At 35.2% G+C, this 144,179-nt stretch overlaps 1 non-coding gene across 1 annotated transcript; it reads left to right on the top strand.

Annotated features, from left to right (window-relative positions):
* The first annotated feature begins 78,473 nt into the window (after positions 1 to 78,473).
* On the top strand, positions 78,474 to 78,620 carry LOC118555506 (U4 spliceosomal RNA). The gene has a single exon (XR_004927024.1). It is a non-coding gene; the product is annotated as a U4 spliceosomal RNA (small nuclear RNA).
* Positions 78,621 to 144,179: the final 65,559 nt, after the last annotated feature.

The raw sequence follows: 144,179 nt of genomic DNA, 5'->3' as shown, positions 1-144,179 counted from the left end.
GTGAGATTAAATAGACTTGAAGGCACAAAATGTTCCTAAAGACAAAAAAGGGAAATTTTATAATGATGAGATGGTCAATTCTTCTAACATAACAATTATATATGTAAATTTATCTAACAATGTAAATCCAAAATATAAGAAGTAGAAACAAATAATTTAAGAGAGAAATAGACAATCCAATAATAACAGCAGGACACATAAATACCTCACTTTGATAAATGGATGAAACAGCTAGAAATAGGGACACCTGGATGGCTCAGGCGGTTGAGCCTGACTCTTGATTTTGGCTCAGGTCATTATCTCAGGGTCCTGAGATCGGTCCACAGATCAAGCTCTGTGCTCAGCAAGGAGTCTGCTTAAGGATTTTTCCCTTTGCCCCTCCCCTCACTCTCTCTCTCTCTCTCTAAAATAAATAAATAAATCTTTACAAAAGAAAGACAGCTAGAAACAAGGAAATAGGAGACTTGAACAACACTATAAACCAACTAGGTCTACTAGATATCTGTAAAACAATCCCTCCCATAACAGCAGAATAAACTTTCTTTTCAAGTGAAGATGGAATAGTCTCTAGAATAGATGATATGTTAAGCCAAAGAATAAGCCCAATAAACTTAAAATGATTTAAATCATATAAAATATGTTCTCTGATTGCAACTGAATTATGGCTTTACAGAAATAAAAAATGAAGATAATGTTATAAATATATGTCAAAAAAGTCAGTTAACTAGATGAAATGGACAAATTTCTAAAAGGGCACAAACTATGAAATAAACTCAAGAAGAAAATATTAGAGAAAAACGTTAAGAAGTTCAGATAATCAGTTCAGGTAATCAGTTCAGGTGGCCCAATATCTAATGAGAGTCCAAAAAAAGAGAATAGAAAACATAGAGGAGAGGAAATTATGAAAGTAATAACAAAATTTTCTTAAGTAAAGAACATGAGTCTTCAGATTTTAAGGGCTCATTATGTACCCAGCATAATAAATGAAAGAAAGAAATACTTGCAAAACAAAAATAGACAAAAAGATCTAAACCTAAGTGCATCCCTTTGAAAGTTTGAAATCTCCAGTTTGTGCCCTTTTAGAAATTTGTCTATTTCATCTAGTTAATGGATTTTTTGACATACAATTATTCATATTGTTATCTTATAATTATTTTTTATTTCTGTAAAGCCATAAGTCAATTGCAAGGATAAAAAGAAATTTCTAGAGAAACTTATACAAGACAAAAAAAGCAAACAGATCATTTATAAAAAAGCAGTACTCAAACTTGCATCAGACTTTTCACCAACACTGGATAAAAATGCCTTTTGTGTTCTGATGTAAAATGTTTTTAATTTATAATTCTTCATCAAGGCAAACTGTGAAACCAATGGTAGGGCATAATAAAAAAATATTTGCACATACAAGGACACAAAAATCAGCATCCTACACCTTCTTTCTTATGATAGGTCTTGACTCTATAATTTTGTGAAACAAATGGAACAAGGAAGAGAAACACATTGTATCACATGGATTAATCTCATCTAGTTTAAGTTGATTTTTTGCTTATCTGTAAGTTTTGAAGGGTTAATACTATTAAATGTATTAAGTAAAGATAAATGATGCTCTGTAACCATGGGTTCATGGGGCAGAGTATTATATTCTGTCAGTATTGTTTCATAATTATTGGATTGATGATTTGCAATGGGTTTGGTGAGGTTTGGGAAATTTTGTTGGTTAAGGCTAGTCACATAGCTAGTATGTGCTTACATAACCAGCTTACTATAAAAGACGCCTACAATGAATAGACTTTGGGCTTCCTGGTACCAAAACACTTTGCATCCATGCTGGTAAGCATTTGAGATCTGGAGACAAAGTGCATCTTTTCATGATCCAACCAGTTGTTAAAAAGGAAAGCCAGCACCTGAGATCTTTGGGCATTTTTCAATACATATCCTTCTCATGCTGATGCTGTATCACATCCTTTGCCCATTATGAAGCTCTTTTATGAGTATAAACAGTGTGAATCCTATGAATTATTAAATCAATTAAAAACTTAAAGTGATTTATACATAACTTAATACAACATGAGATTTAGAAAACAATGATTCTCATCTTACCTCTACTTCTTCAGGTGATATCTGTGTAGATGTACAGCAGACCTAGAGTGCAACCAGCAAAGCATGGAGCAACTAGATAGATAATTCTGGAAAGTAAAGAAGGTTAAATGTTGATGAGTGCATTAAGTTTCTTATTGCTGCTTTGAAAGATTACTACAAATGTAATAACTTAAAATGACAAAAATCTAGTTTATTACAGTTCTGTAGTTGAGAAGTCTGATGTGGGTATCACTGGGCTGAAATCAAGGTGTCAACAAGGGCTGTAATCTTTTTTGGAAGCTCTAAGGAAAGATCAATTTCCTTCCTTTTTCCAGCTGGTAGAAGCTGTTCATATTCCTTGGATCATAACCTGTTCCTCCATTTCCAAAACCAACAATGACTGGTTGAGTCTTTCTCACATTGCATCAATCTGACATTGACTCCTCCTCTGGCTTATACTTCCACTTTTAAGGAGCCTTTTGATTACATTGGATCCAATGGATGATCCAGGATAATCTCCCATCTCAAGGTCTGCAGATTAGTACCTTAATTCTATCTGCAAACTCAAATTTCCTTTTCTTTAAACCTAACATATCCACAGGTTCTGGGTATTAGGACATGGATATCTTTGTGGGCCACTTTTCTACCTATCACAATTAATTCGAAACCTCAATTTAAGAAAAAGGCAATTAGAAATCCCAGGAGGGGTTACTTGTGGATCAACATAGTGGAATCTTTTTTGTTCAAGAAACAACCATTTAAATGAAGAAAAAAATATATAGCTAGATGGTTATAAATAACATACATAATTATAAATTTATCTATATTACACAATAGCAATTATTTGGCATTTCTGTTATTTGTCCTGAGGGTATACAACATATGGGGATATAGTCAAGGAAATCCACTAAATCTTGGTAAGAACAATGAGACTCTGTTATATTTGAGCTAGCAGAAGAAAGAATCAAGGACTTGAGGATAGACCAATAGAGATTATACAATCAGAAGAATAGTGAAAAAGCAGAATGAAAAGAAATATGGCCTCAGAGAAATGTGGAATGGGAATACCAGGAAAGAGGAAAGAATGAGAAAGAAGCAGAAAGAATATTTGAAGAAATAGTGACTTAAAACTTGCCAAATTTTGTGAAAATATTCATATACACATCCAAGCAGTGCATAAAACTCCAACTAGAATAAACAGAAAGAGATCCACAACTAGACACATCACAGTCAAAATGTTCAAAGAGAAAGACAAAAGAGAAGAGAAAGAGAAAAGCAGGTCATCACAAACAAGGGAACACCAATAAAATCAACAATTTAACTTTCATCAGAAACAATGGAGGCCAGAAGGCAGTAGAGTAACACATTCAAGCTGCTGAAAAAACTGTCAGATTTCTATATACAGCAAAGTTATCTTCTGAAAATGAAGAAGTAATTATAGCATTTTCATGTGAACAAAAGCTGATAGAATCCATTACTAGAAAATCTGTCCTACAAGAAATACTAAAGGGAATATTTCAGGCTAAAATAAAAAGAAATTAAATAACAACTTGATCCAAATGAAGGAATAATTAGTGCCAGTAATGTTAACCACATAGGGAAATATAATTGTATAATTGTGTATTTATTACCTTTTCTTCTCTCAACTGATTTGAAAAGTAATTGAATACAACAATTGGAAATTATTGTATTTTGGGTTTGTAACATATATCAATGTAATCTATTTGACAATTCCAGCACAAAGGCAGCAGATGGGATAAAAGCAGTATTAGAATAAGGATACAACATTTAATGGTAACTCAAATCCATGGAAATAAATAAAGAAATTATAAACAATAAATAAGAAGTTTAATATAAGAAGAGTGACATCTGCAAGATGGTAGAAGAATTTTCTGCTGTTATTCCACCAAAGAACATCAATTTTTATGTTAACCTATGCTATCCACCTTTGTAGGAGTCTGGGAGTACAGCACAGAAGTTTCAACACACATTTGGAGCAAAAAATCTGAGAATGAATTGAAGAAGATATTAACAGTTTTACTTTACCCGTGTTACCTCTCCCCCAAGGTGGCATTACTCAGTGCCAAGAGAAAAGCATGCGGCCTGTGATTTCTTCCATGGAGGAGAGTGAGAGCATAGTGAGTGAGTGCCTGCTTCCTCAGCTGTGTGGGATGCTGCTGAAGAGGCCCATTTCTTTTTCAGTCCATCCAGTATACTAAAGTGACCTGTACAACTGAGGGGCTGAAAGAGTCTGGGATCACAGCAGCCAGTGTTGAGAACTCATTAAAGAGGCATGGATCCTATATTGCTTTATGGACTTCATCAAGATATCTATCCACAAGCCAATGGGGACACCTTACCTGTGGATCCCTGACTGGTCCACAGACACCCTCAATCCTCCACACAGCTTACCCACACACAATCCTATAGCCACTACCCTGCACATGGCCCTGTGGACATGAGGTGCAAGCCTTTATATACAACCAGTGAGCGCTATCTCCATTCACAAAAGAAAATATATATACATATATATTTAGTAATCTCTACACCCAAAGTGGGGTTTGAACACATGACACTGAGGTCACAAGTTGCATGCTCTACTGACTGACCCAGACAGGCACCCCAGGAAAATATTTTTTTTATGTAGAAAAAAAATCCACCAAAACCACTATTAAAACTGTATTGTTGAAGTGTAATCACATATAATGCTACATTAGTTTCAGTGTGTATATGGGTACAACATATTGATTTGACAATCTTATACATTACTCAGTGCTCATCAGGGTAGTTACCATCTGTCATCATACATTATTACAATATTATTAACTATAAAAAATCTCTTAAAACTAGTAAGTTCAGCAACGTTATAAGATACAATATCAAGATACAAAATCAATTACATTCCTACATGCTAGCAATGATAATTTCCAAAGTGAAATTAAGAAAATAATTCCACTTAAAGTAGCATTAAAAAAAATAAAATAACTAGATTTAAATTAAACAAAAGAATGCAAGATTTATATACAGAAAACTACAAAATACCATTGTAAGAATTTAAAGAAGACATAAATAAATGGAAAGATATACCCATGTTTTTGGATTGGTAGAGACCAAACATAAATGTGATGTCAGTACTCCTCAAAATAATACAGATTTGGTGGGATCCCTATCAAAATTTGAGCTGGCCTTAGTGTAGAATTTAGGAACAAGATGTTCCTAACATCCACATATAAATGTAGAGACCCATAATAGCTAAAACAATTTTGAAAATAAACAACAAAGTTGAGGGACTCATGCTTTCTGATTTCAAAATTTAATACAAAACAAGAGTAATCAAGACAGTGTGGTGCTTGAAAAAGATAAACATATAGACTAATGGAAGAGATTGAGAATTCAGAAATAAACATTTATGTTTATGATCAGTTGACTTTCAACATGATCTCAGGACATTTAAATGGGAAAAGAGTAATCTTTTCAATAAATGGTGTGTCGACAAGTGGATATTCATATGCAAAATAATGGAATTGGATCCTTACCCCAAATCATATTAAAATTTAACTCAAAATAGATAATACACTCAATTGTTAGAGGTAAAACTATAGAACTCTTAGAAGGAAACATAGGAGTAAATCTTTGCTCTCTTGGATTTGGCAACGGTTTATTTAATACACCAGAAGCAAAAGCAGCAAAAGACAAAAAATAAGTAAATTGTACTGCATTTAATTAAAAAAAATTGTTCTGCAAATGATATCATCAAAAAGTGAGAAGACCGCACACAGAATGGGAGAATATATTTCCAACCATCTATCTGGTAATGGACCTATATACAGACTATTTCAAGAACTCTTATAATTCAACAACAAAAGACAACTTAATTAAAAATGGGCAAATGATCTGCTTAGATATTTCTCTACAGAAGATATGCAAATGGAAAATATGTATATGAAAAGAGATATGTTCATCATTGTTAGTCATCAGGGAAATGGAAATCAGCACCTGTATGAGATATAACCTCACATCTGCTAGTGTGAGTATGATAAACAAAATAGGTAATAACAAGTGTTGGGGAGGATGTGGAGAAATTGGAACTTCCCTACACTGTCGCTGGGAATGTAAAATGGTGTTTCCTCTTTGTAAAACTGTCTGGCAACTTCTCAAATTTAAACAGAGTTATCATAAGACCTAGGAATTTTACTACTAGTTATATATCCAAGAGTAGTGAAAACAAATTTCCACACAAAACTTGTACACAAATGGTTGTTATAGTGTTATTCATAATAGCTAAACTGTAGAAGCTACTTAAATATCCATCAGCTGATGAATGGATAACTAAAATGTGATATATTCCTACAATGTAATATTATTTGGCCATGGACAGGAATAAAGTACTGAAACATACGAGAATATGGATGGATCTTGAAAATATTAAGCTAAGTCAAAGAAGCCAGACAAAAAGGGCATATATTTTATGATTAGTTTTTTTAGATATAGTTGACATATAACATTGTGTAAGTTCAAGGTGTACAACATGTTGATTTGATACATTTATATATTTCAATATGATTACCATTGTATAGCTAGCTAACAACCCCACTGCATCATAGTAGTTACCATTCTATTTTATGGTAAGAACATTTAAGATGTAATTTCTTAGAAACTCTGAAATATATGATACAATGTTGTTGACTATAATCACAATGCTGTGTATTAGATCTCTAGAGTAGGATACTGGGAGTGAGTGGTAATGGGTACAATGTTTCTTTATGGAGTTATGAAAATCTTTAATCTTAGATTGTGGTGGTGGCAGCAAAACTCTGTGAATACACTAAAATCCTGAATTGTACACTTTAAAAGGGTAAATTTTATGGTTTGTGATTTGTATCTCAACAAAGATGATTTAAAATAAACCCCAGCAAAGCAAAAAGTGGTAACAAAATAAAAAATGCAATCATAGTATATAACTTGGGTTATGTGCTTTATGTTCTCATGCTAATGTAAACATTATTCTCCTATTAACAACTTTTATAATAATTTGTATAATAATATAACAACTTAAATTGTTACTAAAAATTATATAAATGCTTCTAATATTTGCAATGGAAAAGTATAGGTTTAGGGGCACCTGGGTGGCTGAGGTGTTAAGCATCTGCCTTCAGCTCAGGTCATGATCCCAGGGTCCTGGGATCGAACCCCGCATCCGGGTCCCTGCTCGGCCAGGAGCCTGCTTCTCCCTCTCTTGCTCCCCTTGCTTGTGTTCCCTCTCTAGCTGTCTCTCTCTCTGTGTCAAATAAATAAATAAAATCTTAAAAAAAAAAAGTATAGATTTAGATAACAAATGTGAGGTAATAGAAGGAGGCAGGAGAACCACAGTGAAAATACAAGTGCTAATATCTCTGTCTTACAAAGTGCATATTGAGAGACCCTGTTGTGTGTGTGTGTGTGTGTGTATGTATTTATTTAAATTCAATTAGTCAAGGTATAGTACATCATTAGCTATGTTTATATTTGATGGAACAAGACATTAGGGTACAAATGTATTTCTAAAAACAGTAAGTAGAGGTACTATAAAATAGAGATGTAATTATATCTGCATGGTATTTGTTTGGTGGGGTAAAAGTAAGCTTATCCCTAATCTATTATATCAGGAAGTCAAATGATAATGTGCAAAACTGATGAATTAAGATTTAGCAGTGTAAGCATTATTTAGAGACATGGAAATGTTAACCAGAAGGAATTAAAATATTTAAGAATGGTTCCTTCTGTGGAGGAGTAGAGCTTAGGGATTGTTTTTGTTTGTTGTTTTTTTAAGTAGGTTCCATGCCCAGTGCAGAGCCCAACATGGGGCCTGAACTCACAACCCTGAGATCAAGACCTGAGACAGATCAAGAGTTGGATGCCTTACTGACTGAGTCACCCAGGCACATCCCAAGGATTGTTTTCATAACAAGTCTTTCTCTATTATTTAATGAAAACTTACTATTTGGTTTAAAACATATTTTGAATGTATGTGTGAATTCTTTTAAAAAAGAAGTCAGCAATAATTATTGAAAAAGTATGATTACAAATAAAATTAAGTGCTGAAAATACTTTGTATATACAGAAATTCCAACAAGTATGTACTATAATACTATCTTCATGGATGGTGATAAATATATTTTATATTTTTCCTTCCTTCTAAGATAGAAAAATTGGACTCATAAAAAGAGACTGAAAATTATTCTTTTAAGACTGGAGAAAAAGACCTTGATTGACATGCTGTAAATAATTATGGACATAGTGAATGTCAGTATCCACAGCTTCTCAGTAGTTTGACCATATTTCTGAAAATAAGGAGACAATTGATGAAACTGAAAGACAGTTAATTTGAAATGAATAAAAGGAAATGACTGTTTGCAATAGATATGGTTGACCTGTGAAATCCTCTGCCATAGTATGTTACTAAGAAGGGTCATTTGCATCTGGATTAAAACTGAATTTTGCATTTTCAAAGTCATGTAAACTAAGGAAAGAGCAGGAAGAAAAGTAAGCCTTGAAAGGAAATGCACCACCACCACATAAGCTTCTGCAAAAAGAGCTCTTAGACGGTGATACTGATTTTAATATTGGGTACAGAAACTCTTAAATTTTATACCCAAACCTAATATACTGTGAGTGTTCTGTTCCCCCCACCAAACTTAGTCACCTATGGGGAAAAAAAATACAAAGAGGAACTATTTTCCATTTACTGTGTGTTATTAGTTGTTAATAATAATAATTGTTAACTATGTCTGGTAAATACAGGAAACACTAACACACAGAGAGGTTATGTGTATCTTATTAGACTCTAATTTCTTACTTGTCAGAGAAGATAAATTTTTAAAAAGATTATTTATTTGAGAGAGAGAGAGGGCACGAGTGGGGAGAGGGGCAGAGGGAAAGAATCTTCAAGACTTCCCACTGAGCATGGAGCCCAACACGGGGCTCAATCCCATGACCCATGAGATCATGACCTGAGCCAAAACCAAAAGTCAGACACTCAAGCAGCTGAGCCACCCAGGCGCCCCAGAAGATAAATTTTTTAGAAGAGACAGAGATATTTTCCTTATCATAACTTCCATTCAAGACATTACAAAAGTAGAAAATATGAATGTATTATAATATGCAACTCTAACATCAAATAATTATTATTAAGCTTGGAAAATACCAAAAGTTTATTACTTAAAAACGAGACAAGAGTCTGCTCTAATTACTTCTATCCAACATTATACTGGAGGTTCTAGCCAAGGCAATTAGGCAAGAAAAAAATAAAACCATTCAGATTAGAAAGGAAGAAGTAAATATATATCTGTAGATGACATGATCTTATATACAGAAAATCTAAAGGAATCCACAAAATAATTATTAGAATTGACAATTTCAACAAAGTTATAGTATATAAGATCAATATCAAAATATCAACCGATTTCTATGTTCTAACAATGAACAATCCAAAAATAAAATAAAAAATACAACTATGTTTGGCCAACACGTCAGAAAGATCCCCAAATCCCAAAATATTCAGGAATAAATTTATTATAATAAGTATAATATGTGTAAACTGAAAGCTACAAAATAATTGTTTAAAGAAATTAAAGAAGACCTAAATAAATGGAAATACATTCCATGTTCAACATATAATATAGTTATGATAGACATACTTCCCAAACTGAATCAAAGTTTCAATACAACCTTATCAAGATTCCAGCTGTTGTTGTTTTCCTGAAAATTGACAAGCTGCTCCTAAAGTTAATGTGGAAATGCAAGAACCTCTAAATAGTGAAATCGATTATGCAAAAGAAGTACAAACTTGACAGAGTTTCTAATTTCAAAACTTATTACAAAGCTACAGTAATAACAACGGTGTGGATATGCATAAGAATAAACATATAAGTCAATGGAATAGAATTGAGGATACACGTTTATAATTAACTGATTTTTGACAAAGTTGCCAAGACAATTCAATGGAGAAAAGAGTAGATTTTTCAACAATGGGTGCTGAGACAACTGGGTATGCACATGCAAAAAGAATGAAGTTAGAGCCCTACCTCACACTATATACTAAAATTAGTTTGAAATGGATCACAGATCTAAATGTAAGAACAAAATATTCAGAATTTGTAGAAGGGAACACAGGAGTACATCTCTGTAAACTTGGATAAGGCAAAGATTTCTTCAGTACAAATCAAAAGCACAAATAACAAAAGAGAAAATAGAAAAATTGTACTGCACCCAAATTAAAAGCATTTGTACTTCAAAGAACTTTTATAAATTAAAAAGATAACGCACAGAGGGGTGCCTGGGTGACTCATTCGGTTAAGCGTCTGCCTTTGGCTCAGATCATGATTCCAGGGTTCTGGGATGGAGCCCTGCATTGGCTTCCCTGCTCAGTGGGGAATCTGCTTCTCCTTCTCCCTCTCCCCACTCGTGCTTTCTCTCTCATGTTCTCTTTCTCTCAAATATATAAATAAAAATTTAAAAAAAGATAACACACAGAATGGGAGATAAATATGCTGAAACTATATCTGATAAGGAACTTGTATTAGTATCTGTAATGAACTCAGAACTCTACAATAACAAGATGAATAGCCTATTTAAAAAATGAGGAATGGATCTGAACAGACTTTTCTTCAAAGAAGATATGCATATGGCCAACAAGTATGTGAAAAGATGTTCAGCATCATTAGTTATTAAGGACATGCAAGTCATGCCCACAGTGAGATACCACTTAACATAACATTCATTAGAATGGCTATAATCACAAAGACATATTATAGCATGTTAGCAATGATAAGGAGAAATTGGAACCCTCATGCATTTCTTGTGAGATTATACAATAGTGTAGCCACTTCAGGGGCACCTAGGTGGCTCAGTTGGTTGAGTGTCCAACTCTTGATTTCAGCTCAGGTCATGATCTCAGAGTCGTGGGATCAAGCCCCATGCTCAGCACAGAGTCTGCTTGTCCCTCTCCCTCTGCTTTTCCCCCTGCTCATGCTCTCTCTCTCTCTCTAGCTCTAAAAAAATTAAATAAAACTTTAAAAAAGAAAACAATAGTGCAACCACTTCAGAAAACAGTGTGGCAGTTTCTCATGATATTAGAACAAGAATGCATTTTATAACCCCTCAATTCCACTCCTAATTATATATCCCAAATAATTGAAAACATGCTAACATAAAAACTTGTGCATGGTATTTATAACAGCATTATTAATAATAGCAAAAAGTGGAAACTACCTAAATGTCCATCAACTGATGAGTAAATATAATGCAGTATATCCACATAGGGGAATATTATTCAGCCATAAAATAAAATGAAATACTGATGTTACAGTATGGATAAAATTTGAAAACATTATGGTAAGTGGAAGAAGCCAGTCAAAAAAGACCACCTATTGTATAACTCCTTTTATATGAAATGTCCAGAATAGGTAAATCCATAGAAACAGAAAGCAGATTAGCACTTGTCAGAGGCTGGGGACAAGGGCAATGGGGAGTGACTATAATACGTATGGGGTTTCTTTATGAGTGATGAAAATGTTCTAAATTTAGTGGTGAGGTTATACAACTCTGTGAATATACTAAAAACATTGAATTGTGCCTTTAAAATGGTGAACTTTGTGTTATGTAAACTATATTTCAATAAAGATATTATAAAATAATAGTGAATATTCAGTGTTTTTTTCAACATAAATTATATATAAGCAGGCATTAGTAATAGAAAGGAGCTATGTATAATTCTCTTTTAAGGTTAATATCTAAACAAATTAATAATGTAGTTTCAACCAGACCAATCCCTCAGGGCTGATATAATTTTATGAATTACTAGTATGGTACCAAATTATACTAAGAAGTTTGTTTATGCACAGGATATATTCAATGGCAAATAAATGGTATAAAGTAGCAATAGCTATTAGAAAAACAAATTGCAGCATTATCCATTTATACATATATATCTTCACTTACATGTGAGCACATTCTCCTCTGCAATTACAAATCAACAGATTTTACAATACATCCATTATACCATTCTGGGGATAATTGAGGGATGTAATACATACTGTATGATTACTCAGAACCACCCAAAACATTAATTAAAGCATTAGTAATATGTTTTTGATACCAACTTCAAATAAACTGTCATTGCAGAGATAATGTGGAAATATAGAACTCAGATCAAAATTACTGTTAAATGAATGCTTTGGTGGATCAGAGAATCACCGAGGTGAAGTTATAGGAAACATTAAGAACATAATGAAAGTTGATTCACAATAAAATGTCTTTAGAGGAAAAAAATCTCATGTGGTAAAAACGTAAAACATGTTCTATTTTGCTACTACTCTTAATTTGGTACTGCAACACTAAATCTTCATTTTGTTATCAAGTTATAGCTCAACATCAAAAACTCTGTTTAAAAAATGCCAATTCATATTATTTATAAATTATTAATCCTCTTCCTTTCATTCTGCCTTAACCAGTGTCCATGGCTAATCTTGTACTTTCTCTATTTAATTGGCAATAATATTTAGAAACCAAGATCTGGGGACTAGGTGTGCTCATTGTTACTGGTGTCATTGCTTTTAGGCCCTCAGTGGAGCAAGCTAGGAAATATATTAATGGCAACAGTAAAGAAAGTCACAGGTTCTCATGTATATGCTCAATTAGAATTAAACATTAAATCAATTTTTCTTAAAATGTTTTTATTTTATATCTTTTCTCTTTGTTTCTTAAGAAAGGTTAACACATAAACATTTATTTATTTGATTTATACTACAGTATCCACAATAGCTTCAAAATTACAATGCCAATATTGCTACATAGAGTAAAATTATTAAATGGATTTGAAATTTTTTGGCCTTTTTTTTTCTTTGTCCTTAAAAAGTATCCTATTTAAAGATGTACAGTCTCAACTGTGCACTTTAAGTGACAAAAGTCACTTGAGACAATTATTTTTTATGTGTACTTATTTTACCAATTTGACATGCAGTTAGGTTTATCTATTTTGACTTGTTTTCAATTTTAGAGTCCACTGTTTTCCCTTTCCATATTATGATTATTATTTTTAAAGATTTATTTATTTGAGAGAGGGAGAGAGAGAGCACACACACAGGGGGGAGGGGCAGAGGGAGAGAGAGAGACAGTCCCAAGCAGACTCCACACTGAGCATGGAGCCTGATGTGGGGCTCAATCTCAGGAAATCATGACCTGACCTAAAACTAAGAGTCAGATGAATAACCAACTGTACCACCCAGGTGCCCCACATTTTATTATTTTTTGAATGTATTAAATATTTATATGGTTCAAAAGAAAAGTCATGAAAATGAATATTTATGTTTCATTTGTATATCTATCCCATAAGCCCTATTCCTCCAGTTGAAGCATAGGAGATATTGTCTATGGCAGGTTGAGGTATAATGTCTAAGTAAACTGAAGTAGCCTAGGCAGATAAATAGGGAGCATGATTAAATCAGTTAGTGCAGAAACAGGGGAAACAATCATATATGTCAAAATATGCTGGAAGAAATTATGAGATCAACATAACAAGGGGGATTAAGTAGATCATGATCCACTGACATAATATAAATTCCAGGTGATATCTTACAGATTAAGATGGGTTTCATGTTTTGTACTAGTTGTTATAAGTGACTTATTTCTTAATGTTTTAGAGTGGAAATGCATAAGCAAGCACATGTGTGACTTCATTATAGTAAAGCAAAACCTAGTCATTTTCTTTCTGTTGGTTTTGGGTGTAAATAGATCTGGGCCTACAAATGTTTGTTGTTAGAGAAATCTGAGATCCATGGGAAAATTATTCTGGATTAAACAGAAGATAGACTAGATTTATTGAATATTAATTTTCTTTTGAATAAGCTATGGGGGTGAATATTAACAAATACTGAGCATATGAAATAAGAAAAAATGTCTTGTGGTGTTGGAAACATGATAATCTGAGATATAAGACAATGATAACATAAGAGGTAAGAAAGGGAAAAAAGACTTTAAATTGTTAAGAAGTAGTAAAAATACTAATTTATATCATATTCCAATAAGTCAAGGGTAAAAGAAAAATTATCAGAGTCAATTTTCAAAAGAAAAAACTATGCTACTTTTAAGAGACAAACCTTAAGTATAAAATCAGAAATGTTGCAAGCAGGAGAGTGCAAAACAATACACCATGCAAACACTAACCAAAAGAAATATGATAAGATTTCATTTTATTAATACCAGACAAAATAGATGTTAAGCTTAGAAGCATTATTAAATATGAAGTAGGATATTTTATAATGATAAAAGAGTCAACCCACAAGAATGATATAGCAATTATAAATTTGTATTTACTTGATAGCATACTATCAAAATATATAATGTGTATATGGACAGAGTTAAAATGAGAAATAGACAACTTCATAATCATAATAGGAGATATTAACACGTGCTTGTAATGATAGTAAAGCATACAAAAAACAGGATGGATATTGAAGATTTGAATGACATTTTAACAAATTTGACCTAATTGACATATGTATTGAAAGTGGAGATGAGCAATTAAAGAATACACATTATTTTCTGTGCACATGGCCATAGTCAGGCCATAAAGCATGTGTCAACACCTTTAAAAGCCCGGAATCATGTATAGTGTATGTTTTCTAACCACAAGGAAATTAAACTAGAAATGAATAACAGAATGATAACTGTAAAAGACTCATATGTTTGCAAATTAAGGAATACATTATATTTCTAAGTAACTCATTGTTAAAATAATACATTTCAATGGAAACTAGAATGTATGTTTTTAAATTAGTGATAATAACAACAAAATGTATCAAAACGTGGGCTACAGCTAAAGCCATACTTAGATGGTCATATATATACTTGAATTCTTATATAAGAATAGAAGGAAGGACAAAAATTAATTTTCTAAGTGTCCATTTTAAGAAGGTAGAAAAAAGAGAAAATGGAACCCAAAAAAGTAGAAGGAAAGAAATATAATAAGAGAAGAAATGGATGAAATAATCATAAATGGAATCAATACAACTAAAAGTTGATTAGCAGACTAAATATAATTAATAACAATATTCTGGCAAGAATGATCAGAAACAAAATAGAAAACACATCAATTACCAATATCAGGAAGGAAGAAGAGGATGTTACTACAAATGTTACATTAGCATTTTTTTTGAAGAACACTAGGAAAAACTATGAGCCAATGTATTTGAATATGTTGATAGATTACTTGAATAGTACAACACAGCAAAGCTGACACAAAAGTAAATGTAAATGTGAACAGTCTTATAATAATTAAGGAACTCAATCTGTAATTTCAAACTTTCCCACAAAGAAAATTCTAGAACCATATGGCTTAATCAGCAAATTATTCCAAACTCTGAGAAGATATAACACCAATCTTATGCAAAACTTTCTAGAGAATAGTAAATCATTGGAAAAATCCCTACTTATTTCATGATGTCTGAATAACATTGATACCAAAAGCTGATGTGGACACTAGAAGAATGGAAAATTTAAGACCAAACTCTTAAACATAAATGCAAAATTTCTGAAAAAAATTAGTGAAGCAAATCCTGGGGTATATGAAAAGGATAATTCATTACAAATAATTTGACTTTATTCCAGAAATGTGAAGTTGTTCAGCATTTTAAAATCAATCAATGTAATTTACTATCATAACAAAATAATGGAGAAAACAATATGATTCTTTCAAAAGATGTGTAAAAAACATTTGGTAAAATTTATGATAAAATTCTTAGAAAACTAGAGATATTGGAGAACTCCTTAATTTAATGAAAACTATAAGAATAAAACAGCTAACAAAAATAAATGCTGAATTATTGAAAGGTCTCTCTTTAATCTCAAAAACAATACAAAAATAATTTAAATCGTCACTTCTATTCAAATTATACTGGAGCATTTCTAGTTCTAGGGATGATAAAAGTAAGTACACTTCTTTCTCTCCCACTGAATGAACCTATAAAATATGGACATATGCATAATACAGCTATTTGAGAACTGTGAAAATTTAATAGCAGCAGGCAAATTGGAGAAGATTATCAGAATTTGAAGTACCACCAAATTCACAGTGAGTTTATTGTTTTTCTCTGGTTTCCTTCAACCTATATTCACCACAGCAAGATACCTAGAAGTGAGCACTATAGCACAGACAGAGATAGCTCCAAAGAAGCCCTCTAGCTCTTTTAAGGGCCAGGAAAGGGAATCCCTAATGCTCAGAGAGTACTGCCTCAATCACACATTTCCCCCTCCCCCCATCTATTCTTTTCTGCACCAGCAATCAGGAAATCCCATGATGACAGAAGGATTAGCCAATAATAAGAGACTGTAGGAGCCAAACTGAGGAAGAGTAACCTTCCTCTTCATTTAGTGGAGCTGTGGTTCCAAAAGGGAGGTCTCTGTTCTTGTGTCACTTGAACCCAGAAAGTACTGGGGAAATCATGGCTGGGGAGAAGCTTTGGAAAGTGACCCAATAAAGTTTATAAAATCACCTTTATCAGTCAACTTTATTAAGTTTATAAATTATAAAGTTTATAAAAGCATACATGTGTGGAACTAATCCAAATTAGCATACAAAAGTCATTGAGAACTGAACCAATGATACCCTACCACTTAGGTCACCGATTGTAAACCAAGGACATATTTGAAGAACACTACAAAGGTTGTGAAAACTGAACTGATATCAAAACTGTAGGCCATAGAAGGAAGTCTGGAACTTGCAGCCTGACCCTAACCAGGACTAAACAAAAAACCAAAAATCAACATTCTCTGTAGAATCTAAATAAGATACATAATTTCATAAGCTAATAAAATGCTCAGGGTAAAATCCTAAATCACATGTCATTAAGAATGATAGAAATTTAGATCCTATGGGAAAAGCCAGTTAACAGGTACCAAAGGCCAGAGTGACGTTGATTTGGAACTATATGACAAAGATTCTAAAGTAACTATTATGTAAAGGAAACAATCTCATTCACAATAGAATGAAACAAATAAAATACTTAGGAATAAATTTAACCAAGGGGAAATATCTGTACACTGAAAAGTACAAGACTGAAATTGAAGACACAAACAAATGGCAAGATATCTTGTGTTAGTGGATCAGAAGAATCAACATTGTAAAAATGTCCATACTATCTAAAATCATCTATTAATTCAATATAATACCTATCAAAATTCCAGTGGAATTTTCACGGAATTAGAAAAATCCTAAAATTTTTATGGAACCACAAGACTCTGAATAGCCAAAGCAAACCTGAGAAAGAACAAAGCTGGAGGCATCAAGATATTTCCTGCTTTCAAACTATACTGCACAGATATAGTAATGAAAACGGTATGAAATTGGCATACAAACAGACACATCGACCAATGGAACAGATTCAAAAACCCAGAAATAAACCTCTGCATATATGGTCAACTAATATTTGCCAAGAGAGACAAGAATGTTCAATTAGGAAAGGGTAGTCTCTTCAATAAAAGGTGCTGGAAAAACTGGACAACCACATGAAAATTGATAAAACTGGAGTGCTGTCTTACACCATATATAAAAATCAACTCAAAATGTAGTAAAGACTTAAAAATAAGACCTTAAACTGTTAAACCACTAGAAGAAAACAGGGGAAGAGCTCCTTGCCGTGGGTTTTATCAATGACTTTTTGGATATGACACCAAAAGGACAAGTGACAAAGGCAAAAATCAGTAAGTGGGACTACATCAGACTAAAAAGCTTCTGTACAGTAAAAGAAACAATCAACAAAATGAGAAAGCATCTTATAGAATGGGAGAAAATACTTGCAAGCTCTCCATTTGTTAATATCCAAAATATGTAAATAACTCATATAACTCAACAACAACAACAACAACAATCTGATTTAAAAAATGTGTGTAGGAAATGAACAGACATTTTTTTCCAAAGAAGACATCCAAATGGCCAACAGACACATGAAAAGATGCCCCAAATCACTAATTGTCAGGGAAATACAAATCAAAACCGCAATGAGATAGCACCTTATACCTGTTAGAATAGCTGTCATAAAAAAAAAGATGAGTTAACAAGTGTTGGTGAGGATGTAGATAAAAGGGAACCCTTGTGCATGTTGGTGGGAATATAAATTGGTACAGGCACTATGAAAAACAGTATGGACATTCCTCAAAAAATTAAAAATAGAACTACCATGTGATCCTGCAGTCTCAGGTCTGGGTTGGGTATTAATCCAAAGGAAAGGAAAATAGAATACTGAAGAGATATCTGCACTTCCATGGTTATTGTAGCATAAGTCACAATAGCCAAGATACGGCAACAACCAAAATGTTTTCAAAAGATGAATGGATAAAGAACATACTATATATATGTTATACATGTATATATTATGTATATAATATCTTATATATAGTAATTCATGAGAAAGAAAGAAATACTGTCATTTGTGACAATATAGATGGACCTTGGGGGCATTATGCTAAGTAAAATAAGATGGAGAAAGACAAATACTGTATAATATCACTTATACTTAGAATCTATAGAAGCTAAACTCAAAGCAACAGAGAGCAAGATGGTGGTTACCAGGGGCCGGGGGTGGAAAAAATAGGGAGATGTTGGTCAAAGAGTACAGACTTTGAGTCAGAAGATAAATTTTGCAAATCTCGGGCATAGCATTGTTATTATAGCTAAAAATATATTTTTAAAGATTTTATTTGTTTGAGAGAGAAAGAGAACAAAAGAAAGGGGAGGGGCAGAGGGAGAGGGACAAGCAGACTCTCTGCTGAGCAGGGAACCCTACACAAGGCTCGATCCCAAGACCCTGGGATCATGACGTGAACCAAAGGCAGATGCTTAACTGGCTGAGCCACCCAGGCGCCCCCTAAAATACCTTATTATGTACTTGAAAGTTGTTAAGAGAGTAGATTTTAAATGTTTTAAACAGAGGGGAAAACATGGTGGAGGAGTAGGGGACCCTATTCCAACTGGTCCATGGAATTGAGCTGGACATCTACCAGACCACTCTGAACACCCATGAAATCAGCCTGAGATGTAAGAAGGTAGATCTGGATCTCTACAAACAGAATATTGCAGGCGGTTGGTTTTGAGGTACAAAGCAGAGAGCGGTGATTCTGCGGGCAGATATTGGAGGATAAATGGCAGGGGGAGGGAGCTTGGCTGTGGGGATCCTACACCGCTGGTAAGCGATAGCTTCCTGCGCTGGGGACCAGGCACAGACTCGAAGACTGGTAGCAACAGGGAAAGGACCTTAGGGCAGCCCCCTGGACGGAAACTTGGAGTGGTAGGGCCGCACGTGCAAACTGGGGGCAGCTGGTGGTTTTAGAAGCACAAAGAGCAGAGACATGCCCCTACCTGGAGGTGAGGACTGGGAGCGCTGTGAGGGGCGCATAACCCAGGATGATGCAGTTTATAGCAGCACAGACAGAAACGGAGATAGTGTGGCCTGGAGAGCTCACTGAAGAACACATTGCAATCTCCCTGCTCTGAGGCAGAGGGTTGGAAACGGTCTCTTCTGCTCTGACTCACGGAAGAGATGTGGAAAGCCACCAGGGAAAGCCTCCAGAGAATAAAAGCCCTAAAAAAAAAAAACAGTTTTCAATGAGCCCATCTCCTGCCACAGGAGGCAGGGCAACTGTCCCAAACAGGGTTGCCTGAGTAACAGTGTGGCAGGCCCCCTCCCCCAGAAGACAGGCTGGGAAAACAAGAGGCCAGCAACCCTAAGGTCCCAAGAAAACAGGTGCAACTTGCTTGGGTTCTGGTCAATAATTTGGACTCTATACATTCCCTCAAACACCCATCAACAGAATGACTAGGAGGAGGAACCCCCAAAATAAGAAAGACTCAGAGACTATGACTTATGCCACAGATTTACAAATGGATTCAGATATAACCAAGATGTCGGAGATGGAATTCAGGCTAACAATTGTGAAGACAATGGCTAGAATGGAGAAATCAATTAATGGCAACATAGAGTCTCTAAGGGCAGAAATGAAAGCTGAATTGGCAGAACTTAAAAATGCTACCAATGAGATCCAACCTAATCTAGACAATCTAACAGCTAGGGTAAGTGAGGCAGAAGAACGAATTAGTGACCTGGAAGACCATTTAATAGACAAAAAAGGAAAAGAGGAGGCCAGGGAAAACTAACTCAGAATCCATGAAAATAGAATCAGAGAAATAAGTGACACCATGAAATGTTCCAATGTTAGAATTATTGGGATCCCTGTGGGGGTGGAGAGAGAGAGAGGACGAGAAGATATATTTGAGCAAATCGTAGCTGAGAACTTCCCTAATCTGGGGAATGAAACAAACATTTGTGTTCTAGAGGCAGAGAGGACCCCTCCCAAGATCAAGGAAAACAGGCCAATACCCCAGCATGTAATAGTAAAACTCGCAAATCTTAGAACCAAGAAAACCATCTTAAGGGCAGTTAGGGGGAAGAGATTCCTTGCATACAGAGGGAGGAACAGCAGAATAATGTCATACCTATCCATAGAGACCTGGGAAGCCAGAAAGGCCTGGCAAGACATATTCAGGGTACTAAACGAGAAAAACATGCAGCCAAGAATACTTTATCTGACAAGGCTGTCATTTAGAATGCATGGAGAGATGCAAAGCTTCCAAGACTGGCAGAAACTGAAAGAATATGTGACCACTAAGCCGGCCCTGCAAGAAATATTAAGGGGGGTTCTATAAAAGCAGAAAGACCCCAAAAGTGATATAGAACAGAAATTTACAGAGACAATCTATAAAAACAAGGACTTCACAGGCAACATGATGACAATACATTCATATCTTTCAATAATCACTCTCAACGTGAACGGCCTAAATGCTCCCATAAAATGCCACAAGGTTGCAGATTGGATAAAAAGACAGGACTCATCCATATAGGATCTACAAGAGACTCATTTTGAACCTCAAGATACATCCAGACTGAAAGTGAAGGGATGGAGATCCATCTTCCATGCCAGTGGACCTCAAAAGAAAGCTGGGGGAGCAATCCTTATATCAGACAAATTAGATTTTAAGCTCAAGACTGTAGTTAGAGACACAGAAGGACACTATATTATTCTTAAAGGGTCTATTGAACAAGAAGACCTAACAATAGTAAATATCTATGCCCCCAACATGGGAGCAGCCATCTACATAAGCCAATTGTTAACCAAAATAAAGCATCATATTGATAATTATACGTTAATTGCATGAGACCTCAATACTCCACTCTCAGCAATAGACAGATCATCTAAGCAGAAAATCAACAAAGAAACAACAGCTTTGAATGACACACTAGAACAGATGGACCTCATAGATATATACAGAACATTCCACCCTAAAACAACAGACTACTCATTCTTCTCGAACACACATGGAACTTTCTCCAGAATACACCACATACTGGGTCAAAAATCAGGTCTCAACAGATACCAAAATATTGAGATAATTCCTTGCATAATCTCAGACCATAATGGTTTAAAACTGGAACTCAATCACAAGAAAAAATTTGGCAGAAATTCAAACACTTGGAAGCTAAAGACCACTCTGCTCAAGAAAGTTTGGGTCAACCAGGAAATCAAAGAAGAACTTAAACAATTCATGGAAACCAATAAGAACGAAAACACATTGGTCCAAAACCTATGGGATACTGCAAAGGCAGTCCTAAGGGGAATACAGAGCCATCCAAGCCTCACTCAAAAAAAAAAAAGAAAAAAAAAATCCCGAATTCACCAACTAACTCTACACCTTAAAGAACTAGAGAAAAAGCAACAAACGATACCTAAGCCACACATTAGAAGAGAAATAATTAAGATTAGAGCAGAGATCAATGAATTAGACCAGAAACACATTGAATCAGATTAATGAAACTAGAAGCTGGTTCTTTGAAAGAATTAACAAGATCGATAAACCACTGGCCAGCCTTTTCCAAAAGAAAAGGGAAAGGACCCAAATTAATAAAATTATGAATGAAAGGGGAGAGATGATGCCTAACACCAAGGAAATAGAAATAATTATTAGAAATTATTATCAACAATATATGCCAATAAACTGAGCAATCTGGATGAAATGGAGGCCTTCCTGGAAAGCTATAAACTCCCAAGACTGAAACAGGAAGAAATTGACAACCTGAATAGGCCAACATCCAGTAATGAGATTGAAGCAGTGATCAAAAACCTCCCAAAAAACGAGTCCAGGGCCTGATGGATTCCCTGGGGAATTCTACCAAACATTCAAAGAAGAAATAATACCTCTTCTATTGAGGCTGTTTCAAAATATAGGAACAGAAGGAAAGGTTCCAAACTCATTCTATGAGGCCAGCATTACCTTAATCCCCAAGCCAGGCAAAGACCCCATCAAAAAGGAGAATTTCAGACAGATATCCCTGATGAATATGGATTCCAAAATCCTCAACAAAATCCTAGCTAAAAGGATCCTAAAATACATTAAAAGGATCATCCATCACGACCAACTGGGATTTATCCCCAGAGATGCAAGGGTGGTTCAACACTCACAAATCAATCAATGTGATAGAATACATTAATCAGAGGAGAGAGAAGAACCATATAGACCTCTCAATTGATACAAAACACAACATCCTCTCCTGATTAAACTCTTCAGAGTATAGGGATAGAGGGAACATTCCTCAAGTTCATAAAATCCATCTATGAAAAACCCACAGCGAATATCATTCTCAATGGGAAAAGCTGAGAGACTTTACTTAAGATCCGGAATATGTCAAGGATGCCCACTCTCACCACTATTGTTCAACATAATACTAGAAGTCGTAGCAACAGCAATCAGACAACAAAAAGAAATAACAGATATTCAAACTGCAAAGAAGAAGTCAAACTCTCTCTCTTTGCAGACGACATGATACTTTATGTGGAATACCCAAAAGACTCCACTCCCAAATTGCTAGAACTCATATAGCAATTCAGTAATGTGGCAGGATACAAAATCAATGCACAGAAATCAGTAGCTTTCTTATACACTAACAATGCAACTATAGAAAGAGAAATTAGAGAAATGATTCCAGTTACAATAGCACCAAAAACCATAAGATACCTCGGAATAAATCTAACCAAAGAGGTAAAGGATCTATACTCTAGGAACTACAAAACACTCATGAAAGAAATTGAAGAAGACACAAAAAGATGGAAAAACCTTCCATGCTCATGGATTGGAAAAATAAACATTGTTAAAATGTCTATGGTAACTAGAGCACTCTACACCTTCAATGCCATCCTGATCAAAATTCCAATGACATTTTTCAAGGTGCTGGAACAAACAATCTTAAAATTTGTATGGAATCAAAAAAGACCCCGAATCGCCAAAGAAATGTTGAAAAAGAAAAACAAAGCTGGGAGCATCACGTTGCCTGATTTCAAGCTGTATTACAAAGCAGTGATCACCAAGACCTCAATGTGAGACAGGAATCCATCAAAATCCTAGAGGAGAACATAGGCAGTAACCTCTTTGACATCGGCCACAGCAACTTCTTTCAAGATACATCTCCAAAGACTAGTGAAACAAAAGCAAAAATAACTTTTGGGACTTCATCAAGATAAAAAGCTTCTGCACAGCAAAGGAAGCAGTTAACAAAACAAAACAAAAAGGCAACCCACAGAATGGGAGAAGATATTTGCAAATGTCACTACAGATAAAGGGCTGGTATCCAAGATCTATCAAGAACTTCTCAAAGTCAACACCCAAAAAACAAATAACCAAGTCCAAAAATGGGCAGAAGACATGAACAGACACTTCTCTGAAGAAGACATACAAATGGCTAACAGACACATGAAAAAATGTTCATCATTATTAGCCATCAGGGAAATTCAAATCAAAACCACATTGAGATACCACCTTACACCAGTTAGAATGGAAAAAATGGACAGGGAAAGAAACAACAAATGTTGGAGAGGTTGTGGAGAAAGGGGAACCCTCTTACATTGTTGGTGGGAATGCAAGTTGGTACAGCCACTTTGGAAAACAGTGTGGAGGTGCCTCAAAAAATGAAAAATAGAGCTACCCTATGATCCAGCAATTGCACTCCTGGATATTTACTCCAAAGACACAGATGTAGTGAAAAGAAGGGCCATATGCACCCCAATGTTCATTAGCAGCAATGTCCGCAATAGCCAAACTGTGGAAAGAGCCAAGATGCCCTTCAACAGATGAATGGATAAAGAAGATGTAGTCCATATATACAATGGAATATTACTCAGCCATCAGAAAGGATGAATACCCAACTTTTACATCCACATGGATGGGACTGGAGGAGATTATGCTAAGTGAAATAAGTCAAGCAGAGAAAGTGAATTATCATATGGTTTCACTTATTTGTGGAACATAGGAATAGCATGGAGGACATTAGGAGAAGGAAGGGAAAAATGGGGCGGGGGGAAATTGGAAGGAGAGATGAACCATGAGAGACTATGGACTCTGAGAAAGAATCTGAGGGTTTTAGAGGGGGGTGGGGAATGGGTTAGCCCAGTGATGGGTATTAAGGAGGGCACATACTGCATGGAGCACTGGGTGTTATATGAAAACAATGAATCGTGGATCACTACATCAAAATCTAATTGTATTGTATGGTGACTAACGTAACATAATAAAATAAAAGAAAATAAATTAAAAAATAAACATTGAAAAAAAAAATGTTCTAAACACACCAAAAAATGGTAATTATATCATGTGATGGAGGTGTTAGCTAATGCTACTGTGATAATCATATTGCAATATATAAGTGTATCACATCAACACATTGTACACCTTAAACTTGCACAATGTTATATGTCAATTATATGTTAATAAATCTGGAAAAAAACAAAAAAATAAAGTGCATATTATAAAAATCCTTAAGCAAAAAATTTGAGTGCTTTTAGAACTGTCAAAATAGAAGTTTTCATCAAAAACGTCTCATCAAAGAAATAATGTAGAAAAAAATGAAAATTTTACTGAAAGTTTCATTAACAGAAATTTGTCAGAAATTCAATTGTTGGGCTCAATAACAGAATAGACATGATAGAGGAAAGGGTCAGTGAACATGAAAATAGATCTATATAAATAACCAAATTTGAGCAACAGGAAGAAAATTGTTAAGAATTAAAATGAGCAGAACCTCAAATACATGTGGAATAATAACAAAATGTCTAGAATTCATGCCATCATGATCTGAAAAGTAAAGGAGAAAGCATGTGGTGCTGAAAAATATTTGAAGAAGTAATAGCTGAGAAATTCCCAAGTTTGAGTAAAGAATTAAACCTACAGATTTAAGAACCTTAGTAAAATGCCAAATAGGAAAAACCCAAAGAAATTCAGGCCCAGATGCATCATAATCAAATTGCTGAAAACTGGGGTACCTGGTTGGTATAGTCGATTAAGCATTGGACACTCCAACTCTTGGTTTCTGCTCAGGGTCATGGTCTCAGGGTAGTGGGGTGAGGCTCTGCACTTAGTGGGGAGTCTGCTTAAGACTCTCCCTCTGCCCCTCCCCACTGTGCTCCTGCATATGCACCCTCTCTCACTAAAATAAATAAATAAATCTTTAAAAGAATGCTGAAACTAAAGAAAATAAAATCTTAAATGCTTCCAGAAAACAATGAAGTATTACTGATGGGGTACAAAAGTTCCAATGATTGCTGATGTCTCATCGGAAAAGATGAAGACCGAAAGAAGTTAGATAACAAGTTGAAAGTGCTGTCAAGTTGGAGTTATATATCTAAAAAATATATATCAGGAATGGAAGTGTAATAAAGACATAAACATAGGTGCATAAAGGTACTTTTAAAAGTATAAAATTTCTATATTCCAATATGATGTGGTAAAATATTTATGCTAAGTAGCTTGTGAAAAGATAAATATGTTTTTTTTATTTTTAATTTTTATTATTTTTAGGTTTTTATTTTAATTCCAGTTTGTTAACATACAGTGTTATATTAGATTCTGGTGTACAATATAGTGATTCAACAATTCCATACATCATCCAGTGCTCATCACAACAAATGCACTACTTAATCCTCATCACCCACCTCCATTCTGGTAGACATCAGTTTGTTCTCTGTAATTAAGAGTCTGTTTCTTAGTTTGCCTCTCTCTCTTTTTTCCCTTTGCTCATTTGTTTTGTTTCTTAAATTCCACATATGAGTGAAAGCATATGGTGTTTGTCTTTCTCTGATTTATTTTGCTCAGCATTATACTCTCTAGTTCCATTCATTTTGTTGCAAATGGCAAGATTTCATTCCTTTTATTTTTTTTTTGGCTGAGTAATATTCCATTGTCTATATATACCACCTCTTCTTATCCATTTAGTCAATCCATGGACACTTGGGCAGCTGCCACAATTTGGCTATTATAAATAATGCTGCTATAAACATAACATGTATCCCTTTGAATTCCTGTTTTTGTATTCTTTGGGCAGATACCCAGTAGTGAGATTTCTGGATTGTAGGGTGGTTCTATTTATAACTCTTTGAGGAACCTTCATACTGTTTTCCACAGTGGCTGCACCAGTTTACATTAGCACCAACAGTGCAAGAGGATTCCTTTTTCCTCTACATCCTTGCCAACACCTGTTTCTTGTTTTTGATTTTAGCCATTCTAACAGGTGTGAGGTGATATCTCATTGTAGTTTTGATTTGCATTTCCCTGATAATGAGTGATATTGAGCATTTTTTCATGTGTCTGCTGGCCATTTGTAGGTCTTTGGAAAAATGTCTGTTCAAATCTTCTGCCTGTTTTTAACTGGATTATTTTTTGGGGGGGGGGTGTTGAGTTGTGTCAGTTTGTTGTTCCGGATACTAACTCTTTATCAGATACGTCATTTGTAAATATCTTCTCCCATTCCATAGGTTGCCTTTGAGTTTTGTTGATTGTTTTCTTTATTTTGCAGATGATTTTTATTTTAATGTAGTCCCAATAGTTTATTTTAGCTTTTGTTTCCCTTGCCTCAGGAGATACATCTAGAAAAAAAGTAGCTATGGCCAATGTCAGAGAAGTTACTGCCTGTTTTCTCCTCTAGGATTTTGATGGATTCCTATCTCACATTTAGGTCTTTTATCAATTTTGAACTTATTTTTGTGTATGGTATAAGAAAGTGTTCCAGTTCCATTCTTTTGCATGTTGCTGTCCAGTTTTCCCAAAACCGTTTGTTGAAGAGACCCTTTTTTCCATTGGATATTTTTCCTGCTTTGTTAATTAATTGGCCATATAAATGAGGGTTTATTTCTGGGATTTCTGTTCTGTTCTATTGATCTATGTGTCTAGTTCTGTGCCAGTACCAAACTGTTTTTGATTGCTACAACTTTGTAATATAATTTGATGTCCAGAATAGTCATGTTTCCACCTCTGCTTTTCTTTTTCAAGATTGCTTTGGCTTTTTGGGGTCTTTTGTGGTTCTATACAAATTTTGGATTGGTTGTTTGAGTTCTGTAAAAAATGTGGTGATATTTTGATAAGTATTGTATTAAATGTGCAGATTGCTTTGGGTAGCATAGACATTTTAACAATATTTCTTCTTTCAATCTATGAACATGGAATGTTTTTTCATTTTTTTCTGTAGTTTTCAATTTCTTTCATCAGTGTTTTAAAGTTTTCAGCATACAGATCTTTCACCCCTTTGGTTAAGTTTATTCCTAGGTATCTTATAGATTTTGGTGCAATTGTAAATGGGATCTATTCTTTGATTTCTCTTTCTGCTACTTCAGTATCAGTGTATACAAATGCAACAGATTTCTGTATGTTGATTTCGTATCCTATGACTTTACTGAATTCATTTATAAGTTCTAGCAATTTTTTGGGGTGGACTCTTTCAGGTTTTCTATATAGTGTATCATGTCATCTACCAATGGTGAAAGTTTTACTTCTTCCTCCAGAATTTAGATGTCTTTTATTTCTTTTTGTTGTGTGATTGCTGTGGCTAGGACATCCAGTACTATATTGAATAGAAGTGGTGAAAGTGGGCATATTTGTCTCTTTCCTGACCTTAGGGGAAATGCTCTCAGTTTTTCCCCATTGTGGATGATGTTTGCTGTGGGTTTTTCATACATGATGTTTATAATGTTGAGGTATGTTCCCTCTGAACTTACATTGCAGAGGGTTTTTTTTTTTTTTTATCGTGAATGGGTGCTGTACTCTGTCAAATGTTTTTTTCTGCATCTATTGAAATGATTATATGGTTGTTATCTTTTCCCTTATTGATGTGACATATCACATTGATTATTTTGTGACTATCGAACTACCCTGGCAACCCAGGAATAAATCCCACTTGACTGTGGTGAATGACTTTTTTAAGATATTGTTAAATTTGGTTTCCTAGTATTTTGTTGGGAATTTTTGTATCTATGTTCATCAGGGATATTGGCCTGTAGTTCTTATTTTTAGTGGAGTCTATCTGGTTTTGGTATCAGGGTAATGCTGTCCTCATGGAATGGATTTGGAAGTTTTCTTGCCTTTTCTATTTTTTTTTTTTGATAGTTTGAAAAAATAGGTATTAACTCTTCTTTAAATGTTGGGTATAAATGTTGGGTAGAATTCACCTATGAAGCTGTCTGGTCCTGGACTTTTTGGGAGGTTTTTGATTAATGATTCAATTTCTTTGCTGGTTATCAGTCTTTTCAAGTTTTCTACTTCTTCCTGCTTCAGTTTTGGGAGTTTATATGTTTGTAGGAATTTATCCATTTCTTCCAGGTTGTCCAATTTGTTGGCATATAGTTTGTCATCATATTTTCTTATAATTGCACTTCTGTGGTGTTGGTTGTTATTTCTCTTTTTCATTTGTGATTTTATTTATTTGAGTTCTTTCTCTTTTTTCTTGATATATCTAGCTAGAGATTTATCAATTTTATTGATCTTAAAGAACCAACTCCTGGGTCATTGATATGTTCTATTTTTTTTTTTTTTAGTTTCTATATCATTTATTTCTGCTCTAATCTTTATTATTTCCTTCCGTCTGCTGGCTTTAGGTTTTGTTTGTTGTTCTTTTGTTAGCTCATTTAGGTGTAAGGTTAGATTGTTTATTTGAGATTTTCTTGCTTCTTGAGGTAGACCCCTATTGCTATATACTTCCTTCCTAGGACTGCTTTTGCTGCATCGCAAAAGTTTCGGACTGTATGTTTTCATTTTCATTTGTTTCCATGTATTTTTTATTTCTTTTATTCCTCATTGTTCCATTCATTGTTTAGTAATACATTATTTAAACTCTATCTATTTGTGGCCTTTCTGGATTTTTCTTGTGGTTGATTTCTAGTTTCATATCATTGTGGTCAGAAATGATGCATGGTATGACTTCAATCATCTTAAATTTGTTGAGGCTTGTTTTGTGGGGTAATATGTGATCTGTTCTGGAGAATGTTCCATGTGCAATTAGAAAGAATATTCTACTGTTTTAGGATGGAATGTTCTGATTATATCTGTTAAACCCATCTGTTCCTGTGTGTGTTTCAAAGCCATTGTTTCCTTTTGCTTTTCTGTTTAGATGATCTGCCCATTGATGTGGTGGGTGGTGGGTCTTGGGGTAAACAAGTTAGGTAGCAAGTATCTGTGCTGGGCTGGTTCTGCAGGTGGCCCTGTGCTTATGCTGAGTGGCAGGGGAGGGAAATGGCACCTATTGTTTTTTTGTTCCTGAAGGGGTCTTTGGTGAATGCTGCCTCTATGGAACACACTCCAAAATGAGCAAATAACCTCCCCTCTGTGTGCCGCAGGTGCTCTTCAGATTGCTGTTTCTACACTGTATGTCTGAAGGCTGTTTGCCCTGCCTTCTCTCGAAGAGCTGCCTCCAATGCCCTATGTGAGTCAATCCTGCTGACCTTTAAAACGCCAGGCTTTACACCCCTCTGGTTTCAAGAACTCATGAAATTCAGCCCCTCTTGCTTTCCAAGCCAATTGTTCTGGGGATTCATTTTCCCTTGTGCACTCCTCTGTGTGCTATTCTGTCTCTTGTCTTTCTCCTTGACTGTGGCTCCCTCCCCACTGCAGCAGCCACAATCCGTCTGTCTCCCAAACTGTGTCTCTGAACTTCCTACCTTCTTCAATGTGGCCTCTTCTATGACTTTTATTTGTTGAATTTGTTCTGCTAGTCTTCAGGTTTATTTCTGGAGTACTTAGGATGATTTGTTACTTATCTAGTTGTATTTGTAGGTCCTCCTCCTCTGCCACCATCTTCCATAAGTATATGTTTTTTTTTTTTAATTCCTAGGCAAACTAGTAAAAAACTATATAACATCATATGATAAAAATCACAATAGGTAAATTAGAATGAAGTAATATAAAGGCAGTAAAGAACACAAATAATAACAACTACATCTCCAAACGCTTGGAAATTAAGCAACACATTTCTAAATACTACATGGATGGAGGAGGAAACTACAGGAAAGTTAGAAAATATTTTAATTAAACAGACAAATAAATAAAATCTTTAAAAAAATTAAACAGAAATAAATACAATATATCAAAATTTTTATGCAGTCAAAGCTGTTGTTGGAGAGAAAATCATAGAACTAAGTACTTACGTTTAAAAAAGAGGAAAAGATTGGGGCACTGGGGTGGCTCAGTTGGTTAAACATCAGACTATTGATTTCAGCTCAGGTCATGACCTCAGGGTCATGAGATTGAACCTTGTATCAGGCTCCATGCTCAGTGGGGAGTCTGCTTGAGAGTCTCTCCCTCTGGTCTTCCCCCCACCTGTGCTCTCTCTCTGTCTATCACTAAAATAAATAAATAAATCTTTAAAAAACAACTAACGATGTACTGTATGGTGACTAACAAAACATAATAAAAAAATAAAAAATAAATAAAAAATAAATAGATAAATAAATAAAAATAAAAAAGAGGAAAAGATCCAAATCAGTAATGGAAGATCTCACCTTAAGAAACTACAAAAATATGGAGAAAAACACATATCAAGCATAATTAAGGAAATAATAAAGATAACAGAAGTTAATGAAATTGAAAACAGAAAAAATAGAGATCAAAATTAATGAAACCAAAACTGTTTCTTTGTGACAATTAAAAATCAGTAAGCCTCTAGAAAGACTTACAAAGAAAAAGAGAGAAAACAAAAATGACCAATATTAGAAAAGATAGAGGAGATATAATGATAGACCCTGTAGATATTAAAAAGATAAAAAGGGAATTCTAGAAATAATACACATGTATAAATTCAACAAATTAAATGAAGTGGACCGATCTTTGAAAGCCAGTGTTTAACTTCACCCCTCCCAAACTTTTTGCACATCATATTCACAGGAACTTGTGAATGTTACCTTATATGGCAAAATGGGACTTTACAAATGTAACCAAGAATCTTAATATAGGGAGATTATCCTGAATTACTCAGTTAAGCCCAATGTAATCACAAGGGTCCTTATAAGAGAGAAGGCAATGTAAAGACAGAGGCAGTGAGAGATTTGAAGTTGCTATTCTCCAGGCTTTGAAGATCAGGAAGGTGTTCTGAACCAAGTACTATAAGGAATACAGAAGTTGGAAAAGGCAAGGAAAGGAAATTGGAAAAGACTAGAAATGGATGATCTCCTAGAGTTTCTTAAAGAAGTATAGACCTGGGCGCCTGGGTGGCTCAGTCATTAAGCGTCTGCCTTCGGCTTAAGTCATGATCCCAGAGTCCTGGGATTGAGTCCCGCATTGTGCTCCCTGCTCAGCGGGAAGCCTGTTTCTCCCTCTCCCACTCCTCCTGCTTGTGTTTCCTCTCTTGCTATCTCTCTCTCTCTCTGTGTCAAAAAAAAAAAAAAAAAAGTATAGACCTGCCAACACTTTGATTTGAGCCCAGTGAGAATCATTTAGACATTCTGACCTCCAGAAGTGTAAGGCAACAGATTTGTATTGTTTTAAGTCACGAGTTTATGGTAATTCATTATAAAAGCAACAAGAAAATTAATACAACCACAAACTAACAAAAACCACTTAATAAGAAATAGATAACCTGAATTGTTTTACACTAATTTAAAGTAATTGAATTAGAATTTAAAAAACATCAAAAATAAAAATATTTAGGCCCTTATGGTTTCCTTTGTAAATTCTACCAAACATTTAAAGAAGAAATAAAAAGAAGAAATAGCACCAGTTCTGTACAGGTTCTTTCAGAAAATAGAAGAGGTGGGAATAATTCCCATGTCATTTTATGAAGTCCACATTAACCTGATACCAAAAGTGGATAGGATTAAAAAAAAAAATTACAGAAATATATATATATATATATATAATTATACATATAAAATTACCATATGTGTTTCATCTGGGGAATGCAAGTTGGCTTCAATATTTAGAAATAAATCAATGTAATTCATCATATAATAAGCCTTTAAAAATTAAAACATACAGAAAAAGCATTTGGCAATATATAGCATTCTTTCATGATAAAAACTTTTAGTAATTTAGGAGTAAAAGGAACCATCCTCAACTTGATGGAACATATCTTAAAAAAAAAAAACCCTACAGCTAACATTATACTTAATAGTGAAATAGTGAATTATTTCCTTCTAAGTTTGAAATAACATAAGGTTGTTCCTTCTCAGCCCTCCTATTCCACATTGTACTGGCACTCTTAGTCAGTGCAATAAAGCATATATAAGAATGGAAGGCATCACATAATGGAAAGGAAGAAATAAAACTGTCCCTATTTTTAGACAATGTGGGATTGTCCATGTAGAAAATCCAAAGTATTCTACTCAAAAAACCTTTGAACTAATTAGAGAGTTTAGCAAGGTAGCAGGGTTTAAGGTCAACACTCAAAAGTTAGTTGTATTTTGGGCACCTGGGTGGCTCAGTTGGTTAAGCGACTGCCTTCGGCTCAGGTCATGATCCTGGAGTCCCGGGATCGAGTCCCACATCGGGATCCCTGCTCAGCAGGGAGTCTGCTTCTCCCTCTGCCCTCTTCCCTCTTGTGCTCTCTGTCTCTCATTCTCTCTCTCTCAAATAAATAAATAAAATCTTTAAAAAAAAAAAGTTAGTTGTATTTTAAAAAAATTTTTTAAAGACTTTATTTGAGAGAGAGATAGAGAACACAAGCAGCAGGGAGGGTCAGAGGGAGAGGGAGAAGCAGGCTCCCCACTGAGTAGGGAGCCTGATGCTGGGCTCAGTCCCAGGACCCTGGGATCATGACATGAGCTGAAACCAAGAGTTGAACACTTAACTGACTGAGCCAACCAGGTGCCCTAAAAATTGCTTGTATTTTAATACACAAGTTATACTGGCTTATTTTCATCAAAGACATGTATTAGAATGTTTATAACAACATTATTCATAACAAATAAAACTGAAAACAACCTAAATATTCATCAGTATTAGAATAGATAAATGCATTATGGTATATTCAGATGGTAGAATACTATACAGTAATGAAAATGAATGAATTACTGCTACATGCAACAACACATAATGTAATGTTGAACAAAATAAGTTAGACAAAAGACAAGACATAAAGACAAGACATAATGCACAATTTCATTTGTAAAGTTCAATAACAAGCAAACTGATAAATGGTAAAGAAACAAGAGAGTGATTATCTCTGGGAAGCAGGCAGGGCATTTACTGTAAGGAGGCATGTGGTGGGCTTCTAGAGTGTTGGTAATATTCTGTTTCTCAATTCAGAGGAGGTTACATAGGTGTGTTCATTTTGCGAAAATTACTCAAGCTGTTGAATATTTATAATGCAAATGTTTTTCTGTATCTGATATATATGTGTGTGTTTTTGTATGTATATATATAATACATATAAACACACAGGTAGATAAGTAGATATAAATTTTTAAAGTTTATTAAGAAAAGGAAACAGTTACAACATATTGCTTATAAGAGAGACATGATAGAAAAGAAACAGTATGTAAGTATAAAATAGGAAGACAGAGGAAAAATCAAATGCAAACTATAAAGCTGAATTTGTATAATGCTAAATCCCACTCCTACCCCTTATCATTTAAAGGTAAAGTTCTTCATAATTATTGGGAAAATACAGGAATATAGACTTTTAAGAGTCACTTTTATAATAAATTCCCTAGAAAAAATTACTTGATAAATATATATCAATCAGACAAAGAGCATATTTTTAAGCAAAAACCAGTGAGGAGATAAAAAATAAATATTCATAAGGATAAAAGGGAGAATAGTAATAATATAGAGTATTAATATATACTTGCCAAATACCAACCATAGTAAAAAATAAAAATAAGCAAAAATGGATATGGTTTGAGAATTAAATTGGCATTACTACTTCACTATCCAAAAGAAATACGTGAAAAATGTTAAAAATATTGTTAAGATGGTAGAAGTAAGATGTGGATATCTATGGTGGGTTGAATAATGGTCCCAAAAAGATATGTTAAGGTCCTAATCCTTAGTGAATATGTGAATATGATCTTATTTAGAAATATGTTCTTTACAGAGTGATTAAGGATCTCAAGATGAGATAATCCTGGAGTTAAAGTGAGTGCTACATCCAACAACAGAGTCTCTATTTGAAAAAGAAAAGGAGAAGACACAGGGAACACACAGTGGGGAAAGGTCATGTAAAGACAGAAGCAGAGGAACAAGATGGCGGAGGAGTAGGAGACCTAAATTTTGTCTGGTCTCAGGAATTCAACTAGATAAGGATCAAACCATTCTGAACACCTACGAACTCAACAGGAGATTGAAGAAAAGAATAGCAGCAACTCTCTGAACAGAAAAGCGACCACTTTCTGGAAGGTAGGATGTTCGGAGAAGTGAATCCAAGGCGATATTTGGGAGGATAGACGGCGGGGGAGGGGGCCTCCGTCAGCTGCTACTAGCAAGTGATAGAGCAGCAGAGCACAAAATCGGAACTTTTAGAAGTCTGCTCTGCTGAGGGACGTTGCTCCAGTGGCTAAGCAGGGGGTAGAACCCTCACTGGGACAGTGTGGTCTCGGACCCTCGGGGTCACAGAAAGACCGGTGGTGCCTGAGTGTGGCAGAGCTCCCAGGTATTGGAGCGGGGAAGCCAGCTGCAGAGACAGAGCCGAGGAGTGGGCTTGCAGCTCAGGGTTGCCATAAACCGTGATCCGAGGCACAGTTGGGCCATTGCTCTTCCAGCAGGGACCCAAGAAGCAGCAGATCCGGGGAGACTCCCCTTTCTCCTCCAGGAGGAATGGCACGGGAGCACACCACAGGGATCTGCTGGGTTTGGAGACTCCAAACGGGGTCGTGTGCCAGAGATGGAAATGCTCGGTCACAGGCAGGGTGAGCATGGAGTGCGGCTGGAGACCAGGGAGATGGGAGTGATTGCTTTTCTCTGGGGGCTCACTGAGGAGTGGGGCCCCGAGTTCTTGGCTCCTCCAGGCGGAGATTGGGAGGCCACCATTTTCACTCTCTCCTCCAAAGCCGTACAGAAAGCTTGCAGGGAACAAAATCTCCTGAGAGCAAACCCGAGCAGATTACTTAGCCCTGCCTGGCAAGGGCGGGGCAATTCCGCCTCCGGCAAAGACATTTGGGAACCACGGCAACAGGCCCCTCCCCCAGAAGATCAGCAAGAACAGCCAGCCAAGACCAAGTTTACCAATCAATGACAACGGCAGAACTCCAGCGCTAGGGGAGTACTGCACATAGAGTTCATGGCTTTTTTCCCATGATTCTTTAGTCTTTAGTCTTTCAAAGTTAATTTTTTTTTCTTTTTCTTTGAATTTTTCTTTTTCCCTTTTTTAACCAACATCTTATCAATCCCTTTTTTAAAAAATCTTTTTTATTTTTCATTTTTAGAGTCATATTCTAACCCTTCATAGTAGTTAAACTTATTTTTGGTATATATATATATAAGTTGTTCTCTCTTTAAAATTTTGGGATACAGTTTCTTCTAACAGACCAAAATATACCCTAAATCTCTAGTGTATGGCTTTGTTCTAGTCTCCTACCTGATCACATTTTCTCCCTTTTTTTTTTTAAATCCTCTTCTTTCTTTTTTCAAACAACTTCTTATCAATTCCTTTTATAAAATCTTTTATACTTTTCATCTGTACAGTCATATTCCATCCCTTCATCATATTAACCCCTATTTTTGTACAGATATAAGTTTTTCTTTCTTTAAAATTTTGGGAGGCACTTTCTTCTAACAGACCAAAATACACCCAAAATCTAGTGTGCGGCACGGATCTATGCACCAGCCTGATCATATTTGATCATATTCTGTTTTTGTTTGTTTTTGTTTTGTTTGTTTGTTTTTATCTTTTTCTTTTTTTTTTTCTTTTTTCTTTCTTTCCCTTTCTTTTCCCCCGGTTTCAGGTCTCTTCTGATTTGTTCAGTGTATATTTTCTGGGGACGTTGTTACCCTGTTAGCATTGTGTTCTCTCATTCACCTATTTTCCCCTGGACAAAATAACAAGACAGAAAAAATAACCTCAAAAAAAGAACAAGAGGCAGTACCGACTGCCAGGGACCTAATCAATATGGACATTAGTAAGATGTCGGAACTAGAGTTCAGAATGATGATTTAAAAGATACTAGCTGGGCTTGAAAAAAGCATGGAAGGTATTAGAGAAACCCTTTCTGGAGAAATAAAAGAACTAAAATCTAACAAAGTCGAAATCAAAAAGGCTATTAATGAGGTGCAATCAAAAATGGAGGCTCTAACTGCTAGGATAAATGAGGCAGAAGAGAGAAGTAGTGATATAGAAGACCAAATGATGGAAAATAAAGAAGCTGAGAAAAAGAGAGATAACCAACTACTGGATCACGAGGGCAGAATTCAAGAGATAAGTGATACCATAAGATGAAACAATATTAGAATAATTGGGATCCCAGAAGAAGAAGAAAGAGAGAGAGGGGCAGAAGGTATATTGGAGCAAATTATAGCAGAGAACTTCCCTAATTTGGGGAAGGAAACAGGCATCAAAATCCAGGAGGCACAGAGAACCCCCCTCAAAATCAATAAAAATAGGTCAACACCCCGACATCTAATAGTAAAACTTACGAGTCTCAGAGACAAAGAGAAAATCCTGAAAGCAGCTCGGGACAAGAGATCTGTAACCTACAATGGTAGAAACATTAGATTGGCAACAGACTTATCCACAGAGACCTGGCAGGCCAGAAAGGACTGGCATGATATATTCAGAGCACTAAATGAGAAAAATATGCAGCCAAGAATACTATATCCAGCTAGGCTGTCACTGAAAATAGAAGGAGAGATAAAAAGCTTCCAGGACAAACAAAAACTAAAGGAATTTGCAAACACGAAACCAGCCCTACAAGAAATCTTGAAAGGGGTCCTCTAAGCAAAGAGAGAGCCTAAAAGCAACATAGACGAGAAAGGAGCACAGACAATATACAGTAACAGTCACCTTACAGGCAATACAATGACACTAAATTCATATATTTCAAAAGTTACCCTGAATGTAAATGGGCTAAATGCCCCAATCAAAAGACACAGGGTATCAGATTGGATAAAAAAACAAGACCCATCAATATGCTGTCTGCAAGAGACTCATTTTAGACCCAAAGACACCCCCAGATTGAAAGGGAGGGGTGGAAAGCCATGTACCATGCTAATGGACACCAAAAGAAAGCTGGGGTGGCAATCCTTATATCAGAAAAATTAGATTTTAAACCAAAGACTGTTATAAGAGATGAGGAAGGACACTATATCATACTTAAAGGGTCTATCCTAGAAGAAGATCTAACAATGGTAAATATCTATGCCCCTAACATGGGAGCAGCTAATTATATAAGCCAGTTAATAACAAAAGCAAAGAAACACATCGACAACAATACAATAATAGTGGGGAACTTTAACACCCCCCTCATTGAAATAGACAGATCATCTAGGCAAAAGATCAACAAGGAAATAAAGACTTTAAATGACACACTGGCCAAATGGACTTCACAGATATATTCAGAACATTCCATCCCAAAGCAACAGAATACACATTCTTCTGTAGTGCCCATGGAACATTCTCCAGAATAGATCACATCCTAGGTCACAAATCAGGTCTCAACCATTACCAAAAGATTGGGATCATTTCCTGCATATTTTCAGACCACAATGCTTTGAAATTAGAACTCAATCACAAGAGGAAAGTTGGAAAGAACTCAAATACATGGAGGCTAAAAAGCATCCTACTAAAGAATGAATGGGTCAACCAGGAAATTAAAGAATTAAAAAAATTCGTGGAAACAAATGAAAATGAAAACACAACTGTTCAAAATCTTTGGGATACAGCAAAGGCAGTCCTAAGAGGAAAGTATATAGCAATACAAGCCTTTCTCAAGAAACAAGAAAGGTCTCAAAAACACAAGCTAACCCTACACCTAAAGGAGTTGGAGAAAGAACAGCAAATAAAGCCTAAACCCAGCAGGAGAAGAGAAATAATAAAGATCAGAGCAGAAATCAATGAAATAGAAACCAAAAGAACAGTAGAAGAGATCAATGAAATTAGGAGCTGGTTCTTTGAAAGAATTAAGAAGATTGATAAAGCCCTGGCCAGACTTATCAAAAAGAAAAGAGAAAGGACCCAAATAAATAAAATCATGAATGAAAAAGGAGAGATCACAACCAACACCAAAGAAATACAAGCAATTATAAGAACATATGAGCAACTCTATGCCAGCAAATTAGATAACCTGGAAGAAATGGATGTATTCCTAGAGATGTATAAACTACCAAAGCTGAACCAGGAAGAAATAGAAAACCTGAACAGACCTATTACCACTAAGGAAATTTTAAAAATCTCCCAACAAACAAAAGCCCAGGGCCAGATGGCTTCCCAGGGGAATTCTACCAAACATTTTAAGAAGAATTAATACCTATTCTTCTGAAACCGTTCCAAAAAATAGAAATGGAAGGAAAACGTCCAAACTCGTTTTATGAGGCCACCATTACCTTGATCCCAAAACCAGACAAAGACCCCATCAAAAAGGAGAATTGCAGACCAATATCCCTGATGAACATGGATGCAAAAATTCTCACCAAAATACTAGCCAATAGGATCTAACAGTACATTAAAAGGATTATTCACCATGACCAAGTGGGATTTATCCCTGGGCTGCAAGGTTGGTTCAACATCTGCAAATTAATCATTGTGATACAATACATTAATAAAAGAAAGAACAAGAACCATATGATCCTCTCAATAGATGCAGAAAAAGCATTTGACAAAGTACAGCATCCTTTCTTGATCAAAACTCTTCAGAGTATAGGGATCGAGGGTACATACCTCAATATCATAAAAGCCATGTATGAAAAACCCACTGCGAATATCATTCTCAATGGGGAAAAACTGACAGCTTTCCCCCTAAGGTCAGGAAACGGCAGGGATGTCCACTATCACCACTGCTATTCAGCATAGAATTAGAAGTCCTAGCCACAGTAATCACAAAACAAAAAGAAATAAAAGGCATCCAAATCGGCAAAGAAGGAGTCAAACTCTCACTCTTTGTAGATGATATGATATTTGATGTGGAAAACCCAAAAGACTCCACCCTCAAACTTCTAGAACTCATACAGGAATTCAGTAAAGTGGCAGGATATAAAATCAATGCACAGAAATCAGTGGCATTCCTATACACCAACCACAAGACAGAAGAAAGAGAAATTAAGGAGTCGATCTCATTTACAATTGTGCCCAAAACCATAAGATACCTAGGAATAAATCTAACCGAGGAGGCAAAGAATCTGTACTCAGATATCTGTACTCATATTTTTCATGAGAAAAATACTCATGAAAGAAATTGAGGAAGACACAAAGAGCAATCTACACATTCAAAGCAATCCCTATCAAAATACCCTCAACTTTTTCCAAAGAAATGGAACAAATAATCCTAAAATTTGTGTGGAACCAGAAAAGACACCGAATAGCCAGAGGAATGTTGAAAAAGAAAAGCAAAGCTGGTGGCATCACAATTCCAGACTTCAAGATCTATTACAAAGCTGTAATCATCAAGACAGTATGGTACTGGCACAAAAACAGACACATAGATCAATGGAACTGAATAGAGAGCCCAGAAATGGACCCTCAGCTCTGTAGTCAACTAATCTTTGAGAAAGCAGGAAATAATGTCCAATGGAAAGAAGACAGTCTCTTCAACAAATGGTGTTGGGAAATTGGACAGCCACATGGAGAAGAATGAAACTGGACCATTGCCTTACACCACACACAAAAACAGACTCAAAATGGTTGAAAGACCTAAATGAGAGACAGGAGTCCATCAAAATCCTAAAGGAGAACACAGGCAGCAACCTGTTCGACCTCAGCTGCAGCAACTTCTTCCTAGAAACATCGCCAAAGGCAAGGGAAGCAAGGGCAAAAATCAACTATTGGGACTTCATCAAGAAAAAAAGCTTTTGCACAACAAAAGAAACAGTCAACAAAACCAAAAGACAACCAACAGAATGGGAGAAGATATTTGCAAATGACATATCTGATAAAGGGCTAGTATCTAATATCTATAAAGAACTTATCAAACTCAACACCCAAAGAACAAAGAATCCAATCAAGAAATGGGCAGAAGACATGAACAGACATTTTCCCAAAGAAGACATTCAAATGGCCAACAGACACATGAAAAAGTATTCAACATCGCTGGGCATCAGGGAAATCCAAATCAAAACCTCAATGAGATACCACCTCACACCAGTCAAAATGGATAAAATTAACAAGTCAGGAAATGACAGATGTTGGTGAGGATGTGGAGAAAGGGGAACCCTCCTACACTGTTGGTGGGAATGCAAGCTGGTGCAGCCACTCTGGAAAACAGTATGGAGGCTCCAGTATGGAGGTTTCTCTTGTTCTAAGCCACCCAGTTTGATGTAATTTGTTACAGCAATTTTAGGAAATGAATACAGATTTTGGTAGTGGGATGTGGGGTGCTGCTGTAATAAGTACCTAAAAACATGGAAGTGGTTTTGGAATTGGATAATGGGTGGAGGCTGAAGGAATTTTGAGGCACATGATAAGAGGAAATAAGGTGAAAATAGAGCTACCCTATGACCCAGCAATTGCACTACTGTGTATTTACTCCAAAGATACAAATGCATGGATCTGAAGGGGTATGTGCACCCCGAAGTTTATAGTAGCAATGTCCACAATAGCCAAACTGTGGAAAGAGCCAAGATGTTCATTGACAAATGAATGGATAAAGAAGAAGTGGTATATATATACAATGGAATATTATGCAGCCATCAAAAGGAATGAAATCTTGCCATTTGCAACGATGTGGATGGAACTGGAGGGTATTATGCTGAGCGAAATAAGTCAATCAGAGAAAGACATGTATCATATGATCTCACTGATATGAGGAATTCTTAATCTCAGGAAACAAACTGAGGTTTGCTGGAGTGGTGGGGGGTGGGAGGGATGGGATGGCTGGGTGATAGAGATTGGGGAGGGTATGTGTTATGGTGAGCACTGTGAATTGTGTAAGACTGTTGAATCACAGACCTGTACCTCTCAAACAAATAATACATTATATGTTAAAAAAAAAAGAAGATAGCAGGAAAAATCAAGGGGGTAAATCGGTGGGGGAGACGAACCATGAGAGACTATGGACTCTGAGAAACAAACTGAGGATTCTAGAGGGGAGGGGGTTGGGGGGATGGGCTAGCCTGGTGATGGGTATTAAAGAGGGCACGGACTGAATGGAGCACTGGGTGTTATACGCAAACAATGAATCATGGAACACTACATCAAAAACTAATGATGTAATGTATGGTGATTAACATAATATAATAAAAAAAAATAAGACAGAAGCAGAGATTAGAGTGATGCATTTATAAAGCAAGAAATGCCAAGGATTGTCTGCATCCACCAGAAGCTGGAAGAGGCAAGGGATGAACTGGCTCCTAGAGACTTCAGAAGGAGCATAGTTCTACCAACAGCTTGATTTCAGACTTTTAGCCTCCACAACTAGGATAAAATAAATTTCTCTTGTTCTAAGCCACCCAGTTTGATGTAATTTGTTACAGCAATTTTAGGAAATGAATACAGATTTTGGTAGTGGGATGTGGGGTGCTGCTGTAATAAGTACCTAAAAACATGGAAGTGGTTTTGGAATTGGATAATGGGTGGAGGCTGAAGGAATTTTGAGGCACATGATAAAAAATGCCTACTATTTCTTTGAAGAGATCATTGGTAGAAATACAGATATTAAGGGTTATTCTGGTGAGGGCTCAGAAGGAAGTGAGGAGCACTGTAAAGAAAGCATCTGTCATCTTAAAGAATACATATGTCATTATGGACCAAATGTTGGTGGAAATATGAATATTAATGGTGATTCTGGTGAAATCTCAGATGTAAATGAAGAACATATGGGAAACTGTAAGAAAGATAATCTTTGTTCTAAAGTGACAAAAAAGTTGACTGAATTGTGATTTACTTTTGGTGGAAAACAGAAATTTTAAGTGATGAACCTGAATATTTAGCTGAGATTTCCAAACAAAGTGTTTCTCCTTGTTGCTTCTAGTAAAATGAAAGAGGAAAGAAATATATTGAGGAAGGAATTGTTAAGAAAAAGGAAACCAGCACTTGGTGATTTGGGAAATTCTCAGGCTATCCAGATTGCAAAAGGTGCTAAGGTTGGGAGGTTCATTGTTCAGAAAGCATGCTTTGGGAAGAAGGCCAAGAGAGAGGCTGGAAAACCTTTGCTGACTGAAGAGATTAGGCATATGACTCATGGATCTAGTCAGCTATCTCAGCAGAGGCCAGGAATAGAGAAGAGGTTATCCAGGAAAGATCTATGAGAAATTTTTTGTCTAATGGAGAGGACTCCCTCCACATACACAGGAGACTGATGAGGTTTTTCAGAATGTTGTTTTAGCAAAAACATTGCCAGATTGTACTGAAGGGGATAGAGACAGAACTAAGTGAAAGAGAGCAGTAGGACTTTCAAAATTCCTCACTCATGTAAGGAGCTCATATAGCTAGTTGACAGCAAACATGTTCCTTCAAGAAAAAGGAAGAATGATTCTGGGGGCAGAGTCACAGATGCAGAAGCAGAGGCCAGAGAGGCAACTGCAAAAGCAGAGGCAGAGGACAACCAAACCACCACCCCAGATGCAAAAGCCAACAAAGCCACTTTGTGGGCCCAGAGGCAGAGGCCAAAAATGCAGCTGCTGCTCGTCCAGGGAATAGATCCATCACAGCCCTATAAGGTGGAGTCACCATAAGTCCAGAGGACAGACACAGAGCCACAGAGAATTATTCTCAAACCTTGAAATCTGATGTAATTTACCTTGCTAGGTTTCAGATTTGCTTATGACCAGTGACCCTTTGAGCTTTCTCATTTTCTCCCTTTTGGAATGGGAATATCTATCCTGTGTCTATTCCACAATTGCATTTTGGAAGTAGATAACTTGTTTTCTAGGTTCACAGGTCCACAGATGCAGAGGAATTTTTTTCCCATATCCACAATTTCACTTATACATGATTTAGATGATTTAGAAGATGAGATTTGGAACTTTTTGAACTGATTATATTTAGAAGAGAGTTTAGACTTAAAGTTGAAGCTGTGATGGTTTGAGACTTTGGGGGGTGTTGGGATGGAGAGAATGTATTGTGTATGTGGGATGGATATGAGTTTTAGGGGCCAGAGGGTGGACTTTAGTGGGGTGAATAGTGTCACCAAAGACATGTTTAAGTCCTGACGCCCCAGTACCTGTGAAAGTTACCTTATATGGAAATAGGAATTTGTAGAAGTGATTAAGTTAAGAATATCAAGGTGAGATATCATCCTGGATTTAGGATGGGCCCTACACGCAATGACAGTGTCCCTATAAGAGATAGAAAAGATACCAAGAGACACGTTGGGGGAAGGCCATGTGAAGATAGAAGTAGACACTGGAGTGATGCATCTTGGACTTCTAGCTTCCAGAATTATAAGAGAATTAGTTTCTCTTGTTTTGAGCCATCTAGTTTGTGATAATTTGTTATGTTGATCCTGGGAAATAATACAATATCTAACTAGTGGTTTTATTGTGAGAATTAAAATGAGATAATGTATGTAAAGTATTTATAGAGTGAGCACATAATCAATAGTAGCTATTATTATTAGCACAGGGAAATCTATTAATAAACCATATTATTTATTTAAATAAGAAAAGCCATATATAATCATAGTAGATACTAAAAGCATCAGATAAAATTTAACACTTGCTACCAATATAAATAAAAATACATCAACAATACAAGAAACTTCCTTAAAATGGCAAAGAGGAAGAGTAGTGATATACTTGCTTGTTTGCAATACAAACCCTGGAGACATGCCCACTGGAAAAAAAGGAAGAAAATATTGCCATTAAAAAAATAATGCTATTTTTCTGAAATTACCTGAAATGCTTATTTCAGCAAGCCATGTTATTCTCTATATAAATAACCATATATAAGAATCACGGAATTCAAATATTAACTCAGTGATTGAGTAATGTTAATGATGGTGTTATTGAGATACTTTGCCTTAATGCCTCCATCTGTACTGCACAAATAGATCTTTCAAAGGTTTCAAAAAATTATTGTGATATTTTCAGGTTACTTTTCTCTAGATGGGCATTTTTAAATAATGTTTTTTAGAATTCTGACCAATGAAGTGATATTTGAAAAAAATAAATACATGGAAAAGTATTGTAATAGAAGAAATTAATATGTTCTTATTTTTTGATAGCTTCAATGAATGCTAGATTATCTAAAAGAATTATCTACAAAATCATGTCACTCTGTCTTGTGTTAATTTATATACCCATACAATACCATTAAAATTCCAACAAAATTTGTTCTAAAACACAATAATACTCTTCTTGAAATTAATTTTTAAAATAAGCATGTGAGATTTAAAAAAACAGAAAATACCAGGGCAACAAGGGTAATCTACTGTAGATGTTAGACTGTGGTCATTATATTAATATTTTCAGTGAACAAACCTATCATGTCATCCTAAAAATCAACCTAATTATATAGGAAGTTTAAATATATAATAAAATCAAACATTCAAAAATAACAAACAAATGAGGAATTATTTAATAATTAGTGTTAGGATAACTAAATAGTCTTTGGGAGAAAAATTTTTGTGGGGGAGGGGCACAGGGAAGAAGAGAGAGAATCTTAAGCAGGCTCCATGCCCAGTGTAGAGCCTGACACAGGGCTTGATCTCACAACCCTGAGATCATGACAAGAGCTGAAATCAAGAGTCAGATGCTTAACTGACTGAACCATCCAGGCACCCCTCTGGGAGAAAATTTTGATTAAAAACTTGTTTAGGGGGCACCTGGGTGGCTCAGTTGTTAAGCATCTGCCTTTGGCTCAGGTCATGATCCCAGGGTCCTGGGATCGAGCCCCACATCAGGCTCTCTGCTCTGCGGAAGCCTGCTTCTCCCTCTCCCACTCCCCCTACTTGTGTTCCCTCTCTCGCTGTGTCTCTCTCTGTCAAATAAATAAATAAAATCTTTAATAAAAAAGAATTTGTTTAGATACATATTTTATATCAACTTCAAATACACTCCAGAAGCATTAAGGATCACACATTATATCATACCATAGAAAAGCTAACAGACAATAGAATAAGATCTTTGTATGGATGCCAACTTTTCACATTTTGAAGTAAAAAGAAAAGTTTAAAAGGGAAGATTGACAGATTCAATTATATAAAATGTAAGACATCTATTCAACAGAATATGAAATGAAAATAAAAGAGAAAGCTATACACTGGTATCAGGTATGACAGATGAGGAATTAACATCAATAAGGAACAAAAAGAGAATTCTAATTCATAAGGATATAATTAAGATGCTAATGAGTAAAGGGAATGAATGGTCAGTAAAATAGAAAAGAAAAACAAAACAGCAAGGGAACATAGGGAAAATGTGCAGCCTCACTAGTAAGTAAAGTAATACATTTTGAAACAATAATTTTGTACTTATTAAATTAGAAAAATTGGGTCCACTTAAATCAGGCAAGGCTGTGATTAAATTAGTAGTCTCTAGCCTTGTTGGTGGCAACGTAAACTAGTATAACATGTTAAGCAATTTAGTAATATATATCAAGACCCATAAAATTTTGACCACTTATTTTACTCTTGAGAATTGAAACTAAGGAAATATTTGTTAGAGAATTATCTATAATAGTAAAGAATTGGAACCCAGATAATAGGTACAAAAATAGTTAAATAAGTAAATTACAGTTTAGAAAGCATTGAGTTATAAATATGTAACAACATGGGAAATATGTAAGAGACATTATTAAGTAGAGAGGATATTATTTAGAGGACAATGAAGATACATATAAAATATAAAAGTGCAGATGTAGATTTAACAAGTATTTAACATCTTGAATTTCATACTTAGGAGTTGTACTTAGTATGCAGTTATATATATTATTGCTTCTGATCAAGATAGAAAACTATGAATGGCCAACATTTAGTTTTTTTAAATAACTGCATTAAACAGAGGATAACAGGGGCACCTGGGTAGCACAGTCGGTTAAGCATTTGACTCTTGGTTTTGGCTCAAGTCATGATCTCAGGGTCCTGGGATCAAGCCGCAGTTAAGGCTCCACCCTCACTGCGCAGTCTTTATGAGATTCTCTCTCCCTCTGCCCCTCCCGCTCATGCTCTCTCTCTCAAATAAATAAATAAAAATCTTTTTAAAAAACCCCAAAGGATAACATTCTCTAACATATCTTTCCTGATGTAAGCCACTATTAGCTGTATGCCTAGCCAATGAACACTAGAAATATCTCAGTGAAAATATATATTGTATAACCATTTCTGAGCATTACTGAAAATATTTTTCATTATCTTCAACTTAGTGCCTCAACACTTTGTTTACTTTGGTGGTATTAATTAAAACACCATTGTTACGACTTGAGTGGAAAACAATTGTATGATCATTGCCTGTTGATTTTACCAATAGTTTAACAAAAGAGTGACAGCTTGCAGTATATAGTTTATTTTAAAGGTGTGAATTAGTCTTCATTTTTCTCTTTGGAATATCGATTTTTAGCTATGTAAAAATATTGTGAACTTAATTAGTATGTACAAAGAAGTAGAAATCCTGATGGCATGTATATAACACCTGATTCCAAAACATATGATTTGTAACATAGTATTGTCTATTTCAAAGAAGGTTCCTTTAATCTTTAGAAATATGTTCTAAAATAGACCATTCAATTGATTGACACATTTAACACTTTTAAAGACATTATTTTCCTTTATTTTTTAAATACAACAACAAAAGTAGCCCTATTGTAGTTCTTGACATATGACATTGGTGACAACTCTGACACAGTTCTATGCCCACTAGTCTCAGCCTCACAATCTCAACTGTCCTCAACAATTTCTGCTGCTAGTAAAGATGTTGGTAGACAGCACGAGGTAGTTTCCATATAACTCTCTTGCAGACAAAAAAGAATGAAGAAAAGAAGGAAAAAGGGAGAAGGCAGCACGGTATACTCATAAAAGATTTCGAATCTAAAGTTACACTGCTGTGGTCCAAATGCTATTCTCTTTAATAGTTATTTGACCTTGGGCAAGTCACATTTTCTCACCAATATTTCCCAGATTCCATGAAAAAAATTTTGCTTTTTCTAGCTGCTCCTTTTGCAGTTTGACCTTGACTGTTCTTTCTTCTAAGTCTCTGTTCCTTATCAATGAAATAGTACATAATAACCCTGAAAGACATGTTTTTTGTTACCATTTAAAGAAAAGTATCTAGAGTTAACAATGCTGTATTGTTTACTTAAAATTTTGCGAAGAAAGTAGTCTTATATTAAGTACTCTTACCATAAAAGAAGAAGAAATTTAAAGGGGGTGGAAGGAAACTCTTGGAGGTGATGGATATGTTTATGGCTTTGACTGTGGTGATGGTTTCACAGGTATATACTTATCTTCAAACTCATCAAGTTGTATACACTAATTATGTACAGCTTTTTGTTTGTCAATCATACCTAGTTTTTTTAAGAAATATCAATTTAGATGTATTTTACAAGTTCTCATATGAGGAATTTTTATTGTACAGTTTTGATTACTTTAAAATTCTTATTAAGGATTCTTTGACTAGTAGAATTTTAGCAATGTGGTTTTTTAAAAATATTTTATTTATTTATTTATTTGAGAGAGAGGGAGAGAGAGCATGCATTAGTGGAGGGAGGGGCAGAGGGATAGAGAGAAGCAGACTCCCTGCTAAGTGGGGAGCCCAACACAGGCTCAATCCCAGGACCCTGGGATCATGACCTTAGGTGAAATCAGACACTTAACCAAACCAGCCACCCAGGTGCCCCAGCAATGTGTTTTTGAATGTCCAAATGTATAGGGATTCAACCATTTCACTGTGATTATAAAACATGATATGTATCATACAAATTCTTAAAAATTTTTTGAGATGTGCTGTGTGACCCTATATGCAATCAATTTTCCAAATAGTCTGTGTGTATTTTAGAAGACTGTGTGTTTGAAAACTGTTGGAGGCAGAACTATATACATATATTCCTTAAATTAACTGCATTAATTGTGTTATTTAAATCTTTTATATCTGTACTATTTTAATTTTGTCTCTTGACCCATCAATATTGGAAAGAGGTGTTGATATTTCCTACTATGATAGTAGAATTGTCATTTTTTTAAATTTCACCAATTATTGATTTACACATTCAAGGCTATATCATTAGTCATTAGAGGTTTAAATATGTTATATCTCCCTGGTAAATAAAACTTTTTATTATTATGAATATTCTTTTGCCCTAATAATATTGTCTTTGAACTTTGTACTTTTCAATATTAATATAGCTACCCCAGCTTTCTTTTGGTTAGTATTTCCTGGTATATCTCAGTTTACCACTGTCTCTCTCATCCCCCAAGTTTTATCTCCTTACATCGGCATTTACATCCAGGGCATCTTCAGATTTTATGTTCTGTTGCTATTAACCTCTCAAATTCCAGCTCACTACTACACTCTTTTATAGTTTGCTTGTTTTGGTTTTGGCTCATGGCAATTTCATTTAGTGCCAGCTCAAAAATACATTTAAATGATGTGTATTTGTTCCAATTTATCTATTATATAAATATAATGTTGTTTAGAATATCTGGCCTGGCATTCTCTCAGAAACAGAAGTCCTTGCTAAACTTTTGATGTTAGCAGTGATCTAAATAAGCTACCTTATTTAAATCATATGTTCATAGCAGGCACTTTTTTTAAATTATAATTTTTTATTATGTTATGTTAGTCACCATAGAGTATATCATTAGTTTTTGATGTAGTGTTCCATGATTCATGGTTTGCATATAACACCCAGCGCTCCGTGCAATATGTGCCCTCCTTAATACCCATCACCGGGCTCATGATCCCCCGCTCCCCTCTAAAACCCTGTTTGATTCCCAGAGTTCATAGTCTCTCATGGTTCATCTTCCCCTCTGATTCTCCCCCTTCATTTTTCCCTTCCTTCTCCTAATGTCCTCCATGCTATTCCTTACGTTTCACCAATAAGTGAAACCATATGATAATTGTCTTTCTCTGTTTGACTTATTTCACTTAGCATAATCTCCTCCAGTTCCATCCATGTTGTTGCAAATGTTGGGTATTCATCCTTTCTGATGGCTGAGTAATATTCCATTGTATATATGGACCACATCTTCTTTATCCTTTCATCTGTTGAAGGGCATCTTGGGTCCTTCCACAGTTTGGCTATTGTGGACATTGCTGCTATGAACATTGGGGTGCATATGGCCCTTCTTTTCACTACATCTGTATCTTTGGGATAAATACCCAGTAGTGCAATTGCTGGGTCATAGGGTAGCTCTATTTTTACCTTTTTAAGGAACCTCCACACTGTTTTCCAAAGAGGCTTTAATCTGTTATGGTACTGTTGTCTGTTTCCTTTAAGGTTGAAAGCAGTGTAAGAATCTTTATAATATAGAAATACATCATCAATTAAAACCTTTATTGCATTCTTGAGCTAACCCATGTATTTCATCTGTGCTTTGCTTTCTCTGACTGTATTCTACTCCTTGCCTACTGCCCCCTATCACCTAGAAAAATAGAGACCAAAAACATTTTTATGGCAATCCTCTGAGTTGTAAGTCTGAGTCATGTTCAAGGATGTGCTCCTTGAAAACAATGAAATATTAGTATAATTTCTGTAAATCATTAAATAATACTTTGTTTTGAATACTCAAGCTATTTGTTTAACATGTCATTTGACTGTCATACTTTGAGGTTGGGTCTAGAATTGTGCTGTTTAATACGGAAGCCACTAGCCACATGTGGCTATTGAGCACCCGAAATGTGGATAGTAGGCAAGATATGGAAACAAACCAAGTGTCCATTTAGAAATGAATGGATAAAGAAAATGTGGTATATACATACAATTATATGTTATTTAGCCTCAAAGAAAAGAAGGAAATCTTGGCATTTGTGATAACATGTGTAAACTTGGAGAACATTATGCTAAGTGAAATAAGCAGGACAGATACTGCATGATTCCACTTATATGAGCTATCTAAAATAGTTAACTTACAGATGTTGCAAATGTCTTAAAATATTTTTAGGGGTGCCTGGGTGGTTCAGTCAGTTAAGTGTCTGCCTTCAGCTCGGGTCATGATCCCAGGGTCTTGGGATCAAGCACCACATCGGGCTCCCTATTCAGCCAGGAGCCTGCTTATCCCTCTCCCTCTGCCACTCCCCCTGCTTGTGATCTCTCTCTCTCTCTCTGTCAAATAAATAAATAAAATCTTTTAAAAATATATTTTTATACTCATCACTAAATTGAAATTGTCATTATTATACCTACTGCTAGATTTTATTTAATATATTTGATATTATTAAATAATAAATAATAAATAATTACTTAAATATTACTAAATAAGCACAATGTGTTACTGTAGGAGTCACATTATATCTCTATTGAATGAAAATCATAGCCAAAGTAGATTAGACTCTCGGTTTTTCAGTTAGGACCTATGAATGGACTTTAGGAGGTCCATAACATCTCTTAAAATTATATCTGAAACTGTGTGAGATTGTGTATATAGGTATTTTTATTTGATAAAATTCATAGAGTTTCAAGACCCCTTCCACCCAAAAATGGATTAAGAACAACATGCCTAGACCATAAAACTTAGTGATTTGCATTGCCACAGACCAAGGCATCCAATGTGGAAGTCCTAAAATACATCTTGAAAATTGGTTATAGGTTTAAAAATTCATTCATTCATTCATTCAGTTAACACTTATTCCATACCTGCGGTTGCCACTCATTTCCAGTAAAATATGATTGCATGGCACATCTTTTTTTGTGACAATGGGATATAGAAGTGAATGGTCAGATTCTGGGTTGTCAGTAATGATATGGATATTCAAATTCACAGACTCATATAATTCATGTCAGTGTCAGTGAAACTACAAACTTATGTAATGTCTCAAAAAGAAAATTCTGTAGTGCAATGGATAAAGAACAAAAGGAGACTTCCTGATGGAGAACTGAAAAGGCACTTGAATTGAAACTTACTTTAAGAAAACACATTTTAAATAATAGAAGCCAGAATTCCCTGGGCTTTATTCTTTTCTTTTCTTTTTTTTTTGAAAAGATACAAGTGAATTTATTTTTTTTTAAATACCAGCTAGTTAACATACAGTGTAATATTAGTTCAAGTGTAAAATATAGTGAATAAACACTTTCATACAACACCCAGTGCTCATCACAAATGCACTTCTTAATCTCCTTCAGTTATTTAATCCACCGCCCCCACCTCCCCTTTGGTAACCATCAGTTTGTTCTCTATGGTTAAGAGTCTGTTTCTTGGTTTGCCTCTCTCTCTCTCTTTTTTCCCTTTGCTTATTTGTTTTGTTTCTTAAATTCCACATATGAGTGAAACCATGTTGTATTTGTCTTTCTCTGACTGACTTGTTTCACTTAGTGGAATATTCTCTAGCTCCATTCACATCATTGCAAATGGCAAGATTTCATTCTTTCTTATGACTGAGTAATACTCCATTGTGCATATAAATATATATACATACCACCTCTTCTTTATCCACTCATTAGTCAATGGACACTTGGGCTGTTTCCATAATTTGGCTATTGTAGATAATGCTGCTATAAACATCGGGGTGCATGTGTTCCTTTGAATCAGTATTTTTGTATCGTTTAGGTAAATACCTAGTAGTGCAATTGCTGGGTCATAGGGTAGTTCTATTTTGAACTTTGTGAGGAACCTCCATACTATTCTCCGGATTGGCTGCACCAGTTTGCATTCCCACCAACAGTGCAAGACAGTTCCCCTTTCTCTGCATCCTCACCAACATCTGTTGTTTCCTGTGTTGTTAATTTTAGCCATTCTGACAGGTGTGAAGTGATATCTCATTGTAGTTTTGATTTGTATTTCTCTGATGATCAGTGATGTTGAGTATCTTTCATGTGTCTGTTAGCCATCTGGATGTCTTCTTTGGAAAAATGTCTATTCATGTCTTCTGCCCATCTCTTAACTGGATTATTTGTGTTTTGGGTGTTGTCTTTGATAAGTTCTTTATAGATTTTGGATACTAACCCTTTATCAGATACGTCAATTGCAAATATCTTCTCTCATTCTGTAGGTTGCCTTTTAGTTTTGTTGATTGTTTTCTTCACTGTGCAGAAGATTTTTATCTTGATGAAGTCTCAATAGTTCATTTTTACTTTTGTTTCCCTTGCATCAGGAGACATACTTAGTAAGAAGTTGCTACAGCCCATGTAAAAGAGGTTTCTGCTTGTGTTCTCCTCTAGGATTTTGATGGTTTCCTGTCTCACATTTAGGTCTTTCATCCATTCCAAATTTAATTTTGTGTATGGGGTAAGGAAATGGTTCAGTTTCATTCTTTTGCATGTGGCTGTCTAGTTTTCCCAACAGTGTTTGTTGAAGAGACTGTCTTTTTTTCCACTGGATATGTTTTCCTGCTTTGTTGAAGATTAGTTGACCATATAGTTGTGGGTCCATTTCTGGGTTTTCTATTCTGTTCCATTGATCTATGTGTCTGATTTTGTGCTAGTACCATACTGCCTTGATCACTCTAGCTTTGTAATATAGCTTAACATCCAGAATTGTGATGCCTCCAGCTTTGCCTTTCTTTTTCAAGATTGTTTTGGCTATTTGGGGTCTTTTTTGGTTCCATACAAATTTTAGGATTGGTTGTTTGGGTTCTGTGAAAACTGCTGGTGGTATTTTGATAGGGTTTGCATTAAATGTGTAGATTGCTTTGGGTGGTATAGACATTTTAACAATATTGTTCTTCCAATCCATGGGCGTGAATTTTTTTTTCCCATTTCTTTGTGTCATCTTCAATTTCTTTCATCAGTGTTTTATAGTTTTCTGAGTACAGATCTTTTGGTTAGGTTTATCCTGAGGTATAGGAAACTTTTTGCTTAGGTTTATTCCTAAGTATCTTATGGTTTTTGGTGCAATTGTAAATGGGATCAATTTCTTATCTCAGCTTTCTTTTTGCCCCTAGCTCCAGTCTGAGATTTGCTCCAAAGATAAGCATGCAAGGAGAAATTCCTCTGAAGAACCACAGATACAGGGTTTCACTACAGACAGACATTTCTTTTCTAGAAATAGAAATCTAATAGGCACCGACATGTGTAATAAAGCAAATTTGACATTAAAAGTTTTCTTTAAAATATTGAAAGATAGAGATGAGAATGTGTCAAAAACGCTGTGATGCACTACCTAGAACCTCCCTTTGGTAATGACAGCACTCAGCTATCAGCCATATTTGAGAAGTTCCTCAACTGAAGAGAGTTATATTTTCCAAGATCATGCCTTAGGTGTCCTTCATCCAATGACTGATTAATATTATAACTTGGTCATCCTGTCCCTACTCAAAACAGCTATGGAGGACCATGTCATCTTCACAACACCCTGTAGGGTTGGCTGGGGCTTCCACTGAGATTGTTTTACAGTTCAACTTTTTGCTTTGGCAAATCCTTATTCATTACCTTCACTTACACAGTTTTTTACCCCAATACCATTCCCTTACAAGCCTGCTGTAGTCTAATCTTTTAAGCATCTGGTTCCTGGAAAACTAACCTTCTACACCTGTGGCCAGGAGCGGTCTTAAGCAGATACCGAGATCACCAGCTGTCTGGCTAATAATAAGACCTCATTGACCACAGGTGGAACTCAGGTGGCTTCTGGCCAAGGTAGTGTTATAATTGTTAATACTTTTACATGTAATAAACTGGAATGCCATGTTATTGGAACATAATGTAGTGTGATGTGTTAGATTTTTGAGAAATGGGGGAGGAGATAGTAGTTGTAAGGCCATCGAAATTCAGTTGTTTTGATAAGCTCATTTGACACTTTGGGAAAAAAATACAAGAAAAATCTGAGCATGATTAAGTGGAAATTAAAGGGTACATGTGAAAGCCAGAAGGCCTCCTTGGTAGCAAATAAAGAGACTCCCTTCTCCCTAGGCAGAAAGGAAGGAAAAGCTGAGGACCAGACCTAGGACTTGATTGTACGAATAGCTGAGTTCCAAAGAAGCTAACATTCCAACCAAGGCAGGTCTGCTTTATTTTTTTTTTTTAAAGATTTTATTTATTTGTCAGAGAGAGAGAGAGAGAGCACAAGCAGGGGGTACAGCAGGCAGAGGGAGAAGCAGGCTCCCCACTGAGCAAGGAACCTGATGGACTCGATCCCAGGACCCTGAGATCATGACCTGAGCCGAAGGCAGCCGCTTAACCTACCGAGCCATGCAGGTATCCCGGCAGGTCTGCTTTAATAAGGTAAGGGCTCCTGTTGGGAAAGAATGGGACATTGACACATGGGATGGGATATTGGGATTGCTCCTGAAAATCTTGAATCTGAGGGTTCCCCTGAATTCTCCAATCATGTAGAAGAGGGTCACTTCTTCCCACGAAGGTCTAGTACCCCCATTACTTGGAGACAATGCAGAAGCCCCTCCCTTTCAAGACAATATACATTTCTTTCATCTCCCACATCCCTTCCTGGACACTAAGCCTATAGGGTTATGTTTCAACTGAAACTAGCTACAGATCTGATGGACCTAGTAAAGGAGAAAGTGGACTGGAATGAACACATTCTCTGTGTAAATCTGCCTCTCCTGCCTGAAGGTCCTCAGCCAACATTGTTATGTAAGGGTTTAGAGAATGTTTGATCCACTGGCATGGGATACCACATAACACTGCATCAGACCAAGTGAAAAATTTCACAGCAAAGGAGTTGTGGTAGCAGTGCTTTTATATGATTCTGTGTTGCAACTGGAAGAATATTTAGGTCATAGAACCAATGTGAGGAAGTAGAATAGGCCATAATTACCATCATGCTCAGGGACCTGCTTAGGGAATTTATGTTTCCCATCCTTGAAACCCTGGTCTCTGTGGGTTTAGAGGTTCTGCTTTCCAAAAGGAGAATGATTCTGCTAGGAAACACAGTAAAAGCCCCATTGAACTCTAAGCTATGAGCTTGACAAGGAAAAAAAAAAACTGAGGGTCTCAGGGAATGAACTATGGTGAACGCTGTGATTCACCACCCAATTCCCCCTTCAGAAATGAAGATCTTATTACTCCAGCTGCTGGGAATGCTTCCAGCAGATAGCCACAAATTATCTACCTTTTAGGATGGTCTCAGCTGAAGTGAATTGGAGCAGCCCACATCCTTCTTGAGAAGCCCACATCCAATGACTAATTAATGCAGGGGTATCAAGTTGTGGCCCTCTTGTCCTAACTTTGATCAGATCTGGAGGGCCATCCCCTCCTCACAATTCCTTTTAGAATCAGCTGAGGCTTTCGTTGAGAATGCATTATGGCTCAATCTCTTCCCTTGTCCACTTTTGCTTTTTTTTCTCTTCCTTTCCAAAAGGAACTCATATGAAGAGCACACCCTGGAAATTCATTCACATCACTGTCTTAAAGTCTGTTTCCCAAGACAGTCAACCTGTAACAGGGAATTAAAGTAATTATAAATCAAGAGATAAGATGATATGCTTCTTCCATTTAAATGGCAAATATAGGAGAGAAAAGCTAATACATTACTTAATAATTATTTCATGTACTTCCTACAACAACCCTGTGAGGTAATAGGGAAAATGTAATTTTTTAAATAATATAACCATTAAGAAGTGAACTTATATGTTCAAAATTACATGATTTGTTACAGAGCTGAGCTAGTATAAGAGCTGATGAGGAACTGTTCTCTTACTCAATTTCAAATAGTGATTAATGAGTGCCCTGTAAATTCCTGATAATTTATACAGAAAATTAACATGATTATTCATGTTTTATAAAGACTTAAAAATATTAAGCAACTTAATCAAACAACTAGTAAGTCATAGACCAAACAACTAGTGACCAAAATAGTGATCAGAATCAAACTTAACTAATAAGTCATAGAGCTGGGATTTAAACTCCAGACTCTGACTCCTGTCCATTGCTTTCCCCATATACCCACAATTAAATGCCTGCAATTGAACTTCTGTTATTTTTGAAGGGAAATGTCAGAATTTGGGTTGGTGGCCTTTAAGTTATACACCTTGCTTGATTAGAGAGCCAATTACTAGAGTTCTCAAGGTATGTGGTGGGGAGGTGTGTTATATGTGAGTTCCTTGGGTAATGTTTCAAAATACATATTCAAAACTAAAACAGTTCTATCTTTGGAGAATGAATAAAAGACACTGTTTTCATAAATGCTATAGAAAACAAAACTATGCAATTTCCTTGGGTACTGGGAATATGCAAAAAGATAGCAAGGATTGCCTATGTATAAATAAGGGGGATGGATTTCAGAATTTTCAAGCAGAGACATGAAATTTTATGTCTACTGAAAGAACAAGAGGCTTTCAAAACCTTGAAGAATACTGTTTTACATCATTGTGCCTTCATTTTTAGACGATCTGGCATATCTTTCATGAAAATTTTGAAAGATAAAATTAACTACTATGTGGATAATTAGTTGGTTATGTCTAATATTACATTTTGTATGTTAACTGCACCTCTCCTTCATATTCTGTTAGTAATTCATCAATTCAACAAATATGTATTAAGCTATGTGTTGAGCCCTGTACTAAGTGATATGGATGCATGAGTTAAGTGATCCATGAGCTTCATGTTATCAAGTCTTCCCTGCACTTGACAGCAATTGTATCTTACATCTAAAAATCTTTACAACTAAACTCCCTTAGCTTTTGACTAGTCCATATCCCTCATTGTATAGTATAAAATTTTTAGCCTTTCTAAGTCTTGGACTTAAGTTGTTCCATGACTTCTCAAAAACATAAAAGCCAGGTTAACTAAAATACCAGATAGAAATCTGAAAGTCTTTAGTATCTGTTCAAAGACCTAAGAAAACAATAAAGTCAAACAGCAATTTTCATGAACACCAGGGAATTGGTTCAGGAGCAAATTTAAGTAAATTACTGAGATTAACAAAATAGGTAATTACATTTTTGTGTGTGTGAGCTATACATGATCAGTGAAATTACTAGTGCCTGACACAACATGTTAGAATGTGCTCTTTTTGTTACCAATTAGACCTTGAGAATTTTCTTATATTTAAAAATAAAAATAGCTGTGTGTCCTGACACGCAAGATTTCAGATAAAACCAAGTAATCATATTACAGAATTACCTAGTTACCTGTTTATTGTCATAGTCTGCTGAAGAAGGAGGATAGAAATAAGATACCCTGCTGCTTTCAGAACATTTGAGGCAAGCATATTCATACTGCCATGAAGTTGTGGAATAGCTGCAGAAAGAAAATTTATTTGACAAGGAATGTGATTAGGCAGGTTGGTGCTAACTGTGAATTTGCAGAAGCTAGAGAATTTGGTATAGCAGTCCTAAATTCAACCTGCAAATATTCTTAGAGAAGTTATGTCTCATCACAAAGGTCTTCTTTGGTTCATGCTGGTCCTCATGGTCCACTCCAATGATACAGTGTTCTAATATTTTTGCCTCACAGAATATACATTTTGAGACTATGAAGGTTACTGTTATTCTGTTATTTCTTGATGAGTTTTCCTAATTTATATTCACTGCCTTTATATTTTTTGATCTTTTGTGCAACCCTCATATATATAGCTGATAGGTGCAATGTCACTTCAGAAACAGAATGATGTAACTTCACTTATACATTGAAGCCAAAGTTCTAACATTGCCTATCAACAGTAACTAGTTAATTTTAACATTAAAACAAAGTTATATCTAAGGATGAATATGTAGAAAAGACATGCTCAATAACTACTCTAGAGAGGTATTGGCACTTTAGAGGAGCTTGGTTTACATTAGATTTAATGATATTGTAAATATTTATTGTATATCTACAGTTGAATGTACTCAGACTAGATTTTATATTCCAATTATAACAGATTCATACATACAGATTTTAAAAAATTAAAAAGAGAGATTATAGCATATAATAGGTTGTCTCATTATTTACTTACTTTATGTTTTGGGTCACTTTATATTTTCCATTTCCTGCATATCTCAATAAATAGTCTTAAATCAAAATTGGACATAATCCCAAGTACATTATTTTGAAAACATTTCACCCATTTATGAGTATGGTGCTGAATATGGTCTCAATCTAAGGCAAAGAAAGCAAATAAAATTTTGAAAAAATATGGCATAACATGCCAGGGCAAGTTGAAAAATGGCAAGCATTTGGTAGCATGTGTCATAGGTAAGTCACTAGCTGGGCTAGTAGCTAAGTATCATAAAACTATTGGAGATTAAATTTAGTTAAGGAGTCAAAAGTTCAGGTTTTCAGACCCCAAAACCAGTGAGTAATTAATTTTCGGGTCTTTGGAACAGCCAAAATGTTCAAAGTCCAAAGTAACACACTTCTTCATTTATTTAGTATTTTAGATTTATCCCATATAGAATACTTATCATATGCCAGGCACTATTTTAATTGCTTTACAAATATTAATCCAGTTAGTCTTCATAATAACCTTATGATACAAGTATTACCCTCTATAGTCACAGAGGTTATAAGAAAATTGCCAAATTTCATATACCTAATAAGCAGAGGAGCTTAGATTTAAATTCCACTCTAGAATTGGTGCCTTTAACCACTATATACTACTTTTAAAGGATTGCTATTTATTCATTTCAAACTACCCAACACAGTTTCTTATTCTTAGAAATGGATGAGAAAAATAAATGAGACTCTTTCTCCTATATAGTCTCAGATATTTGTCAGAGACCCCAAAAGCTAAGACCCATACAAAGAGAGGCAAGCAATATCTCCACCTCCCAAAGCAAGGTGTTGGACCATGTATGTTTTCAGGACATGCTGAAATGCTACATAAGTGGTTAAGGTTTGGGGAAATATATAATAGGAGAAAACATTTGGAGTGAGTTGTCAACGTTTTATGAAAGAAGGCAAATAGATGTTTACCCTCACTTTAAGCCAACTGAGAGAGGGAGCTTCAAGAGAACTACTCAGGAATGTGGCCCTGAGTCTCTTGGTATCAGGAGAGTGCAGGGCCTGGTTTTAGAATCACACCTAGAAAAAGCAAACATGTCAAGAGGCTGAGCCTAGGTCAGTCAGAAATGATGAAACTAAAAGACAGATGCAAGCTATACTTTCTCCAACATGGCACTTTCTCTAGGCAGAAGGGCAATGTAAAGATTGAAGAGGTCCCATCAGATAGACTGAAAAGGGGTCACAAGCCATGAGGAGAGGCATTGCCTATGTTATGGGGACCTCCAAGGTAGGTCCTTAATGGAGGATCTCCAAGAAATTTTTATACATGCCCCACATGGAGTACAATGCAAGTGTAAAAACGAACGAGGGAGTTCTCTATATAATGCTATGGAATGAACTCTAGAGCATATTGAAAAATGAAAAAGGCCAAATACAGAGTAATATTTTTCTTATATTACCTTTTATGAAGAAGTGGGGTAACATGATGATAGATAGATGTGGCTATACATACACATACATAGATAGATAGAGATAAGGGCCAGAAAGTAGACTTTTCTGAAGTTACTTACTGTTTTTTATATTTTGGCACCAACGATATTGTGATATAATAAGAAATACATATTTGGTCTTTGTCCCCAGTCTTTGGCATAGAGCTTCTAAAACCCTTGGAATTTTCTGAGTGATAGAGGTGATAGAAGCATCTTTTGTTATATAGAACAAGCCTCTTTCAACAATTCCTGGGTTTATGTTAATGAGATGACTGGTGCCTGGAAGCCCCTAGATAGCTCCAGGATGGGAACTGATTGCCACAGGAGCCAACCATGTGATTAGAGAGTAGGAACTTTCAGCTTCCTACTCCATCCCCACTCCTACCTCAACCTTCAGGAAGTGAAGAGGAGCTTCATATTGAGTTAATCACCAATGATTAGTGATTTAATCAATCATGCTTGATGTAAGGAAATCTTCATTAAGACCCTAAATGAAGGGGTTTGGAGAGCTTCCAGGTTCATGAATACATTAATGTGTCAGAAGGGTGGTGTATCCCAAACTGCATGGGGAGAGAAGCTCCTATTATTAAGACTCTCATCAACCTTGACCTATATACATTTTCATCTGGCTATTCATTTGTATTCTTTATAATATCCTTTACAATAAACAGAAAAACACTTTATTTACTATTAACTAAGTTTTGTGAAACATTATATCAAATTATTAAAACTGAGGAGGGGGCTGTGGAAATTTCTGATTTGTAGCCAAATCATACAGAAGTGTGGGTAACTGGGGGACCCACTAGTTGCAATTGGTGTCTGAAGTAGGGGGCAGTCTTGTGGGACTGAGCCTTTGTCTGTGGGATCTGATACTATCTCCAGGTAGATAGTGTCAGAATTGAATTCAATTGTAGGACACACAGTTGGTGTCTGCTTGGTGTGCAAAACCAACACATCTGATGTCAGGAGTGTTGTGAGTAGAAAAACAGATTTCCTATAGTACATGTAAATGTTTCATATAATTAAAATGATAAAATTAAAGCAAAATAACATAAAAGCAAATAAACCTACATATACATCAAGTTGGAGAAATGAAAAATATTTTAAAAGTCTTTAAAACACAGTATTTTGGTTATATATCCTTAGTGGGATATATAGTAAGGACAAAAAGAACTGAGAAGCAATCTAAAAACTAAATTGGATATTCTTGTATTAGTAGTGATAACAAAGTTATTTTAACACTAACGTATATATTAGATAAAACAAATAATTAACTACAATAATGCTTTTAGTTACCAAGATTTTTAGAATAAGAAAGAAAGAAATTAAAATCACAGGACTTAAATGCTTGTAATCCTAAATGTGATTGGAAATAAAATGGTTTTTCATTTTCAAAGATGTGTATGTATGTATTTCTGTATTGCCACAGGAGTTTAAAACTACATCAACAATATAGCATAGACACTGGTCTCAAAATATGATTTTCTTACAGAAATGGCTGGTTGAAGGTCTGGGACAGGGAATGTGTAAGATGAGTGTGGGAAATCTCATCATACTAGAAAATAAGGAAGTTATGAAAGACTACTGAGGTCATGTCAACAGACAGGATAGAGGAGGCAATCTGAAAGACTCTCTTAACCAAAGATGGGCCAATTTTAGCATTTTTATTGATAATTGCAATGCACTGAACCATATCAAATTATATATATATATATTGCAGTCATAATAATACTTAAAGAAAGAACAACAACAAAAAGCCTCATTGGTGTGGGTGGAATTGTGTCCTCCACTCCAAAAGATATGTTGAGGTCCTCACCCCCAGTACCTGTGAACATGACCTTACTTGGAAAATAGGGTCTTTGTAGATGGAATCAAGTTGAGATGAGGTCATGCCTGATTAGGGTGGGCCATACATTCAATGGCTGTTGTCCTTACAAGGAGAGAGAGAGACACAGAGACACACATATACACATAGAGGGGAGACGGTAACAACCCAGAGAACACCAAGAATTGTCAGCACCCAAAGGCAGCTAGGAAAAGGCAAGGAAATACACTTTTCTAGAACTTTCAGAGGGAGTATGTCTCTGCCAACACCTTGATTTTTGATTTCTAACCTCTAGAAGTCTGAGAGAAGAAATGCTTTTGGTTGTTTTAAGCCACCCAGTTTGTGGTAATCCCTAGGAAAGTAATACAGTCATCTTTGTAGGTTGTTAGGGCACCTCATTATCCTAAAAATTAGTAAGAAGAAAAAAAGTAAAAAGAAGCAAGCAAGCAAACAAAACAAAACAAATAGTAAAAGTCAGAGGATGTAGATGAAACAATATTGGCAAAATGTTGATAATTGTCAAAGTAGGAAGAGTGCATGAGGTTTCGTTTTAGTATTTTCTTTATTTTTCTCTGTTTGAAAATACCCATTTTAAATGTCCTATAAGAAGAGTCAGCAATATATTTGCCACCCATAGGGTGCTGATGCCAGATAGCAAACATTCAAACTATTTAACACTCTTCCCTTTTTTCTACATTTACTTATTTTATTATTTTTAACTGAAGTACAATTGACATATTACACTAAATTAGTTTCAGGTGTGCAACATAATGACTTAATATATGTATATATCACAAAATAATTACCATAGTAACTGGTTAATATCCATCACTACAGATATATTTTTTTCGGTGATGAGAACTTGTAAGATCTACTGTCTTAGCAACTTTCAAATATATGATAGAGTACAATTGAGTATCGTCATCATGCTGTACATTACATCCCCAAGACTTACTTGTCTTATAACTGAAAGTTTGTACCATCTGACCATCTTGACCTATTTTGCCCACTCCCTACTCATCTTCCATCTCCCCCACCCACCTCTGGCAACCACCAATCTGTTCTCTGTATCCATCAGTTCTGTTGAGGCTTTTTTTTTGGTACTTTACATTTAAGTGAGATCATACAGTATTTACCTTTGACTTGTTTCATTTAGCATAATGCCCTCAGTGTCCATCCATGGTGTCTCAAATGGCAGGATTTCCTTCATTTTTATGGCTGAATATTATTCCATTAAAGTATACATACCACATTTTCTCTGTCCATTCATTCATCGGGGGGTACTTAAGTTGTTTCCATGTAAGACTATTCTTTTTTATCCTAAACTCACTCTCTCTGTGGGCCCCCTTTCCAGAGTGGTAAGAAATTGTAAGAATGAGGGGAAAGGCAGGACTGAGAAAAAGAGAGCAACCAAATGACCTTGTCTCCCACAGTGGGATTCTAAGTATGAAACATGTTCAAGCTAAGAGAAGGAGAAAATTTAAATGAAATTTGCAGTGCTATCCACTAGAAAATTTAATTACCAGAATCAGACTTCTTGTTCTGAATGAGAATGACTGAAAAGGCTGAGGGATTGCCCAAGATTTTATTCAGAGGTGTCCTAGGTAAACTTCTCTGGGAAGATGACTCTTAAGCAGAAATTCACATATAGGAGATTTAACTGGCACAAAAACAGACACATAGATCAATGGAAAAGAATAGAAAACCCAGAAATGGACCCACAACTATAGGTCAACTAATCTTCAACAAAGCAAGAAATTATCCAATGGAAAAAAGACAGTCTCTTCAACAAATGCTGTTGGGAAAACTGGACAGCCACATGCAAAAGAATGAAACTGAACCATTTCCTTACCCCATACACAAAATTAAATTTGGAATGGATGAAAGACCTAAATGTGAGACAGGAAACCATCAAAATCCTAGAGGAGAACACAAGCAGAAGCCTCTTTGACGTCGGCTGTAGCAACTTCTTACTAAGTATGTCTCCTGATGCAAGGGAAACAAAAGTAAAAATGAACTATTGAGACTTCATCAAGATAAAAATCTTCTGCACAGTGAAGAAAACAATCAACAAAACTAAAAGGCAACCTACAGAATGGGAGAAGATATTTGCAATTGACGTATCTGATAAAGGGTTAGTATCCAAAATCTATAAAGAACTTATCAAAGACAACACCCAAAACACAAATAATCCAGTTAAGAGATGGGCAGAAGACATGAATAGACATTTTTCCAAAGAAGCCATCCAGATGGCTAACAGACACATGAAAGATACTCAACATCACTGATCATCAGAGAAATACAAATCAAAACTACAATGAGATATCACTTCACACCTGTCAGAATGGCTAAAATTAACAACACAGGAAACAACAGATGTTGGTGAGGATGCAGAGAAAGGGGAACTGTCTTGCACTGTTGGTGGGAATGCAAACTGGTGCAGCCAATCCGGAGAATAGTATGGAGGTTCCTCACAAAGTTCAAAATAGAACTACCCTATGACCCAACAATTGCACTACTAGGTATTTACCTAAACGATACAAAAATATTGATTCAAAGGAACACATGCACCCCGATGTTTATAGCAGCATTATCTACAATAGCCAAATTATGGAAACAGCCCAAGTATCCATTGACTGATGAATGGATAAAGAAGTTGTGGGGAATATATATATTTTTTTTTTTTCACACACACACAATGGAATATTACTCAGCCATAAGAAAGAATGAAATCTTGCCATTTGCAGTGATGTGGATGGAGCTACAGAATATTACGCTAAGTGAAACAAGTCAGTCAGAGAAAGACAAATACCATATGATTTCACTGATATGTGAACTTTAAGAAACAAAACAAATGAACATAGGGGGAAAAAGAGGCAAACCAAAAACAGATTCCTTAAAAAGAACAAAAACAAAAAAAAAACCACCCTCTTAACTATAGAGAACAAACTGAGAGATGTTGGAGGGGAGGTGGGTGGGGGAATGGGTTAAATAGGTAGTAGGTACTAAGGAGGGCACTTGTTGTGATGAGCAGTGGGTGTTGTATATAAGTGATAAATCACTGAATTCTCTGAAACTAATATTACACTGTATGTTAACTGGAATTTAAATAAAAACTTGAAACTTAAAAAAATAGAAATTCATATGTAGGAGATTTATTGGAAAGTGCTTGGGGGAATATCTGTGAGGGGTGAGGAATGAAAGACTGGGTAGAGAGTGGAGTCAAACGGTAGCAACAAAGGCCTTAACCATTCTGACAGAAAGCTCTGGAACTGGCATGGCCTTTCCAGATTGTTCCAGATTGAAGCAAGACAGCTGAGCCTTTGTGACACAGGCATCAACCAGTTATTGTACTCAGGTTGCCCCTGGGGAGTGGGTGGGACCTGTTCAAGGCAATGCCTTGTCTGAGACTCAGTGGTGAGCCACTCAGCAGCCTACACTCTTGGGAGCTAAAGTACTTCCACTCAGAAGGGGGAAGTGAACAGTACAACACAACATCCCTCACAAGGAGGCAAGAAAACAAAAACTATTCAAAAGCTTACTCTACAAAGTCCAGCTTATTCAAGATACTGGTTCCATGAATATCCATCCATCCATCCATCCATCCATCCATCCATACATATAAACATATCTGTGCAGTGGGTTAAATAATTACCCGACATTCCTACCTGTTAGGATATTGAAGGAATACATTACAATATTATTTGTAAAAGTATCTGTGAATGATAAATTTCCATAGGGAGCATCACGGCATTGTGGAAAGATTAAAAGCTTGAAAAAACTCTGTTAGCATCCTGTGTCTGTTCTATGTGGGAGTAATCAGTTCTTCATATAGAAGATGAGAAAGCCACAATAGACTGTGGTTCTCTAAAAGAGTAGTTGTCAAGATTTAATACACATAAGAATTCTTAAGGAAACCTATTAAAATATAGAGGCCTTATTCAGCAACACTGGAGATGGAGTCTTATCTGCATTTTTAGCATGTACCTCAGGAGATTTTGATAAACACTTCTTTAAGAGCCTTTCCAGCTTTGAGGTCATATTGTCTTATTTTTAGTTATTTACTTAGATCAACATTTTACATTCAGTGTTCTGGAAAAATACTAACATTGTTGGTAGCTAATAGAATATCATAGAATGTACTTTAGAAAATTCTGACTCAGATTTTTCACAAATTCAGATTAGCTTTGGCTTTGCAATGATAGGGCACACTAATGATCAGTCTCAATTGATTTTTTAAAAATTATCTACTACTTCCCCTTTCCTTTACAATACATATTTAATCATGAAGTTTTTTTTTTCTACCAGCATTGAAGATCATAGATTGATCAGCATAGGGGAACACCCTATGCTTGATCAGCATAGGGGAACACCCAACACAGCAAAATTAACCTAAATCATTTTCATAAAACATCAACATATTGAAATTAAAACTCGTGTAAGATACCATAGTAATTGTGATATTAGGAATAAAGTTACATAAGTATGTATATAACATACTTGAAATATGAGCATTATATTTGATAAAAATAACATTATTTCTCAAAATAAGAAAAACAAGAAAGAATGACAATGGGACATTTCTTGAAATCGTCTGCTGTCTATGGGAAAGATACTGAGACTTGGAAGAACAGAATAAAAGCATTTACAAATCAAAATAATGTCCATAACATAGGTTGATTTGTAACTCTTATTGGAAAAAATCTAACACCATATCCTGAATATTTCTTTTTTCTTTAAGCAGAGAATCTCTCTCATTTTTAAATTTTATTTTATTATGTTAGTCATCATACAATACATCATTAGTTTTTGATGGAGTGATCCACAATTCATTGTTTTCGTATAACACCCAGTGCTGCATGCAGTAGATGCCCTCCTTAATACCCATCACCGGGCTAACCCATCCCCCCACTGCCCTCCCCTCTAAAACCCACAGTTTGTTTCTCAGAGTCCATAGTCTCTCATGGTTCATCTCCTCCTCCGATTCCCCCCTTCATTTTTCCCTTCCTTCGAATGTCCTCCATGCTATCCCTTATGTTCCACAAATAAGTGAAGCCATATGATAATTGACTTTCTCTGCTTGACTTATTTCACTTAGCATAATCTCCTCCAGTCCCATCCATGTGGATGCAAAACTTGGGTATTCATCCTTTCTGATGGCTGAGTAATATTCCATTGTATATATAGACCACATCTTCTTTATCCATTCGTCTGTTGAAGGGCATCTTGGCTCGTTCCACAGTTTGGCTACTGCAGCCATTGCTGCTATGAACATTGGGGTGCATATGGACCTTCTTTTCACTACATCTGTGTCTTTGGGGTAAATACCCAGGAGTGCAATTGCTGGGTCATAGGGTAGCTCTATTTTTAATTTTTTGAGGCACCTCCACACTGTTTTCCAAAGTGGTTGTACCAACTTGCACTCCCACCAACAGTGTAAGAGGGTTCCCCTTTCTCCACAACCTGTCCAACATTTGTGGTTTCTTGCCTTGTCAATTTTTGCCATTCTAACTGGTGTGAAGTGGTATCTCAATGTGGTTTTGATTTGAATGTCCCAGATGGCTAATGATGATGAACATTTTTTCATGTCTGTTAGCCATTTGTATGTCTTCTTTGGAGAAGTGTCTGTCCATGTCTTCTGCCCATTTTTGGACTTGGTTATTTGTTTTTTGGGTGTTGAGTTTGAGAAGTTCTTTATAGATCTTGGATACCAGCCCTTTATCTGTAATGTCCTTTGCAAATATCTTCTCCCATTCTGTGTGTTGCCTCTTTGTTTTGTTGACTGTTTCCTTTGCTGTGCAGAAGCTTTTATCTTGATGAAGTCCCAAAAGTTCAGTTTTGCTTTTGTTTCACTAGCTTTTGGAGATGTATCTTGAATGAAGTTGCTGTGGCTGATGTCGAAGAGGTTATTGCCTATGTTCTCCTCTAGGATTTTGATGGATTCCTGTCTCACATTGAGGTCTTTCATCCTCTTTGAGTTTATCTTTGTGAATGGTGTTAGAGAATGGTCGAGTTTCATTCTTCTGCATGTGGCTGTGCAATTTTCCCAGCACCATTTATTGAAGAGACTGTCTTTTTTCCATTGCATGTTTTTTCCTGCTTTGTCGAATATTATTTGACCATAGAGTTGAGGGTCCATATCTGGGCTCTCTATTCTGTTCCATTGGTCTATATGTCTGTTTTTATGCCAGTACCATGCTGTCTTGGTGATCACTGCTTTGTTATATATCTTGAAATCAGGCAACGTGATGCCCCCAGCTTTGTTTTTCTTTTTCAACATTTCCTTGGCAATTCGGGTTCTTTTCCAATTCCATAAAATTTTAGGATTGTTTGTTCCAGCACCTTGAAAAATGTCATTGGAATTTTGATCAGGATGGCATTGAAGGTATAGACTGTTCTGGGTAGCATAGACATTTTAACAATGTTTATTCTTCCAATCCATGAGCATGGAATGTTTTTCCATCTTTTTGTGTCTTCTTCAATTTCTTTCATGAGTGTTCTGTAGTTCCTAGAGTGTAGATCCTTTACCTCTTTGGTTAGGTTTGTTCTGAGGTATCTTATGGTTTTTGATGCTATAGAATACATTAATAAGAGGAGAGAGAAGAACCATATGGTCCTCTCAATTGATGCAGAAAAAGCATTTGACAAAATACAACATCTTTTCCTGATTAAAACTCTTAGAGTATAGGGATAGAGGGAACATTCCTCAAGTTCATAAAATCCGTCTATGAAAAACCCACAGCGAATATCATCCTCAATGGGGAAAAGCTTTTCCCTTAAGATCAGGAACACATCATGAATGCCCACTCTCACCACTATTGTTCAACATTGTACTAGAAGTCCTAGCAACAGCAATCAGACAACAAAAAGAAATAAAAGGTATTCAAATTGGCAAAGAAGAAATCAAACTCTCTCTTTTCGCAGATGACATGATTCTTTATGTGGAAAACCCAAAAGACTCCACCCCCAAATTACTAGAACTCATAAAGCAGTTCAGTAATGTGGCAGGATACAAAATCAATGCACAGAAATCAGTTGCCTTCTTATACACTAACAACGCAACTGTAGAAAGAGAAATTAGAGAAGTGATTCCATTTACATAACCTGAATATTTCTATTGAAAAATGGGTAGCATATGCTTCCTATCTTAAAGTTAAGGATGATTGCTCTAAAATAGAAGGTATTCAGCACTGAAACTGACTACCTGCATATAAAAATTGAATTAATCAGATACATATTGCTATTTTTTTGGAAGATTTTATTTATTTTTTAACAGAGAGAGAGAGAGACAGCGAAAGAAGGAACACAAGCAGGGGCAGTGGGAGAGGGAGAAGCAGGCTTCCCACTGAACAGGGAGCCCGATGTGGGACTCGATCCCAGGACCCTGGGATCATGACCTGAGCTGAAGGCAGACGCTTAATGACTGAGCCACCGAGGCGCCCCATATTGCTATTTTTTAAGTGTCTGATTTTAAGAAGTGTTAGTGGCAGCCCAAATGCACTTTTGCTTCAGTTTCAAGACATTTTCCATCAAGAGTTTTAACCATTATTCCTATAAACTACTCTAAACATTCCTATTTCAGAAGTCCTAATGCTACCAAGAGGGGCACCTTCCAAGTCTAAACTTCAAGAAACTCCATGTTTCTCCCCCTTTCTCTCCCTCACACTCTCTTTGGACTGCTGTAGCAAAATTCTAAAGAACCCTATCACTTATGACCAGTCAATTGTACAATTCTATATCTAAATCTGAAATTCAAAAAATGATTAATTTCCAGTAAACTTGCTAATACTTGTCTACTGTCTTTATATATATTTAATTTTTTATTGAATTGTTCAAAGTACACAAATCATAACTCAATTAATTATGAAAAAGTTAATACATTCATGTAACTATCCCTAGATCAGGAAATAGAGCATTACCAGCACACCAGTCACTCTTGTCTACCTCCCAATAACTACCTCTGCCCTCTTCCCCCAAAGCAACCACTGTCCTTACTTCTAACACCATAGATTAGTTTTCTTCTGAGCTGTTATATGACTTAAATCATACAGTACAAACTGTTGTAGTTTGTTTTTTTACCAACATTATGTTTGAAATAGTCATCCATGTTGTTGCACATAATTATGACTTATTCAGTTTCATTGTTCTATAGTAAACCATTGTATGGATATATATTGATTTGTTTATCCAGTCTTCTGTTTATAGACATTTGGTTTGATCTGACATGGAGTAAAACCTGAAATCAATAACAAAAGAAAATTGGGAAAACTCACAAATGCAAGGAAATTAAAGAGGGCACGTACTCAATGGAGCACTGGGTGTTATATGCAAACAATGAATCATGGAACATTACATCAAAAACTAATGATGTAATGTATGGTGATTAACATAACATAAAATAAAAAAATTTAAAAAAATAAAAACAAATAAAAACACTTTTAAACAACCATTAGGTCAAAGAAGAAATCAAAAGGGAAATTAGAAAATTTCTTGAGACAAAAATGAAAACAGAACATACCAAAACTTATGGGATATAGCAAAATCAGTACTTGGAAGTTTATGTTGATAAAAGTCTATATTAAATAAGGAAGAAAGATCTCAAGCAGTCAAATTGCATGTCAAGGAACAGAACAAGAAAAATAAGCTAAACCTAAAGTCAGCAGAAGAAAGGAAATAATATAGAGCAGAAATAAATGAAATAAGAAATAGAAATACTCTAAAAATTTGACAAAACTGAGTTGGTTTCTTGAAGAGATAATATTGACAAATATTTAATTAGACTAAAAAAAGACTAAAATCAGAAATGAAAGAGAAGATATCACAACTGATCCCACAGAAATAAAAATGATTATAAGGGACGATCATAAGGGATGATCGTAAGGGATGATTATGAACAATTGTATACCAACATATTTGACAATGCAGAAGAAATGGGTAAATTCTTAGAAACATACAACCTACCAAGACTGAATCTGAACCAATAACAAATAAGGAAATTGAATTAGTAATAAAAACCCTCCTAATAGAGAAAAAGCCCAGGAACAGATGATTTCACAGGCAAATTTTACCAAGCATTTAAAGAAGAATTAATAATAACCCTTCTTAAACTCTTCAAAAAATAGAGAAAGACAGAACTCTTCCAAATTTATTTTATGAGGCCAGCTTCACCCTGCTAGCAAAGGCAAGAAGAGAAAACTACAGGCCAATATCCCTGAAGAACAAGGATGCAAAAATCCTTAACAAGATTAACAAACTAAAATCAACAGCACATTAAAAGGATTATATACCATGATTAAATTGGATTTATCCCTGGGATGCAAAGATGGTTTAGCATATATGAATCATTAAATGTGATATATCACATTAACAGAATAAAGGACAAAAATCATATGATCATCTCAATACAAGCATAAAAAGCATTTGAGAAAATTCAACACTTTCATGATAAAAATGCTTGACAAATTAAGTATGGAAAGATCTTAATAAAATAAAGGGCATATAGGAAAACCCCACAGCTAACATCATACTCAACAATGAAAAATGGAAAGTTTTCCTCTAAGATATGAAACAAAACAAGGATGCCCACTCACACCACTTCTGTTCAACATAGCACTGGAAATCCAAGTCAGAACAATCAGGAAAGAAAAAGAAAAAAAGGCATCCAAATTGGAAAGGAGGACGTTAAATTGTCTCTATTTGCAGATGACATATTCTTATATATAGCATATTATAAAGACTACACAAAAAAACTCTTAGAACTAATAAACAAAATCAGTTACATTTCAGAATACAAAATTAACATACAAAAATCAGTTGCATCTCTATACACTAACAATGAAAATCTGAATAGAAAATTAAGAAAACAATTCCATTTATAATAGCATCAAAAGAATAAAATACTTAGGAATAAACTTAACCAAGGAGATGAAACACTTGTAATAAGAAAACCATAAAATATTGCTGAAAGAAATTAAATAAGACATAAATAAATGGAAAAATATTCCATGTTTGTGGATTGGAAGACTTATTATTGTTAACATGTCCGTATACCTCAAAGTGATCCAGAGTTTTGGTGCAATCTCTCAAATTCCCAATGACATTTTTGTAGTAATAGGAAAACCATCCTAAAATTCATATGAAATTTCAAGGGACCCCAAATCACTGTAACAATCTTGACAAAGCAGAATAAAGCTGTAGGACACACACTTCTTGATTTCAAAACTTACTACAAAGTTACAGTAATTGAAACAGTGGGGTACCAACATAAAGACAGACATAGATCAATGGAATAGAATGGAAAGCCCAGAAATAAACCCTTACTTCCATATTCAACTGATTTTTGACAGGGTTGCCAAGAACCATTCAATGGGGAAAGGAGAGTCTTTTCAAACAAATGGTTCTGGAAAAGCTAGATATTCACAAGCAAAAGAATGCAGTTGCAACTTTAACACCATATACAAAAATTAACTCAAAATGGACCAAAGACCTAAATGTGAGGCCTAAAACTATAAAACTTTCAGAAGAAAACATAAGGCAAAAGCTTCATGACATTGGATTTGGCAGTGATTTCTTGAATATGACATGAAAGGCATGGGCAACTGAAGAAAAAAATAGACAAATTGAATTTATGAAAATTAAAAATATTTTTAGGATACAAAAACACTGATTCGAAGGAGCACATATACCCCAATATTTATAGCAGCACTATCAACATTAGCCAAATTATGGAAAGAGCCCAAATGTCCATCAACTGATGAATGGATATAGAAGATGTGGTATGTATATACAATGGAATATTACTCAGCCATCAAAAAATGATATCTTGCCATTTGCAACAACATGGATGGAACTAGAGTGTATTATGCTAAGTGAAATAAGTCAGTAAGAGAAAGACAAATATCATGTGATTTCACTCATATGTGGAATTTAAGAAACAAAACAGATGAACATAGGGGAAGGGAAGGAAAAATAAAATAAGATAAAAACGGAGAGGAAGACAAACCATAAGAAACTCTTAATTATAGGGGCGCCTGGGTGGCTCAGTTGGTTAAGCAGCTGTCTTCAGCTCAGGTCATGATCCCAGGGTCCTGGGATCGAGCCCCACGTCGGGCTCCCTGCTCAGCGGGAAGCCTGCTTCTCTCTCTCCCTCTGACTGCCACTCTGCCTACTTGTGCTCTCTATCTCTCTGTCAAATAAATAAAAACCTTTTAAAAAAATAAAAATAAAAACTTAAAAAAATAAAAAAAAAGAAACTCTTAATTATAGAGAACAAACTTAGGGTTGCTGGAAGGGAGGTGGGTGGGTGATGGGCATTAAGCAGGGCACTTGATATAATGAACACTGGGTGTTATATGTGAGTGATGAATCACTAAACTCCACTCCTGAAACAAACAACTCATAGAATAAAATAAGAAACTATGAGTCCATATTGATATAAGTAAATAAAGTAGAATCCCGACTTAATAAACGTAAAAGGAATGCTGGATTTAGAAAAAATCACTATTTGGCAGTTGTCATAGAAACTGTTTACTCAGGCAGAAGTCAACAACGAATACCAAAACTGATGGGTGAAGGTATGATGGGAAACAGGATATTTACATAGACTTAAAGTATCTCCCTACAAGATACTTATGAACAAAAAAGAGAAAAACGCTAACTTTACAGCAGAGAAATCTGGCAGGCACCACCTTAACCAAGTGATCAAAGTTAAAACCACATAATATCACATGCCTCCTGACACGTTGCCCTGAGAATGACACATCACTTCTGGGATATTCCTGCCCAAGATGCAGAACCTGAATGTAATCACGAGGTAACATAGGAAGGACAAACCCAAATTGTCGAGCACTGTTCAAAATAATTGGACTTTACTCTTCACAAATGTCAAGGTCATGAGAGACTAGACTAAGAAACTCTTCCAGATCAAAGGAAACTAAAGACACATGACCACTTAATGCAATTCTGGACCAGAAAAATTCATGTTGTTATTTTGCTATATAAGGCCTTAGTGGGATAATTGAGAAAACTTAGATAAGATCTTTATATTAGATAACAATATTAAATCAGAGTATTTCTTGAAAAAAATTAAAACACAACTAAAAAATAAAAGAAAGCAGAGTCTCAAAAGATATTTGTACAGTCATATTGATAATAGCATTATTACCAATAGCTTAAATGTGGAAGCCACCCAAGTGTCCATTGATAGATAAATGGATAAGCAAAATGTGGCATACATACAATGGAATATTATTCACCCTTAAAGAAAATTCTGACATAGGATACAATAGGGATGAACCTTGAGGACATTATGTTAAGCATAATAAACCAGTCACAAAAAGACAAATACTATATGATTCCACTTATATGAGGTACTTAGAGTAATCAGACTCATAGAGACAGAAAGTTGAATGGTAGTTGTTAGGGGATGGGGAGAGAGGAGATTGGGGAGTCATTGTTTAGTGGATACAGAATTTCAGTTTTACAAGAGAGTTGTAGAGATGGATGATGGTGATGGTTGCACAACATTATGAATGTATTTAATACCACCAAATATACACCTAAAAATGGTTAAAATGGTTTTTAAAAAAGTAAAATAGAAACGTACGTGTGTGGGAGGTTCTATTTGTGATTTCATTTGCAATTCATGTACATTTGGTAGATAATTTTTTCTTGTTTCAAAACAAAAGTAACAAAGAAATTAATTGTATAATTGATGCATGATTTATTGCCATTAATGATAAAAAATACTTTTTATTTTCCCCGACATCTAAATGGAGTATACTCACATTTTAAAATGGAACACAGGGGTGCCTAGGTGACTTGGTTGAGCAGTAATGATCTCAGGGTTGGGAGATCGAGTCCCACGTTGGGCTCCACACTTAGCAGGGAGTCTGCTTGAGATTCTCTTTCTCCCTCTCCCTCTGCCCTCCTTTCTCTCTCTCAAATAAATAATTCTTTAAAAAAATAAAATAAGATAAAATAAAATAAAATGGAACACAAATTATCACAATAAATAACTCCTCAGCTGCACCACCATTTCTTATCATTTGTGATAGCACTATAATACTGTCAGTATGTAAAGATGGCTTTTTCAAATATTTACATTAGAAGTTATATCTATTTGATGTAATATACTAGAAATTAGCCCAATGTAGAAACATCCAGTGAATTTTTCACTTCTTCCACAGCATTTAGCAAGAGTACATAGTATTGCTGAGCCATATTCTAATTGTTTTAACTTATGAGTGGAGGATCATGCTTTGTAAGTAATAAGAATTTAAAAAACTGAGAATGCAAGAACAAGGTTTAGTATAGTAATAAAACTCACAACAAAGTTAAATTGACATATGTTTAATGGTATTCAAAATTATTAATGTACTGCATGGTAATTATTCAAAAATATTGTGGAAAGTGACAGTAATTGGCATCACTTTCCCCTGACCAAATCACTGGTTTTAGGGTCTGAGGATTTTGATGGACACCTCTATTTGAAAGTACTTTGTCATATTGAGTCTTAAAGTTTTCATTGTAACTTTTATCTAATCGTCCATATCTGCTTGGTGCAGTTACACAGACTCCAAGTCACTTAACTTCCCACATAGCAGTTATCAAATATTTAAAGATATCTATCTTTGCCTTATTTCACTTTCATGTTTTTCCTGTTCCAGGCTGAGCAACTCAGTTTCTCTCAATTTTTCATCATAGGATATGTTTTGAAAGCTCCTAAGAATCTTCTTTGCATTCCTCTGGATATTTTGTAGTCTTTTTCGCCCCCAAGGAGGTTGCATTATCCTAGATGATGTATAGAAATTAGAAATTTTGATGTGATTATTTCACATGTAATCTGGCTTTTTGCATTCTCAACTTCAATTACATGTTTTTCCAAACAAGCTTTTTTTGAGGCATGATTCACACATAGCAAAACATACACACTTTAAGAATACTTTCCTATGAGTTTTGACAAATTTATAAACCTGTGTAACTACCACCATGGTAAAGATATAGCACATGTCCATCACCCCCAGAAGTTTCGCTTATACCTCTTCCTATTCAGTCTCCCACCTGACCCTAGGTTCAGGCAATCCTTGAGCTGATTTGTGTCACTAGTTTTTTCCCTATTCTGTAACTTCATATAAATGGAATCATATGTTATGTATTCTCTTGTATATGGATTTTTACAAACATCATATTAATTTGCTCATGCTGCCATAATAAAATACCACAGACTGAGTACCTTAAATAACAAATTTATTTTCTCATGGTTCTAGAGAAGTTCAAGATCAAGGTGTTGGAAGGGGCAGTTTCCAGTGAGAGCTCTGTTCCTGTCTTTCAGACAGCCACCTTCTTGCTGTATTCTCACACGGCCTTTCCTCAGTGCATTATGCAGAAAGTGAGAGAGAGAGCATGAGAGCATGAGAGAGAGTGAGCAAGAGAGTGAGAGGGAGCAAGAGAGCTTTCTCGTGTCTCTTCTTATAAAGATACTAATCCTATTGGATTAAAGTCCCACCTTTATTATCTTATATAATTTTAATTACTTCTTTAGAGGCCTTATCTCCTGATATAGCCACCTCAGAGTTTAGGGTCTCAACATATGAATATTAGAGGGACACAAACATCCAGTCCATTAACAAGCATAATGCTTTATAGATTCATCCATGTTTTTGTGTGTTTCAGTCATGTATTCCTTTGTTGCTTCTGAGTAATATTCCATTTGTGGAAATACTGCAATTGGTTTATTCATTCACCTGTTGATGGATATTTGGGTTATCTCAAGATTTGGGTATATTATAAATTAACACTTCTAGGAACATTTCTGTATAAGTCTTTGAATATACTTTGTTTTTATTTCTTTGAAGCTAAGAGCTAGTAGCAGAATTGCTGGTTCATGTAGTAAGTGGAAGTGTATGTTTCATATGACAGTAAACTGCCAAAATGGAAGTACCATTTTACATTCCTGTCAGGAGTATTTGAAGGGGTATGTGTACCCCGATGTTTATAGAAGCATTATCAACTATAGCCAAATTATGGAAAGAGCCCAAATGTCTATTGACTGATGAATGGATAAAGAAGATGTGGTATATATGTATAAGTACATATATATAATGGAATATTACTCAGCCATCAAAAAGAATGAAATCTTACCATTTGCAACAATGGGGATGGAGCTAGAGTGTATTATGCTAAGTGAAATAAGTCAGTCAGAGAAAGACAAATATCGTATGATTTCACTTGTGTGGACTTAAGAAACAAAACAGATGAACATAAGGGAGGGGAAAAAAAGAGAGGGAAACAAGCCATAAGAGACTCTTAATGATAGAGAACAAACTGAGGGTTGATGGAGGGAGGTGGGTGGGGGATGGGCTAGATGGGTGATGAGTATTAAGGAAGGCACTTATGATGAGCATTGGGTGTTGTATGTAAGTATTGTACCACATGTTAACTAACTAGGAAGTTGAAAAGAAAAATAAATAAGTAAATCAATTTTTTAAAAATGTCAAAACATGGGGAAAAAAAGGATAGGAGAGCTGAAGCTGCTCCACATCATCATGGATACTTGATTTTGTCAGCCTTTTAATTTTAGACATTTTAGTGAGTATGCAATGATATTACATTGTGACTTTAATTTGCATTTCTCTGATGACTAATGATATTGAACATTTAAAATTTGCATATCTGTAAGGTGCTTATCTTTTATTGTGCAGTGTCTATTCAAATCATTTGCCTATTTTTAATGGGAGTTGTCTTTCATCTATTTGTCATATTGTATGAGTTATTTATATGCTCTTGGTATAAATCCTTTATTTGATATATGCATTGTGAATATTTTCTAAGTTTTAACCTGCTTTTTCATTTTCCTAGTTGTGTCTTTCTAAAAGAAGACATTTTAAATTTTGTTGAAATCAAATTAACTGTTTTTTCTTTATAATTTGTGACATTTGTGCCCTATGTCATGAACCTCTGCCTGACTTAGATTCACAAAAATTTTCTCTCATTTCTCCAAATATCTTTTATGAATTTACTTCTACATTTAGGTTTATGATCCATTTCAAATTTCTTTTTTGGGTATATAAGGTAATGATCAAGGTTCATTTTTCTCCTCCCACGTGGATATCCAGTTGTTTTAACACCATTTTTTAAAAAGCTTTCCCCATCGAATTATCTTGACATTTTTGTTGAAAACCAATTGACCATAAATGTGAAGGTCTATTTCTGGACTATTTATTCTCATCAATTGATCTGTATCTCCATCTTTGCAGCAATATATCACTTTTTTTGATTGTTGTAGAAAAATAGAAGAAATAGAAAGAAGAAGTAGAATAATTCCTTCATTTTTTTTTTCCACAATTGTTTTGGCTATTCTATGTCTTTTGCATTTCCATATAAATTTTAGAATCAACTTGTCAATTTCTATGAAAAAGACTGCTGAGATATTGGTTAGAATTGCATCAATTCTACATACCAACTTAGGGAGAATTGATATCTTAATGCTGAGTCTTCCAATCCATGAGCATCGTATATCTGTAAATTTATTTAGGTTTTCTTTCATTTATCCTGGCAATATCTCATAGTTTTCAGTGTAACAATGATTTTGACCTTGCACATCTTTCATTAAGTTGTAATGATTCTCTGGGCTTTTTTTCCTTTATTATGTTTATATGGAGAACTACACTGATTGATTTTCAAATGATAATCAAACTTTCATCTAGCTTTGTGCAGTGGCAGTATCGTAGCCAATGAGCTTTATCTGAGGTGCGATTATTGCTAATTGAAAACTTTTCCCTAATCAAACTTCCATCTCTAGGGCAGCTCTATTTTCAACCCAAAGATACAAATGTAGTGACCCGAAGGGGTACGTGCACCCTGGTATTTATAGCAGCAATGTCCACAATAGCCAAACTATGGAAAGAACCAAGATGTCCATCGGCAGATGAATGGATAAAGAAGATGTGGTATATATATATAATGGAATATTATGCAGCCATCAAAAGGAATGAAATCTTGCCATTTGCAACAACGTGGATGGAACTGGAGGGTATTATGCTGAGCGAAATAAGTCAATCAGAGAAAGACATGTATCATATGATCTCACTGATATGAGGAATTCTTAATCTCAGGAAACAAACTGAGGGTTGCTGGAGTGGTGGGGGGTGGAAGGGATTGGGTGGCTGGCAGGGTGATAGACACTGGGGAGGTTATGTGCTATGGTGAGCGCTGTGAATTGTGTAAGACTGTTGAATCACAGACCTATACCTCTGAAACAAATAATACATTATATGTTAAAAAAAAAAAAAAAAGAAGATAGTAGGAAGGGAGAAATGAAGGGGGGGAATCGGTGGGGGAGACGAACCATGAGAGACTATGGACTCTAAGAAACAAACTGAGGGTTCTAGAGGGGAGGGGGTGCAGGATGGGTTAGCCTGGTGATGGGTATTAAAGAGGGCATGTACTGAATGGAGCACTGGGTGTTATACACAAACAATGAATCATGGAACACTACATCAAAAACTAATGATGTAATGTATGGTGATTAACATAACATAATAAAATAAAAAAAAACCCTTCCATCTTTAGGATAAATCCACTTGGTCAGAAGGTATTGTCTAATATCTTTTTTGTATTTGATTTGCTAATATTTTTTAATGATTTTTGAGTCTGTGCTCATAAGGAATACTGGTCTGTAATTTTCTTATAATGTTGTCTAGATTTGGCATAAAGGAAATATCAAACTGCTAGAGTGAGCAGAGAAGTGTTCTTTTATCTTATACTTTCTGAAAAAAATTGTGGGTTTTGTATTATTTCTTCTTTAATTATTTGAAAGAATACCTCTGAAGCAATCTGGGCATTGAATTTTGTTAGTAAAAATATTATAAGTTATGAATTCAGGTTATTCATATTTTCTAATTTTTGTGTTAGTTTTAGTGATTTAAGTCTTTCAAGAAGTGTGTTTATTTCATTTAAGTTTTCAAATTTATTGCAATACATTTTATAATAGTCCTTTATTATTTTAAATTATATACGATAATGATGATTTCTCTTTTATTTCTCATATTTCTGGTTTGAGTCTTAACCAATTAGCTGGAAGTTTATTACTTTGTTTATATTTTCAAGGAACCAGCTTTTGGTTTCATTAATTTTTCTCTATTGTTTGTCTGTTTTCTGTTTCACTGGTTACCATTCTTAAATTTATTTCCTTCCTTCTCCTTACTTAGGTTTAGGTTGTTATTTATGTTTATCTTTCTGAGATAAAAGACACTGATTTTAGTCTTTTAAAAAATATATAAACATTTAAAGCTATGAGTTTCTTGCTAAGTATTGTATTATCTGCATTCTATAAATTTTGATATGTTGTGTTTTCATTTTCATACAAGGCAAAACTTTTTCTAATTTCCTTTGTGAATTCCTTTTTGACCCATGACTTATTTCACAATGTGTTGTTTAACATAAATATTTTATAAATTTCCAGATATCTCCCTGGTATTAATTCCTAGTTTAATGTTTCTGTGATCAGCAAACATATACTGTATAACTTGTATTGAAAATTATTGAGATGTGCTGACTTAGCACATGGTCTATTTTTATTAATATTCTCTGTATATTTTAAGGTAATTTTTATTCTCTTGTTGCATTCAGTATCTTATTTTTTACTTTATAAATGTTAATTTAAAATGAAAAAATAATGTTAGGTTATAATATTGGTCAGATCCATAGTAATGTTACCACAGCAAAAATAAATATATAAGGTAGAAGTCAACCTTCACTATATAGTCAGCATCATAATGTGGGGATTGTGGTGATAGCAACATGATTTATTACTTACAATGCAGGAAAAAAAGTGATCATAGCAACATTCTTACTTGTAACTCCTCTTCTGCATCCAGAAACAACTATACTTTTGAGCTGCCATTTATAATTCTGGTTGGAAGTGATCAAATAAAGGATTTAATAAATAAATGAGGATGAAGTGACAAATTTTCCTCAGAGAAGAATTCCAAATCACATATATAGATGTTCTCCACTCCATAAAGTAGAGGATAAGTGATTGGCCCCTATCTCTGGACAATTGCCCGAATCAATCTATATCCTTTGAGTAGCAGTCATGTAGATATTTTTTTCACCTATTTTGTACTACCATAAAGTCAATACTTTTCAATCTTTTTCACAAAGATAACCTGAAGAGCCTAGTCAAATCTATTTTGAAGAAATGCACCATTTCTTTGAGCAACCAGTCAGAAAATAATAACCTATATGACAGTGTTAGTGAACCAATGTTGGCTGTAAGAGTCTTCATTTATTTTTCCAAGTGATCTTGCATCCTTATGTTAATAATATAGAATATTGTTGAGTATTGATGTCAATCTCTCTAGACATTCTTGGATTTTTGGTAAAGTGTCATTTCTAGTCATGAAGCAACACTCCCATTTTCCACAAGTTCTCCATAGTCACTGATTAAGGGCTGTTCAATATTTGCAATTTTTCATCATACCTTAATATGCATTCATTTAGGCAAGGAAATTTGCATTTATTATTGAGCTTATTTTAAGACATTTTATCTCAAGCATATGACATATTTATATAAATATTTGAAAACTCTAACAAAAATAGTGGCAACGATTAAAATGAGATGGCTTTACAAGTTGAAAATATATTCAGACAAGTAGATTTATATTAGTTTTGTCCATTAAAGAGAATGAGCTTGAAAAAAAGAGTCTGAAGGTGAGAGTCATGTTTCTTTTGTCCTAAGAGAGATCTTCAATCATTTCAAAATTATCTCCTTCTTTTTTCAAACTATGCTTCCTTTGGACGGTCTTGCACAAACTTCTTTCCCTATTACTGATGGAAACACAGTTCCACTGATACTTATGAGATGTTACCTATTTCTCAAATGTGTTGGAACAGGATAAAAGGCTAAAAGCTACTGAATTAGGGTGATCACTTTCAAATGCTCTTTCAAAAGAAACAACTGATTTTAAGTGATAATTGTGATGCTCTTAGTTGTGGAATCTCAACTAAATTACCTTCTCTAATTTTGGTTTTTTTTTTTCCCCTGTGAATGTAGGATTATAATACTTAAGAACTTCCCAGTTTTATTGTGGGAATTAGAGTTTATGTATGTAAAATGTTTTGTATATAGTAGATGCTCAATAATAGCAGCTTGCATCGTTATCATCACCATCACTTGAAATTTAGCTACTTCTTGTGAATGTTTGTTCAGTCCCCCTTCCCACACATGAAAGGGTGCAATTGAAAATCAGAATGTTATGTGCAAATGTAAGCCAAGATTCTCTAATTTTTTTTTGATTTGTAAGGCCAAGTTGCATTCATTCACCTTCTTACTCACCAAAATGACTATTTCACACTTGCCCTCTACTCTTCACAAACCTCTATCACCGCCTTCCCCTTTTTCATTCTCAGGTGATAGTCTTTCTTCCAATTTCACTGAGACAATAGAAGCAATCAGAAATGAATTTCCAGAAGCTCCCATCACCACATCTATCCATACTGTATCATATATTTGAAAGTTGCTGAGAGAGTAGATATTTTTTCTCCAAGTTTTTATTTAAATTCAAGTTAGTTAACATATAGTGTAGTAGTGATTCATCACTTACATATAACACCCAGTGCTCATCCCAACAAGTGCCCTGCTTAATGCCCATCACCTATTTAGCCCATTCCCCCACCACCTCTCCTCCAGCAACCCTCAGTTAGATCTCTGTAGTTAAGAGTTTCTTATGGTTTGTCTCCCTCTCTGTTTTTTTTTTTTAAAGATTTATTTATTTATTTATTTAAGAGAGAGAGAGAGAGAGAGGGAGCACATGAGAGGGGGGAGGGTCAGAGGGAGAAGCAGACTCCCTGCTGAGCAGGGAGCCCGACGCGGGACTCGATCCCGGGACTCCAGGATCATGACCTGAGCCGAAGGCAGTCGCTTAACCAACTGAGCCACCCAGGCGCCCACCCTCTCTGTTTTTATCTTCTTTTATTTTTCTTTCCCTTCCCTATGTTCATCGGTTTTGTTTCTTAAATTCACATATGGGTGAAATCATATATTTGTCTTTCTCTGACTGACTTACTTCACTTAGTGAATAATACACTCTAGTTCCATCCACATTGTTGCAAATGGCAAGATTTCATTCTTTTTGATCACTGAGTTATATTCCATTGTGGATGTGTGTGTGTGTGTGTGTGTACCTCAGATCTTCTTTATCACATATAGCCTTTATTATGTTGAGGTATATTCCCTTTAAACCTATTTTGTTGAGAGATTTTACCGTGAATGGATATCGTACTTTGTCAAATACTTTGTTGTGAGTTTTTATCATGAATGGATATTGTACTTTGTCAAATGCTTTTTCTGCATCTATTGAGATGATCATCTGGTTTTTATCCTTTCTCTTGTTAATGTGATATATCATATTGATTGATTTGTGAACATTGAGCCACCATCATATCCTTGAAATAAATTCTACTTAATCATGGTGAGTGATTTTTTTAATGTGTTGTTGGATTCAGTTTGCTAATATTTTGTTGAGGATTTTTGCATCTACATTCATCAGAGATATTGGCCTTTAGTGTCTTTATCTGATTTTGGTATCAGGGAATTGCTGGCCTTGTAGAATGAATTTAGAAGCTTTTCTTCCTCTTCTATTTTTCGGAATAGTTTGAGAAGAATAGGCCTTACTCTTTAAATGTTTGGTAGGATTCACTTGTGAAGAAGTCTGGTCCTGGACTTTTGATTGTTGGGAGTTTTTTTTTTTTTTTTTTTTTTAATTACTAGTTCAATTTTATTACTAGTAATTGGTCCTTCCAAATTTTCTATTTCTTCTTTGTTCGGGTTTGGACGGTTATATATTTCTAGGAATTTATGCATTTCTTGTAGGTTGTCCAATTTACTGGCATATAACTTTTCATAATATTTTCATAATCCTTTGTATATCTGTAGTATTGGCTGTTATTTCTCCTCCTTCATTTCTGATTTTATTTGAATTCTCTCTCTCTCTCCTCTCTCTCTCTTTTTTTTGGATGAGTCTTGCTAAATGTTCATCAATTTTATTGATCTTTTCAAAGAGCCAACTCTTGGTTTTATTTATAAATCTGTTCTACTGTTTTTTAGTTTCTATTTCATCTATTTCTGCTCTAATCTTTATTATTTCCCTTCTTCTGCTGCCTTAGGCTTCTTTTGTTCTTTTTCTAGCTCCTTTAGGTGTAGGTTAGGTTGTTTGTTTGAGATTTTCTTTGCTTCTTGAGGTAGGCCTGTATTGCTATAATCTTCCCTCTTAGAACAGCTTTTGCAGCATCCCAAAGATTTTGGACCATTGTGTTTCATTTTTATTTGTCTCCATATATTTTTTATTTCCTCTTTGATTTCTCAGTTGATCCATTTATTGCTTAGTAGCATGTTATTTAGCCTCCATATATTTGTGTTCTTTCCAGATTTTTTCTTGTGATTATCTTCTAGTTTTATATTGTAGTTAGAAAAGATGTATGATATAATTTAATGTTTTTGAATTTATTGAGACTTGTTTTGTAGTCCAATATGTTATCTATTCTGGAGAATGTTCCATGTGCAGTTTAAAATAATGTGCTTTCTGCTGTTTTTGGATATAATATTCTTAATATATCGTTAGGTCCATCTGATCCCATGTGTCATTCAAAGCTACTGTTTCTGTGCTGATTTTCTGTTTGAATGATTTATCTCTTGATGTAAGTGGGGTGTTAAAATCACCTATTATTGTATTACTGTGAATTTCTTCCTTTATATCTGTTAATAATTGCTTTATGTCTTTAGGTGTTCCCATGTTGGGTGCATAAATATTTATAATTGTTACATTCTCTTGTTGGATTCTTTCCTTTATCATTATGTAGTGTCCTTGTTGCCTCTTGTTGCAGTTTTTGTTTTAAAGCCTATTTTGTCCAATATAAATATTGCTACCTCAGCTTTCTTTTTGCTTCCATTTATATGGTGAATGTTTTTTTCACCCCTTCACTTTCAATCTGCATGTGTCTTTAGGTCTGAAGTGAGTCTGCTGTAGGCAGCATATTGATGGGCCTTGCTTTTTTATCCATTCAGTCACTTTCTGTCTTTTGATGGGAGCATTTAGTCCATTTACATTGAACGTAATTATTGATAGGAATGTACTTATTGCCATTTTGTTACTTGTTTTATGGTTGTTTTTGTAGTTCTTTTTTGTTACTTCCCTTTTCACTTGCTCTCTTTCCTTGTGGTTTGATGGCTTTCTTTAGTGATATGAGTGGATTCCTTTCTCTTTATTTTTTGTGTATGTTATAGGTTTTTGATTTATTGTTACTATTAGGTTCATATATAACATCTTATGCATATGGCAGTCTATATTAAGTTGATGGTTGCTTAAATTTGAGCCTATTCTAAAAGCACTAAATTTTTTTTCCGTACCCCTCCATGTTTTATGTATGTGATGTAGTTGCACTGATGTCACTGTTATCTAGGTGTGTCCATTACACAAAGTGAGCTTAGGATCCTCTTACTTTGCCATATTCCCAGAAGTCCCCGCAACATCATTGTTTAGAATAGTACTTGACTTTTTGTTCATGCTTTATAAATATTTGTTGAATAACTAAACATTGTCCTAGTATTGTCATATTTTTTTCCCCAAGAGAGAATCATCAGTAAATGTATGCAAAATACATTTAGAAATTATTGTACCATTTTCTCCAAATCTTCTTAAGAGTGTAATTTACAGATAGTAAAATTTGCCTTTTTAATTGTAAAGTCCTGAAAATGCACAAATGTGTACAGTTGTTTAACCACTGCCACAATCATGATAGAACAGTTGCATCACCCCAAAATTTCCCCTGTGTCCTTTTGTAGTTCATTGTTCCCTCACATCCCTAGAATTTGGCAAGTAGTGTGTACGTGTGTTTGAATCTATACTTTTATCTTTCTAACAATGATATATAAATAAAATCATAGTATATAACCTTTTGACTCTAGCTTCTTCCACTTAGCATAATGTACTTGACACACATCCAGGTTATTGTAGTAATCAGTAATTTGTTGCTTTTTATTGCTGAGTATTATTTCATTACGTTGTGCAGATGAACTGCAATTTGTTTATCCACTTCCCAGTTATAAAACATTTGTGCTGTTTTCATATTTTGGTGATTACAAATATTACTAATTACTAATATTGCTAATAAAAATTTGTGTAAGATTTTTGTGTAAATTTAAGTTTTCATTTTATTTTGGTAAACATGTAAGTGTGAGGTTTATAGGTTGTGTGGTAAGTTTGTTTTAACTATAAAAAATGTAATTAAATTTAATTTGACTATACAAAATTTCCACTTTGAAAAATATTTTGAGATCCATCTGATGAATGTGCATTCTAGTCACTCTATATCCTTGCACTTGGTATTGTCAGTTTTGTTTTTTTTAAGCCATTGTAATATGTTTGTAGTAAAATTTCATTGTGGTTTTAATTTAAATTTCCATAATGGTTATGATGTTGAGCATAATTTTATGTGCTTATTTTTCATCTGTATGTTTTTTGGAAAAACATTTTTTTCAGATCTTTTGTTGATATTTTCATTGGATTTTTTTCCTTTTATTGAATTCTGAGAGCTCATTATAAATTCTGGATACAAGCACTTTATCAGATTTATGATTTGAAAAGCATTTTGTTATTCTGTTGCTTGTCTTTTCGTTCTCCTAACAGCTTTTGGTGCCATATCTGAGAAAGGTGTGCCTAAGCCAAGGTCATAAAGATTTTCTTTTAGTTTTCTCCTAGAAGTCCACTTTAAGTATTTTCAACTTATTCAAATTTTATAGAAGTGTTATAATCTGTGAAGTAAATGTGACCTGTGGTTTGCATTTTGTGACCTCTAGTCTATAGTATAATCTGGAAGTCATCAATAGAAAAAAAGACAAACAAAACACAACAACTGTATTTTAGGGCAATCAAATGATGACATGAAAGGTAAGTACTTTTAAAATAGTATACATTGGCAGTCTTAAGGGGGAAATACATAGCCATCCAAGCCTCTCTCAAAAAATTAGAAAAATCCCAAATGCACAAGCTAACAGTACACCTAAAGGAGCTGGAGAAAGAACAGCAAATAAAACCTAAACCAAGCAGAAGAAGAGAAATAATAAAGGTTAGAGCAGAGATAAATGAAATAGAAACCAGAAAAACAGTAGAACCAATCAACGAAACTAGAAGCTGGTTCTTTGAAAGAATTAATAAGATCAATAAACCACTGGCCAAACATCCAAAAGAAAAGAGAAAGGACCAAAATTAATAAAAATCATGAATGAAAGGGGAGAGATCATGACTAACACCAAGGTTATAGAAACAATTATTAGAAATTATTACCAGCAACTATATGCCAACAAATTAAGCAACCTGGAAGAAATGTATGCCTTCCTGGAAACTTACAAACTACCAAGAGTGAAACAGGAAGAGATAGACAATCTGAATAGACAAATAACCAGTAACAAAATTTAAGCAGTAATCAAAAACCTCCCCAAAACAAAAGTCCAGGGCCAGATGGCTACCCAGGGAAATTCTACCAAACATTTAAAGAATAAATAATACCTAATCTACTGAAGTTGTTTAAAAGATAGAAACATAAGGAAAACTTCCAAACGTGTTCTATGAGGCCAGCATTCCCCTGATCCCAAAATCAGGCAAAGACCCCATCAAAAAGGAGAATTATAGACCAGTATCCCTGATGAACATGGATGCCAAAATACTCAAGAAGATCCTAGTAATAGGACCCATTAGTACATTAAAAGGATTATTCATCACAACCAAGTAAGTTTTATGCCTGGAATGCAAGGGTTGTTCAACATTCACAAATCAATCAACACGGTAGAGCACATCAATAAAAGACAAGAAGCATATGATCCTCTCAATTGATGCAGAAAAAGCATTTGACAAAATAGAACATCTGTTCCTGATTAAAACTCTTCAGAGTATAGGGATAGAGGGAACATTCTCCAAATTCATAAAAACCATCTATGAAAAGCCCAGAGCAAATATCATTATCAATGAGGAAAAGCTGAGAGCTTTGCCCTTAAGGTCAGGAATGCAACAGGGATGCCCACTTTCACCACTAGTGTTAAACATAGTGCTAGAAGTCCTAGCAACAGCAATCAGACAACAAAAAGAAAGGGGAGAGATCATGACAAAAGGCATAAAAGGCATCCAAATTGGCAAAGAAGAAGTCAAACTCTCCCTCTTCACAGATGACATGATACTTTATGTGGAAAACCCCAAAGCCTCCGCCCCCAAATTACTAGAACTCATACAGCAATTAAGCAATGTGGCAGGATACAAAATCAATGCACAGAAATCAGTTACTTTTCTATATGCTAACAATGTAACTGTAGAAAGAGAAATTAAGGAATCGATTCCATTCACAATAGCAACAAAACCCATAAGATACCTAGGAATAAACCTAACCAAAGAGGTAAAGGATCTATACTCCAGAAACTACAGAACACTTATGAAAGAAATTGAGGAAGACACAAAAAGGTGGAAAAACATTCCATGCTCATGCCTTGCAAGAATAAACTTTGTTAAGGGCGCCTGGGTGGCTCAGTTGGTTAAGCGACTGCCTTCGGCTCAGGTCACGATCCTGGAGTCCCTGGATCGAGTCCCGCATCGGGCTCCCTGCTCAGCAAGGAGTCTGCTTCTCCCTCTGACCCTCCCCCCTCTCATGTGCTCTCCCTCTCTCATTCTCTCTGTCTCAAATAAATAAATAAAATCTTTAAAAAAAAAAAAAAAAAAAAAAAAAAAAAGAATAAACTTTGTTAAAATGTCTATCCTGCCCAGAGCAATTTATACTTTCAATGCCATCTCTATTAAAATACCATTGGCATTTTTCAAAGAGCTAAAACAAATAATCCTAAAATTTGTATGGAACCAGAAATGACCCCAAATTACCAAGGGAATGATGAAAAAGAAAAACAAATCTGGGGGCATCATGTTGCCTGACTTCAAGCTATATTACAAAGCTGTGATCACCAAGACAGCATGGTATTGGCACAAAAACAGACACATAGACCAATGGAACAGAATAGAGACTCCAGAAATGGACCCTCAACTCTATGGTCAACTAATCTTTGACAAAGCAGGAAAAAATAACCAATAGAAAAAAGACAGTCTCTTCAATAAGTGGTGCTGGGAAAATTGGACAGCTACATACAGAAGAATGAAAATGGTCCATTCTCTTACACCATACCAAAGATAAACTCAAAATGGATGAAAGACCTCAATGTGAGACAGGAATCCATCAAACTCCTAGAGGAGAACATAGGCAGTAACCTCTTTGACATCAGCCACGTAACTTCTTTCAAGACACGTCTCCAAAGGCAAGTGAAACAAAAGCAAAAATGAACTTTTGGGACTTCATCAAGATAAAAAGCTTCTGCACAGCAAAGGAAACAGTCAACAAAACAAAGAGGCAACCCACGGAATGGGAGAAGATATTTGCAAATGACATTAAAGGTAAAGAGCTGATATCCAAGATCTATAAAGAACTTCTCAAACTCAACACTCAAAGAACAAATGACCTGTCAAAAAATGAGCAGAAGACATGAACAGACACTTCTCCAAAGAAGACATACAAATGGCTAACAGAGACATGATAAAATGCTCTATATCACTTTCCATCTGGAAAATACAAATCAAAACCACAATGAGATACCACCTTACACCAGTTAGAATGGCAAAGATTAACAAAACGGGAAACAACAAATGTTGGCGAGGTTGTGGAGAAAGGGGAACCCTCTTACACTGTTGGTGGGAATGCAAGGTGGTACAGCCACTCTGGAAAACAATATGGAGGTTCCTCAAGACATTAAGAATAGAGCTACCCTATGACCCAGCAATTGAACTACTAGGTATTCACCCCAAAGATACAGATGTAGTGAAAAGAAAGGACACATGCACCCCAATGTTCATAGCAGCAATGTCCAAGATAGCCAAACTGTAGAAGGAGGCGAGATGCCCTTCAATAGATGAATGGATAAAGAAGATGTGGTACATATATACAATGGAGTATTATTCAGCTAACAGAAAGGATGAATACCCATCATTTGCATCGACATGGATGGAACTGGAGGGGATTATGCTAAGTGAAATAAGTCAAGCAGAGAAAGACAATTATCATATGGTTTCACTCATATGTGGAACATAAGCAATAGCACAAAGGATCATAGGAGAAGGGAGGGAAATCTGAAGGGGGAGAAATCAGAGAGGGAGATGAACCATGAGAGACTATGGACCCTGGGGAAAAAAATCTGAGGGTTTCAGAGGGGAGGGGTAACAGGATGATGGGTATTAAGGAGGGCACAGGCTGTGATGAGCACTGGGTGTTATACACAACTAATGAATCATTGAACACTACATCAAAAATAAATAAATAAAAATAATAAAATAAAATGGTATACATTTTTACTTTAAAAATACACATTAAAATATTTTGCCATTAAAATGATAGAATATGTACTCTCCTACCACTGATTTATCCATTGCAAAAGAAACAAGCAAAAAGCAGTAATTTTTTTGTCTTTATTTGTTTTGTTTTTTGGGGTCCACATATAAGTGAAATCATTACTGATGGTTGCCAGAAGGGTAGGGGGGTATGGGAATGGGCAAAATAGATGAAGTGGATTAAGAGGTACAAACTTTCAGCTACAGAATAAATAAGTCACAGGGATAAAAAGTATTGAATAAGGAATATGGCCAATAATATTGTAATAATGTATGGTCACAGATCGTGACTATATTTATTATGGTGAGCATTGCTTAATATATAGAATTGTTGATTCATTATGTTATTCATAATATATAAACTAAGCTAATTAATGATTAAAAGAAAAATTTTTTTCGAATATAGCTTTCCACTTTAGTTATTTCTCACTACTGTTCAAGTGTTAGTTTTAAATTATCATTTTATATGGATTATTTTATTTTGTTTATCCTCCAAAAAATTGAAAAATGCAATTCTGTATATCCAATTTGTTTCTGTAACAATTTTCTCTTATAAAACATCTAGATTTAAAAATCATTTAAGCCATCAGTCACTACAGAAATAGTAGAAATCATAAAGTTTCTGAAATTAGTTATATAGATATACGTTAAACAGGGGAGAAAAGATTGTAACTGTAATTAGCCAATAATTTCATTGTTCACATTCCTTACTATGGAGTTAATGACTAGCTTGTGGGGCCATGAAAAGCAGGGAGCAAATGATGTTTAATGATCCAACAAATCATTAAGTGCCTAAAAAGGAACTACAATGTCAGGTATCATTGCCCTTATGAATGTTTATGGCTACATGAATAACATTTGAAGTTTATTTTTGCATACATTTCCAAGTTAATATAACTCATTCTGTTGGAAAAAATTAAAAAAAAATATTTCTGGAGCTCTGATCTGTTGACATTTTTGTTCCTTACTTATAATAAGCCAACCAGTTTCACTAGGATTAAAGTGTCATCTTTATAATTAAATTTTAGGTGACACAGCAAAATCAGTAATGAATATGAGCTAGTGGAAATTTTACTTTCAAATGTTAAAGGACTAAAATTTAATTTTAAATATGTTCCAGAGATCTGAAAGATATATTTCATTTGAGAGGACAAGTAATGAGAAGTTTAAAATGTAGACATCTCAAGCTAAAGAGTAATGAGTCAGGGGCACCTGGGTGGCTCAGTCGTTAGGCTCTGCCTTCGGCTCAGGTCATGATCTCAGGGTCCTGGGATCAAGCCCCGCAGCGGGCTCCCTGCTCAGTGGGGAGCCTGCTTCTCCCTCTCCCACTCCCCTCTGCTTGTATTCCCTCTCTCACTGTGTCTCTCTCTGTCAAATAAATAAAATCTTTAAAAAAAAAAGTAATGAGTCAGACAGAGATAACCATCCAGTCATAATGTATCAGTTCCTTCCCTTGCCCACCCCTAAATTTTCAGATATCTTTGAGAGGAATGAAAGAGACAATTCTGCCTTAGTTTAGACTGGACTTGGAAGTAGATCAAAAAAAGATGGCTCAATGTGTCTTGTATGTGACATGATAAATATTGTAGTTTATTGTTCCAAGAATAAGAAGTCGTGACCTAAATTAGAATTTATAACCTGCTGTATACATTTGATATCACCACTTGTACATAAATATTGAAAAAATAGCTAGATCAAGCAATAGATAATGCACATTATATAAACTGTATGCTTACTGGTTTCCTAAAAATTGATAAACCACTGATGTCATATTAATTGGCATGGGATGTGTTCACTTTATATAGCTCCTTTTTACTTCTATCTTATTTTCCTCTATTATTAAGATTCAGTCTGTTTAACAAAAAAATCTATAATTTATTAATATTTATTTGAAAAATGCAAGACAGATTTGAAGACAGATGGAGACAGAACTGTTCAAAGAAAGCCATCAGCAGAATACATAGCGGATGAGTATTAGCCTACAAGCCAGAATCATTCAAATTATTCAAATCAAGGCAGAGAACAAAAGGGATGAAAGTTTTTATTCTTTTACTGAAACTACCTGTAAATAATTTAGAAATATTGGATTAAAATTTTAATATTCAACCTTATTTTTAAAATGGAGATTAAAAGATAAAAGCAGACTGAGATAATTCATTTTATCAAGGCATTACTGATCCAGTAAAATATTTAGATTTGTTATAAACTAAAATAGAGGTATTTCAGAGAATGAAATATAAAGTTGTGGAAAGTTAAAATATTTAAATATTTGGATGACAATCTAAAGACAATCATAGGTAGACAGAAGGTAACTTTAATAATTATTGTGTATTGAGCCCTGTTGTTTATTGGCACATTTACATAGACAATTTCTAATCCTATAGGTATTATTATTCTAGGACTGTTTTTTTTTTTTTTTAAGATTTTATTTATTTATTTGACAGAGAGAGACACAGCGAGAGAGGGAACACAAGCAGGGGGAGTGGGAGAGGGAGACGCAGGCTTCCCACGGAGCAGGGAGCCCTATGCGGGGCTCGATCCCAGGACCCTGGGATCATGACCTGAGCCAAAGGCAGGCGCCTAACGACTGAGCCACCCAGGCGCCCCAGGACTGTTTTTTCTTTTCTTTCTTTTTTTTTTTACCAGAACTGTTATTTTCTTAATGTGAAGAAAGTGAGGATCAGTAATGCTAAACAAATTGTTCAAGTTCAGTGAGCAAACAGAATCAAAATTTGGTTCTAGATCTGTGTTGTCTTTGCTGTTTTTACTATGCCATATTATCCTTCTACAGGTGGCATTCTAGTGAGATACCCAGAAGTTTATTACTCAGAAACTTAGAGTATTTTCTGTTGACAATTAGGAAGAAAACACAAAATGCATCTGAGAAATCAATATGTCCATGCAATAACATACTTTTTTCCTTCAGAAGAAAATGCCTCTGATTAGGATTTTGTTCACAGCCCCTTATCTATTACTTTACACACTATCGTAAGAAGCTTGTAATATGTTTTCCTAGTCCATAGAATGTTAAATATATTAAAAATTGTTGTGGGAATGCCACGGAGAGACATTGGTATTAGCAAGAAGTATCCGCTAATAGCAAGGAAAAAAATGATAGACATAAGGATTTTAAAACCCCCGTAGTCTGAAGCCATTTAATAGAAGGGATAAACACCCTTACATATCCCAATAGCTTCTAAATGCATCACTTTATTAAGGCATTGCATAAACCTGACACTTATGTCAGTTCCTGATGTCATTAAGGAAAGGCGAAGAAAATAATAGCTAATATTTATCGAACACTTACTATGTGCCAAGTGCTTTTCTAAGCCTTTTTAATTTATTGACTCCATTTTGACTTCACAGTACTTTTTAATTATATGTGTAGTCCTCTTATTGCCATTTTTACAGATGAGAAAAAGTGAACTTTAGAGGGGTTAAGTAACTTGCTCAAGGTCATATGGATAGTAAATGATCAGAATAAGGACTCAAACTCAGTTTGGCTCCTTCAACAACACATGCTCTTTATCCAGTGTGAGTGGTGTGACATACTGTCTCTTGTGTTCGGTATTTTCTTTATTAAAAAATGGGGAATACTCAACACTCAAAAAACAAATAACCCCATCAAAAAATGGGCAGAAGACATGAACAGATATTTCTCCAAAGAAGACATACAAATGGCTAACAGACACATGAAAAAATGCTCCACATCACTAGCCATCAGGGAAATATAAATCAAAACCACAATAAGATACCACCTTACACCAGTTAGAATGGCAAAAATTAACAAAACAGGAAACAACAAATGTTGGCGAGGTTGTGGAGAAAGGGGAACCCTCTTACACTGTTGGTGGGAATGCAAGCTGGTACAGCCACTCTGGAAAACAGTATGGAGGTTCCTCAAGATGTTAAGAATAGAGCTACCCTATGACCCAACAATTGAACTACTAGGTATTCACCCCAAAGATACAGATGTAGTGAAAAGAAGGGGCACATGCACCCCAATGTTCATAGCAGCAGTGTCCGCAATAGCCAAACTGTGGAAGGAACCGAGATGCCCTTCAACAGATGAATGGATAAAGAAGATGTAGTACATATATATAATGCAATATTATTCAGCTATCACAAAGGATGAATATGCACCATTTGCATCTACATGGATGTAACTGGAGGGGATTATGCTAAGTGAAGTAAGTCAAGCAGAGAAAGACAATTATCATATGGTTTCACTCATATGTGGAACATAAGCAATAGCACAGAGGACCATAGGGGAAGAGAGGGAAATCTGAAGGGGGAGAAATCAGAGAGGGAGATGAACCATGAGAGACTATGGACCCTGGGAAAAAAAACTGAGGGTTTCAGAGGGGAGGGGTAACAGGGTGATGGGTATTAGGGAGGGAACATGCTGAGATGAGCACTTGGTGTTATATGCAACTAATGAATCACTGAACACTACATCAAAAACTAATGATGTACTATACAGTGGCTAACTGAATATAATAAAAAAAAGGGGGGAAATAGAATACATTTTTAAAAGCTTTTCATTTTATAAATAGCTTAAGATTAAATTTTTGGAGTTTATTTATTTATTTATTTATTTTTAAAGATTTTATTTTTATTTATTTATTTGAGAGAGAGAGAATGAGAGACAGAGAGCACGAGCGGGAAGAGGGTCAGAGGGAGAAGCAGAGCCCCCGCTGAGCAGGGAGCCCGATGCGGGACTCGATCCCGGGACTCCAGGAGCATGACCTGAGCTGAAGGCAGTCGCTTAACCAACTGAGCCACCCAGGCGCCCAAATTTTTGGAGTTTAAAGGGGTATAAATTTATTTGGAGAAGACATTTATTTTTCAAGCATTTATTAAATTTCTACAGTGTTTCAAACGTTGTACTATATAATATGGGATAAATTGGAGAATAAGATACAGATCCCTTGGCAAACTCATAAGTTTAGTAGAGAAAATAAGCATGTAGAGAAAGATTTTGTGCCATTTTGTAAAGTTCAATAGTTTTAACACAGATGAGGGCGTGCTTAACTCAGACTGGGAGTGAGGGAAGCTTGAGGTCAGAGAAAACTTCCCTGAAGCAGTAGACTTCAATAAAGGCACTGAATTTCACAGTACAAGATAAGTCGGGTGTGTGTGTGTGTGTGTGTTGTGTCCATTGTACTCTCTTTGATCCTGAGCCATCACCACCACTGCTAAATTTTCACTTTGGATACAGGTCAGGGGGAAGGATGGGGGAGGAAATGTAGGGGTAGAAGTGTTCTTAGAAAGGGAGAAGTGGAGGTAAAGGAAATGAAGGGTTGCTGTGGAAGTATCTTCTTATGTAGGAATTGGATATGGAGATTAAACTGATTAAAAGGAGAATGAGAATGCTTAATACTTGTTTATTTGGTTACTTACTTTGAGATAAAAATAGTTTTGTTTGTTTTTTATTTGTTTAATTTTAGTATTCAGTGGTTTCTGAGAAAGTGACCGTTCTTCAGTCCTAGTTCAAATAATTTCTTGCAATATCCATTCACTGCTGACTGCTCTGTCAAACCATTGGGTATTTCATGAAGCAACATGGTCACATGAAGTATGGGAACTAACATTAACAGTACTAGTGGGCACTGGCATTGAATCAGGCTTTGTGTCTATCCTGCTATTAAGGGCTCTTTGGGTTCTAGGAAGAGAAAACTCAACGTAGTACAAATCAAGACTGGGGAGGGGTAAAAGGGCTATCTAGGAAGGTTCCATAGTTACAGTAAAAGAGAACTGACCAGATGACAGGAGAACTAGGAATTAAGTTAGCTCCAGGGCTTGTGTTCTTTCCATTTTTATCTCTATCTTTTTGAGGGTGTCTCATCTCTCTGAGTCAGCTTCAGTTCTCTTTGCCTATCTGTATTTGTGTCTTTGTGTCCTGTGTCTGTGTCCATCTCTCTGTGTCTGTATATCTTTTTTGTCTATTTCTTTTTGTGTGTCTGTCATTTTCTGTCTATATGGTCACTCTCATTATATTTTTATGAGAGAATGTGTTTTCTCTTTCTCTTTAGGTCTCTATTATATATTTCACTCTGTGTGCCTCTCCCTTTGTCTCATTCTGTTGCTTTTTGCTCTGTATCTATCTCTTATTTATCTCTCTCCTTTAGCCACTTTCTCTCTGTCGCTTTCAGTCTGTTATCTCTTTCTGTTACTCTGTATGTATCAATTGTTTCCTAGGGTGTCTATTTCTCTGTCATCTCTCTGTATATCTCTGAGTGATCACTGAGTCTATTTTTCTCCAAATATCTCCCTGGCTGTCTCTCTATGTATTTCCCTGAATCTCTGTCTGTGTGATTGCATCACTCTCTGTCTTTGTCTCTCACTCTATGTATATACAAATATATTTGTATATGCACACAATACATATCTCTCTGTGTATCTCTGTTGCTCTGTCTCCCCTTGTTTGTTTGTAAAATACCCCCCAAATTGTTACTTCTTTTGCTAAGAGAAACACCAAAAAGGTCAACTTTCTATAGCTAATTGCTTATTTCTGCTCTTCATTCAAATTTCTCAAATGAGATATCCTGATAAACTTATTTTCCCATCACACATACACTATTAGCCATCTTATGGATAAACGATGTTTACTCTTGGTTCAGTAAAAGGATGGTCATAGGGCATGGCCATGTGGTACACTGACTGCTCAGCAAAAGACTGTGGAAAGAGTAGATTCCCTGTGAAGGAATCGTAGGGCAGTTCTCCAAAATGCATCTAGTATCCCATCAAGTGGGAAGCATTACTTTTATTTTATTGGTGAAGAAACTGATTATCAACAGGTTAATAAGTTGTCAAGAATCACTAAGATTAACAAAGACGGAGCAGGAATTAAAACCCCTGTCTGTCTGAATCCAATGGCCAAGTTCTTTCCACTAGATTATGCCTTGAGAAACAAGTCATAAAACATTCTTAGCTTTTAACCCAGAAATCCCACTGATAAGAAGCTATGTTTAATAAGTAATTTATTGAAGCTAAAAGTTATTCATTGGAGCATTATATATACAACCTAAATAACTCCACATGCTCCAGGCTTTTTGGGTCAACCTTACCTTTAATATCCAAATAAACATATTTGAATCCTCATCCCATATTCTTTGGGAAATAAAATTCCCTCTCCAGTATCATTGAGAATTATCCTGCATGGTCATTGCCCCTCTATTTTCACATTTACACTGAATCCTTCATCAGATGACCAATATTCCAGTGTGATATATTCTCCATCATAGATTTTTGCATTAATTTTGATTTTCTGAAAAAATGCATTAAAGCATTATTTATTTTTGATTACTAAGTATTTTGGGTTCCTTCAAATTTTGCACCTAGTAGAATGCCTCACTTGTCTCACTATAATCCTAGCCCTGATGACTATATAGTTTTTGCCAGAGAAGCAGCAATCACATATAGAAGACAGTAATCAATGGCCACTTAAATAAGAGACACCTGCCTATTCTCGAATCTTCCTTTATCTATTATCTATCTATCATCTATCTATCTATCATCTATCTATCATCATCTATCTATCTATCTATAATCTATCATTGATCTATCTATCTATCATAATCCTACCGTTCAACACATCTCAAGAGCCAGAACCTAGAGGAGGAAGTAGGAGTAGGTCTTTTAGAGGCTGACCACTTCAAGGTGAAAAAGATAGCAAGAGAGCAAGAGAAAAGTATCAGACTACACGTTCCTCTCCATTTCAGGTTTGTGTATGTACACAATCCTGGCTAGCAATAGGAGAGAGGAAAATTTGAATCAGTTATAAATTAGTCTAAACTAAGCTTTTCATAACCACACATGACCAGGAGTTGTGTAATCTACTTAAGTTGTCATTAAAGGACAGGACAGGGAGATGCAAAATAGCTCAGGTGCAGGTGGAGATTGGAGAAAAAGCCCAAAATGGTTTCACGTTATACCCCAAGTAGAAACTATTGCATAAATTGGTTACATTGGACTATAAACAATATGTCATTTCATCATCTTTTAATAACCTAACATAGTACTAGTTATATAACTAGAGCCACAAGTACCTGCTACTTTTACATGACCTGATTCAGAAAGAAGAAATAAAATTTTTAGTCATCAGAAAATTACAAAATGATAAGATTGGTAAAGGGGATGCACTAAACTTACCCAGGCATGTTATTTAGGATGACCCCAATCAAGAGCAGGACAGAGTGATGTGAGAGGACAGCATCAAAGATGAGTAGAGAAATTTACTCTTGACATTTCTGACCTAATATTAACATCAACATGAGATTAGAAAGATAGGATCAGACCTAGAAAAAAATCTCAAGAGTTCATCATATCCAGTTCCCTGCCTGCAGGCAGGTGAGAATCTTCAACATCCAGAACAACATACTGTAGATTTAAAAAAAATCTGCTTAAGGATTGTCTACTCCTTAGAACATCTATTTGGTAAGTATTTTCCAACATTTTTTTTGACAGACAACAATTTTTTGTACCTATAGTGTTACCAATATTTTGCTTTTCCTATAACTCAATTGATGTTTCTAAGAGAAATTTTCTTAATATTGATGTATTAAAATGCAAGGACTTTGATTAACAGATCAAAAAGTACATATGGAAAAAAAATGCCATGAGCTACAACTAATCCCCTATACTAGTTGTGTGGCTCTGTCCTTTTTTCAAAGGCTGGGCTAACTGAATCACATCTCACAAATGGCCTGTTTTAATGTTACAGTATTTGGCAAAGTTACATTAAAAAAATTCAGATATATTGTACTTAACAAGAACATTTTGTATGCTGGAAGTTTGAGTGTGATAGTCAAGAAAATTCATGTACCTTAAGTGAAAACTAAACATGAATTTAAAAAAATAAAAAAAAATGCATTAAGCAATATAAGATCTATTTGTATTCCCTCTCTTCCCTAAAATCACTATGAGAGAGGAATTCATTTTTAAATCTTAGTAAGGAGGTAGGCATCAGTTGGATCTATTTGATATATAGACAGTGTTTCTTTACACAACATATGTTTTTATAGTTTTCTCTGAAAACAGATTTTACATTAAAAGTTTTCTGAAAATAGATTTTAAAATTTTATTCACATCCATATACCTTGACCTCATTTAGAATATATTTATTTGGAAATTTGCAACCAACGTAAAGTGAACTGAAGGTATTTCTTATTTTGAAACTCTCCTTACATCCCCCACTCTTATACTCTATGCCCATGAGTTTTGGAGGTCTTTAGATCTCGGTCAGAGTACTGTGGCAAACCTGCTTCTACTTGGGAGAACTAAGAATATTGAAAAATAAATTTGGGAGTAGCTAGGTAGTCAGCAAAGCATGGATAATAAAAAATATCTAGATGTAATTGAGGATGATCAATTAGGGCTACCTTTTTCAGGTTTTCTTTGGGAAAAGACTCTCTTTCTTTTTGTTTTCTCTTTGTGTTTCCAGACTTGAGGAGGTAGGTTTCTTAGCCATATTATGAATGAATGATTTGTGTCAACCACTCCTCTTTCAATTTCAATCCATATGATTGGATGGGACTGATGTCATGACCTGATCTCAAAGTGGGACATGACCCAGTATCTGACCTATCTTTTAATTTGATACTCTCTTTCTTTTAATTATCCTTCCTTATCTCATATATTAGAGATCAGCTAAGTATACCTGAGTGGTCAATTCCAGGAAGCAGTCTATTTATGAATAACCCATGAGCTCCTATGTTTGTTTTCATTTTTAAGGGTTGCAAAAAAAGTGATGCAGACTGCATGATATATAAACCTAAAATATTTATTATCTAGCCCTTTCAGAAAGTTTGCAGACTCCTGCCATTGATTATAACAGTATTGTCCTAACATTTATTTTAATGGTTTTAATTGTTTTTATATGTAAATCTTTAAAGCCCCTGTAATTTATTTTGAGGTACAGTTTGAGAAAGGAATCTTTTTTTTTAAATGGGGAACCAATTACATAACACAGTTTATTGAATGGTCTATGCTTCCCTTTTGATCTGTAATACCACCTCTCTCATATGTTCATATACTTTCTCTCATATAAGTTTGAATCTATTTCTAGTTCTTCATTCTGTTTGCCCACCCCATACCAATATCATATTTTTAAACTATACTTTATCATAAACCTTGATATATGGTAGAGCCATTTTTCATCTATGTTGTTCATTTTCTAAATTGTTATTAATATTTTAGATCTTTACTCTTTACTCTTTCATATGATTCAGCTTAGAATTACTAAGTCTAGTTCCATGAAAAGCCATGTTAGGATACTGAGTGGAACTGCATTAAACTTACAGGACAAGTTGGGGAAATTAACATGTTTATGATATAGAGTCTTTCCAAAGTTATATGTAAATATAGTTCTGGGTTGGGTTTTTTTTTAGTTATTATAAAATAGGATATTTTTTTATTATTCCATGGCCTAATTGGCCATGGTTGATATATAGTAATGATGATTATTGTTTTTTGATATATATTTAGCAAATTTGATTAAGCCTTTTATTAGTTATAAAAATTTGTAGATTCTTTTAGACTTGCAATGTAAAAAATGATCAACTATAACAATTAGGTTTTTCTAATGCTTACAAACCTTATGTCATCTTCTTTTCCCATGTATTAGCCAGATTATCCACTAAAATATTTAATAATGATGTTAGCAGGAATTCTTGTCATTTTCTGATATCCATGGGCATACTCCTACAAATTTTACTATTAGATATGATGTTGGATGTAGAATTTTGTTATTTATGTTTTGTCAGTTTAGGAAAATTCCTTCAATTCCTTTTAAAACATATTCATTTAAATATTCTTTATGGAAAATTGTTCTATATTATGAAACCCCTTATAAGTAAATTCTCCCATTTGTTATCAATTTTTCATAACACTGTTTTCCTTCCTGCTGTGAACTTTTAGTTTACAGGCTTATCTTGGGTGGGGTTTTCTTCTGTTCTCTTAAAATTTTTTGATGTGTGTTTCTCTCCCTTTTCTGATTTCTGCATGTCTAAAGATTTTACATTTGCCTCCACCAAGCCAGTCAGGCTTCTCAGATTAAAACCAGATCTCAGTTTACTGGCTGGAGATCTCTCATCCTGGAGGAAAATTTCAGAGCTTGTTCTAGAGCAGAAGGTGGCTTGCTACCTCCCACCTCCCCCGGCAACAGACTGACACTAACGACAGCCATTGGCAGTGACCCCAGAATTTTGTAGCCATATTGTGAAGAGATGGGGGAGGCTGTGCTCCAGATATCCAGTTTCCAGATACACCTGTCAGCATGGGGAGGCTTCAGTTTCTGTTAATTCACAGAAGTTGAGTTCTGTCATTTCTTTCTGGTTATAGCTTTAGAGACCAAAGGGACTAAAATATTGAATTTAGACATCTAACCCCTCCTTACTAATGTATGAAACCTATTCTCCACCCTATAGCCAGTGTTCTTGTGAAAAAGTAATTCAAATCATATCATTCTCCAAAGCTCTTACATTGCCCTACAGGGTTCTACATAATCTTGCCCCCACATTATTTCTCTGACCTTCTCTTCTATACCACTCTTCCTTTTGTTCTTTAACCTCAAACCATGAAGACCTTGATGTCTTTTAAGTATACCAAGTAGGAGCCTATCTCAGGGTTTTGAAATTATAATTCTGTCTAGTAATCTCTTCCCCAGATATTTGCATGGTTCAAGGTCTCTTTTCATTCAGATCTCTGCCTAAGAGATCTGTCAATTTCTCAGAGAAACTTTTCTTGATTGCTCTTTATTTTCTCACCCTGGTTTATTCTTCTTTATGGCTCATATTATAATAAACACTTATTTGTGCTTTTGTTATCAATTTTATCTATTTGAATGTCAGCTCCATGAAAGCTGAGAATTCATTATAGTCACAGCTATATCCTCAGCTCCTGAAATAGTACCTGGCACATAGTAAGGGCCCAATAAGTATTTGTTGAATGAATAAATAAAGTATCAAATTTGATCCTCAAACACTGTGTGAGGTCAGTGTGATTATTCCCAGTGCTTCAGAATCAGTGAAAGCACTATATTCCCAGAAGTTAAATAACTTGCCTAAGGCTACATTGCTAATAAGTGACAAAGCTAACTAAGTCTGTTGCATTACATATCTTTCCAGAAAACAGAGTCGATCAAAATTTGATTATGAGTAATGGGTTATGTTAGGTATCCATAATTACCTCATTTATGTTTTTCTCAAGATATAAATTAGTTCCTATAAACTAATTTTTTTGCTTTTAAAAACCCTTCAATAATTTTCCATTGAACTTAGAATAAAATTAAAACATTCAGCATGGCCTTAAAGGCCTTGCATGAGATCCAACTTCATCTGGCCCCTCTTTTCCTTTCACTCACAACATTCTAGCTGTACAGACATGTTTTCTCTTTATCTCATATACTAAGTCCTCCCAACTCCATCAGAGTTTTTTCATTTCCTGTTTTCTCTTCTTGAAGAACTTCCTTAACTTGTTTCATAACTGGTTTCATATTCAGATAGCTCAGAGAGGACTTCCCTGATCATCTTATCTAACCCTGTCACCCCAACTCTCATTACTCTCTATCTCAGTATCCTGATTTATTTTCTTCATGGCATTTAATGCTATTTGGAATTATCTTTCTTTTTATTCATTTATTTTTGGTCTTGTCCTGTCTCCACTACAATACATACTGTCTAAAGATAGGAAACTTGTCTGTCTTTTTATTATTTTGCTCCTAGTACCTAGAATAGTGACTGGCACAAGGGAGGGACATAGAAATAATTATTGGATGATGATGATGATGACAATTATTCATTGAGTTCTTACCACATAACATGTGTTGCCTGGAGCCTTTTATCTATATTATTCCTCAAAAATACAATGAGATTGATACAATTTTTAGATCTATTTTACAGGCAATGAAACTAAGAAATAGAGAGAGTCAACAATTTGCCTAAGATCACACAGCTAAGGAGTGAATGCATGAAAAGAATCAAGGCAATTTAGTTTGAGTGGTAGTGCTCTTTACCTCATTTTAAAATGAAAGAATGAATAAACAATTTAGTTAATCGTTTTTGCACTCTTGTCTCAGAATTGTGATCTTGCCTCCATGTTGTATTTTAACAAGTAGTGGAACATACTTAACTTTGGGTGGAATAAATCAGTTTTGAGGAGTGCAAAGAAAGGTGTATTGGAGGAACATGTTGGAATTGAGTTTTCTAAATTTTCTGGCTCCTCTTAGATTTGCCCATTCAAATTGCCAAAATACCACCATTTCTCAATTGATATATCAACCTTATTCTGAGAAAGAGGGAAAATTAAAAAAAATATGGCTATTTTAGTATAGCAATCTACATGTGACATGTTCTGTAATATAGACTTCAGAGATTCAGGTTAGATAATCTCACTTTTAACCATGTCTCTAGCTCGAAAATCCTAGATTTAACCATCCTCTTTCTTATTGTAGCTTATTGAACACTGCATGGAGTAACCAAGACATTTTCTTATCCTGAAATTTGTAGCCACTTTCCATTGGATATCACCCATGGGGTACAATTAGTCTTATGCCAAGAGGGAAGAGACAATATTCTAAAAAAACATTTTCCTAGTTTTTTACATGGATAGCCAGCTTCCCATCTAGAGAGACATAAATCCTCACTATGATTCCCCTAATCTTGACTCAACTAATTCCACATTCTGGCAGTTGCATCTTGATACCATTTACTCCATTAAGACCTTTTGGTTGCAAGTACCAAAGCGAAATCGAACCAGATTAGGCCAAAAAAAAAAAAAAAAAAAAAAAGTGGAATAAAGTGTAAGGATAACAAATCGTCTGAGAGCTGAAGGGCAGATATTTACCCAGGCTCCAGAGAGTGACTGGAGCCAAAGATTGAAAAGGCTTCAGGAAGTCCAACTCTCATCTCTGCTTACATCTCTGTTTATTTGTTTTGTTCTCTTTTTTTTCTTCAGTTGGGCTTATTTGGTTTTTCCTTCTATCCAGTTAACTATGGCTACCCTTCAGCTCTTAATTCTCATGTTACATTTCTAGCTATCTCAGAGTCTAATGCTAGAGTCTAATGCTAAGTCCTAATTCCAAATTCCTAGGGGAAAGATTCTCATCTGAGTAACTATGATCAGGCTTCCACAGGTTCAATTAGACATGATCAGGAGTGCAATCACAAAGTAAAATAAATGGCTTCTGAGAGCCCACAACTGTGTATTAGTAGTGGTTGTAGAAGCAAACTTTTCCCAGACAAAAGTAGATGGGCTGAGCAGACATATAATAGCCCGCTATTCTTTTTTTTCTCACTTTTGAAAATATACTCTACTTATTAATGTTTGATTAACTCAAAAACAATAACTATCATGTTTTAAACACTGTATTAAACATTTATTAGAAATATTCTGTGTCTTCCAGACACTATGCTGTCACTTTATAGGCATCATTTCCTTTAATTTTCTTAAGAAACCTAGGAGGGTTAATGTCATTATCTCCATTTTCTTTTTTTTTTTATTGAAGTATGATTAGCATGGAGTGTTATATTAGTTTCAGGTGTACAATATAATGATTCAACAATTATATACATTACCCAATAGCTCACTATTCTTAATCATCTTTGTTTTAGACTATATGCCTTATTTTTTTAAAAAATCAGATCTCCGGGATGCCCGGGTGGCTCAGTAGGTTAAGCATCTGCCTTCGGCTCAGGTCATGATCCCAGGATCCTGGGATAGAGCCCGCATTGGGCTCCTTGCTCAGCGAGAAGTCTGCTTCTCCCTCTGTCTGCCACTCCCCCTGCTTGTGCTTGCTCTCCCTGTCTCTCTCTGACAAGTAAGTAAATAAATAAAATCAGATTTCAAGTTAATTACACAGATAAACTAGATTATGATTAATCACATAAAAGTTTCCTTATAAATTATTAACTATCCCAACACATTTAAGATATAATGTATTTTCATACAACTTTTCAGTAATTCATCTATTTCACAAAACAAAATATGTCTTTAGAGAGTTACAGAGGATGGCATTAATGACCAGTTTTCTAAGGAATGAGAAAATATTATTTTATACTGTATTGCAATGCTAACTTTTCAAATATAGTTTTACTTTAGTTGAATGACAATATTTCAAAATGAGTACTTTATTATTGTTTACTTTTTTCAAGTAGAGGCAATATCTAGATTGGAATGTAATTTGGGCAATTGTTGTAGAGATCAGAATACACTATCAGGCAGTTGTTCTTTTTGATTTTATTATGACTATGTTATGCATCTCATATTCTCCTCAGTTGTTTGAATAATTTTATGTAAATCAGCATTTTTTATTCATCCTCAAATTCTCATTTTCAAGTCCAAGTCTGTATTTTGGAACAAGTACAGCTTTTGGAAGCTTTTAAAAAAAGTTGAGATATATACATGATTTCAGGAACTACCTAAATATAGATAATTATTAGATATACATCTCCAATGCTAGTTTCTCTTTCTGTTTTATCCCCCATTCTCAATCATCCACATGACATTTCTCTTTGGAATCTAAATGATACCTCAAATTTAATGTACCCCCCATCTCCTGCCAATGGTGAGTCCCTTACTAACTTTCTCATTACAACAGCTGGCTCCACAAATCTCCCAGCTTTCCAAGTTCTGCTATCCCTCATCTTTCACACTATCAACATCTGTCCATTTCCCCCCATGAAATATATTTTGGCTTCCGTGCTTCCATTCAACATTTGTGCCACCACTCTTGTCCTTATCATCCAATCTTTAGATTATAGCAATAAGGCCATTTCTAGCATCTCTTTACTCCAATGTTTGCTATATAATTGTGAAAAGCATCTTTGGCAAATGAAATTTTTATGAGATCACTCCTGTTCCCATTACTTTGAACATAAAATTTAATAATAATAATAAAAGCTAACACTTACATAATACTTAACTTAGGGCCTCTTTAAAGTGCTTTATGTGTATTGATTCTTTAGTTTTCAACAACCATAAAGTAGGTTTACAAAAACCAGAGAGAGGAACAGAGAGGTTAAGTAATTTGCTAAAGTTTCACAGCTAATAAGTAAGTTTTCCTGAATTTATCTATCAAACTCTTCTCATTACTTTTAGACACTTACCACATTTGTTCCCCATATCACCTCACTGACCTTAATTCATCAAGACTAAATACAGGTCCCACTGGAAGGGTCCAACAGTAAAGCTAGGGCTAGTAAATGGAAAATATGAGCCACCAAATTGTTTAAAATATATGCACACCTGCACTTACTTTAAGTGCAGCAGCTTTTTTGCCAGGTTTCTAAATCATATGTGCCAATATGTCTTCAATTTTGGCCATGGCAAATATGTCCCTCATTTAAAGGGAAAGGAAAAGACTAGATCATCAAACAGATTTACAAACAGGGAGCTTTACTTGGCAGATGTTGATGTGGCCTTAACCTCTCCAGGTTTAGCAGCTGGACTCAGACACTGTAATGATTGCTGTGTCACTCTCCAATTTGTGACTAATCCAAACTGCCTCCTGTTCTTGGGGGAAACCAGTCATCTGTGAAGTGATTGGTCATATCAATTTTATGTTGCAAAGTTCTCATTTGCAAAGACCTATTTCTGCCAGCTCACCTAGAGAAAGCTGTCAAAAGTCAAACTCCTATTCCAAACCCCCCAGAGTCAGCACTGCCAGCACAGATGAGTCCTTACTTAGTTCTCTGCATCCCTCTTGTGCCACCTGTCATTTCTAAGAAATGTTAGATTTTTTACCAGTAGCAATAGAGAATATTGGATATTAAATTCTCTGAACTTCTGAAAAGAAGCAATATAATATAGTAAGGAGGATAAATACAAAGCAGACATGAACCATGCAGAACTAGGTTTGATTTTAGGCTTTTCTATTTACTATCTCTACCATTACCAACAAACTATATCATTTTTCTCAGCCTCATAAACTCCTCTGTAAAATGGGGATAGGTCCTAACTTATAGATTGCTATGTGGCTTAAGTGGCATAATACATGTAAAGTGTCTGGTACTCCACATCACTTGTCATGATGAGCACTGGGTGATTAAAATAAAAACTTAAAAGTATCTGGAACTGTGTAAATGGGGGGTATTATGTACAAAAAGTACATTTAAAATCTGTGTAGAATGTCTAGTCTTTATTTGGGATGTAAAACCCTGGGGAGAACACCACTTACACCCTTATAACACCAACAAAAAACTGGACAAACTGGAAATTCATTAACCCCAAATCTGAGAAAACTGATGTTTGCAAGAGAAGACAGTACACGAGTATTTTCTCACCTGGTGCAGACATAGATACCAGCAAGATTTCAGCTAAAATTGTTAACAAACTGGTAAAGGTTAAGTCTGGGTTAGTAGAAGAATATGGAACCTTCTTTTTTTTTTAAGATTTCTTTCTTTCTTTTCTTTTTTTTGAAAGATTTTATTTATTTATTTGAAAGAGAGTACAAGCTGGGGGAGGGGCAGAGGGAGAGGGAGAAGCAGACTCTCCGTTGAGCAGGGAGCCCAACTTGGGGCTCTATCCCAGGACCCTGGGATCATGACCTGAGCTGAAGGCAGATGCTTAAGCAATGAAGCCACCCAGGCACCCTCTCTTTATTTATTTTAGAGAGAGTGAGGGAGAGAGAGAGAGAGAATGAGCAGGAGGGGCAGAAGGAGAGAGAATCTCAAGCATACTCCATGCTGAGTGCAAAGCCGGACACGGGGCTGGATCCCATGACCCTGAAATCATGAGTCGGACACTTCACCGACTGTTCCACCAGGTGTCTCAAGAATATATAACCTTTTAAGGTCACACAGGTCAGGGGAATATGCACTCATTTGAAGACTGATTTCCATGAACCTAATTTGGTTCGAATAGCAAGAGTTCTGAAAAAGCATTCCTCATTGTAAATGCCTGGGGGAGGAAAACTACAGCCACCGCAGGAAAGGTAGGAAAAACAATAAAGATCATTTTCCCCTATAGAACAAAAGCCTCAAACTGATGGGTGAAAATGGCAACAAACACTATCAACCCTAGGGACTCTTTCTCTTTGGAAAACAAGGCAAGTTTATGAGGATTTGAGAATTTTTAAAATACGATTGTTTGTGCATGTTTTTAACTGTGCTTTTATTTTGTTGAGTTTTGAAAGTTCTTTAAATACTTTGGATAAAAGTCATTTGCCATATATGTGACTTGCAAATACTTTGTCTCAGTCTGTGATTTGTCTTCTTATTTTGTTATCAATGTATTTCATAGAACATTTTTATTTTTATTTTTGAACAAATGTTTTTAATTTTTAAATTATAATTTATCTTTTTTTCTATCATGAACTACACTTTTGATGTCATGTCAAAAAACATTTGCCTAACTTATCCCCACAAAACTTTCTTCTATGATTTCTTTTGTAAGTTTTATTGTTTTACATGTTTCAGTTTGGTCTGTGATCCACCATACCTGGGTTTATGTTAATGAGATGACTGGTGGCTGGAAGCCCCTACATAGCTTTAGGATGGGAGCTGGTTGCCAGAGAAACTAAGCATGTGTTTAGAGGGTTGGAACTTATCAATCTCCAGAGAGTGGAGTGTGTGTGGGGGGGGGGGGGGAGATATATAGAGGTTAAATTAATCACCAATGGCCAGTGATTTAATTAATCATCTCTAGGTAATAAAGTCTTCATATAAACCCAAAAGGACCAGGTGTGGAGAATTTCCAGGTAGGAGAACCAGAACACACCTCCTTCCCAATGCACCCCAAACTCCCTGATGACAGAAGCTCTGTGCTCAGGACCCTTCTGGACCTCACGCTATGTATCTCTTCATCCGGCTGTTTATTTGTATCCTTTAATATCCTTGGTAATAAGTCAGTAATCTACAAAGTAAACTGTTTTTCCTGAGTTCTGTAAGCTGTTCTATCAAATTAATTAAACCTGATGGGAAGGGTATGGGAACATCTGATTTATAGGCAGTTGGTCAGAAGCACAGGTGATAATCTGCACTTGCAATTGGCATTTGAAATGGAGGCAGTCTTGTGAGACTGGACCCTTAACCTGTGAGATCTGATGCTATCTCCAGATAAATGGCATCAGAATTGAGTTAAATTGTAGGTAACACAGCTGATGTCTGTTGGAAAGTTGGAGAATTGCTTGATTTGGAAAAAATCCCATGCATTTTGTGACCAGAAATACCAGAAGTATTGAGAATGAGTAGAGTGTTGAGGAAAACAGGTATTTTTCATATTACCCCTTATTAGATTTCAAAGATTTGTCTATTTCTAGTTGTCTGAGAGTTTTTATAAAGAATGGCTGCTATATTTTGTTTAATACAACTGGCATCCATCAGTTTGTTCTCTATATTTATAGTTCAGATTCTGCTTTTTGTTTATTCATTCCTTAAGATTCCATTTATGAGGGAAATCATATGGTATTTGTCTTTCTCTTATTTCACTTAGCATTATACCTTCTAGGTACACACACATACACACACACATCTTCTTTATCCATTCATCTATGGATGGACACTTGGCTTGCTTCCATATCTTGGCTATTATAAATGATGCTGCAATAAACAAATAATGGTGCACATAATTTTTCAAATTAGTATTTTAATTTTCTTTGGGTAAATACCTAGTAGTGGAATTACTGGATCATATGGTAATTCTGTTATTAATTAATTTTTTGGGTGTGTGTATATTTGACACACAATGTTACATTAGTTTCAGGTGTACAACTTAGTGCTTTGAGACGTTTATATTTTATACTATGTTCACCACAAGTATAGATACCATCTGTCCCATTACGTCACTATTATAATATCATTAAGTGTTTTCCTTATGCTCTGCATTCTTTTCCTGTGAGTTACTCATTCCGTAACTAGAGACCTGTATCTCCCTTTCCCCTTCACCCATTTTGTCCAACCCCCCACCACCCGCTCTGGCAACCATCAGTTTGTTCTCTGTATTTATAGTTCTGATTCTGCTTTTTGTTTTTTTATTCTTTTTTTATTTTTAGAATCTGTTTATGAGTCACATGGTATTTGTCTTTCTTGGTCTCACTTATTTCACTTAGCATAATACCATTTAGGTCCATCCATATTGTCTCAGATGGCATGAGAGGTGGCATTCTTTTTTTTGGGTGTGTAATATTACATTGTATATATATATGACATTTTCCTTATCCATTTATCTATTGATGACACTTAGATTGCTTCCATGTCTTGGCTATTGTTAATAATGCTGCAATAAACATAGGGGTGCATATATCTTTTTGAGTGTCTTCCCTGAGTAAATGCCCAATAGTAGAATTATTGGATCATATGGTATTTCTATTTTTAATTTTTTAAGGGAACTCTGTACTGTTTTCCACAGTTGTATCAATTTATGTTCCCACCAACAGTGCATGAGGGTTCCTTTTTCTCCACATCCTCGCCAACACTTCTTGTTTCTTGTCTTCTTGATTTTAGCCATTCTAACAGGTGTAAGGTGATATCTCACTGTGGTGTGGGCTTGAGAACCCTGGACTTGCTGAGGCTGCAAACTCCCTGTGATGATCAGATCCACTAGTTATGTCTTCTGGGCCCACCCCTTTCAGTGTCAGTACCCTCCAGTTATGGCATCCAAACTTGCCCCTTATGATGTCCAGACTCTGCTTTGGTCTGGGCTTTTACGGTGGAAAGGGAGAGCATTTCTACAGCTCCTTGGCCCTTTTAAACTGTGGCTTCTTTTTCTATATCATCAGCAGGACTAGGGCTGGTATAGGCTTGTAGTTCCTGGGTTTCTTTTGTATTCATGAGTTCTCTGAGATAACTGGTCAGGCCTGTTATGGTGTCCAGACTCTGCTTTGGTCTAGGCTTTTAAGGTGAGGTAGGAACGTAAATTGTGTCATTCTCTTTTCCCTCTGACCTGGAGAGCTTTCCAGTCACTCCTCTGCTGCTTGGCAGAACTCTAGTGTTGTCTCTTTTATATGCTAGTTGCTCTTTTAAATGGTGGCATTTTTTCTGTGCCCAAGGACAGAGGGATCTGTTCCTGGCCCCTCAGTACTATCTCTCCCCACTGCCCTTCACAGTGTTGGGGGTGGGGGTTCCCTTTGCTACTGTGTTTCCATCTGTCTTACTGTTGTCTTGCCGTTCTCTATGTCTTTGGTTGTTCAGTAGCCTTTAGTCAGCCCTCAGTTCTTTTTCAGGAGGGATTGTTCTATTAATAGGTGTAATTTGTGGAGGACGTGAGTTCAGAGTCTTCCTGTGTTGCCATCTTGAACCCTGTTTTTAACATTTTGATTAAAAAACCTCCATACTGTTTTCCACAGTGGCTGCATCAATTTTCATTTCCACCAGCAGTGCATGAGGCTTCCTTTTTCTCCTCACCAACACTTGTTATTTATTGTGTTTTTGATTTTAGCCATTCTGATAGATGTAAGGTTATATCTCATGGTGGTTTGATTTGCATTTCCCCAATGATGAATGATGTTGAGCATCTTTTCATGGGTCTGTTGGCCATCTGTATGTCTTTTTTTTATAGTCTTTTGTATTATGTCAGTCACCTTTCAGTACATCATTAGTTTTTGATGTAGTGTTCCGTGATTCATTGTTTGCGTATAACATCCAGTGCTCCATGAAATACGTGCCCTCCTTAATACCCATCACCGGGCTAATCCATCCCCCCCCCACCCTCCCCTCTAAAACCCTCAGTTTGTTTCTCAGAGTCCATAGTCTCTCATGGTTCATCTCCCCGCCGATTTCCCCCCCTTCATTTTTCCCTTCCTTCTCCTAATGGCCTCCATGCTATTCCTTATGTTCCACAAATAAGTGAAAACATATGATAATTGTCTTTCTCTGTTTGACTTATTTCACTTAGCATAATCTACTCTGTCCCATCCATGTGGATGTAAAAGTTGGGTATTCATCCTTTCTGATGGCTGAGTAATATTCCATTGTATATATGGACCACATCTTCTTTATCCATTCATCTGTTGAAGGGCATCTTGGCTCCTTCCACAGTTTGGCTATTTTGGACATTGCTGCTATGAACATTGGGGTGCATGTGACCCTTCTTTTCACTACATCTGTATCTTTGGGGTAAATACCCATAGTGCAATTGCTGGGTCATAGGGTAGCTCTATTTTTAACTTTTTGAGGCACCTCCACACTGTTTTCCAAAGTGGCTGTACCAACTTGCACTCCCACCAACAGTGTAAGAGGGTTCCCCTTTCTCCACAACCTCGCCAACATTTGTTGTTTCTTGTTTGTCAGTTTTTTCCGTTCTAACTGGTGTAAAGTGGTATCTCAGAGTGGTTTTGATTTGTATTCCCCTGATGGCTAGTGATGTGGAGCATTTTTTTATGTGTCTGTTAGCCATTTGTATGTCTTCTTTGGAGAAGTGTCTGTTCATGTCTTCTGCCCATTTTTTGACTTGATTATTTGTTTTTTGAGTGTTGAGGTTGAGAAGTTCTTTATAGACCTTGGATATCAGCCCTTTATCTGTAGTGTCATTTGCAAATATCTTATTCTGTATGTCTTCTTTGGAAAAATTTCTATTAGGTCCTCTGCCCATTTTTTAATCAAATTATTAGTTTGTTGTTTTGGTTGTATAAGTTCTTTATATATTTTGGATATTAAACCCTTATTGGATATAGCATTTGCAAATATCTTCTATTTAGTAGGTCACCTTTTTGTTTTGTTGATGGTTTCCTTTACTGTAATTTTGGCATACTGTAATTTATTTTCATTTAATTGAGAAAAATTTTAGATTTCCTCTGATATTCATTTTTGACCTATATATTTAGTTTCCCAATATTTGAGATTTCCAAGATATATTTATTATTGATTTCTAGTTTAATTTTCTTACAGTCTGAGAACAAAATGTTACATGATTTCTATTGTTTTAAATTTGTTAAAGTCTATTTTATTGCCACAAATAAGGCTTATCATAATGAATTTTCCATGTGTACTGGAAAATAATGTGGATTTTCTGTTTTTTTTTTTTTAGGTTGAATTTTCAATATATATCAATTAGGTCAGATTGATAGATAATATTATTTAGTTCTTCCATATCTTTACTGGTTTTATGTGTACTTTTTAAAAAAGTTGATTATTGAGAAAAGAACATTGAAATCTCTAACTGCAATTATGGATTTGTCTACTATTTATTTCAGTTCTATATTACTACTCTTTCTTTATTCAGTTCCTATATTTTGAATCTCCATTGTTAGGCACATACATATATAGGATCATTACATCCTTTTGGAGAATTGATATTTTCATCCTTACGTGATGCCTCTCTTTATCCTTAATCATATTGCTTGTTCTGAAGACTACATTGTCTAATAAAAATACAGTTGCTCTGGTTTAATTTTGGTTAATACTTTCATGGTTTATTTGTATACCTATGTCTTTACATGTAAAGAGAGCTTCTTCTAAACAATATTTATTGTATCTTGTTTTTTTAATACAATCTGGCAACCATTGTCTTTTAACTAGTGTGTTTAGACCACTGACATTTAAAGTAATTTTTTTTTTTTTAAAGATTTTATTTATTTATTTGACAGGAGAGAGAGACACAGTGAGAGAGGAAACACAAGCAGGGGGAGTGGGAAAGGGAGAAGCAGGCTTCCCGCAGAGCGGAGAGCCCGATGCAGGGCTCGATCCCAAGACCCTGGGACCATGACCTGAACCGAAGGCAGACGCTTAACGACTGAGCCACCCAGGCGCCCCTAAAGTAATTTTTAACATGAGTGAATAAAAATCTACCATATTGCTAGCTATTTTTTATCTGTTCCATGGGTCATTAATTTTTTCCAATTTTTCTGCTTGCACTTGATTTAATTTAGCATTTTTATGACTATTTTATCTTCTTTATTGACATTAATTCTACATATTAAAAATAATTTAGTGACACCCTAGGGTTTGCAATACATGTTTAGTTAATCTCTGTTTATTTTTAGGTAACCCATTTTCACACATAGTGTAAGAGCCTTTTCATATTGTGCACCTGATTACTCACTCCTACCTTTTATGCTGTTTTTTGTTATATATTTCACTTCTATTTATGCTATAAATACAGAATATATTGCTACTACTTTTGCCTGTCTTGGACAAATAGTTCTGTTTTAAAGCAATTAATTCAGGAAATATTAATTTTATTTCTCTCTTCATCTATTCCTTTCTGGTACTCTTTGTTTTATTATGTAGGTTCATTTTTTTTTACCTAACATCATATTCCTTCTTCCCAAAGAAATTCCTTTACCCTTCCTTGAAGTGCAGGTCTGCTGGCCATGAATTCTCTTATTTGTTTTTTTTTACTAATTATTTATTTCTCCTTTATTTTTAGTAACATCTTTATTGAGATATAATTCATATAATATAAAGTTCACCATTTTATGGGTGCAACTCAGTGGGCTTTAGTATATTAATAAAGTTGTGTAAACGTAGCCATTATCCACTTTCAGAACATTTTCATCACCCTCTATAGAAACACTACACCCATTAGCAGTCACTCCCCATTAGTAGCCTCCCCATATCCCCTTCCCTCTATTCCTGGGAAACTAGTAACCTATTTTCTGTCTCTATGGATTAGCTTATTCTTAATATTTCATATGGCTTTGTATCTGGCTTCTTTTATTGAGAATAATGCTTTCAAGGTTCATCCATTTTAAAGTACTGAAGAATGATGATGATGAATAATAATAAACCTAATACTGTTATTATTGTAATTTTTGGCCACATCTATTTTAGTCTCAGAGGTTTCCTTCGTGGGTTTGTTTCTTTGGAGCTAGAATGCTTAGAGTCTAGCTTTCAGCCCAGTCAGCCTTCTTCTCAAACCATTAAAATATGTTACTTCATGCTTAATCTACATAATGTGTTGGTCATGCAGTAAAGTCACCTCATGGAAGGAAGGGTAAGGAATGAAATGGAAAAAAAAAACATTGTTTATTGAACAGCTATTATTTCTCAGGATTTGCATATACATGATTATATATAATGCCATAAAAACTCTGTCAGATAGGTACTAAGTGATCTCAATTTTAATAAAACCATGCCCAAATTTGTGCAGTAAATAAATGTAAGTTTCAAACCCATGTTTCTTGGAATACATGCCGTATTCACCAGAACACACTTTATCTAATAGAATTTTTTTAAAAAGTAATGATATTTTAAATAAATAATATAAAATTAATGAGAGTACTATATTTCCTGATAGGCTTACAGTACCTAATTATGCACCACAGTTATAAAATAGTTATTTATATAGACTCATTTTAGATAATCATGATAATGAATTTACCTGAGCCCTGTGCTCTAGAAAAATTGATGGTCAAATAAATCCTCTCATTCTTTGTCTTCCAGGAAAGAATTTACTGCAAAGATCCACATTTCTCAGTGTGACTTAGATACTTAGATAAGACTCCTGGATAACCCCCTTGTTTACCTAGGACAAGGCCTGACACAGATCTTCCAATTTCCCATTTTTTAGCCTTATTAAAGATTAGGTGAACTATTTGAATTCCCTGATCATTGGAAACAAAATCCTTGTGAACTTGACCAAAATTTAAGCTTCTATCCTTCCTATAGGACCCTGACTTACTCTCAGCCTGAGCCAGCATTGGAATGTAGAATAGCTCTTTGTAGTAGGGTTCTCCAGAAAAACAATTAATAGAATGTGTATATATATAGAAAGAGATTTATTTTAAGGAATTGCCTCATGCACTTATGGAGGCTGGCAAGTCCAAAATCTGTAGGATGGGCCAACATGCTGGAGACCCAGGGAATAGCTGATTCTATAGTTCAAGTCCTTCTCCTGATAGAATTTTCTCCTTCTTGGAGGTCAGTCTTTGTTCTAAGTATGCCTTCATTTGATTGGATGAGGCCCACTCACATTATGGAAAACAACCTGATTTACTCAAAGCCCACCAATTTAAATGTTAATCTCATTTAAAAACACCCTCATTGGAACAGCCAGAATAATATTTGAACACATTGCTGGGCACTGTGGCCCAGCTGAGTTGACACCAAAAATATGCCACCCCCCCAACCGCCCCCCACCCCCGCTTAAGGGCCTCTCCTGAAAATCGGCTGACCACAAAGAAAAACTTTCCCTGATCAACTGTTGATCTTGGTTCTTTCTAGTCTTGTTTCTTCTCCCTGTAAAAGAAAAGTCCTTTTCTGCCTGACTTTTGAGAAGTCTGTAGATCTTATGATCAGAACATTCTCCTTATTGTAATAGTCCCTCTGCCTTTATTGCAACAGTCTTTTGAATAAAATCCTTCCTCGCTTAAGTTCACATATTTTTTTTATTTGCCATTTTCATGTAGCACAGAAAAACTTGCGAATTCCAAATTAATGGCAGGATTGTGATTCTGTTTTATTTTGGTGATCCCTGAATATGCTCTCAAATTTGGTAGCTCCTTTATTGATTAAACACAATTGCATAAAAGTAGATGACTGAATGAAAGTCAAAAGTTCTAATGATTTTTTGAGCTGGGTTACAAATAACCTCTGACTAGACTTATGTACACTAAAGTTCTTTTTGAAATTCTGCTGATGGGAAATGAATATAAACTAGAATTAACCAATTTTAAGGCCTCTGCTGAGACTTATTCTTTGACAGTTGACAGAAGTACTCAGAAATTAGCATATTGGTAAAACCTTCATTTGTTTAAGATGCCTCTTAGCCAAAGAGCCTGTCTGTACAAAAGGATTAACCTATTGACAATGACTTTCTAAATCCAAACCCATTGAATAACAAGCACTGAATGTGTTTACCTTCCTAATGCACCACAATTCACTATGAAGCTGGCTTTCTTGAAAAGGTCAAAATGCATAAAGAACTGAATTTCAATAGGAGGAAATACAGAAATCTGAAGCAGAATGGGATTGGGTTTGTTGAATACAAATAGAAAGTAAATTATATGAATGTGGGTCACCTAAGTGGGTAACACTCCCCCCCCAAAAAAAAACCCCACACTTTTTAAAGGCTATTTTGTTTTTTTGGTAAGGCACTACTAGTCCATTGTTAGCATAGTACTTATTCTCTTAAAATACTTCATTTTACTTAGGACCTCAATAACTGCAGTGCTATTTTTGCAAACCAAGTCTCAAAAATTCACTATGTGAACAGACTAATAGTTTCTTTATGCATTGAACACCAGGTATATTAGGTATGTTCTGATATTTACTACAGAGAAATGCTACTTTTTAATAGGTAGAACAAGAAAAGAAGAGATTGATGAATTGAAGAAATTATAGAATTTCATTTTGGCTTTTTCCTGGGCAGCTCCTATCCTGACCTGATTTTTGTAGTTCTGTTAAAACTGATTTTTAGTACAGTAGTTTCCACTTATCCATGATTTCTCTTTCCACAGTTTTAATTACCCATGGTCAACCAAGGTCCAGAACAGATGATCCTCCTTCTGACCTATTATCAGAAGGTCAATAGTAGCCTACTGCTGCATCACAATGCCTATGTCATCCTCCTCACTTCATCTCATCAGGTAGGCATTTTATCATCTCACATCATCACAAGAATTGTGAGTACAATACAACATTTTGAGAGAGACCATATAACTTTTATTACAGTATATTGTTACAATTGTTCTATTTCATTATTAGATATTATTGATCTCTTACTGTGCCTAATTTATGAATTAAACTTTATCATAGATATGTATGTATGGAAAAAAGCACAGGATATATAGGGTTCAGTACTATTCATGGTTTCAGGCCTCTACCGTGGGTCTTGGAATGAATCCCCAGTAGGTAAGGGAGGACTATTGTATAGGTAAATTGTGCATATATCCAGTATGACTATTATAGTGCATTCTGAACAGATATTTATCAGTATTGGTCATTTAGGCTCATAGTGGCCACTTTAAAATTAGAAAAACTGGTTGATTTTTAATTTCTATAACTAGCCTCTGGTTCAGAAACACTAGCACTTCTCAGGGGAAAAAAAAAGACATTTCAAGAACTGTAAACATGTCTCCTTCCTGTGACACTTGAAAGGCTTTATAGTGCTTTTCCAACTCAATGGTAACCAATTTAGTACTAATGTGATAAGATCCAGAGCTCTGTCTTTGGATAATAATTCCTCAAGAGTTTTACAAAAAAGAGATCAGAGTCATTTCCCCCTTTTGGTAGACTCAATTGTGAGAATATATTGTGGGTTGCATTGTATACCTAGTTAATACAATTATTTCTTCTTCTGTAAACTACTGGATACCTCAGTGTAGACAGGACAGAGCTCAAGTTCCATTATAAAAAGACACCAATAAAGTTAAAGACAGGGGCACCTGGGTGGCTCAGATGGTTAAGCGTCTGCCTTCAGCTCAGGTCATGATCCCAGGGTCCTGGGATCGAGCCCCACATCGGGCTCCTGGCTCAGCGAGGAGCCTGCTTCTCCCTCTCCCTCTGCCTCTCTCCCTGCTCATGCTTTCTCTCTCTCTCTCTGTATCTCTGTGTCTCAAATGAATAAATAAAATCTTTAAAAAAAAAAAGTTAAAGACAGTGAAAGTTACATGTCACATTTAGTAATCAAGTTGTATATACTGTCTGTCACATATAAAGATGGTATCACTGAACCCCCTCCTCCCTAAAGCATGCACTTTGAATTATTTTCCAGGTAAGGAGATATGCCTATACTGAGCCCTCCCTTGTGAATAATAACACATGGTTTTGAATGAGCTGGCTTATATGAAGGATGGAATCTATAACCCTGAAACAGGGATTTTTTTTTCTGTTAGTGTGTAAACAAATGAACTCACATATGGAACAAATGTTGAATTTTGGTTTCTTTGTCACTGTGCTGTAGAGTTGAGCTAACTTGCTCAGACTATGATGATTAGGGCATCAAAACTTCATCTTTTGGCCTTCTATTTATTTGGCTGTTCATACTTTTAAAAATAAACTATTTTTCTAGGTATGCCTTATAATATTGTATAGATTCTATACATCTTAATAATGCAAATCGGTGCAGCCAATGTGGAAAAAAAATATGGAGTTTCCTCAAAAAGTCAAAAATAGAATTACCCTATGATCTACCAATAGCACTACTGGGTATTTGCCCAAAGAATACAAAACACTAATTCAAAGGGATGCATGTACCCCTATGTTTATAGCAGCATTATTTACAATAGCCAAAGTATGGAAGCAGCTCAAGTGTTTGTCAATTGATGAATAGATAAAGAAGATGTGATGTATATACATGATGGAATATTATTCAGCTATAGAAAAGAAAGAAATCTTGCCATTTGCAGTGACATAGATGGAGCTAGAGAGTAAAATGCTAAGCAAAATTAAGTCAATCAGAGAAAGACAAATACCATATGACTTCACTCATATGTGGAATTCAGGAAACAAAACAAATGAGCAAAGAGAAAAAAAGGGGAGAGAAAGAGAAACCAAGAAACAGACTCTTAACTATAGAGAATACCTTGATGTTTACCAGAGGGGAGGTGGGTGGGGGGATGGGGGAAATAGATGGTGGGGATTAAGGAGTATACTTGTGATGAGCACAGCGTGATGTATGGAATTGTTAAATCACTATGTTGTACACCTGAAACTAATATAATACTGTATGTTAACTAACTAGAATTTCAATAAAAATTTAAAAAAATAAATAAGTTTTTTATTGACCAGCAAAAAATTTAAATGATATAACATTAAATGTTTTTATTTTTTTTAAATATTTTATTTATTTATTTTACAGAGAGAGAGAGAACAAGTAGGGGGAGCAGCAGAGGGAGAGGGATAAGCAGGCTCCCTGATGAGCAGGAAACCTGATGTGGGGCTAGATCCCAGGAACCTGGGATCATGACCTGAGCCGAAGGCAGATGCTTAACTGACTGAGCCACCCAGGTGCCCCTAAATGTTTTTAAATTTAGAAAATATTTATTTGAAAATATTAAAAATATTTATCAAATTTAATGAGAACTTAAACTGCTCTTCTAATCATTGAGGTTTTTATGCTTCATAGAATTATAAAGCTTCAAAATTACCAATTTTATTTCAGTGACAAACCTTATTTGAGATATGCTTACACACACACACACATTCACAAGGAAAACTCAGTATTTTAGACTTTCTACTTGGAACATTGGCAGATAGAAAACTGAGTAGTAAAATTCTCCCTCGGGTGTTCTGATCTGTCCAATACCAGTCAAGTGTTCTGTCTGCATTGCAACCTACTTATACCTAAGGGTATAATAAATATGAAATGATGCACTGCCCTATTTTGTCCTTCTGTGGTTCATATTCTAAAGAAGAATATGTAGCAAGTCTTGCTACATTGTTGAAGTCAGTGGCAGTTTTGCTGACAAATCATCAGACAACACCAGCAGCTTATAAGTCTCTGCCAGTATATAAAACATCCATGAAATGTCAGTAAAACTTCTGCAAAGAATAAAAAAATTCTCTTCATTTTAGTAATAAATAGATGTTCATTAGATAATAACTGGCAGTCAAATTCCTCCTGGCTTATTCATAATTGCCTAAAAGTTATTTTTTTAAAGATTTTATTTATTTATTTGACAGAGAGAGAGAGCACAAGCAGGGGGAGTGACAAGAGGGAGAGGGAAAAGCAGGCTCCCCTCTGAGCGGGGAGCCCGATGTGGGGCTCAATGCAGGGCTTGATCCCAGGACCCTGAGATCATGACCTGAGCCAAAGGCAGACACTTAACCCACTGAGCCACCCAGGCATCCCTGCCTAAAGGTTATTTTTATATCTTCATTTATCTATATAGACATAATATATGAATTTCTTATATGAGATCATGAGTAACATGGAGCCCAGTTCTCTTTTTATTTCTAATATCTGCATTTTCTGTTCATTCAGATGTTTTCTTATTATGAAACACTGACCAGTCAGTAACATCGGCCTGGTTTATGATTGCTATAAATGTACCATATAAGCACAAAAACAATATGAGAAAGAAAACTAAAGTTCATGCATTAGGAAAATTTAAAATTATTTTTAAAAATACAGCAACAGGGAGAGGGAGATTCATGAGACCTTTTAAAATGATAGGACCCATTGGATCAGAAATAAAAAGGCAAAACATACTGAACTCCAGATGGTAGATGTTTCAAAATGGAATACTATAGTTACCACCCACTAATTTATAAGAACTGTCATTACCATCATCCCCAGCAACATATCTATTTCAGAGTAAGAAATTGCTCTTACTCTTCATACTTGGAGGAGAACGACTGGAGCAGGTAACTCCTTTCAAGGTTAGATTCTAAGACATAATCTTCTTAAAACTAAGAGTATAATCATAGTGACAAGTATAAACTATAGAATTTAAGATTACATTCAAAAGTATTTGCTGAATGATTTCTATAGCTATGGGTCTGAATTTTATTCACCTTTGGGAGAGCCAGTTGTTTTAAAATCAATTGTGTAAGTTATCCCTTTGTGATAATGAAATGTTATAAAATTGTCAAATTCAAAATTGTTCATATGCCAGCTAGTAAACAATTGGCTCCATGGTTTAACATACGAGTGTAGAAAACATTTAATAAGAGCTAAATTATCCTCTTCTCGTTAAACATACAGTTGTGATTTAGGGTATACACCAAAGTCTCTAATGTGGGACCAAAAGGTAAGGAACCAACTCATACTTCCTATCATTTTTCTTTAACTCATAGCGTAGGAAGAGCACTAAAAGTCAGTGGATCTTGATTGTCCTATTCTGATTGTGTGATCTTCTTAGAAGTTTTGAAACAAATCCCTTAGGTTCCTATCCTAAGAATGATTCAGAGGCACTGCTCAGCATGTTTCCATGCTAAACCCCATTAAACCCGAGAGAGAGTTCTTTTGGATAAGACGTTCTACATCTCGGGCACTTTAGTTTTGTTAGAGAAACACTCAAAAATAAATTATGGCCTTTTCTACATTTTTATATGATCATTATTATGAAAATCATTCTAAATACCTAAAGTTGGTCCCAGCCTGAGGTTAAAATAGAGAAAGTTAATTTTCTTTTCCTTTGATATAGTTTCATTTTAACATTTCTGTCAAAGTATTTGTATACAATAGCCAGAGTTTCAATTTCAGGGCATGGACAGATCATCTTTTATTATAACAAATTAAGCAGAAAGCGCCCATCTTGAATTTGTTGCTTGTCATAGCAAAGAATGTGAAGAATGAATTAGGACTTATTATTCTATATAGTCAACATCTATCTTAATGTACCAAGAAAGAACTAACACACAAAGCATGATTAACATTTATATTCAGGCAAGAAAATGTATTTGACTAAAAAAAATGCTAGCATTAAGACCTCCATTTTGTTTTCCTACCTTGGTAGTAAAAAATGAAAAACACATTTTCTTTCTTCCCTGCAACACTATCCTAACACCTCCCCATGCCACATTCCTAATTCTGCTGTTCTGTTTTCACTTCAATTGTGGAGTAGGTCAACCAGGTTTTGGAAAGAATTAATAGAAACTATGGGGTATTACAATCAAAAATCTCATATACTCTATTGGGAAGTTTGCAATCCAACGAGGAAGGCAAAAAACACACAGCCACAAAGATGCACACACATGCATACACACAAAAATACAAATGACAAAGATGCAAAAATATACCTAAAAATATTGGCTACAGAGATGCAGGCATGTTATATATGAGACTAACTTAAGATGAAAGTATTCTCAGAAAATACCACAGGTAATCAACTGATTAAAATTTTTCCTAAAATACTGCTATTAACAAATGCCACGTGTTAGCTTACATAAGATCTATCATATACTAGTGAAAGGTATTGGTTTGTGAAAATATTGACTAACGCTTTGCTGATAAGTGCAGACTGTGAAATTCTAACATGCTTGTGAAACTTAGATTATCATTCACTAAAAGTGATTGCTGACTGTAATAAAATGAAATCTTCAAGCAATAAATGATTTAAATTGATTAAAAAAGATGCAAGCAGGGCCTTATTTGATGGATTTGATAATTGGTCTTTCCTACTTGGATCCTTGCCCACACTGTCTTGCGCTGAAGTGGTAAGAGATTGTCATTGGGATGGCCATAAGTTTTCATGGAGAGAGTCATTGTAATGAATGTTTTAAAACAAAGAAGAAATATAGGAGGCTGGTATGAAAAAATGAGATATTATTCTAGATAGGGAAAAATGCTTCACATGGGAATTCCATTTCTAATATACCAAAGAAGAAAATAGCTTTTCTTTGAGAAGAGAATAAAAGCTAATGGATGCTAAAAGATGGTAATATTACATCTGTGTCTTTGGGGTAAATACCTAGTAGTGCAATTGCTGGGTCATAGGGTAGTTCTATTATACAATGGAATATTACTCAGCCATCAGAAAGGATGAATACCCACCATTTGCATCGACATGGATGGAATTGGAGAGGATTATGCTAAGTGAAATAAGTCAAGCAGAGAAAGACAATTATCATATGGTTTCACTCATATGTGGAACATAAGGAATAGCATGGAGGACCACAGGGGAAGGGAGGAAAAACTGAATGGGAAGAAATCAGAGAGGGAAACAAACCATGAGAGACTCTGGAATCCTGGAAACAAACTGAGGGTTATGAAGGGAGGGGGGGTGGGGGATGGGGTAACCGGGTGATGGGTATTAAGGAGGGCACATGTGGTGATGAGCACTAGGTGTTATATACAACCAATGAATCACTGAACACTACATCAAAAACTAATGATGTGCTATATGTTGGCTAATTGAACATAATAATTAAAAAAGATGGCAATATTTACTCCTTGCCTTTTAACTACTTTGCTTCATTTTAACTACATAATCCATACATATTCCATTTAATAATTAAAACTACACAGCCATATATAAAGAAATGCTTAATGCTTTCTTCTTACTCCAAGTATCCCCCTCTCCCAACTGTCACAACATAACCAATGATAACAGTTTCTTGTAAAACTTCTACATTCTGTCCTATGATTGGCTAACTATATATACACATTTTCTTTTTTAAATTTTTTTATTATGTTCAATTAGCCAACATATAGTACATCATTAGTTTTTGATGTAGTGTTCAACGATTCATTAGTTGTGTATAACACCCAGTGCTCATCACCACACGTGCCCTCCTTAACATTTTCTTAGTTTACATTTTTAATACAATTAGACCATTAATATTATTTTCTAATACTTCATTTTCTTTTCACTCAAGATGTCCTGGATATCACTTTGGGTAAATTCTTATATAACTATATCCTTACAATAGTTATACTATGCCTTTTACATATTATATTTCTTTGGAAGTGTCTTCTTGGAACTATTTGGTGGGAGAATGGTAGAGGTTAATATAGAATCTGGCTGAGAAAATTCTGACATTAGCAAAATAGGTGACGACTTTGTTACCAAGTTGACAAATGTATCTGATGGCAATAGATGCTTAAGGTGATTTTTGGCTTGTCATTGGCACTTTTGGTGTGGCAATATAGAAATGCTTGTCATTGGCACTTTTGGTGTGGCAATATAGAAATGCTTGTCATTGGCACTTTTGGTGTGGCAATATAGAAATGCTCATATTTTATGCTGTTTTCTATCTGCAAGATAGAAGTTGCTATTTTTTATTTGAAATGAAAATTCCAAAGATGATATTTGAAGAGTATGAAGAGTTTCAGTGATACAAAAGTGGAATGGTTTGAATGGATCTTCAGTGTGAAGGCTTTTCTTTTTTCTTTCTTTCTTTCTTTTTTTTTAAAGAGGGGAATACTGAATAATGGCACAATATATTGAAAGAGCATCTAAGATTGAACATGAAATTCAAATCACTGAGAACTTGTAAGTTCATGAATTACAGAAACATAATTTGGAAAACAGAAGGGAAAGCTTTGGAAAAGGGCTAATACAATGTGAAGGCTGTATAGTACATGATTGGTCTCTTACATTATTCTAAAAAACCCCACTAAATGGAACACTCTTTAGAAATGAAAGCCTAGACAAAGAATGAAATTGACTGTGCAATTACAAATGATATGGCATTCTTATCTATGACTTTCAAATGAATAGGAACTGATTATCCCTATGGATTTCACTTTTAAGAATAGTAATATCACATTTTAATATTTGAAAGAACTTCTATTCCAATTTTAAATCCTTGATGTAGGCTAAATTTTCTTCATCAGTTCTAACAATTAAAGTTTTTATATTTATATTGACAAACCAATTAGAAAACCCATCACAGGATCACAGTATTTAATATATTCATTGCCAGCAATAAAACCCTAAGTATCATGTGATTGTAAAGATGCCACAAAACTACAGAATTACAGAAGAATTATGAAAACAATTCAAAGTTCATAGGACTAGGGAAACCACAACCTCTACAATAAACAGAAAAGCTTATAAAAAAACATTCTTGGTGATTCTAGAGAGATCAAGCAGGGAAAATTATGACTATTTCAATATCATTTCATTTATGCCTTTACTCAACCAACAAGTAATGAATAAATGTTAGCCGTTATGAAATTTTTTTTTAAAAGGCATTGCTTCCGACTTCAGGAAGTTGAAATTAGTAGGAAAGAAAAAAACTGCATGGAAAACATACAATAAGTATAATACGTTATGGAATGCAAACACCACAGAGACAGAGGTAAAAATAAAATCCCCAGTCAGGAGGGAAATACTACTTCCAACTTGTTGAAGTCTGGGCTCTTTGGGAAGCAGACTCTGAGACAAAGATTAGCATGTTGGAATTTTATTAAGAAATTCTTTCATAATTTATACCTTTTAGGTGAAAGGAAGGAAACAAGATTGGGCAGAGATGATGGATGTTAATGAGGCTTATTGTGGTGATCATTTTGCAATATATATGAACATCAAATCATTGTGTTGTACACCTGAAACTAATATAATGTATATGTCAATTATATCTCTGTTAAAAAAGGGAGAAGTTGTGCTGCAAAAGTTGTCTTCAGAACAAAAGTCTCAGTTAACCTTACAGTGTTCTGTGAAACTAGGATGACCCTTCATAAGTATTCAGAGTTTGGATGAGGGGAATGGGAATTTATATTCCCCTATCTACAAGTCACTGGATGTAGGGGCATGCACTTGTATGACTAGACTCTCAGATGAAAGCAATTCCTGGATAGGACTGTCAGCCAGCAGTCATGGGCAAGGAAGTGGGAATTTGGGAGCACACTACAATGTCCACTACACAAGAGGTCAGAGTATTAGAACTACAAGGAACCTTATTAATTATTAATTATCTCATCCAACTTAATTATTTTTACCTGATAAAACAGAGAGTTTAAATTATTTGTCCAAGGTCCCACAGAGCTGGAGATCAAACTGAAGCTAGAACTCACTTGATTATTCTTTCCCTTGTTCGTTCTGATACACCTCAAACTTTCCCTATGCAAAGAGCTAAAACAAGCAAAAGCAAACAAAATAAAAAGCAAAACAAAAAACTAAGGCTGAGATATTCCACTAATTGGAAAACAGCAGGAAAACTGTATCTGACTTTAATAGTTGCTTTATAAGTAAATCCCATGTAAATACATCCTAAGTTTAAACAAAATTTTTCATGAATGTATCTGACTCTACGATATATTAGTAAAATACTAGGAGTTGAAGAATAAAAAGATAATACATACAACCACCATTGTTCCCAGTCACTGACATTTTAACTTTAGATTTCTTCTTCAGGAGAAGCTCACTGTTTCTGGCTCAGGGAGGAGGAAAGAAAACATTTAACAGTCAGAGAGATTGTTATAAACTCCTATTTGTATTATTTCTCTCAATTCTCTTGACTCAGTCCCCCAGCAATCTCATGGTAGTGGCAACAAACACCCAGTGGGAGCTCACAGGAGTCAAAACTAAGAGTGGGGAAGACATTCTCTTAAAATGTTCTGTTTTTTTCCCCTCATTGTCCACTGCTTGGTTCTATAAATAGGTGCTGTTGCAGGAGTGTGTGGAAGACTGGGGTAAATAATGTCCCAGATTTCTGAATAGAGGACCAAAATGGTGAGCTTCAGGAAACCAATAAGTTTCAAGAATAGTCTATTACATTCAATCTCATATTTACCATTTCTTTTGCTATTCCTTCATTTCTGATGTTCCAGAGTTTTATTTGGTATTATTTTCTTTTGCTTGGAATATATTTCATTAGCAATTCTTCTAAAAAAAGTCTTCTGATGATGAATTTTTTTGTTTTACTTCATCTGAGATTGTCTTTATTTCACCTTCATTCCTGAAAAATAGAATTTTGTCTGACAGTTCTTTTCTTTCAGGACATTGAAAAATATTACTTTCCTTTGACTTCCGTGGTTTCTGATGAGAAATCCAGTTAGAATCATCAATCATTGTATTAGTTTCCTAGGATTGCCATGACAAAGTACCAGAGACTGGATGGTTCAAACACCAGAAATTTATTTTCTCACAATTCTGGAGGCTGTAAGTCACAGATCAGGGTCTTGGCAGAGTTAGATTCTTCTGAGACCTTTCTCCTTAGCTTGTAGATGGCCATCTTCTCCCTGTGCCTTCACATGGTCTTCCCTCTTCATGTGTGCATATCCTTTTCTTATTTAAGGACACCAGTCATATTGGATTAGGGCCTACCCATATGACCTCATTTTACCTTATTATTTCTCTAAAGAACCTGTCTCCAAATAGGGTCACATTCTGAAGTACTAGGAGTTAGGAATTTTACATAAAAATTTTTGGAAACACAGTTCAGGCTATTACATTCATTTATAGGTAATGCCTAATTTTTACCAGGCTTCATTTAAAAAGAATTTTTTTGCCTTTACTTTTCAGCACTCAAATTTTGGTATGTTTGGCTTTGGTTTCTTTTAATTTGTCCTGCAGTTTACTGAGGTTCTTGAATCTACTTGGATATGTCCCATTTGTGAGCTGCTCTTTGGTCAGTTTGAGACTTGGGTTGTAGTCTATATAAAGTATATGGAAACAAAATTTATCATAACAATTTATATTCCTTAAGGAAAATACAAATGAAGACAAAAATGTGTAGTTAAAAATGTGTAATTCCACTATACAAAGATAATGAACTATTAACATTGTGGAGTATATCTTTCCTTGCTTCCAGTTTCTTTTCTCTTTCTCTGTGTCTCTGTCTCTCTCTTTCTTTTCATCTTAATATTTTGAATCTATTTTTGTTCTCAGCAACATCCCACTAGCATCTTTGAGAAACTCAATACTTTCCTTTTAATATTTGCATAATAATCAGTTGCATATGTATGTCTAATTTTTCTCGAGTTGGTAAATAACTAGGTTCTATTTTTCACTATTAAAACTCATACTGTATCCTTATCCTATAAAGAATATCCTTATCACTAGGATACATTTTTATTTTTATTTATTTATTTATAAAAATTTTTAGTTAACATACAGTGCAATATTGGTTTCTGGAGTAGAAATCAGTGATTCATCACTTACATACAACACATAGTGCTCATCACAAGTGCCTTCTTTAATAGCCATCACCCATCCAGCTCATCCCCCACCCACCTCCCTCTATCAACCCTCAGTTTGTTCTCCATCATTAAGAGTCTCTTATGGTTTGTTTCCCTCTCTCCTTTTTTTTTCTTTTCCCCCTTCCAATGTGTTCATCTGTTTTATTTCTTAATTTCCACATATGAGTGAGATCATATAATATTTGTCTTTCTCTGACTGACTTATTTCACTTAGCATAATACATTCTAGCCCAATCCTCATCATTGTAAATGGCAAGATTTCATTCTTTTTGATGGCTGAGTAATATTCCAGTGTATATATATATGCCACATCTTCTTTATCCATTCATCAGTCAAAGACATTTGGGCTCTTTCCAAAATTTGGGTATTGTTGATAATGGTGCTATAAACATCGGGGTGCATGTACCCCTTCAAATCAGTAATTTTTTATCCTTTGGTTAAATAGCTAGTAGTGCAATTGCTGGATAGTAGGTCAGTTCTATTTTTAACTTTTTGAGGAGCCTCCATATTGTTTTCAACAGTGTCTGCCTCACTTCACATTCACACCAACAGTGCAAAAGGTTTTCCCTTTCTCTGCATCCTCGCCAACATCTGTTGTTTCCCGTGTTGTTAATTTTAGCCTTTCTGACTGGTGAGAGGTGGTATCCCATCATGGTTTTTATTTGTATTTCCCTGATGATGAGTGATGTTGAGCATCTTTTCATGTGTCTGTTAGCCATCTGGATGTCTTCTTTGGGAAAATATCTTTTCATGTCTTCTGCCCATTTTCTTTTTTTATTTTTTGTAACTGGATTATTTGTGTTTTTTTGGGGGGGAGGGGGTGTTGAGTTTAATAAGTTCTTTATAGATTTTGGATATTAACCCTTTTTCAGATATGTCATTTGCAAATATCTTCTCCCATTCTGTAGGTTGCCTTTTAGTTTTGTTGATTGTTTCCTTCACTGTGCAGAAGCTTTTTATCTTGATCAAGTCCCAATAGTTCATTTTTGCTTTTGTTTCCCTTGCCTCCTGGGATGTGTCTTGTAAGAAGTTGCTATGAGGTCAAAGAGGTTGCAGCCTGTGTTCTCCTCTAGGATTTTGATGGTTTCCTGACTAGGATAAATTTTAAGAAGTAAAATTTCTGCCTCAAATGAAAAACATTTTAAAGACTTTTTGTTTTTCTTTTTACTTTGTACCAGGTTGACCTTCAAAGTATGTACAAATTTATAAACCTAGTAATGATGTATGAAAGTTACTGTTTTTTCATCATTGCCAGTAATGCATACGAATATTTCTCTCCATCTTTGTTAATATGATAGGCAAAAGTTGAAAACTTGCATTAATTTTATTTTCTTTAATTTCTAATGATGTTGAATATTTTTATTTATTTTTTTAAATTTTATTATGTTATGTTAGTCACCATACAATACATCATTAGTTTTTAATGTGGTGATCCACAATCCATTGTGTTCGTATAGCACCCAGTGCTCCATGGATTATGTGCCCTCCTTAATACCCATCACCAGGCTAACCAATCCCGCCTCCCCCCTCCCCTCTAAAACCCTGTTTGTTTCTCAGAGTCCATAGTCTCTCATGGTTCATCTCTCCCTCCGATTTCCCCCCCCTTCATTTTTTCCTTCCTTCTCCTAATGTCCTCCATGCTATTCCTCATGTTCCACAAATAAGTAAAACCATATGATAATTGACTTTCTCTGCTTGACTTATTGCACTTAGCATAATCTCCTCCAGTCCCATCCATGTTGATGTAAAAGTTAGGTATTCATCCTTTCTGATGGCTGAGTAATATTCCATTGTATATATGGACCACATCTTCTTTATCCATTCATCTTTTGAAGGGCATCTCTGCTCTTTCCACAGTTTGGCTATTGTGGACATTGCTGCTATGAACATAGGGGTACATATGGCCCTTCTTTTCACTACATCTGTGTCTTTGGGGTAAATACCCAGGAGTGCAATTGCTGGGTCATAGGGTAGCTCTATTTTTAAATTTCTGAGGAACCTCCACACTGTTTTCCAAAGTGGCTGTACCAACTTGCATTCCCACCAATGGTGTAAGAAGGTTCCCCTTTCTCCACAACCTCTCCAACATTTGTTGTTTCTTTCCCTGTCCATTTTTTCCAATCTAACTGGTGTAAGGTGGTATCTCAATGTGGTTTTGATTTGAATTTCCCTGATGGCTAATGTTGATGAATATTTTTTCATGTGTCTGTTAGCCATTTGTATGTCTTCTTTGGAGAAGTGTCATCTCTTCTGCCCATTTTTTGACTTGATTATTTGTTTTTTGGGTGTTGAGTTTGAGAAGTTCTTTATAGATCTTGGATATCAGCCCTTTATCTGTAGTGTCATTTGCAAATATCTTCTCCTATTCTGTGGGTTGCCTCTTTGTTTTGTTGACTGTTTCCTTTGCTGTGCAGAAGCTTTTTATCTTGATGAAGTCCCAAAAGCTCATTTTTGCTTTTGTTTCACTAGCTTTTGGAGATGTATCTTGAAAGAAGTAGGTGTGGCCGATGTCAAAGACGTTACTGCCTATGTTCTCTAGGATTTTGATGGATTCCTGTCTCACATTGAGGTCTTCCATCCATTGTGAGTTTATCTTTATGTATGGTGTTAGAGAATGGTCGAGTTTCATTCTTGTGCATGTGGCTGTGCAATTTTCCCAGCACCATTTATTGAAGAGACTGTCTTTTTTCCATTGCATGTTTTTTCCTGCTTTGTCAAAGATAATTTGACCATAGAGTCGAGGGTCCGTATCTAGGTTCTCTATTCTGTTCCGTTGGTCTATATGTCTGTTTTTGTGCCAGTACCATGCTGTCTTGGTGATCACAGCTTTGTAATATAGCTTGAAATCGAGCAACGTGATGCCCCCAGCTTTGTTTTTCTTTTTCAACATTTCCTTGGCGATTCGGGGTCTTTTCTGATTCCATACAAATTTTAGGATTGTTTGTTCCAGCACTTTGAAAAATGTCATTGGAATTTTGATCGGGATGGCATTGAAGGTATAGATTGCTCTGGGTAGCATAGACATTTTAACAATGTTTATTCTTCTGATCCATGAGCATGGAATATTTTTCCATCTTTTTGTGTCTTCTTCAATTTCTTTCATGAGTGTTTTGTAGTTCCTAGAGTATAGATCCTTTACCTCTTTGGTTAGATTTATTCCGAGGTATCTTATGGTTTTTGGTGCTATTGTAAATGGAATCGTTTCTTTAATTTCTCTTTCTACAGTTGCGTTCTTAGTGTATAAGAAAGCAACTGATTTCTGTGCATTGATTTTGTATCCTGCCACATTACTGAATTGCTGGATGAGTTCTAGTAATTTGGGGGTGGAGTCTTTTGGGTTTTCCACATAAAGTATCATGTCATCTGTGAAAAGAGAGAGTTTGACTTCTTCTTTGCCAATTTGAATACCTTTTATTTCTTTTCGTTGTCTGATTGCTGTTGCTAGGACTTCTAGTACTATGTTGAATAATACTGGTGAGAGTGGGCAGGCTTGACGTGTTCCTGATCTTAAGGGAAAGGCTCTCAGCTTTTACCCATTGAGGATGATATTCGCTGTAGGTTTTTCATAGATGGATTTTATGAACTTGAGGAATGTTTCCTCTATCCCTATACTCTGAAGAGTTTTAATCAGGAAAGGATGTTGTATTTTGTCAAATGCTTTTTCTGCATCAATTGAGAGGACCATATGGTTCTTCTCCCTCCTCTTATTAATGTGTTCTATCACATTGATTGATTGGCAAATGTTGAACCACCCTTGCATCCCAGGGATAAATCCCACTTGGTCGTGGTGGATGATCCTTTTAATTATTGTTGGATCCTATTAGCTAGGATTTTGTTGAGGATTTTGGAATCCATATTCATCAGGGATATCGGACTGAAATTCTCCTTTTTGATGGGGTCTTTGCCTGGTTTGGGGTTTAAGGTAATGCTGGCCTCATAGAATGAGTTGGGAAGTTTTCCTTCTGTTTCTATTTTTTGAAACAGCTTCAGTAGAATAAGTATTATTTCTTCTTTGAATGGTTGGTAGAATTCCCCAGGGAATCCATCAGGCCTTGGACTCTTCTTTTTGGGAGATTTTGGATCACTGCTTCAATCTCATTACTGGTTATTGGCCTATTCAGGTTGTCAATTTCTTCCTGTTTCAGTCTTGGCAGCTTATAGGTTTCCAGGAAGGCCTCCATTTCATCCAGATTGCTCAGTTTCTTGGCATATAGTTGTTGATAATAATTTCTAATAATTGTTTCTATTTCCTTGGTGTTAGTCATGATCTCTCCCTTTTCATTCATAATTTTATTAATTTGGGTCCTTTCTCTTTTCTTTTGGATAAGTCTCGCCAGTGGTTTATCTATCATGTTAATTCTTTCAAAGAACCAACTTCTAGTTTCGTTGGTCTGATCTACTGTGTTTCTGGTTTCTAATTCATTGATCTTTGCTCTAATCTTAATTATTTCTCTTCTAATGCATGGCTTAGGCATCGTTTTTTGCTTTTTCTCTAGTTCTTTAAGGTGTAAAATTAGTTGGTGAATTCGGGATTTTTCTATTTTTTTGAGTGAGGCTTGGATGGCTATGTATTTCTCCTTTAGGACCGCCTTTGCAGTATCCCATAGGTTTTGGAACGATGTGTTTTCGTACTCATTGATTTCCATGAATTGTTTAAGTTCTTCTTTGATTTCCTGGTTGACCCAAACATTTTGAGCAGAGTGGTCTTTAGCTTCCAAGTGTTTGAATTTCTGCCAAATTTTTTCTTGTGATTGAGTTCCAGTTTTAAAGCATTGTGGTCTGAGAATATGCAGGAAATAATCTCAATCTTTTGGTATCAGTTGAGACCTGATTTGTGACCCAGTATGTGGTCTATTCTGGAGAAAGTTCCATGTGCACTCGAGAAGAATGAGTATTCTGTTGTTTTAGGGGGAATGTTCTGCATATATCTATGAGGTTCATCTGGTCTAATGTATCATTCAAAGCTCTTGTTTCCTTGTTGATTTTCTGCTTAGATGATCTGTCTATTGCTGAGAGTGGGGTATTGAGATCTCCTACAATTAACATTTTGTTATCAATACGACTCTTTATTTTGGTTAACAGTTGGCTTATGTATATGGCTGCTCCCATGTTGGGGGCATAGACATTTACCATTGTTAGATCTTCTTGTTGGATAGACCCTTTAAGAATGATATAGTGTCCTTCTGTGTCTCTTACTACAGACTTTAGTTTAAAATCTAATATTTCTGATATAAGAATTGCTACCCAGCTTTCTTTTGAGGTCCGCTGTCATGGAAGATGGATCTCCATCTCTTCACTTTCAGTCTGGATGTATGTTTAGGTTCAAAATGAATCTCTTGTAGACAGCATATGGATGAGTCCTGTCTTTTTATCCAATCTGCAGCCCTGTGTCATTTTATGGGAGTGTTTAGGCCATTCACATTGAGAGTGATTGTTGAAAAATATGAATTAATTGTCATCATGTTGCCTGTGAAGATGTTGTTTTTATAGATTGTCCCTGTCAATTTCTGTTGTATATCACTCTTGGGGTCTTTCTCCTTTTATAGAACCCCCCTTAATATTTCTTGCAGGGCCGGCTTAGTGGTCACATATTCTTTCAGTTTCTGCCAGTCTTGGAAGCTCTGCATCTCTCCATGCATTCTAAATGACAGCCTTGCTGGATAAAGTATTCTTGGCTGCATGTTCTTCTCCTTTAGTACCCTGAATATGTCTTGCCAGGCCTTTCTGGCTTGCCAGGTCTCTGTGTATAGGTCTGACGTTATTCTGATGTTCCTCCCTCTGTACGTAAGGACTCTCTTCCCCCTAACTGCCCTTAAGATGGTTTCCTTGGTTCTAAGATTTGCAAGTTTTACTATTACATGCCAGGGTGTTGGCCTGTTTTCCTTGATCTTGGGAGGTGTCCTCTCTGCCTCTAGGACACGAATATTTGTTTCATTCCCCAGATTAGGGAAGTTCTCAGCTACGATTTGCTCAAATACATGTTCTAGCCCTCTCTCTCTCTCCACTCCCTCCGGGATTCCAATTATTCTGACATTAGAAAGCTTCATGGTGTCACTTATTTCTCTGATTCTATTTTCATGGATTCTGAGTTGTTTTTCCCTGGCCTCCTCTTTTCCCTTTTTATCTATTATATTGTCTTCCAGGTCGCTTATTCTTTCTTCTGCCTCAGTTACCCTAGCTGTTAGATTATCTAGATTGGATTGGATCTCATTGATAGCATTTTTAAGTTCTGCCAATTCACCTTTTATTTCTGCCCTTAGAGACTCTATGTTGCCATTAATTGATTTCTCCATTCTAGCCATTGTCTTCACAATTGCTAGCCTGAATTCCATCTCCGACATCTTGGTTATATCTGCATCCATTTGTAAATCTGCAGCATAAGTCATAATCTCTGAGTCTTTTTATTTTGGGGGTTCCTCCTCCTCGTCATTCTGTTGATGGGTGGTTGAGGGAATGTATAGAGTCCAACTTATTGACCAGAACCCAAGCAAGATGTACCTGTTTTCTAGGGACCTTAGGGTTGCTGGCCTCTTGTTTTCCCAGCCTGTCTTCTGGGGGAGGGGCCTGCCGAGCTGTTACTCAGGCAACCCTGTTTGTGCAGAGTTGCCTTGCCCCCCTGTGGTGGGGGATGGGCTCAGTGGCAGTCAGTTTTTTGGGGCTTTTGTTCTCTGGCGGCTTTCCCTGGCGGCTTTCTGCATCTCTTCCGCGAGTCAGAGCAGAATAGACCGTTTCCAACCCTCTGCCTCAGAGCAGAGAGATTGCAGTCTGTTCTTCAGGAGCTCTCCAGGCCACACCATCTCCATTTCTGTCTGTGCTGCTATAAACTGCAGCATCCTGGGTTGTGCGCCCCTCCACAGCACCCCCAGTCCTGCCTCCAGGTCAGGGCACGTCTCTGCCCTTTGTGCTTCTAAAACCGCCAGCCGCTCCCTGTTCGCACACGGACCCCGCCGATCCGGGTTTCCACCCCGGGGGTTGCCCTAAAGTTCTTTCCCTGCCGCTACAGATCTGCAAGTCTGTGCCCCATCCCCAGCACGCGAGGCTGTTGCTCACCAGTGGTGTAGGATCCCCACGGCCAGGCTCCCTCCTGCTGCTGTTTATTCTCCGGTATCTGCCCGCGGAATCACGCTCCCCGCTTCTGACCTCGAAAGCAACCGCCTGCGGTATTCTGTTTGTAGAGATCCAAATCTTCTTACATCTCAGGCTGATTTTGTGGGTGCTCAGAGTGGTCTGGTAGATATCCAGCTCAATTCCGGGGACCAGTTGAAATAGGGTCCCCTACTCCTCTGCCATCTTTTCTTCTCATTCTGATGTTGAATATTTTTAAATTTTATTTTGTATCTACATCTTTGATTCACTTGAAATTTATTTTGCTATAGGCTGTGAGGTAACTTAAGTCTTTCTAGATGGCTAGCCAATTATCCCAATATTATTTATTGATTTATCTTTCATTTCCCTTGTGATCTAAAATGCCATATTTATCATATAGTAAATTGTATCTTATACTTAATTTTGTTTGTCATATACTATTCTATTCCATTGTCTAGATACCTAGACTGATTCTAGTATTAATCCATTTAGTTACTTCATAATATAATTTACTACCTGTTTATGAATAATTAAAAATTTCCCACATTATTTTTACCTATTTTTATTCCAAAAAACCTACACAATTATTTTTTTTAATTTCTAAAAATGTCCTGTTGAAACTTTGATTTGTATTACATTAAATGTATACTTTAACTTGTAGAGAATTGTCAACTTTTGTATATCAAGTCTATGAAAATGCTATATTTCACCATTAATTAAAATGTTATGTTATATTCTTATATGTGGTTTTGATGTAAAAATAATAAGTGTGTCATAATACTCAAACATATACCAAAATGTTAATTCTAGGTATTTCTATTTTGGGGAGATTATGAGGTATTGTTTATTCCATGAAATTTTTAAAACAGTTTTATTGATATGCCATAGAATTCACCCATTTAAAGTATACAATTCAATGATTTCTTAATATGTTCACAGGATTGTGCATCTATCATTATCTAATTTTATAACATTTCCATAACGCCTAAGGGAAACTTCAGACCCAGTAGCATTCACTCCCTATTTATCCTCAACTCCCATCTCCCACAGTATTAGGCAGTCATTGATCTACTTTCTGTGACTACAGATTTGCCTATTCTGAACACTGAACACTTTATATAAATGAATTATATAATATGTGGTCTTTTGTGATGGGCTTCTTTTACTTAGCAAGTCATCAAGGTTCATCCCTGTTATAGCATTTATCAGCACTTCATTCCTTTACATGGCTGAATAGTAATCCATTATATGGCTATACCACCTATTATTTATCCATTCATCAACTGATAGACATCTGGGTTTTTTTTGGCTTTATGGCAATTATGAATAATGCTACAATGAACATTCATTAACTAGTTTTTGTGTGGGTGTTTGTTTTTAATTCTCTTGGGTATATACTTAGGAGTGAAATTGTTAGGTCATATGGTAGCTCTATATTTGACTTTTTGAGGAAATGCCAGACTGATTTTCAAAGTGACTGCACAATTTTAAATGATCACCAGCAACATATGAGGGTTCTGATTTCTTCACATTCTTGCCAACACTTGTTATCATCTGTTATTTTATTATAGTCATCCTAGAGGATGGGAAATGGCATGCCATTGTGATATCTTTTCTTAATACTCTATAATGCCTGCATAATTCTTTTTTAATGGCAAACATGCCTATATTTATAAAAGCAAAACATTGTGACATGAATACTCTGGAAACTGGAAATAAATGCTGACCTCTGTTTACACAATGTCCTGAGTCACTTCTGAGTAGGCAGACATCAAGCAATCTTAAAATGGACATGTTTATAGCCACAGATATGCAATTGTATTTGAAGAAAAATAATATCACAAATTCCAATAATATTTTTTGACTTTTTATTTTAAAGATTTTATTTATTCATTAGAGAGGGGGAGGGAGAGCATGCATGAGCAAGCACGAGCAGGGGGAGAGGCAGAGGGAGAAGCAGACACCCTGTTGAGCAGGGAGCCCAACATGGGGCTTGATCCCAGGACTCTGAGATCATGATCCAAGCCAAAGACAGATGCCTAACCAACTGAGCCCTGATATTTTTTGACTTTTTAAAAGGAAGTTGGAAGTTCTTAAATTAACTTTTCAGCACTTCTATTAGCATGTCACATTTTTATGAAACTTTAAAGTGAATTTTCAGAGATTCAGGATTATCATCAGTAATCTCGTTTTAAAACTATTTTTTGCTTCCACCTTATTTTCATTCCTTTCATTAATTCATTTTATGCCCAGACCCAGTGTCTAATATGTAAAGACCACATATATATTATATCAAATGTCTTTGGAACAATTATCTTTGCCTTGCTTGCATTACCCCTGATTTGTGGAAAGAGACAAAATAAGGGGTTTTATGATGCAGATTACCCAAATATAGTAAATCCAAATATAGTCCTTGAATTGCTATCTAATTCGATGTATTGTAACAAAATAGCTGAAATAGCTGATGAAAGTATATTCTATCTATATCTATCAATCTGTAATAACTAGAGAATATTGACATTAGTATAACTTCAGATTATAAATCAATATAAAATTGCATTGATTGGCATTTTGTTAGTTATGGTATACTCTGCCTATAAATTCACCTTAAGTTTTTGAAATAAAAATGAGAGAAAAGGAGGAGGTATTTTCAAAGTTACCATAGGTCTATTTTATCTAGTGGTGGCAGCAACTTCCAAATCATCTTCAGGGAAGATGTTTTTTTTTTTTTTTCTGTTTAGGAAATATCCAAATAAGCAACTTAATTATCAAATATAAAGTAAGTACACCTCCAAATGCCTTTAGAGAGACTATAAAGTCTTGGTAACCTGAATGTGATATTGAACATTTTAATTTGGTCATGCAAATTCCTGTGTATGCTTCAGATTTTGTAGCTTGCTTTTTGAAGGAGAGATAAAAGTGGAGAAAATAATTTCCTGGGCACAGACAAATGGCAAAGTGCTTTGAAAGTTTATATTGATCAAGAGAATGGTGCTTTGAGAGTACTGGGAGGTAAAACTCTTACATGGCAATAGAGAATCCTTTTGAGAAGACTTTGAAGTAGGGAGACATTGGCTGAGGGGAATCAGAACAGGAAAGAAAACAGTGCAGGCACTCCTAATGGATAGACTATAACATGAGGCACCCCTCTGAGGACATGTAAAAATAATAGAGTACTATTGTAGAGGTGAAGGGATTTGGATGAGTCCCAACAAGCACAATGCTTTAGAGCAGTGCTGTCCAATAGAAATTTCAGTGATAAAGAAATGTACCAGCTTGGTATTGTCTGATATAATCTAGTAACCACTAGACATGGGTGGCTATTGAACACTTGAAATGTTCCTGGTATGATTGAGGAACCAATTTTTAAATTTAAAAATTCTTTTTTTTTTTTTTTTTGAGAGAGAGAGAGCATGAGCAGGGGGAGGGGTGGAGGGAGAGAGAGAGAGAATCTTAAGCAGGCTTCACGCTCAGTACAGAGCTTCACATGGGGCTCAATCTCATGACCCTGAGATCATGACCTGAGCCAAAATCAAGAGTTGGATGCTTGACCAACTGAGCCACCCAGGCATCCCTAACTTAATTCTAATTTTTTAAATTTAAATAGTTATGTGTAGCTAATTGCTCCTTATTGGACAGAGCAGGTCTGGAATATTTAAAATAAATGTGACATCATATACTTAAAAGTAGAAACCTGAACATTTCAATTACATGTTTAAGATTGAGTCATAAACTGAAAAGCATCTTTATATTATAGTAATTGGTAAAAAAAAAAAAAAAAATTAAAGTATGTCATTCTCTACTGCTTATAGAATGAAATTCAAAATCTTTAGGTGAATATACAAGGCTTTCCAAAACTCACTCTCCCAGGTCACTGCGCTAACCTTAAGTCCAACAATCTTATACAAACCTCCTGTTAATGAAGCCAATCTGGACTATTTGCTAGTTACAAAGAAATAAGGAAACTGAGGTTTAGAAAGATTATTTATCCCCAGTTTTCTCTGGTGATAGGTGTTCAAATCTAAGCAGTGTGACTCCAGAGCTCTAGTTCTTATCACTATACCAGTTTCTTTATCTTCAAAATAAACATAATAATACCTACTTCATAAGGTTGCTTGAAGATTAAATGAGATATTTATATGAAGAGCTTGACTTTCACCGGTACAGAATAGTGAATAATGAAGATTAGCTATTGTTGTTCATGCTACATTGGCACTGTTACTTGTAATACTTAATTTCAATATTACAATTCAGAATGAAACAAAGGAAACGATCTTTCTTTTTTAAGACCAATAAACTATTTTTGCTTTTACCTATATTATCTTGACTAGTATTATGACATTTACAGAGATCTCAAACAAAAATTAGTTTATGAATTAGCTTTATATCACTCTGGAAAAGTTCTGCCACTCCAAAGCTATCTGAATGAGAAAGAAATAAAATGGCTTAGCAAAGTGCTCTGGCACAGAAATAATGCGATTTGAAAACTACAATTGTACATAAACCAAAAAACAGAATAAATGAAGAAAAGTCAGTAACTGAAAGACATAGTGAACTATAAACAAAAGGAATTTTCAAATAGGATCATTTTTCATTCCTTTTTATCACAGAAAAGACAAAATGTCGAAAGGAGAAAAATGCATTTTCAAGAAGCCAGACAAGAAAGGTTATTCAGCTTGTATCTCTATCAGAGATACAATAGCATAACTATGCTCTTGAGTATGCATAGTAAAGTTATTATTTGCTTTTAGAAAATATATGACTCTAAGCATAAGAAACTACAACATAAATATAGACTTTACTATGAAATATAATTTAAGAATGCTGGCATCAGTTTGGATATATATCACTAAAATTTCTCCCACATAAAAGAAGGGATTTAAGGAAACATAGTTTTCATTGAGAGTTTTTTGCTCATGATAAGTATTCAGAAGGGAAAAATATTTATAAAAAGTGAAAATATAAAAAGAGAACATGCACATCAATAGTTTCTAATATCCATTAATTATTTTGAATGTTCCATACTTGTCTTAGAAAACTGAGGCAATGCCTTTGAGATTGCTATAAATATCGATTGTTTTAATAGTGTAATATAAAATCTAAAAACAAGATGTCCAGTATATAAAATCTATAAAATAAATAAATAAATCTATAAAATAAATAAATAAATAAATAAATAAAATCTAAAAACAAGATGCCCTGCATGCATGTCGTGATTTATTTCTTCTGAGGTTTTTTACTTCTTTACCAATCAGTATAAGGAATTTTATTTCTCCCAGATTGCAGGAAAAAATAAACCAAACATATTGCTAAGGTTATCCGAGCTAGACATAGAATACAAAGAACTCATTTTAATCAAAGTTAAACAGTTGGATGAAATTCCTTATGTTAATGTTAGTTTTGTATTTTTTCTACATATTATAAAATACTATTCTATTTTGTGGCTTTGACTGAGGTAGATTCTTGAGTAGATAATATCAGAGGCATTATTTTATTCTGTGAAATTTTATTACTAAGGGGTTGGATTAAATCAAAAGAATATTTCATGTAATATTGTCTTTCTTGAACTTTTGCTTATAGTTTTTTAGAAGAGAAGCACTGCCTAAAGTTTGCTTAACAGTACAGAATTGTAAGGCAAAGTGATGAAAAGAACCCTTCTTTGAGAGAATTTTGATTTTTATATATTATTTAAAAGCCTGGAGCCATCTGACTTTTTCTTTATGACCTTATTTCCTTTTTTGCAAAATCTTTCCCCAAGTCTTCCATAATGCCTCTTAAGATAAATCAAAGGATAACCTAAAGTTAGTCAGTCAGTGCTTTTGACCTTTGGACTACTGTAAGTGTAAATATAGGAAATTTGTTACAATGATGCATTTAGATCAGGTCAAAAAGGTAACATGGTTGAATGTTTATTTTCCTTTGCAGTTGTGATATGTTGAATGTTTCTTCTTTAAGCTCTCTTCTTCTATCACATTATATCAGTTGAGAGGATTCAGGATTTTCAGTACTGAAGGTCAGACACTACTAAGCATTAAAAGTCTTTAACTGAATAGGGAAAGGAGAAAATATCCAAGTTTAGTTCAGATGTTTGTGACCTCAATTTAGACCTTTATTTTTATGTTAAATCCAAATGTGTTGAATCTAAAATCAAAATAATATACTTTGTTCCACTCTGGATTAAAATAGGTTGTGCTGGACCTGAGTTGCAATAGATTTCAATATGTGTGTCATATCAGTCTACCTTTGCTAATAGGTTAGTAAACTTCTATTTTTCTTTACCACTACAACCAATAAACATTACTATTATAGGAAATATAGTCCTAATACATGGCAACCTGCTTTTCGTGCTCATGATAAAAAATGTGTAATATGAGCATACTGTGTACACAAATCAACCCTTCCATTCTAAGGGAAAAAAGGGAAGAAAGATGATAATTTTGTGCACAGAAGTCTTTGTGGTGTGAAATGACTCAAAGTAATGAGATATTATAATTCAGGGCACAATAGTAGCCCAACTGTTTGAAATTTTGTATTATACTATATTAAATTTTTAGTATCTGCTGTTGGTTTGGATTTCTGTAAGATTCAAAGTTAACATTCACAAGGAAACACCCAAGCATACAAATTAAAAAAAAAAAATTAAGAACTGCAGCAGTACAAGTTGATTTCCCAAGGATGCAAAGAGAATAATTTTCTACGATGAAGTATACCTTTATGCACTCTATCAAAAATTAAGCATAGTGTTACACATTCATGATACATCTTGTAGCTCCTCAAGTACAAAGAGTGGGTTAGAACTGAAATGTAAATCATGTCCTTGTTTTTGGATTGCTTTATCTAATTCTTTATACATATATTAGTCCCATTGTAAAATAGAGATGTGATTTTCCTTTCACAAGTCTAACTAAATCTTCACATTATGTAAATACACATCTGTTCAGAAAACAAAGCTAAAGAAACAATCCACACTTAGTACAAAACAAAAAAGATTTCAAGGATATTGAAGTATAATTTTGTTTTTGCTTTGTTTTAGCTGCATCAAGGTCTTAGGGTGATGTATTTTACTACTGTTCTCCAAATGATAAAAAAATTTCCTTTAGAGTGTATTGATCATAATATAAACAAAATACTTAAAGATAGTTATTTTAAACAAACAAACCTCAAAGACAAACTAATTAAATATATTTTACATGTTAGTAACCTATAAAAAAGGGAAAGCTAATATGAGAAACAGAGCTTGAGCACACACCTAGTCACCAAATGATTTTATCTAGTTCATACTGTCATCAACAGTATGTTCAGTTATAAATGCTGTTCATTAATAAGATTATTTAAAATGAAACCTCTAGAATATTCCCCCTCAAGCTTGTTTTGCTTTGGCAAATGTTTAAATCTTCTTCTCTACCCTCTCTTTGTGTTATTAGAAATGTTGATTTTTAATTTGAATTTTCCATTCTCTTCATTTAAGTAATTTAGTTTAGTGACAGGCACCTTAATAATCAAGCATGTATTTTTAGTGCCTACTATTGTAAGGCGTTATATTCAACAAAGACAAGGTGAATCATTTTATTGAGTTATGGAGATTGAAGTGCACCTGGAAAATGAGTAAGAAGAGAGCTTTAGAGTAAGTGATCATATTCCCTTTGGGGATACTGTTTAATGAAGAAATATTGTGTTTTCTTTTCAAAGATAACCTCTTTAAGGAATTAATTTTGTTTCTAAGATCAGTTAAGAAGGCAGTTATATGGATCTAATCAATTGTGTTCTCTAGCATTCATTCAGTTAAGTATTTATCAAACACTGCACTGTAGTAATCCTTAATTTCATCTTTTAAATTTTAACACAATTATTCAATATGGTATGAAATACTCTAGGTGTAAAAATATTTGCAGATAAAGCTACTTTAAAAGCTGGATTCCCTGAAAATATGGGAGAAATTACTGTGCTTTTTGATTTTTCAAAAAGGTCAGAAACCTCAATACAAGCAGACTATTGGCACCAGATGCCTGAGAAAAGGTTTTTAATTACTAAATTCTACTAAATATTCATGATTCAACTTTAAGAAGAGGTAATACCAAAAAATCCAGGCTTGTAAAATATTAAAAATTGATTGTGCACATTACAGAAAGTTTTAACTCCACAAAATAATATAGTGTAGGATTCACTTAGATTACTTAGTGAATATACATACTGTACTTAATTCTCTCTCTCTCTCAGTATTAACACTTCTATACCAATATCTAAACTTAGAGTTAGGTAAACCCAGACCAACATTCTACACTATGCAAGGAATACCAGTACATATTCCTTACAATGTTATTTAATTTTAACACTTTTAGTGCAGGAGAATATATTCTGTATTAGTTTGGTTTCAGTTTCAATTCTTCATTCTAGAGAGCATCACATTATATATGTTATATAATTCAGTAGCTTTAAGTAAAACAAG

The sequence above is a fragment of the Halichoerus grypus genome, chromosome X (genome assembly GCF_964656455.1).
Source record: "Halichoerus grypus chromosome X, mHalGry1.hap1.1, whole genome shotgun sequence".
NCBI classification, from domain to species: domain Eukaryota; kingdom Metazoa; phylum Chordata; class Mammalia; order Carnivora; family Phocidae; genus Halichoerus; species Halichoerus grypus.
Note: the sequence above shows the minus strand (reverse complement) of the source record. Positions and strands in the feature narration are given on the sequence as shown.